Raw genomic sequence first — 144179 nt, 5'->3', positions numbered from 1 at the left:
TGGAAATCGAGTCTGGCATTCTACCAGGAACCCCCCACTCCGCCTATCCTGCAAAAAACTGAGCTCCCGGTTTGTGGAGCCGATCAAGCTTCTCCGGAGGCTCAACGAGGTGACGTATAGGTTACAGCTTCCCAGTGACTACCGTATCTCACCTTCTTTTCATGTCTCCCTTCTCAAGCCAGTGGTTCCTGTTCCCCTAGCTGATGCTGTCCCCCACAACACCCCTCCACCCCCGGACATCGAGGTTAGCCTATGCTTTCAGATCCCTACTGTTCTTGCGACATCGTGGGGTCGGCTGCAGTACCTGGTGGACTAGGAGGGATATGGCCCAGAGGAGCGTTGTTGTGTTCCAGTGGAGGACATTCTGGATCCCAACATCATCCGTGATTTCCACCTTCGTCGTCCTGAGGCCAGGGCCGTGCGTTGGAGGAGAGGGGGTACTGCCAAGTCTACTCCCGCTCCTCCCCAACCGCCGTTCGACGTCACCATTATACTAACCACCGGTCCTGGTATCCATCATTACGCACACCTGCACGTCATCATGAGACACACCTGGACTCCATTACATTGCTTATTACCTCCCCTATAGCTGACATTCCCTTAGGTTCCTTCCCCAGTCAGTATTGATTTTGTGTTTAGGCAAAGATGCTACTGTTATGTTGTCTCGTTCCATGTTTGTTTTTTTAAACATTTCACCTGCTTCTCGAGCATCTTTGTTACATCATAAGAATGGCAATTTGCATAGCATTTTTACTAATTTCAACAATGTTACTAAAATTACTTTAGGTTTGCTTCAATGGCTTTTATAGGTAGGTAAGCCTTGTTAAGTAAGGACTGTCTATTTTGAACAAATTGTGCAGTTTTTTTATTACATTAAAAATGTCTGAATATTGATTAATTGACCCCATGGATCATGAACTGTGGTTTAACCAATGTATGTTGCCTAAAGTGTCTTGTCAACAATTTGATCATATAAGTGTATATTTAAGTACCCTATTCTTAGGTCACCATACTTTTGACTGACATGTCAACTGCCTGGTTGAGCACATTTGTAGAAAATTCTTGCTTTTTAGCCTTTGTACATTTGAAATATTTTTTTCAGATTCTTACTCAAGGTCTCTAATAGGAATGGTGCAATATTCATCCCTCACCGTCTGAATTCCTGCATTTTATTCCATATCTTTGACAGTTTTTTTTTCTTACAGCCCTCTTAGTTTGCAGCAACCCAAAAGGATACAAATGAGGCAGGAGAGTTGGGAGTTGACCAAGTGCAAGCGAATAATTTTTTTTGTATCCATTGTCAAAACATGCTCTACCAGCTGGTTGAACATGGGGTTAAAGAACCTGCATAAACGACACACAAATCCTGTTCAGTGATTCACTGCAACTAAAGAAATATTAGTCAAGGTCGGTTCTCTATTTTCTAGTGTGTGTTTTTGAATACCTCCATACTCCTTTTGGAAAATGTTTCTGACATCTAGGATACAAAGGGTCAAAAGGTCCTCTGAGAAACTATCCATATACATGACCATAAAAATGACTAGTCGTCTTCTGGAAAATACACTAGTGTCTAAAGATCCTCAAAGAGAAACTATCCATAAGCATAACATGGCCAGAAACCCAAGAAGATTACACAAGTCCCTGCTTTGTAAATATTATGTAGGGCTGAATAATACTTAAATAAACATTTAATAAATCTGACCATCTGACTCCATTTAATATTATAGTAAAACTATGTGCAATCAAATATGAGTTTAGCTGACTAAGATCAAGGAATGGTAATGAAAAGCAAATGCAAAACACAAGTATTATTTAATAACTTTGTAAAATGAACGGTTCATATACAAGGCTTCACGTACAGCTGAAGTTACAAAGCATTACCAAGCAATCAAACCATACCAAGTTAAAGTTACCTGATCACCCAGGCCCAATCTCCACAGGATGTTACAGCATCTAAAGGCTTGTGTGGGGGATAAGACCAATGCAAATAAGGAAGAATTCCTAAGAGGACTAAGAAGACAAAGGGATCCTTGCATGTCAGAGTTCACGCTGTACAGATAGACGTTACCACAGAGATCATACATGTATATACAGTACCAGTCAAAAGTTTTTACTATTTGTTACATTGTAGAATAATAGTGAAGACATCAAAACTATGCAATAACACATATGGACTCATGTAATAACCAAAAAAGTGTTAAAAAATCAAAATATATTTTTGGTAAAAGACCAAGTCCATATTATGGTAAGAACAGCTCATATAAGCAAAGAGAAATGACAGTCCATCATTACTTTAAGACATGAAGGTCAGTCAATGTGGAACATTTCAAGAACTTTGAAAGTTTCTTCAAGCGCAGTTGCAAAAATCATCAAGCGCTATGATGAAACTGGCTCTCATGAGGACCGACACAGGAAAGGAAGACCCAGAGTTACCTCAGAGGATAAGTTCATTAGAGTTACCAGCCTCAGAAATTGCAGCCCAAATAAATACTTCACAGAGTTCAAGTAACAAACACATCTCAATATCAACTGTTCAGAGGAGACTGCGTGAATCAGGCCTTCATCATCAAATTGCTGCCTAAAAACCACTACTAAAAGGACACCAATAAGAAGAGACTTGCTTGGGCCAAGAAACACAAGCAATGGACATTAGACCGGTGGAAATCTGTCTTTTGGTCTGATGAGTCCAAATTTGAGATTTTTGGTTCCAACTGCCACGTCTTTGTGAGACGCAGAGTAGGTGAACGGATGATCTCTGCATGTGTGGTTCCCAACGTGAAGCATGGAGGAGGTGTGGTGGTGTGGGGGTGCTTTGCTGGTGACACTGTCTGTGATTTATTTAGAATTCAAGGCACACAACCAGCATGGCTACCACAGCATTCTGCAGCAATACGCCATCCCATCTGGTTTGCGCTTAGTGGAACTATAATTTGTTTTTCAACATGAACATTACCCAACACACCTCCAGGCTGTGTAAGGACTATTTGACAAAGAAGAAGAGCGATGGAGTGCTGCATCAGATGACCTGGCCTCCACAATCACCTGACCTCAACCCAATTGAGATGGTTTGGGATGAGTGGGACCACAGAGTGAAGGAAAAGAGGCCAAGAAGTGCTCAGCATATGTGGGAACTCCTTCAAGACTGTTGGAAAAGCATTCCAGGTGAAGCTTGTTGAGAGAATGCCAAGAGTGTGAAAAGGTGTCATCAAGGCAAAGGGTGGCTACTTTGAAGAATCTAAAATCTAAAATATATTTTGATTTGTTTAACACTTTTTTGGTTACTACATGATTCCATATGTGTTATTTCATAGTTTTGATGTCTTCACTGTTATTCTCAATGTAGAAAATAGTACAAATTGGGAAAAACCCTTGAATGAGTAGGTATGTCCAAACTTTTGACTGGTACTGTAGATGGCATCAAAGTTCTCTTCAGAGAAAAAGTCTCAGATAGATACCAGACATGTATGCAATAGTGCTATTCTAGCACACATTTCAGTAGTCAATTATCTGGATACTGAGAGAGAGAGACAGCGAGAGAGAGAGACAACATTGGACAAAGTCTCTCAGAGCGTTCACAGTCAGTCCACTGACACCCCTATCAGATCACAGCAAAATCAGTCTGATTGAACAGAGCAATATTCAATCATCAATGCCAAAGGAACTGAATAATATGAAGAAATACTACAGGAAAGTAGTGTGGAAACCTACCAAAAAACAATTAGGCAACAACAAATTCAATCCCTTTTAGACAACTTCCTGGACAAAATGTTTCACTGTAATAGTGAAGGTGTAAACTTGGCAGTAGAAAACCTAAACAGTATATTTGACCTATCAAACACATTTTTTTTCAAGCAGACAACCTAAGAAAATTAACATTAACAAATGGTTTGATGAATGCAAAAACCTAACAAAAAAATTGAGAAACCTATCCAACCAAAAACATAAAGACCCAGAAAACCTGAGCCTACAACTTTACTAAGGAGAATCACTAAAACGTTGCAGAAATAAACTACGGAAAATGAAGGAACAGCATGTCAGAAATGTAATTGAAGAAACCATAGAATCTAACCACTTTGGGGAAAATTGGAAAACACTACACCAACAAAACTGGAGTCCACCTGTGGGAAATGTAATTGATTGGACATGATTTGGAAAGGCACACACCTGTCTATATAAAGTCCCACAATTGACAGTGCATGTCAGAACAAAAACCAAGCCATGGGGTCGAAGGAATTGTCCGTAGAGCTCCGAGACAGCATTGTGTTGAGGCACAGATCTGGTGAAGGGTACCAAAACATTTCTGCAGCATTGAAGGTCCCCAAGAACACAGTGGCCTCTATCATTCTTAAATTAAATACGTTTGGAACCACCAAGACTCTTCCTAGAGCTGGCCACCCGGCCAAACTGAGCTAGCAGGGGAGAAGGGCCTTGGTCAGAGAGATGAGCAAGAACCCGATGGTCACTCTGACAGAGCTCTAGAATTCCTCTGTGGAGATGGGAGAACCTTCCAGAAGGGCAACCATCTCTGAAGCACCAATCAGGCCTTTATGGTAGAGTGGCCAGACGGAAGCCACTCCTCAGTAAAAGGCACATGACAGCCAGCTTGGCGTTTGCCAAAAGGAACCTAAAGACTGTCAGACCATGAGAACTAAGATTCTCTGGGCTGATGAAACCAAGATTGAAATCTTTGGCCTGAATGCCAAGTGGCACGTCTGGAGGAAACCTGGCACCATCCCTATGGTGAAGCATGGTGGTGGCAGCATCATGCTGTGGGGATGTTTTTCAGTGGCAGGGACGGGGCGACTAGTCAGGATCGAGGCAAAGATGAACAGAGCAAAGTACAGAGAGATGAAAACCTGCTCCAGAGCGCTCAGGACGTCAGACTGGGGTGAAGGTTCACCTTCCAACTGGACAACAACCCTAAGCACACAGTCAAGGCAACATACGCTATTATATTAAATCCATGTACACAAACAAGTGTGCGGTTAAATTGGCAAAACAACACACACATTTCTTTCCACAGGGCATTATATACACACACATATATATATATATATATATACACACTGCTCAAAAAAATAAAGGGAACACTACAATAACACATCCTAGTGTCACGACTCCGACCGAGGCAGGCTCTCCTTCCCGTTCGGGTGGCGCTCGGCGGTCGTCGTCACCGGCCTATTAGCTGCCACTGATCTTTTTCTCCCCCTCCTTATGTGTTTATTGGTTACACCTGTTTTGTATTTGTTTGTAATTAGTTGGGCTTATCAGTCAGCCGGCCCGCCCGTTTCTTTGTGCGGGATTGTTAGTTTGTAAGCGTGGTGTTTGTTTCGGACTATACGTGTTTGTGTATGTTCGAGTTTGTTACTGGACTGTTTTCGTTCCCCGTGTCTGGGGCAGTTTACGGAGAGCACCCAGTGTATAGTAGGGTGGCCGAAGTTCTCCGTGTTTCATTAAAGGAACATTGTTATTGCATCCTCTGTTTCCTGCGCCTGACTTCGCACTCCGACACCCAGTCCTTACACCTAGATCTGAATGAATTAAATATTCTTATTAAATACTTTTTTCTTTACATAGTTGAATGTGCTGACAACAAAATCACACAAATTATCAATGGAAATCAAATGTATCAACCCATGGAGGTCTGGATTTGGAGTCACAGTGGAAAACCACACTACAGTGGAAAACCACACTACAGGCTGATCCAACTTTGATGTAATGTCCTTAAAACAAGTCAAAATGAGGCTCAGTAGTGTGTGTGGCCTCCACGTGCCTGTATGACCTCCCTACAACGCCTGGGCATGCTCCTGATGAGGTGGCGGATGGTCTCCTGAGGGATCTCCTCCCAGACCTGGACTAAAGCATCCGCCAACTCCTGGACAGTCTGTGGTGCAACGTGGCGTTGGTGGATGGAGCGAGACATGATGTCCCAGATGTGCTCAATTGGATTCAGGCATCAATGCCTTCCTCTTGCAGGAACTGCTGACACACTCCAGCCACATGAGGTCTAGCATTGTCTTGCATTAGGAGAAACCCAGGGCCAACCGCACCAGCATATGGTCTCACAAGGGGTCTGAGGATCTCATCTCGGTACCTAATGGCAGTCAGGCTACCTCTGGCGAGCACAGAGGGCTGTGCGGCCCCCCAAAGAAATGCCACCCCACACCATGACTGACCCACCGCCAAACCGGTCATGCTGGAGGATGTTGCAGGCAGCAGAACGTTCTCCACGGCGTCTCCAGACTCTGTCACGTCTGTCACGTGCTCAGTGTGAACCTGCTTTCATCTGTGAAGAGCACAGGGCGCCAGTGGCGAATTTGCAAATCTTGGTGTTCTCTGGCAAATGCCAAACGTCCTGCACGGTGTTGGGCTGTAAGCACAACCCCCACCTGTGGACGTCGGGCCCTCATACCACCCTCATGGAGTCTGTTTCTGACCGTTTGAGCAGACACATGCACATTTGTGGCCTGCTGGAGGTCATTTTGCAGGGCTCTGGCAGTGCTCCTCCTGCTCCTCCTTGCACAAAGGCGGAGGTAGCGGTCCTGCTGCTGGGTTGTTGCCCTCCTACGGCCTCCTCCACGACTCCTGATGTACTGGCCTGTCTCCTGGTAGCACCTCCATGCTCTGGACACTACGCTGACAGACACAGCAAACCTTCTTGCCACAGCTCGCATTGATGTGCCATCCTGGATGAGCTGCACTACCTGAGCCACTTGTGTGGGTTGTAGACTCCGTCTCATGCTACCACTAGAGTGAAAGCACCCCCAGCATTCAAAAGTGACCAAAACATCAGCCAGGAAGCATAGGAACTGAGAAGTGGTCTGTGGTCACCACCTGCAGAACCACTCCTTTATTGGGGGTGTCTTGCTAATTGCCTCTAATTTCCACCTGTTGTCTATTCCATTTGCACAACAGCATGTGAAATGTATTGTCAATCAGTGTTGCTTCTTAAGTGGACAGTTTGATTTCACAGAAGTGTGATTGACTTGGAGTTACATTGTGTTGTTTAAGTGTTCCCTTTATTTTTTTGAGCAGTGTATATATATATACACATATACAGTATATATATATATATATACAGTATATATATATATATATATACACACATATATATATACAGGGGGTACCAGTACCGAGTCAATATGCAGGGGTACATGTTAGTCAAGGTAATTTGTACATGTAGGTAGGGATAAAGTGACTATGCATAAATAATAATGTACATAGTCCGGGTGGCAATTTATTGGGCCTTCCTCTGACACTGCCTAGTATATAGGTCCTGGATGGCAGGAAGCTTGGCCCCAATGATGTACTGGGCCATACGCACTATCCTCTGCAGCGTCTTACGGTTGAATGCCGAGCAGTTGCCATACCAGGCGATGATGCAACCGGCCAGGATGCTCTCGATGGTGCTACTGTAGAACTTTTTGAGGATCTGGGTACCCATACCAAATCTTTTCGTTCTCCTGAGGGGGAAAGGTGTTGTCATGCCCTCTTCAGTTCTGTCATGGTATGTTTGGACCATGATAGTCAGACCTGGGCCCTGACAATAAATCTCAGTAAGACAAAAATAATGGTGTTCCAAAAAAGGTCCAGTTGCCAGGACCACAAACACCATCTAGACACCGGTGCCCTAGAGCACGCAAAAAAACTATACATACCTTGGCCACAGGTAACTTCCACAAAGCTATGAACAATCTGAGAGACAAGGCAAGAACTTCCATGCCATCAAAGGGAACATAAAATTCAACATACCAATTAGGACATGGCTAATATTGCTTGAATTAGTTATAGAACCCATTTCTCTTTATGGACCAACCAACCAAAAATTCACAAAATGGGACAAACACCAAGTTGAGACTGCATGCAGAATTTTTTTTAAACATTTAGAAAACAAAAAGATAATTACTTGACACATTGGAAAGATATGGTATTTCACTCATATCTGTTAAGTGAAATACCACAGTGTGCAATCACAGCAGCAAGATTTGTGACCTGTTGCCTCAAGAAAAAGGGCAACCAGTGTAGAACAAAAACCATTGTAAATACAAGCCCTATTTATGTTTATTTATTTTCCCTATTTGCACACCGTTACAACACTGTTCATTTAAAGACCTGAGCGAGAGAGAGAGCGAGAGAGCGAGTCCCACAGTGGGGGGAAGGGCTTACTGGCCCTTAAGGCAAGGCCCCACAGGCTAAAATGCATTAACTTATCCATTTTGTGAAATAAATGTCATGAATTTTAACCACATTCAAACGGACATAAATTCATAAATTTAAAGCTCACTACATGTAATCATACATCATTTAAAAGCCAATTTCATAGAGGATGTTACAATGTGGACTATATGTAGGATCTTACTTTGAAGAGATTGGGTCTAAATAGCCAGTTGGCAAATAGTAATTAAAATTTAAATTAATTTCCATTTCCCAAAAGTTAGACTCTTCCCACACACCAACAAATTTTTCTCAGCTTCAGAATCATCTGCATTCACTAAATGTTATGTGCTTATCCTTAGATATATTCTCCAGTCTTGTATAGAGGGAATTGTTGATATGTTGTCACATTTTGATTATAGATAATGTGACGACCCTCCCACTGTCTGCCGTATTCTCTCTTTGTTCTTGTTTCCTTATTAGGATGCCGGTGGGCGGAGTTGGGAGGGTCGTCAGCTACATGGGAAACACCTGGGCCCAGTGTGTCCCAGGATAAATACACCACTTCCCCATTCATGGAAGAGACTCTCTCCATGCAGACACCTTGATAGATTTTGTTGTGTATCTTGGTGGTTTTTGGTTGTTTGCTTTGGCACCTTTCAACACCCTGCATTATCACATTCATGCATCCTAAACACTCACACTAATTACACACACCATTGTATATTGTACTTAGTTACTTTATTTAATAAATATATGTTTTGTTATTCCTTATCTCCACGTTGTCTCCCTTTTGTTACGGGCTTTGAGCCAGTTCGTGACAATAACTTGTTCTTGGGAAATATGCAACACAAATTCAGTTTACATACATGTCTTTAGTATTTTACAGATAGAAAGATGAAAAAAGTGTATATCCACAATCTCTATACAAGTCAAGTCCTGGAGTGTCTTAACAAAATGGAACCAAAATATTTTGGTTGACTTCATCCAGTGACCAGAAAAAATGTATTTGCAGTATATGCATATTTTAATACAATATTTCTGAAAGGTTTTAAAACAAAAAAATGATTGTATTGGTGTCTATATTCCACTGGTAAAAGGGAATTGTGATATGATTAAGGGGGGGAAATGACCCCATTAGGATGTGTTGCCTGAGGCAGGGCCTACAATTACATCTAGTCTGCAACAGTCCATCGGTGTTATTTGAGCCGCCCATTGACGTTGAGAAAAATATAATACATCTGCTGAAAAATTATAGATTACAAATCTCGAGCTCTCACTGTTGTGGTAACATGTTGGATTTAGAGTCAAGTCACTCCTCATGGGGATCACAATAGCTTAGCTTAGTTAGTGAGGGAGACTGAAGGAGAGGAAGATGCACATTCAGGATTTGAGTGATCAATCTCGAAGTATTTGTGATTGCTTGGATGATACACTGCTATGATAAATTAATGCTAGCCCTTTAACCCCCCTAAATGTTTGTTTAATCTATTGTCAAACTACATAATGTTTGATGGGATCAATAATGGGCTATAGGATATACTACTTGGCTGAGACCACCTCCGTGAGACCCCTCTCCACAGCTGTGTCTGCCTGAAACCCGGCATCGCCATGAACCCTAATCAACATTCAATACGGAGTCCTCCATCGCTCTGCCTAAGGATCTTAATTACCATGGTAACATCTCAAAAACACCCAGTGCACCTCCAGAGTGTGTGGAGAGAGACAGAGGGACGGATAGACAGACAGAGGAACAGGGACCCTGTATATACACATACGACTCTCCTGCATTATTCACAAGTCCGTTTTCTTTTTTAGACTTCCCCCTTTAGAAGAGCAGTCCACGTGCATTAGGACTGTTCCGCACCGAGAGCAGACTGGGGGCAAATGTCTCCCTCCCTGCCGCCTGCCCACCCACCACTCCTCCTCCTCCCCCACAATCCACCACCACCAAACAGTGAATCAATACAAGAGCGTATTCAGGGATTGCAGGTCAGTTCCACTCTGAATGCACAGTGAGGGGAGGAAGGCATGAGGGGACTGTGGATTTGCAGGCTTCTAGCTAGCTGTTCTGTTACCTCTACCTGTTCTCTACCAGCGGCACGTCCAATTAATATGTCTCAGTCCGGTTTTGTTTGTAATTAACAGGCTGCTCCGTGAAGTGCCTGAGGGAGATGTCGTTTGCACCTAGCGATTGCCTATGGGCTTTAACGGACTTTGGGAGCATGTATGCCCAGGCTTATAAGAGGTGATAGAGTGTTTACAAGGTGGTGTAGATGCAGGGAAATGGAGACAAAGACGTAGTTGGGATGTTTCCCATGGGTTATCATCTGGAAACAGAGCAGGTTATGCAGAGAGAGAAGTTCTTTAGCTACATTTTCACCCAATAGTACAAAATCACATAAACATACCAAAGAACCAGAGTTTCCATCCTAAAGCTGCTCTGTCAAATCCTGCTGCCAAATGCACACCCCAGATCTGAATTAAAACTTATTCGGGATCGGTGTCCCTTCCACAGGACGGTTGAGCTAATGTAAGCTAAATGCGATTAGCATGAGGTTGTAAGTAACAAGAACATTTCCCGGGACATAGACATATATGATATTGGCAGAAAGCTTAAATTCTTGTTAATCTAACTGCATTGTCCAATTTCCAGTAGCTATTACAGTGAAATAATACCATGCTATTGTTTGAGGAGAGTACACAATTTTGAACATGAAAAGTTATTAATAAACAAATTAGGCACATTTTGGCAGTCTTGATACAATATTTTGAACAGAAATACAATGGTTCATTGGATCAGTCTAAAACTTTGCACATACACTGATGCCATCTAGTGGCAAAAACCTAAACTGCACCTGGGATGGACTAATAAACTCAGCAAAAAAAGAAACGTCCTCTCACTGTCAACTGTGTTTATTTTCAGCAAACTTAACGTGTACATATTTGTATGAACATAAGATTCAACAACTGAGACAAACTGAACAAGTTCCACAGACATGTGACTAACACAAATTGAATAATGTGTCCCTGAACAAAGGGGGGGTCAAAAGTAAGTCAGTATCTGGTGTGGCCTCCAGCTGCATTAAGTACTGCAGTGCATCTCCTCCTCATGGACTGCACCAGATTTGCCAGTTCTTACTGTGAGATGTTACCCCACTCTTCCACCAAAGCATCTGCAAGTTCTCGGACATTTCTGGGGGGGGGGAATGGCCCTAGCCCTCACCCTCCGATCCAACAGGTCCCAGACGTGCTCAATGGGATGGGACATTCCTGTCTTGCAGGAAATCATGCACAGAACGAGCAGTATGGCTGGTGGCATTGTCATGCTGGAGGGTCATGTCAGGATGAGCCTGCAGGAAGGGTACCACATGGAGGAGGATGTCTTCCCTGTAATGTACAGTGTTGAGATTGCCTGCAATGACAACAAGCTCAGTCCGATGATGCTGTGACACACCGCCCCAGACCATGATGGACCCTCCACCTTCAAACCGATTCCGCTCCAGAGTACAGGCATCGGTGTTACGCTCATTCCTTCGCCAAAAAATTAAATAATAACAGCGGGGGGGGGGGGGGGGGGGGGGGGGTCAATGTACATAACCCGGTTGGCAATTTTTGACAATTTATTGGGCCGTCCTCTGACACCGCCTGGTATATAGGTCCTGGATGAGACAAAACCGCGACTCGTCAGTGAAGAGCACTTTTTGCCAGTCCTGTCTGGTCCAGCGACGTTGTTGTCGGTGATGTCTGGTGAGGACCTGCCTTACAACAGGCCTACAAGCCCTCAGTCCAGCCTCTCTCAGCCTATTGCGGACAGTCTGAGCACTGATGGAGGGATTGTGCGTTCCTGGTGTAACTCGGGCAGTTGTTGTTGCCATCCTGTACCTGTCCCGCAGGTGTGATGTTCGAATGTACCGATCCTGTGCAGTGTTGTTATGTGGTCTGCCACTGCGAGGACGATCAGCTGTCCATCCTGTCTCCCTGTAGCGCTGTCTTAGGCATGTCACAGTACGGACATTGCAATTTATTGCCCTGGCCACATCTGCAGTCCTCATGCCTCCTTGCAGCATGCTTAAGGCACGTTCACGCCAATGAGCAGGGACCCTGGGCATCTTTCTTTTGGTGTTTTTCAGAGTCAGTAGAAAGGCCTCTTTACTGTCCTAAGTTTTCATAACCATGACGTTAATTGCCTACCATCTGTAAGCTGTTCGTGTCTTAACGACCGTTCCACAGGTGCATGTTCATTAATTGTTTATGGTTCATTGAACAAGCATGGGAAACAGTGTTAAAACCCTTTATAATGAAGAACTGTGAAGTTATTTGTATTTTTACAAATTATCTTTGAAAGACAGGGTCCTGAAAAAGGGACAATTCTTTTTTTGCCATGTTTACATTATGCCTTTCTCTTGCATTTCAAAGAATGGTTGTTTTTATCTTTGTATTAGCTTTTACCAGATCTATTGTGTTATATTCTACTACATTCCTTTCACATTTCCATAAACTTTCAAGTGTTTCCTTTCAAATGGCACCAAGAATATGCATATCCTTGCTTCAGGTCCTGAGCTACAGGCAGTTAGATTTGGGTATGTCATTTTAGGCGAAAATTGAAAAAAAAAGGGGCAATTATTAAGCGGTTTTAAACAGCCCAGTCTCGATGGAAATGACATGCCCTGCACTAGGTGGACGAGAACTGTTCAGTTATGAAGAAGAAGACTTTCCAATGAAGAGCACCTTTCCTATAAACCAGGGCTCATTTAGGACATGTGAATTGGTTGGAATTGTTATTTTCTCCTACCTACCCTGTTTTACCAGATATTATTCTTTCAGCAGGTCAGAGTTACTCAACAGGTCCCTGAATCTATTGTATGTAAAAAATACAAACATTTAATGTTCTGCTTTGGAAGCATTATTCTATGAAAAAAGGTTTGGATTGACCTGAGGATCAATCAAATAAATAAATCAAACCCAGTTATGTGTCCAGCTACAGCTAGCTAACATGCAAGGATTAGGTACTTTGTATCACATCAATAACCTGTCCATACTTTCTCACTCACTTCATCAAGTAGATGCCTGAATGTTGCAACTTCTCCTCCTCTCCTCCGTCCTCCTCTAACCCAGCCCTTTCAGCAATTTATTCTCCCTCTGTTCTTCACTTTATCACAGACAAGAGAGCAAGGTGGCTGGATTGACAGAGATGGAACTTCAGCAGAGAGAATAATCAAGGCCTATCAAATGGCCTGAGATGAAAGCGTGTGGAATAAAAAAGTAATTTCGATTGGGAGCGTGGAGAAATCTGGCAGTGTCTTAACTGGGCCCTTTCATGGCAAAGGAGAAATATGGTTAAACTGAGATGTTGTAACGACCTTCTCTCATATCCCCCCAGATACTGTCAGAGAAACGAGTTACACAGTTGAAGGCAATCAAATGAATGGTCCCAGAGAGGAAGAGAGGTTTGCCTTCCACATACCATCATTCATCTTAATGCAGTACATACATTAGCAACATCACATACAGGACCCATTCACATTACACACAGGAGAGTTCAAAATAACTGAAGCTTACATGGACAACAGGGGGGGGGGGGGGGGGGTTATTAAAGGTCCAATGCAGCCATTTTTATCTCAATATCAAATACTTTCTGGGTAACTATTAAGTAAGTACTTGTTTTCAATTAAAATGGTCAAAAAGAAACAAATTTCTCAAGCAAGAATTTTGCTATGAATGTCTGGGAGTAGTCTGAGTGGGGAGGGGGAAACTGAAACCAGCTGTTGGCAGAGGGGTTTGGAACTCTTTCTGATTGGTCTATTAACTAATTTTCCAGGGCCAAAGCTCCATCCCACCAAAACAGGCTGAAATTGCAGGCGGTCTTTTCAAACAGATCTAGGGCCGGGCGATATGGCCAAAATATATCACAGTATTTCACATTTGACAGTATTTTCTATTTTTTGCATAATAAAAGTTCTAAATATGCTTTATAAGTAGTTCATGACCCTAGGGTGGCAACACATACATAAGTGATTTCAATGGGTATTTCTCTATTCTGATTGAACAGTATAAAACAATCCAACTTTAAACAATTGCACCTTGTTATCATTTCCACACTGCCACGCAGGGCTGCATGAAATGGGCAAAAAATCTAGACCTAGTTAATTGGTGAACTGTTGGAATCATGGAAATAGTGTTATTATTCTAATTCTACAGTTAGAATATAGTATGGACAGGTTATTGATTTGATACAAAGTACCTAATCCTTGCATGTTAGGTAGCTGTAGCTGGACACAACTGGGTTTGATTTATTTATTTGATTGATCCTCAGGTCAATACAAACCTTTTTTCATAGAATAATGCTTCCGAAGCAGAACATTAAATGTTTGTATTTTTTACATACAATAGATTCAGGGAGCTGTTGAGTAACTCTGACCTGCTGAAAGAATAACCTTGAATACATTGTTTGACATGAAAATGAATAAATAAGCCAGGGAGGAACCCACAACTGCGTGGCCACGCACGACTCCAACACCATCCTCAAGTTTCCTGGCGACACGATAGTGGTATGACTGATCACCGACGATGAGGCAGCCTGTAGGGAGGAGGTCATAGACCTGGCAGTGTGGTTCCAGGTCAACAACCTCTCCATCAACGTCAGCAAGACAAAGGAGCTGATTGTGAACTACAGGAAACTGTGTGGCGAACACACCATCCACATCGATGGGGCTGTAGTGGAGCGGGTCGAGAGCTTCATGTTCCTCTGTGTCCACATCACTAAGGAATTAACATGGTCCACACACACCCACACAGTTGTGAAGAGAGCACGACAGCGCTTCTTCCCCCCCAGAAGGCTGAAAAGAGTCGGCATGGGCCATCAGATCTTCAAAAATTTTACAGCTGCAACATTGAGAGCATCTTAACTGGCTGCAACACCGCTTGGTATGGCAACCGCAAGGTGCTACAGGGGGGGTAAGTACGGCCCAGTACATCGCTGGTGCCGAGCTCCCTGCCAACCAGGATCTCTATACCAAGCGGTGTCAGAGGAAGGCCCCCAAAAAATACAGAATCCAGCCACCTACGCTATAGACTATTCTCTCTGCTACCAAATGGCAAGCGGTACCAGTGCACCAAGTCTGGAACCAACAGAAGCCATGACTGCTAAACAAGACGGCTAACTAGCTATTCAAAAGTCTACCAGTTTTTTTTTTACTGACTCTATGCATACTGACGCCACACACACTTTCACACTCACCACATATGCTGCTGCTACAGCTCATTCTAGTCGCTTTACAGTACCAGTAAAAAGTTGACACATCTACTCATTCCAGGGTTTCTTTATTTTTACTATTTGCTACATTGTAGAATAATAGTGAAGACATCAAAACTATGAAATAACAGATGGAATCATGTAGTAACCAAAAAAAGTGTTAAACAAATGAAAACTATTTTATATTTGAGATTCTTCAAAGTAGCCACCCTTTACCTTGATGACAGCTTTGCACACTTGTGTTCCTTGTTAAAAGTTAATTTGTGGAATTTATTACCTTCCTAATGCGTTTGAGACAATCAGTAGTGTTGTGATAAGGTAGGGTTGGTATACACAAGATAGCCTTATTTGGTAAAAGACCAAGTACATATTACGGCAAGAACAGCTCAAAATTGCAAATAAAAACAGTCCATCATTACTTTAAGACATGAAGGTCAGTCAGTGCGGAACATCAAGAACTTTGAACGTTTCTTCAAGTGCAGGCGCAAAAACCATCAAGCGCCATGATGAAACTGGCTCTCATGAGGACCGCCACAGGAAAGGAAGACCCAGAGTTACCTCTGCTGCTGAGGATAAGTTCATTAGAGGTACTAGCCTCAGAAATTGGCAATTAACTGCACCTCAGAATGCAGCCCAAATAAATGCTTAGCAGAGTTCAAGTAAGACACATCTCAACATCAACTGTTCAGAGGAGACTGCGTGAATCAGGCCTTCATCATCAAATTGCTGCAAAGAAACCACTACTAAAGAAATCCAATAAGAAGAAGACACTTGCTTGGGCCAAGAAACACAAGCATTGGACATTAGACCGGTGGAAATCTGTCCTTTGGTCTGATGAGTCCAAATTCGAGATTTTTGGTTCCAACCACCGTTTCTTTGTGAGACACAGAGTTGGTGAACAGATGATCTCCGCATGTGTGGTTCCCACCGTGAAGCATGGAGGAGGTGTGGTGGTGTGGGGGTGCTTTGCTAGCGACACTGTCAGTGATTTATTCGCTACACTCACATGAACATCTGCTAACCATGTGTTTGTGACCAATAAAATTAGATTTGATTTAAGTGAAGGGCAAGAAAGTTCATGACTCTGTGGTCGAGAAACTGCTCTCTTTGAGTGACAGGGCTTGGTATGGGAAGAGGCATGCAGCAGGAGGTGAGGGAGAAAGACGACTCCAGTAGCAAACGGAGTAAACAATAAAAATGGACATCACACGTGCCAGTGTTGAGTATCTCATTTAACAGTCCAAACATTGAAATACTGTTATAGAAGGTAAAGCAAAAATCCAAAACCGGTCCGTGCATCAATACCGGTATACAGTAAAATACAGTCTCGCCCTAAACATGTCTTACCGTAAGGGCATTATCATATTTCTTTCACAATTTTCACAGTATTATTCCAACCTCAGTGTGGATATATATATATATATAACACACAAGAAAATCTAGTTTTTACAGCACTGGGCCTTTAAGTGTTCTGTGAAAAAATGACTGTCAAAAACCAAACAGAATTGTATTTGATTTATTATAAAGAAACTGAAAGCAGCACACAATATCTTCATAAATAAAACAGAAACTGGTGCATAACCTCTCAATGTGCAATGCTAATGAGAAATGGCTACAACACGCAGAATATCAGTACCACAGAATTTGGCTAAACACAAATGCGTCAAACGTGAGCAAAACTGGGTTCAGTCCTATTAGCGTTATCGTACCAATTTCAACAACTTAGATTATAATTGATGGTAGTGTACTGCTGTCCAAGTATCTGGAAACCTTTCATGCACTTAAAGCATTAGTGGCAAAATTGGTTAATTCAGCCAGGGGTGTCTAACATCTGCAGTGTCTCTGATTTTAGAATAAACACACACAGATTAGGGAGATTTTAAATGAATGTGCTGTCAGCAAGCTTGTGTCTGTGTGTGTGTGTGTGATGGTGGGTGGAGATGGGGGCATGGGCTTGTGTGTGTAGAATTTGACTTATTGTGATTACGTGAGTACCAACCCTATCCACGTAATGCTGAATCTCGACTTTCCTCTAATCTTCACTCCTAGTTTATGCTGAGGTGGTGCATATACACATCAATCATCAAACCCAAACATACGTCTGTGATGCACAGATAAAAAAATAAACAGCGTAAATTCATTAATTCTCAGTAGTCAGAAGGCACAACTCTGTAAATACACAACATGAGTAGAAAGGGCTGGATCTAGAATGATTATCCTAGAAACACAGATCCTTTAAGGCAAAGATATGTCAGACTCTTTCCATGGAGGGCCGAGTGTCTGCGGGTTTTCGCTCCTCCCTTGTACTTGACTGATGGTCACTGATTAGTATGGAAATCCCCTCACCTGTGTAACGAATTTCCTCTTCGTCTGAGGAGGAGTAGCAAGGATCGGACCAATGTGCAGCGTGGTGAGTGTCCATAATGAGATATTTAATAAAATCAACAGAACACTTAACAAAAGTACAAACAAACAACCGAAACAGTCCCGTATGGTGCAAACACTCACAGGAAACAATCACCCACAAAACACAATAGAAAATAGGCTACCTAAATATGGCTCCCAATCAGAGACAACTGACACCTGCCTGATTGATAACCATACTAGGCCAAACACATAGAAATATAACAGAACAAAACATAGAATGCCCTGACCAACTAAAATAAAGACATAAAGAAGGAACTAAGGTCAGAACGTGACAACCTGGTTGTCTAGGTCAACAGACACTAGTGACTAGGCCCTCCATGGAATGAGTTTGACATCCTTGCTTTAAGGCATGTTGGAAATCTAATTTAGTCACAAAGAAACCCATCTCATGAAGACAAAGAAATAGGGCTTCTCTAAACAGAACGGAAGCTTTCACCGTTTTGTACCTCCTGCATTACATCAATCTAATCTTCTCTGTTTTATGTATATAGGGGGCAGGAGGTCCAATAACAGAACTTTTACAGTTCTGTGATAAAGTGAGGATGGAGGGACTTGTGGTGAGAACTCTATGCATTGTATTGGGCACGATGTCCTTTTTGTTGTTGTTGTCCACTATGTTATCTATGTGCAGATCTATAATAACTGTCTCTGTCATGAAACAGCTTGGTGTTATTAAGATAAAATACATAGTGAAAGAGAAAAGCTAGATATTAATTTGATCAAAGTGGCTCTAACAGTCGGAAACTAATTCTTCAACCTTGGCTTTCTCTGAGAGTGCATCGCACAAGGACACAGCCAGGGGAGCCTTCTGCAAACAACTAAAAATGTAAACCCCAAGAGATAATTTACAAACCATACTCAATGGAATACCTCCTATCCAAAAGCCAAATCTGACAATATCAATCAGAGGCAAGATAACAAAACAATAATATATGTATGCGAACTTAATTAACCCAGAGAAAAGCTTTGGCTCAGTGTTTTATTCATTTGATTTCCAAAGAGAAATCTCAGACACTCTTTACTCAGAGAAATTTGCACATTTCAAAAAGGATCACATTGAGGTTAGTCAGTTTAAATAATTTTAATTATATTTTTCCTTTTATTTATTTTTTAAAGTACCAGTCAAATGTTTGGACACACGTACACTTCACTATTATTATGTTCTACAATGTAGAAAAATAACAAAAAACCCTGGAATGAGTAGGTTTGTCAATTTTTTGACTGGTACTGTACATACGAACGACAACTTACAGACACATACAAACAATGCCTACATCTCATCTGCCCAGACCCGCATGCTCACACCCCCATCCCTAGCGCCTGCAGTATTGTTTGCCACTTAGTCTTAAATTGTACCAATTTGTTTTTCTCATTCACACATGCTATTTCAATATTCAAATTCATTGTGTCAGTAATAACGGATTGATTAACTTCCAAGATTTTAGTATAAGTCAGTCAGTTTAATTGGGGGACAAAACCTGTGGAATGTGGTGCTGAGTGTGCTGACAAATGGAAACAGATTCTAAACTTCTGATGAAGTGAACATTCTGAGTAAATAGACGATTTGCAATCTTCATTTCAATGTCATTCGTTGAACCGTTTCACCATGATCACTGTTTTTCTTTTAGTTTGCATGGATGTAACAGTCCTTCATGTTTACTGTTGAGGCTGGGGTAGGTGAGAGGAGACTAGACTAGACTAGGAGGGAGAAGAAGAGAGGTATTTAGTGGGTGTTTTGTTCTCATTGTGTGCCATCAGAAAAAAATAAACATTGGCATATCCAATTAAACCCAAGGATGAGGGGACACGGTGAGCCACTATGATAAAGTCTAGACAAGGTCATCCACAGTACCTCTGCTCTGCATAGCAAGGTACAGGCATAAACACCAGTGGAGGCTGCTGACGGAAGGACGGCTCATAATAATGGTTGGAATAGAGTCAATGGAAAGGTATCAAACACATGGTTGTGTTCGATACTATTCCATTGACTCCAATCCAGCCTTATGAGCCGTCCTCCCCTCAGCAGCCTCCACTGATAAAGACCCATCCCAAATACAGGGGAGAGAGTAAGAGAGATGCACACATCGTGATCTGTGATACATTGGGGTGGAGAGTTGGACTGGATGGCGGTTGAATATGGGGGATACTATGGCCAAGGAAGCAACTGGGACCTTTAGTTGGGGTCTCCAGCTCTGGGGGGTATCTGTTCTCTAATTAGCCCAATTAGGCAGACCCATGGACCATCAGCATGCTGCCGCTGTAGAGCCTACCGGAGCCTGCCTGCCTTTGTTGGAGCAGCAAACACACCCAGAGATCTCCCTCCCACATCAGGCCCCGTCCTCCCACCCTCTATACCGCTGCAGCCTCCAGTGAGGTTCTGATCCACCGCCGAAGGTCATCATTATGAACCCGGCTCAAACGCTGCCAGGAAGCCAGCGAGCAACCACCCTGCATGTCTATTTATCATGTTCATCTATCTCTCTGTACCTCTCTCTCCCTCACTATCCCCTCTCTCACTCTCACCCTCTCTCTTAGTCTCTCTCCCTCACTGTAAACAGATTCCCTAGTTGCTGACTATGAGTGAGCATCACATCTGTGCACCGAACATCAAAGCGCACTTGTGATATGTAAATAGTGCAGAACTAAACATCAGAAGTATTGTTGAATTATTTATTCCATCCATAGGTCTCTCTGAAGATGAGTGTGTATGGATCAAATGGGAACATAAAGAGCCGATAAACATACTGTCATATAAATTACTATTATGATAATACACAGCCTGCTCCTTTATGCAAGTTACCAGGACACCTTTAATAACACTCTTTGAAGGAACAAAGCGGGGCATTAGTGCGCTGTACACACACACACAGTATGTCCAAGGTTTAGATGTAAGCTGGCGTGTGTTGTGGCTGATGAAGCGTGCTGAGTTAGTGTACTCGCATGGTCTTTGAGACAGTGTGTGTCTGACTCACTCTGGAAACGAGCACTGGAATGGCCTTCAGCCCCTCAGCTCTGTGATCAAGTATAGTCCCGCTCACAGTCCCCATGGCTCCCTTTAAGATTGTACACGCACGCAGTACCTGAACTCATCATGAGGGGCAGCAGTGGCTCGCGGGTCTACGTACCCACATATGCAGTCAGAGCCGACCCTAGCCTTCTAGGGGCCCTAAGCGAAACATTTTATTGGTCCCCCTCTTGACAGCAGAGAGAAACCACTTACATTTTAGAGTTAATTTCCTGCAATTCTACACATTTTGCCATGGGGCATAGAGAATATGTTGCAGTTTAAAAACAACTTTTCTGCAATTCTACACATTTGGCCATGGGACGGAGAGAAGATTTAGCAATATAACAAATGTCATCCAATTCTAATCATTTTGCCATAAAGTGGAGAGAAATCGTAGTAGTTTTTAAATCTGATATCTGAGTGAGAGTGACTAACAAAATCAAAGGCGCCACCCGGTCGGTAATTCGACCATGAAGGCTAAATTTAGATAGCTGGCTAGATTAATTTACCAATCTAAAAAGTGTTAGCTGACATGGGCTAATTGTGTGGCTGTCAGTAACTGACATAAGATAAAAACTGCTGGCACAACCACATTTAGAAATTGCACCTTGTGTTTTCTACAATTCTAACTCTCAACATGAAGTTGAGACTGGGACCGAGTTTCTATAAAAAAAAAAAAAAAAAAAAAAAAAAAAATCACCAAGGACCTACAACAGGATTGTATACACACACCATAACACAAACACAGCCTGCAGGCACACACACAGAGATGCCCGTGAGCACACACACAGCCACCCCCACTGTTCTCAGTGCTACACTGACTAGCTGACTGCGCCTTTGTGTGACGCAATGTAAAATCAGAGAGATTAGACTGTTTAAAAAAATGTCCAAGCACTGAGGCATGCAGGAGCCAAACCTCAGAGCTTCAAAAGCTCACAAACATAAATACACACGCATAACATTTTCATTCTTCGACATCTGTGTCGAATCCCCTGCCGCCAGGAGTGATGAAAGCTCTGCCTATAATAACCCAACAATCAAACAAACAGTCTCAGATAGAATGAGGCTACAGAATGAGGTGTTGAATTCCATTTCATCTCACCTGACAGAAAACATACCACCATATCCCTCCCTGCCCATCTCTACCATCCTCCCTCCATCCTTACTCCTCCCCCATGCCATACACCTGTCCTTACACATTTTGTATTGTCTCTTCTTGCATCTTTCAACCCACCCCATGCTTTGTGGTACCTTTCATATCAGTAGTTTCTCCTTGGTCTTCCTTCCCAGTCTTTCTCCTTGGATTCCCATGTCCCTCTAGTGTGCAGGCTCTGGGAATTGAGCTGCTCTTCCTGCTATTGAAAATCAAATAGCCCGAGATCACTTTTGTCAGATCGTATAGAAAGGAAAGAGGAGAATTCCGTCACCAGGGATTCCAGGGACCTACAACTGTTTCCATTGATCATCCTGGTGGACTGGAGTCCACCTGTGGTAAATTCAATTGATTGGACATGATTTGGAAAGGCACGCACCTGTCTATATAAGGTCTCACAGTTGACAGTGCATGTCAGAGAAAAAAACAAGCCATGAGGTCGAAGGAATTGTCCGTAGAGCTCAGAGACCGGATTGTGTCCAGGCACAGTCCTGGGGAAGGGTACCAAAAAATGTCTGCAGCATTGAAGGTCTCCAAGAACACAGTGGCCTCCATCATTCTTAAAATGGAAGAAGTTGGGAACCACCCAAACTCTTCCAAGAACTGGCTGCCCGGCCAAACTGAGCAATCGGGAGAGAAGGGCCTTGGTCAGGCAGGTGACCAAGAACACGATGGTCACTGACACCGCTCTAAAGTTCCTCTGTGGAGATGGGCGAACCTTCCAGAAGGACAACCATCTCTGCAGCACTCCACCAATCAGGCCTTTATGGTAGAGTGGCCAGACGGAAGCCACTCCTCAGTAGAAGGCACATGAGAGCCCGTTTGGAGTTTGCCAAAACGCACCTTCTTTGGTCTGATGAAACGAAGATTGAACGCTTTATCCTGAATGCCAAGCGGCAGGTCTGGAGGAAACCTGGCACCATCCATACGGTGAAGCATGGTGGTGGCATCATCATGCTGTGGGGATGTCTTTCAGCGGCAGGGACTGGGAGACTAGTTAGGATTGAGGAAAATATTAACGGAGCAAAGTACAGAGAGATCCTTGATGAAAACCTGCTCAGGAGTGCAAAAGACCTCAGACTGGGCCGAAGGTTCACCTTCTAACAGGAATAGGATCCTAAGCACACAGCCAAGACAACGCAGGAGTGGCTTCGGGACAAGTCTCTGAATGTCCTTGAGTGGCCCAGCCAGAACCCGGACAAACATCACTGGAGAGACCTGAAAATAACTGTGCAGCGATGCTCCCCATCCAACCTGACAGAGCTTGAGGATCTGCAGAGGAGAATAGGATAAACTCCTCAAATACAGGTGTGCCAAACTTGTAGCGTCATACCCAAGAAGACTCGAGGCTACCAAAAGGTGCTTCAATAAAGTACTGAGTAAAAGGTCTGAATACTTAGTTTTGTATTTTTGCTTTGTCATTATGGGGTATTGTGTGTATATTTATGAGGAAAACATGAACTGAATACATTGTAGAATAAGGCTGTCATGTAACAAAATGTGGAAAAGTAAAGTGGTCTGAACACTTTCCGAATGCGCTGTATACCCTTTTCATACATATTGACCCATTAGTGTAGTGGCGTCCTAACGACAATTGATAACCTTTCTATAAGGACAAAAGGCAAGACATAAAAGCAGACGCAGGAAGCAGATGGTTGAGTTCCGATATTTATTAATCCAAGGGGCAAAAGGTTGGTCGGGGACAGGCAGTGTCCAAAACAGTACCAGACGGAGGGCAGTCTCGAGGTCAAGCCAGGCAGGGGTTCAGTAACCAGATCCGACTCCAAACAGTACAAGGGGATAGGCAGACTTGAAGACAGAGCAGGCAGAGTGGTCAGGACAGGCAAGGGTCGAAACCAGGAGGACTAGATCCAAAAGCGACTGGGGAAAAAAATAGGAGCAAGGACAAACTCTGGTTGACTTGGCAAACAAGGCGAACTGGCACAGAGGGACAGGAAACACAGGGATATATACACCAGCGATAACAAGCGACACCTGGAGGGGGGGTGGAGACAATCACAAGGACAGGTGAAACTGATCAGGGTGTAACACTTTGACAATTTAAAAAAGTGCCGCATCAGAAGCGTCTGTACCCTTTTCAGACAGTAGAATTGTGCTCTAGCATATAATATTTGGTATTACTTCCCTGACAACAATAAACGTTGCTGATTGATGTGCTGTTGTGTTTTTTTTATGTTAGGGTAGGTAGATGTGTTTTTTTTCTACTAAATGTATTGGTAAGTCATTGTATTTAACAAACTTCAAAGTATTTTAGTTTGGAGTGAGTGGTCTGTGCACAGACAACAGGTAGGCAGGCTGCGTGCAGGCAGCTTGAGATCATTTGATTGACAGTTCTGGTTGATTAGTGATGGACGCTAGTCCCGCTTCAGAAGCGGCATTGCTTACAGACAAGTTAAATGCCCGTTCAGTGGCGCTTCGAAACCATCTCCAGAGTAGGTTACATGGCGGCATTAAAAAAAAATAAAAACTTAGTGTACCCTTTCAGACAAACAAATATGCCGTAGTCAGAGCGCTTTCAAGGCACCATATGTTTGAAAGGGGCAATAGACTGACCAGGTGAATCCGGGTGAAAGCTATGATCCCTTATTGATGTCTCTTGTTAAATCCACTTCAATCAGTAGATGTAGATGAAAGGGAGTAGACAGATTAAAGGATTTTTAAGCATTGAGACAATTGAGACATGGATTGTGTACCATTCAGAGAGTGAATGGGAAAGACAAAATATTGAAATGCCTTTGAACGGTAGTAGGTGCCAGGCGCACTGGTTTTTGTGTCAAGTATTGCCACACTGCTGGGTTTTTCACACTTAACAGTTTCCTGTGTATATCAAGAATGTTCCACCACCCACAGGACATCCAGCCAACTTTACACAACTGTGGGAAGCATAGGAGTCAACATGGGCCAGAATCCCTGTGGAATGATTTGGGCACCTTGTAGAGTCCATGTCCCAATGAATTGAGACTATTCTGAGGGCAAAAGGCGGTGTAACTCAATATTAGGAAGGTGTTCCTAATGTTTTGTACACTCAGTGTAGACCCTAAAGTTAACTTACAAGACAAAGCATCAGTAGTGGTGTGTGGGTAAAATTAACGGGGAAGCCAATCCAGAAACAAAAAACTATATTACGAACTATGTGTTGTGATAATTGCGTTGTATGCTCTATGACCTGTTAGTTCATATGCCTTGCCACCGTGATATATAGGCCTAAGGCCGAGACAATAAGAAGACAGTGGAAGAATAAATTCAACCACACATTTGTTTCATTACAAAACCGGAGAGCAACATCTGTCCGGTGAAGTCCACAAAACATAGAGCGTAACCTACTGCATAGTCAATCAAAAGTATGGTTCCCAACTTATTCAATCTACTAAACAACTATTGATTTAGAAACCCGGAGATTTACCGCAAGTCGCAAAGAAAACATGAGCTTCACTCCACTACCTTTTTTTACACATACAAAGCTGCACATTTTTGCATATTCAAACTGACCCTATTTCATAGGAAACAAGCAGTCATTAAGATCAAGTTTGGCCAATTAGTGTGCGCTGCCAACACACCTGAACACACTTAATTAACAAGATAGAGGATAGAGTTTTTGGATGCTGGAATGTATGTGTTTCAAATATACATTCTTAGAATGTTACGAAAGTTCTCTTGTGATTTTTATGGATGATTTTCTTATAGTTCTGACAACAGAATGTACATTTTTAAATAAGATTCTTAGAACATTAATAAAGTTTTGTGTTTATGGAAGGTGTGACTGTGCGTTTTGTTGCTGTGCGTTTTGTTGCCAACTTTACTTTGCTAGCTGACAACTTTACGTTTTTTTTCTTTTTAATTACCGTTTATATTTAGTTTTTCCATCGCAACTTTTTTCCCTCATTCAACTTTTTCACTCCGGACGCTTTATCTGGACATGGTTCGTCAGCACCTTCAACAGCCGAAGCTAAGTAGTAACATTAACATGATGTCTTCTAATTGCAGTCGCTGTACTCATAATATACAGGAGAACGATCGCCTTATGGCGAGGATAGCTGTGCTGGAAGCCCAGCTTCAGACGCAATCGTTAGGCAAGGGTAATTTCAGTGTAGGAAAGGATGAAACAGCATCTGTGCCACCAGTAAGTACAGATAGTAACGTTAGTATAAATCCCCCCGCACAGTCCCCGCAGCCGGACAACTTTCTCATGGCTTCTGGAGGGAAATGCTGTTGGAATGCTCAACTGGTGTCGCTCATTCAGCCGACAGAAACTTTCAACCGGTTTTCCCCATTAAGTAGCGAGTCGGAGTCTGAGGCCGAGTCTTCTCTTGTCTCTACTCCTCCCGTTACGGGGTCTGAGACGCCGAAGGCTCCCACCATTAGCTCTGACAAATTGAAAACCCTAGTCATTGGCGACTCCATTACCCGCAGTATTAGACTTAAAACGAATCACCCAGCGATCATACACTGTTTACCAGGGGGCAGGGCTACCGACGTTAAGGCTAATCTGAAGATGGTGCTGGCTAAAGCTAAATCTGGCGAGTGTAGAGAGTATAGAGATATTGTTATCCACGTCGGCACCAACGATGTTAGGATGAAACAGTCAGAGGTCACCAAGCGCAACATAGCTTCAGCATGTAAATCAGCTAGAAAGATGTGTCGGCATCGAGTAATTGTCTCTGGCCCCCTCCCGGTTAGGGGGAGTGACGAGCTCTACAGAAGAGTCTCACAACTCAATCGCTGGTTGAAAACTGTTTTCTGCCCCTCCCAAAAGATAGAATTTGTAGATAATTGGCCCTCTTTCTGGGACTCACCCACAAACAGGACCAAGCCTGACCTGCTGAGGAGTGACAGACTCCATCCTAGCTGGAGGGGTGCTCTCATCTTATCTACTAACATAGATAGGGCTCTAACTCCTCTAGCTCCACAATGAAATAGGGTGCAGGCCAGGCAGCAGGCTGTTAGCCAACCTGCCAGCTTAGTGGAGTCTGCCACTAGCATAGTCAGTGTAGTCAGCTCAGCCATCCCCATTGAGACTGTGTCTGTGCCTCGACCTAGGTTGGGCAAAACTAAACATGGCGGTGTTCGCCTTAGCAATCTCATTAGGATAAAGACCTCCTCCATTCCTGCCATTATTGAAAGAGATTGTGATACCTCACATCTCAAAATAGGGTTACTTAATGTTAGATCCCTCACTTCAAAGGCAGTCATAGTCAATGAACTAATCACTGATCATAATCTTGATGTGATTGGCCTGACTGAAACATGGCTTAAGCCTGATGAATTTACTGTGTTAAATGAGGCCTCACCTCCTGGTTACACTAGTGACCATATCCCCCGTGCATCCCGCAAAGGCGGAGGTGTTGCTAACATTTACGATAGCAAATTTCAATTTACAAAAAAAAAAAAAAGACGTTTTCGTCTTTTGAGCTTCTAGTCATGAAATCTATGCAGCCTACTCAATCACTTTTTATAGCTACTGTTTACAGGCCTCCTGGGCCATATACAGCGTTCCTCTCTGAGTTCCCTGAATTACTATCAGACCTTGTAGTCATAGCAGATCATATTCTAATTTTTGGTGATTTTAATATTCATATGGAGAAGTCCACAGACCCACTCCAAAAGTCTTTCGGAGCCATCATCGACTCAGTGGGTTTTGTCCAACATGTCTCTGGACCTACTCACTGCCACAGTCATACTCTGGACCTAGTTTTGTCCCATGGAATAAATGTTGTAGATCTTAATGTTTTTCCACATACTCCTGGACTATCGGACCACCATTTTATTACGTTTGCAATCGCAACAAATAATCTGCTCAGACCCCAACCAAGGAGCATCAAAAGTCATGCTATAAATTCTCAGACAACACAAAAATTCCTTGATGCCCTTCCAGACTCCTTCTGCCTACCCAAGGACGTCAGAGGACAAAAATCAGTTAACCACCTAACTGAGGAACTCAATTTAACCTTGTGCAATACCCTAGATGCAGTTGCACCCCTAAAAACGAAAAACATTTGTCATAAGAAACTAGCTCCCTGGTATACAGAAAATACCCGAGCTTTGAAGCAAGCTTCCAGAAAATTGGAACGGAAATGGCGCCACACCAAACTGGAAGTCTTCCGACTAGCTTGGAAAGACAGTACCGAAGAGCCCTCACTGCTGCTCGATCATCCTACTTTTCCAACTTAATCGAGGAAAATAAGAACAATCCAAAATTTCTTTTTGATACTGTTGCAATGCTAACTAAAAATCAGCATTCCCCAAGAGAGGATGGCTTTCATTTCAGCAGTAATAAATTCATGAACTTCTTTGAGGAAAAGATCATGACCATTAGAAAGCAAATTACGGACTCCTCTTTAAATCTGCGTATTCCTCCAGGGCTTAGCTGTCCTGGATCTGCACAGCTCTGCCAGGGCCTGGGATCGGGAGAGACACTTAAGTGTTTTAGTACTATATCTCTTGACACAATGATGAAAATAATCATGGCCTCTAAACCTTCAAGCTGCATACTGGATCCTATTCCTACTAAACTACTGAAAGAGCTGCTTCCTGTGCTTGGCCCTCCTATGTTGAACATAATGAACAGCTCTCTATCCACCGGATGTGTACCAAACTCACTAAAAGTGGCAGTAATAAAGCCTCTTGAAAAAGCCAAACCTTGACCCGGAAAATATAAAGAACTATCGGCCTATATCGAATCTTCCATTCCTCTCAAAAAAAATTGAAAAAGCTGTTGCGCAGCAACTCACTGCCTTCCTGAAGACAAACAATGTATACGAAATGCTTCAGTCTGGTTTTAGACCCCATCATAGCACTGAGACTGCACTTGTGAAGGTGGTAAATGACCTTTTAATGGCGTCAGACCGAGGCTCTGCATCTGTCCTCGTGCTACTAGACCTTAGTGCTGCCTTTGACACCATCGATCACCACATTCTTTTGGAGAGACTGGAAACCCAAATTGGTCTACACGGACAAGTTCTGGCCTGGTTTAGATCTTACCTGTCGGAAAGATATCAGTTTGTCTCTGAACGGTTTGTCCTCTGACAAATCAACTGTACATTTCGGTGTTCCTCAAGGTTCCGTTTTAGGACCACTATTGTTTTCACTATATATTTTACCTCTTGGGGATGTCATTCGAAAACATAATGTTAACTTTCACTGCTATGCGGATGACACACAGCTGTACATTTCAATGAAACATGGTGAAGCCCCAAAATTGCCCTCGCTAGAAGCCTGTGTTTCAGACATAAGGAAGTGGATGGCTGAAAACTTTCTACTTTTAAACTCGGACAAAACAGAGATGCTTGTTCTAGGTCCCAAGAAACAAAGAGATCTTCTGTTGAATCTGACAATTAATCTTGATGGTTGTAAAGTCGTCTCAAATAAAACTGAAGGACCTCGGCGTTACTCTTGACCCTGATCTCTCTTTTGACGAACATATCAAGACTGTTTCAAGGACAGCTTTTTTCCATCTACGTAACATTGCAAAAATCAGAAATTTTCTGTCCAAAAATGATGCAGAAAAATTTATCCATGCAATTGTTACTTCTAGGTTAGACTACTGCAATGCTCTACTTTCCGGCTACCCGGATAAAGCACTAAATAAACTTCAGTTAGTGCTAAATACGGCTGCTAGAATCCTGACTAGAACCAAGAAATTTGATCATATTACTCCAAGCTTCCCTACACTGGCTTCCTGTTAAGGCAAGGGCTGATTTCAAGGTTTTACTGTTAACCTATAAAGCGTTACATGGGCTTGCTCCTACCTATCTTTCCGAGTTGGTCCTGCCGTACATACCTATACGTACGCTACGGTCACAAGACGCAGGCCTCCTAATTGTCCCTAGAATTTCTAAGCAAACAGCGGGAGGCAGGGCTTTCTCCTATAGATCTCCATTTTTATGGAACGGTCTGCCTACCCATGTGAGAGACGCAGACTCGGTCTCAACCTTTAAGTCTTTACTGAAGACTTATCTCTTCAGTAGGTCCTATGATTGAGTGTAGTCTGGCCCAGGAGTGTGAAGGTGAACGGAAAGGCTCTGGAGCAATGAACCGCCCTTGCTGTCTCTGCCTGGCCGGTTCCCCTCTCTCCACTGGGATTCTCTGCCTCTAACCCTATTACAGGGGCTGAGTCACTGGCTTACTGGTGCTCTTTCATGCCGTCCCTAGGAGGGATGCGCCACTTGAGTGGGTTGAGTTACTGACGTGATCTTCCTGTCTGGGTTGGCGCCCCCCCCTTGGTTTGTGCTGTGGTGGAGATCTTTGTGGGCTACACTCGGCCTTGTCTCAGGATTGTAAGTTGGTGGTTGAAGATATCCCTCTAGTGGTGCGGGGGCTGTGCTTTGGCAAAGTGGGTGGGGTTATATCCTTCCTGTTTGGCCCTGTCCGGGGGTATCATCGGATGGGGCCACAGTGTCTCCTGACCCCTCCTGTCTCAGCCTCCAGTATTTATGCTGCAGTAGTTTGTGTCGGGAGGCTAGGGTCAGTTGGTTATACCTGGAGTACTTCTCCTGTCTTATCCAGTGTCCTGTGTGAATTTAAGTATGCTCTCTCTAATTCTCTCGTTCTCTCTTTCTTTCTCTCTCTGAGAACCTGAGCCCTAGGACCATACGTCACGGCAAACCGGGCATGATGACTCCTTGCTGTCCCCAGTCCACCTGGCCTTGCTGCTGTTCCAGTTGCAACTGTTCTGCCTGCGGTTATGGAACCCCTACCTGTCCCAGACCTGCTGCTTTCAACTCTTAATGATCAGCTATGAAAAGCCAACTGACTTTTATTCATGATTATTATTTGACCATGCTTGTCATTTATGAACATTTTGAACATCTTGGCATAGTTCTGTTATAATCTCCACCCGGCACAGCCAGAAGAGGACTGGCCCACCCCTCATAGCCTGGTTCCTCTCTAGGTTTCTTCCTAGGTTTTGGCCTTTCTAGGGAGTTTTTCCTAGCCACCGTGCTTCTACACCTGCATTGCTTGCTGTTTGGGGTTTTAGGCTGGGTTTCTGTACAGCACTTCGAGATATTAGCTGATGTACGAAGGGCTATATAAAATAAACTTGATTTGAATGTTTTCTTAACATTCTCTGAATAATTTCAGAACATGAACAAACCTGTCGGACACGTTATGCTGAAGTAATGAAATTCTAACAGAAGAATTGTCACGCCCTGACCGTAGATTGCTTTGTATGTTTCTATTTTTAGTTTTGTCAGGGTGTGATGTGGGTGGGTATTCTATGTCGTAGGTCTAGGTTTTCTATTTCTACGTGTTTGGCCTGGTATGGTTCTCAGAGGCAGCTGTCTATCATTGTCTCTGATTGAGAGATACTTAGGTAGCCTGTTTTCCCACTTTTGTTTGTGGGTGGTTATTTTCTGGTTAGTGTTTGTTGCACCTGTCAGAACTGTTCGTTGGTCGTGTATTCATCTTGATTAAAAGTTATGGATACGTACCACGCTGCACTTTGGTCCTCCTCTCCTTCTCCCGACGACAAACGTTACAAGAATGTTGTTTCTTAAATGTTCTCTGAACTATGAGAACATTCCCAATGTCAAACCAGTGGGAGAGCTTTCCTAGAACATTGCCAAAATTAAAATTAAACGTAACCATGTTTGAACTTTTAGGAAACTTTCTGTTAAAGTAATGAAATACCAAGAAAATAAAGTTTATTTTGTCAAGTTCCTTAAATGTGCTGAGAATGTTCCAAAGCCAAGCAATTATCCTGCACCATTTCCAGAAAATTGTGGGAAGGTTATGCAAAACAAGCATGGGACAACCACACTCTCAACAAGCTCTAATAAGCTCTAATAAGCATAAGATTCTCAGAACATTGTGTTACTGCAGTATTTACTACAGTTTTTGGTGGGGCGGATAATACAGTAGTATTTACTGTAGTATTCTACAACATATAGTATGTACTACACGTGATCGAAGGACACTACACTGTGATATAGTATTCTATAGTAAGTACTGCACTACTCTATAGTAAACTGTACTACTTGTTCATGTGGGGCACTAGGCCTATACTGTATGATGTGGTTCATTCTGGTCTTATTGAATAAACATACATTTTTACTTTATAACATGAATCACACAGCTTCCTTAGATGAAAGCCATTGTATCTCTGCCATTTAAACTGTAACCTACGTCTCTGGTCAAAGACACATCTACCTTGTTTTGGTGAAGATTACTTGCCTCAAGAGGATGAGCAACCAATCACACAAATAAATGAAACTGAGGAGAATTACTAGCTCATCAGAACGACAAGCCCTTGATCATTCACTCAATAAAAAGTGAGCCCGCGGTGGGAGGGAATGGACTTTATAGGAGAGTGGTGTATCAGGCTAGAGGGTACTGCAGTATTGCTGTGATCTTGGCTATATGAAGGAAGGGTGAGGGGGTGTTGCTGCTATAGATTGGGGTCTCTGACTCAGTGGAGAGGGTAATGATTGCCTGATAATTCAGCATCGACTTCAAAAGCCTGTATCAGACGAAGTGTTTCAATCTATAGATTCCAGGCATCACTATGCCATAAAAGTTCCACCCGTGAAGAGTAAGTAATCCAGGATTCAAAGTAATGGATGAATTACCCCAGTATTAAGCACAACATTGTGTCAACGGAAACAAGTCTGATATTGGTTTCCAAAGGCCACGCTTTCTACTTCATAGATATTATTCTCTTCTGTCAGATTCCTTCCCATTTTATTAACGTTCTCTTCTCAAATAGGTAACATCCATTTGTATGATTAGCATTATCAAATGAGAGAACATGATTGTACAGACTCATTAATTGTGAATGTGACCCCATTAGAAGTAGAGGCAGCGGCCAACAAAGGCTGAAAAGATTAACTTTGGGTCTGAGATGGGGCTGGACTCTTTTGAACAGAATGATTAATAAAGAGTTGAAAAGTGGGCCTCCAGATGTTTCTCTTGTTCCAATGTCTTCTGGCTCCATCTTCCAAGGGCTGGAATCTATTCAATTATATTCATAAATATAATATAATCTCACAGTTGACAAATATAGAATGGATTTGTATTATTTAAATGCAACCTGGGAGAAATGTGTTGAATAAAATTACAGCGAGAATATGCAAATTGGCTAAGAAGATTAAAAAGATCAGCGGAGGCTGCTGTAAAGTGGCATAGAGGGCTTTACACCAAAGGGAGTAGGCGGAGAGGAAGAGGAAATGAGAGGGATGAGGTGGGTGGAGCGAAATAAGGCAAGAGCAGGGAGGAAACAAGGAGGAGAAAAAAGGATGAAGGGGAGGAAAGAAAATAGGAGCAGGATTATTGTTTCAGGCAGGGGAAAGAAAGAGTAGAAGAATGATAAGACTGTAAAGGGGTATGATGCTGATTTCATCATGTTCTCATTGTCCACACTTCAACTAAACTTAATGAGGTCTTAGAAGTTGAACTTTCTCCCAATTAATTGTAATTAATCACAAGCTTTCACTCCAAGAAACAATGATATTCTATAAATAAAACATAGCAAACTGTCCGTGAAAACATGCCTAATTCTAATAAGCTTCTCAATATCATTTCACTATTTCAACAAATGTTTTGTGGCCATTTGAGGCTAATAAATATACATTTTTCATGGCAACTGTTAGTAAAGTTCCCTATCTTGTCTGAGCATGGCTTCTCATTACCGTGGTAACAATTATCCTAGCAGTCTGCTCCCTATCAGAGTGACAGATCGGATGATATCTGTTCAAAGCTTTCCCCAAAACAGAAAAATAAGACGATGGGGCAAAGGGTGAAAATTAGAAAAAAAGACCAGCTATGATATTTAAAACGAGTTGTTCAAAGCTTAACAGTTGCTATCACAACTTTCACATATGGGATATTTTACTGAGATTTCCATAAAACGGTTGATTATAGAGTTGTTTGGGTGGCCTTAAAAACTTTGTCTAAGTTAAGGGTTCAGAGACTTGAGCTGCAGTTTAAATGCTAGAGACATATCCTCCATTAACTTTAAGTTAAGGAAATTATACTTTGAAGGCGTTTCGGGAACGCTTAATGGTAAGGAGCCCTTATTACAGTGCAATTACACTGTAACAAGCATTGTAGTTAATTCTAATAATTCAGTTATATTGTAATAACAGCATGTAACTGGTGGTAATTGCAATCTGTAATTACAGATGTGTAACAACAACCATGTTTGTTACAAATGGGCAAGTTTCCACTAAATTCACCAATTTAGTGTTTTGTTTCTTCTCAGCTGCATCCGATTCAGTAATAACTATCACAAGGTTGTAATAATGGCACCGGAGGTGATGGCTGCCGTTTTACGGTCCGCTAACCAATTGTGCGTGTTTTTTTGTGCTATTTCTAACTTATTTTGTACATAATGTTTCTGCTACCATCTCCTATGACCATGACCAAAAAGAGCTTGTAGATATCAGAACAGTGATTACTCACCCCATACTGGAAGAAGATTCTTTCTTTAACGTGTCGGACGCAAATTATTTACTCCATTCACCCGACAAGGCCCTCATCCCCGTCATTTGCAGGAGAAAGAGACTGAGATATCGGGGACGTAGGTCTGGGTGCCTTGTAAGTATTCGATTGGGTAATCTGCCTTTACCATCGGGTCCTATTAGCCAACATACAATCATTGGATAATAAAATAGACGAACTACGAGCACATATTTCCTACCAACGGGACATTAAAAGCTGTAATATCTTATGTGTCACCGAGTCGTGGCTGAGCGACGACATGAATAACATACAAATGGCGGGTTTTACGCTTTTTTGGCAGGACAGAACAGCAGCCTCTGGTAAGACAAGGGGTGGCGGTTTATGTATATTTGTAAACAACAGCTGGTGCATGAAATCTAAAGAAGCCTCAAGGTTTTGCTCGCCTGAGGTAGAATATCTTATGATAAGCTGTAGACCACACTATTTATCAAGAGAGTTTATCTACACTGCTCAAAAAAATAAAGGGAACACAATGTAACTCCAAGTCAATCACACTTCTGTGAAATCAAACTGTCCACTTAAGAAGCAACACTGATTGACAATACATTTCACATGCTGTTGTGCAAATGGAATAGACAACAGGTGGAAATTATAGGCAATTAGCAAGACACCCCCAATAAAGGAGTGGTTCTGCAGGTGGTGACCACAGACCACTTCTCAGTTCCTATGCTTCCTGGCTGATGTTTTGGTCACTTTTGAATGCTGGCGGTGCTTTCATTCTAGTGGTAGCATGAGACGGAGTCTACAACCCACACAAGTGGCTCAGGTAGTGCAGCTCATCCAGGATGGCACATCAATGCGAGCTGTGGCAAGAAGGTTTGCTGTGTCTGTCAGCGTAGTGTCCAGAGCATGGAGGCACTACCAGGAGACAGGCCAGTACATCAGGAGACGTGGAGGAGGCCGTAGGAGGGCAACAACCCAGCAGCAGGACCGCTACCTCCACCTTTGTGCAAAGAGGAGCACTGCCAGAGCCCTGCAAAATGACCTCCAGCAGGCCACAAATGTGCATGTGTCTGCTCAAACGGTCAGAAACAGACTCCATGAGGGTGGTATGAGGGCCCGACGTCCACAGGTGGGGGTTGTGCTTACAGCCCAACACCGTGCAGGACGTTTGGCATTTGCCAGAGAACACCAAGATTGGCAAATTCGCCACTGGCGCCCTGTGCTCTTCACAGATGAAAGCAGGTTCACACTGAGCACTTGTGACAGACGTGACAGTCTGGAGATGCCATGGAGAACGTTCTGCTGCGTGCAACATCCTCCAGCATGACCGGTTTGGCGGTGGGTTAGTCATGGTGTGGGGTGGCATTTCTTTGGGGGGCCGCACAGCCCTTCATGGGCTCGCCAGAGGTAGCCTGACTGCCATTAGGTACCGAGATGAGATCCTCAGACCCCTTTTGAGACCATATGCTGGTGCGGTTGGCCCTGGGTTCCTCCTAATGCAAGACAATGCTAGACCTCATGTGGCTGGAGTGTGTCAGCAGTTCCTGCAAGAGGAAGGCATTGATGCTATGGACTGGCCCGCCCGTTCCCCAGACATGAATCCAATTGAGCACATCTGGGACATCATGTCTTGCTCCATCCACCAACGCCACGTTGCACCACAGACTGTCCAGGAGTTGGCGGATGCTTTAGTCCAGGTCTGGGAGGAGATCCCTCAGGAGACCATCCGCCACCTCATCAGGAGCATGCCCAGGCGTTGTAGGGAGGTCATACAGGCACGTGGAGGCCACACACACTACTGAGCCTCATTTTGACTTGTTTTAAGGACATTACATCAAAGTTGGATCAGCCTGTAGTGTGGTTTTCCACTTTAATTTTGAGTGTGACTCCAAATCCAGACCTCCATGGGTTGATAAATTTGATCTCCATTGATAATTTGTGTGATTTTGTTGTCAGCACTTTCAACTATGTAAAGAAAAAAGTATTTAATAAGAATATTTCATTCATTCAGATCTAGGATGTGTTTTGAGCAGTGTATATTCTTCATAGCTGTTTATTTACCACCACAAACCGATACTGGCGCTAAGCCCGTACTCAATGAGCTGTATACGGCCATAAGCAAACAGGAAAAAGTTCATCCAAATAATCATTGACTACAGCTCAGTGTTCAACACCATAGTGCCTTTAAAGCTCATCACTAAGCTAAGGACCCTGGGACTAAACACCTCCCTCTGCAACTGGATCCTGGACTTCCTGACGGGCCGCACCCAGATGGTAAGGGTAGGTAACAACACATCCGCTACGCTAATCCTCAACACGGGGGCCCTTCAGGAGTGCGTGCTCAGTCCCCTCTTGTACTCCCTGTTCACTCATGACTGCTTGGCCAGGCACGACTCAAACACCATCATTGAGTTTGCTGATGACACAAGTGGTAGGCCTGATCACTGACAATGAGACAGCCTATAGGGAGGAGTTAAAAGACCAGGACAACAACCTCTCCCTCAACGTGATCAAGACAAAGGAGATGATTGTGGACTACAAGAAAAATAGATGTGGCAACAAGAAAAAATGTGCATGTGGCAAATAAAATTTGATCTTATCTGTTGTGGACAGATGCGCTGGGTGTCCCAAGATTACGTAGGCTCTAATTACCTACCCGTGAACGCACACTTCAACATTTCCATGTCAATGTTGTTGCTAGCACTTTCCCCAAAAAAATATACCATTTGATTGAGATAAGATGTAGGACAACCTCACTAACTGGGGTTATCCTCAAGTGGGAGGTTCACCCTAGAGTTACATGTAAAATCTGCATAAGTATAATGTAATTACTAGGTGTTACACAGGATTTAGCTAGGTCAAATTATGTCTCGAGGGGTACATACGTGTAATTAAAGTGTGCTCATGTAGTACATTGCCCATCCTGACAACCTGGCCCTAATTGTAAAGCTTCTAGAAGCACCATCCAAGTCAGACCATAAACACGCTAGTACACCAGAGTACATGTAATATCTGCATATGTAACAGTATAGCTTCCGTCCCTCTCCTCACCCCTACCTGGGCTTAAACCAGGGACCCTCTGCACACAACAACTGACACCCACGAAGCATCATTACCCATCGCACCACAAAAGCCACAGCCCTTGCAGAGCAAGGGGAACAACTACTTCAAGTCTCAGAACGAGTGACGTCACCAATTGAAACACTATTAGCGCGCACCACCGCTAACTAGCCAGCCATTTCACCACCGCTAACGAGATAGCCATTACACTCACCCCCTTTTGTCGACCTCTTCCGCAGCAACCAGTGATCCGGGTCAACAGCATCAATGTAACAGTATAGCTTCCGTCCCTCTCCTCGCCCCTACCTGGGCTCGAACCAGGGACCCTCTGCACACATCAACAACTGACACCCACAAAACATCGTTTCCCATTGCGCCACAAAAGCCGTGGCCCTTGCAGAGCAAGGGGAACAACTACTTCAAGTCTCAGAGCGAGTGACGTCACCGATTGAAAACGCTATTAGCGCGCACCACCGCTAACTAGCCAGCCATTTCACATCGGTTACATATACGCACATTGTAATTACTAGGTGTTACACAGGATTTAGCTAGTTGAAATTAAGAGTATCTTGAGGGGTAGTTACTTGTAATTGTGTACCTACAAAGTATGTTACCCATCCTGACATTCTAATAGTCAGCTTCAGAAAACACCATCCAAGTGAGAAAATAAACACACTAATACACCACAGAGTACTTATATGTAATATCTGCATAAGTACAAGGTAGTCGCTAGTTTTAACAAAGGATTTAGCTATTTAAAGTGTAACTATAAAGTAACCTATGATTAATTTCTATATAAGTACTTGCTACTCATTAACAAGTGAAAATACCTTCAAACAAAAGAGGGGCTTCTCCCGTCCCGATATTTCTAAACGTTTGATTTTATCGGCACAAAATCTGCACTGCTCTTGTAGTGTGAGATGTGCAACGATCAGTTTTGAGAACGGTGATCAGCAATAGCCAATGAAAGCTCGCCAGAGAAGAAGCCAGTGAGATGACGTTGTTTCGCATCACCCAGAAAGTGTAGACTCTCCAGCAGGAGCCATGACTCCTACTAGTATTATAGTTATTTTTTTTACAAACTTTGTTATGCACATGCGCTGTATGAGCCTTAAACTTCTTATGGCTGCAAGCCCGACGTCGGTACACTTATGACAACAGCCAGCTCAAGTGCAGGGCGCGAAATTCAAAATACATTTTTTTAATATTTAACTTTCACACATTAACAAGTCCAATACAGAATATGAAAGGTACACATCTTGTGAATCCAGCCAACATGTCCGATTTTTAAAATGTTTTACAGGGAAGACACAATATGTAAATCTATTAGCTAACCACGTTAGCAAAAGACACCACTTTTTTTACTCCATCAGTAGCTATCACAAATTCGACCAAATAAAGATATAAATAGCCACTAACCAAGAAACAACTTCATCAGATGACAGTCTGATAACATATTTATTGTATAGCATATGTTTTGTTCGAAAAATGTGCATATTTCAGGTATAAATCATAGTTTACATTGCAGCTACAATCAGAAATTGCACCGAAAGCAGCCATAATATTTACAGACACCAACGTCAAATACCTAATTACTCATCATAAAACATTTCTGAAAAATACATAGTGTACAGCAAATGAAAGACAGGCATCTTGTGATTCCAGACAATATTTCCGATTTATTAAGTGTTTTACAGCGAAAACAAAATGTAGCGTTATTTTAGCGTAGCCACAATAGCCAGAAACACTTGGGCGCCGACGACTAGTTCACATGCACGACAGATATATGAAATAGCATCATAAAATGTTTTTTACTTTTGCTGATCTTCCATCAGAATGTTGGACAAGGTGTCCTTTGTCCAGAACAGTCGTTGTTTGGATTTAGAACGGCAACTTTCCCTCTTCATTTAGCAAGCGCACTAGCCAAGTGACACGGATCTCTCCATGTCAACAAACGGAAGAGAACGGAACACGGCAAAACTCCCGAAAAATGTTCAATAATCTGATGAAACTATATTGAAAAAACATACTTTACGATGATATGGTGACATGTATCAAATAAAATCAAAGCCGGAGATAGTAGTCGCCTATAACGGCAGCTAAACAAATGGCAATCCCACTGTCCTCCTCGCGCTCTTCAGAGTACCGAAAATGGGGGACACGTCATTCCAAGATGATGTGTTCCATCTCAGACCAAGATAATCACCTCATTTCTTCTCTCACAGCCTCTTGACATCCAGGGGAAGGTCTATGAAGTGCACGTAGACTCTTACGTATCATGCCCATGTATAGGCAGGAAGTAGAACAAAGCATCGATTTCAGACTTTCCACTTCCTGGTCAGGAAGTTTGTGCCAAATGAGTTCTGTTTGACTCAGATATAATTCAAACGGTTTTAGAAACTAGAGTGTTTTCTATCCAATAGTAATAATAATATGCATATTGTACGAGCAAGAATTGAGTACGAGGCCGTTTGAAATGGACACCTTTAAAATCAGAGCTACTCAATACTGCCCCTGCAGCCATAAAAAGTTAAAACCTGTACATTTCCACTGTCTGTTTCACTCATGTAAGAAGCCAGTGTTTATCCTCTCGTTTCTGAATAACTTGGTCACGCGGCCAAAGACAAAAGAGCCTCAGAATGACCACAGTTTTTGGTCCATCCTGTTCTTTTCGTATCATTCAATGGCACAGCTGTGGGAAGATATGAAGAGAACAGAGGCTAGCTTGAGCAGCAGCAACAATTCTATCAGCAGAAAGGAATAACAAAACCGGTGTTATGGCTTGTTTGTGCGCTATGTTCCCACCATGATCTCACACACCTACTAAACTGCCATGCAGACAGAGGTTGTATTTTCCTATAAAGGCTGAGATCCATATTGTTTGTTGGGCTCTTAACGCTTCCCTGTTGTTGAGTGGATTGTTAACCAGCTCCAGATTTGAAAACCCAATAATAAAAAGTTGTTGTTTAAGAATCTGCAGTCTCTCTTCCTTTTGATTTGAATTTCCACAACAGAATGTATGTGTACTTTCTTTTAACCAAAGCATCAAATCGTTGCAGCTCTGAAATGTACAAGCTTTGAATGTTACTGAATGTTTTCCAATCCAAATTGTTGGCTAGATATTTTAACTCTATAGCAAGCGTGAACGTCTGTCTGAAAACATTTACGAGTCTGCTTTGAACCACAGCTCGTTCTTGCTACGTTAACGATCTAAAGACATCACATCATTGTTTTCACGAGACAGCGTGGTATCAACAATCCTCATGACCAAGTGAAGAGTCTTGTAGTGTGTGACCCCGTCTGTGCCAGATCGTTTAGTGTGCTCACCACTGCGTTGGTAAGACAGGAAAAAGCTACAGGAAAGACGGTCGTTTAAGGCTCAGCAAGGTTAGGATTTTGACAGTCGTGTAGTGTACACCCGGCCTTAATCAACTTGATTGCCACATGTAAAAATACCTTATATTTTACAAAATTACAAGGATTGTTATTATTAGAATAATAATTGGATTAATTGGACTCAACAAATATATAGGCCTGCTCAATAACAGAAAATAATGATTCTAGTGGTGGGTAGTCATCTACAGTTGACGATGCAACTTTACATACACCTTAACCAAATCCCAATCCTGACATTTTATCCTAGTAAAAAAACTGAATAATAGAGAATGATTAATTTCAGCTTTTATTTCTTTCATCACATTCCCGATGGGTCAGAAGTTTACATACACTCAATTAGTATTTGGTAGCATTGCCTTTAACTTGTTTAACTTGGGTTAAACGTTTCGGGTAGCCTTCCACAATAAGTTGTGAGAATTTTGGCCCATTCCTCCTGACAGAGCTGGTGTAACTGAGTCAGGTTCGTAGGCCTCCTTGCACGCACATGCTTTTTCATTTCTGCCCACAAATTTTCCATAGGATTGAGGTCAGGGCTTTGTGATGGCCACTCCAATACCTTGACTTTGTTGTCCTTAAGCCATTATCCACAACTTTGAAAGTATGCTTGGGTACATTGTACCATTTGGATGACCCATTTGCGACCAAGCTTTAACTTCCTGACTGATGTCTTGCGATGTTTCAATATATCCACATGATGCCATCTATTTTGTGAAGTGCACCAGTCCTTCCTGCAGCAAAGCACCCCCACAACATGATGCTGCCACCCCCGTGCTTCACGGTTGGGATGGTGTTCTTCAGCTTGCAAGCCTACACCTTCTCCCCCAAACATAACGATGGTCATTATGGCCAAACAGTTCTATTCTCGTTTCACCAGACCAAATGACATTTCGCCAAAAAGTACGATCCCATGTGCAGTTGCAAACTGTAGTCTGGCTTTTATATGGTGGTTTTGGAGCAGTGGCTTCTTCCTTGCTGAGCGGCCTTTCAGGTTATTTCGATATAGGACTCGTTTTACTGTGGATATAGATACTTTTGTACCTGTTTCCTCCAGCATCTTCACAAGGTCCTTTGCTGTTGTTCTGGGATTGATTTGCACTTTTCAGACCAAAGTACATTCATCTCTAGGAGACAGAACACGTCTCCTTCCTGAGCGGTATGGCAGCTGCGTGGTCCCATGGTGTTTATACTTGCGTACTATTGTTTGTACAGATGAACGTGGTACCTTCAGGCATTTGGAAATTGCTCCCAAGGATGAACCAGACTTTTGGAGGTCTACAATTTTTTTCTGAGGTCTTGGCTGATTTCTTTTGATTTTCCCATGATGTCAAGCAAAGAGGCACTGAGTTTGAAGGTAGGCCTTGAAATACATCCACAGGTACACCTCCAATTGACTCAAATGATGTCAATTAGCCTATCAGAAGCTTCTAAAGCCATGACATCATTTTCTGGAATTTTCCAAGCTGTTTAAAGGCACAGTCAACTCAGTGTATGTAAACTTCTGACCCACTGGAATTGTTATACAGTGAATTATAAGTGAAATAATCTGGCTGTAAACAATTGTTGGAAAAATGACTTGTGTCATGCACAAAGTAGATGTCCTAAACGACTTGCCCAAACTATAATTTGTTAAAAAGAAATTTGTGGAGTGGTTGAAAAACAAGTTTTAATGACTCCAACCTAAGTGTATGTAAACTTCGACTTCAATTGTACAGTAGATTGATAGTTCCCTTTTTAACATTACAAGTTACAATGGAAATCGAAAACTGTCTCTGCCTTCATCGGTTTCTTAGCATTTTCCCATCCTGGAGTCTGAAACCTTGTGGGAATCTGTGGTAGGGAAGAATGTAGCTATGACAATTACCCTATACTAGTTATCATCAGGGTTTTTGTTAGTCAGCAATTGGGGGCTTTTGGCCGATAAAAAAAATAAATGAAAAGCCCGGAAAATAAAACTGTTGCCAGCCAAAATGCCTGGGAGAAAAAACATATTTAAAGAAATTATGCGTTTTAAATCATTGATAGAAATACATTTGACTGTCATGCTTATATGTTAATTTGTATAATTTAATGGGATTAAATTGGCCTGTGTGTATTTTCGTTAGTCATCATGTATCTTATTTCTCCAACTGGTCACACACGCACAGCATACAGAGCCTATTTTGAGCGGGATTACTCCTGCAGCTCCTCAGCTGGTTGCTGCTGGAGTAAAAATTGCATTTATAAGCCAATTCCTTGCTCAAAAATGTTAAATGTCTTCCCAATTCTAAATGTCTTTCAATGGTCGTTTTTGTGTTATTATTGCATTTACAAAACCACGAAATACTTCGTCATTTTATCTCAAGTCTGTATTTGGAGTCGCCAACTTTCACACTTCTGAGACTGAAAAACGACACAATTGCAGTGTACACAACTTAAACAAATCCAATTAGCCACGTTACCTACTTGAAAAATAAACCATGTCCAAATAAACACTTCTTAATTACACTCACAGAAAACAAGTCTCGGATAAGAGGCTAATTAATTCAGTTTTTCATTATGTTCTCCCAGAAAACCAGAACTAAAAGAATGATAGGTCCTATCCTTCTGCCAGACAAGAGGTCAGCCTCTGTAGTCCTTTCTCCAGTTGGATAGATATCAGTGGAAAAAGTAATGTCACTCCAGCAAAACCCTACATTCCTCAAGAGGGCAATGAGAGCCCATTGGCCTCAGTCTCCCAGCATTCACTGGTGCCTTGTGAAAACTTTGCTCACCCAATAAGAAGTCTCCCACTGCTCGTCAGCTTTAGAGAGGCTGAGGCCTCAGATCCGCTCATCTCATAAAGCGGACTGTAACAGCGGCTGTGGCTAAACTCAACCACTAACCCCAAGGCTAGGGTCTAAAGCACCACTCACAGACAGAGATCACTGCCGGTTGATCAGCTGCTCCCTTTCAGCATTGGCTCGGTGCTACTGACAGTGGGCTCTCCACGAGGGAGATGGCATCACATAGCATACTCTATGTGAAATCAATGTTTCAAGAAATATTAAAAGCTTGTGTAGTCACTGCCAATATCCCTCCATTACTGTCTTCAATACCAATGCTGAACCAACCAAACAAAGAAAATCACAGGAATGGAATATAAACAGGGAGAAAGTGGAAAAAGAGTTTAATCTCATTAGGTGTATAATGTAATTAAAAGGCGCTTGGGTGTCACATCACTGGGGTTTCTCTTCCTCATTGAGAGCTGAGAGGTGAGCTGCATAGTGACCAGGGACACAGTGTGGTGTGGACAGGGAGGGAGTATTGATATGCAAATGATGCTCCTCATTAGCTGCAATTAATTAGAGGCAAGCTGCTGTGGGCCGCTGTGCTAGCAGTCAGACCAGCCAAGCTGTTTATCTGGAAACAAGAGATACACATGAAACCGTGTATACTGGAACTGATGAAGGGAGGGTAAAGAGAAAAAAGACACTGGAAACGAGACGGAATGAAAGGAAGCGAGACGGCAAAGAAAGAGAGTGAGATAGATACAGAGACAGAGAGCGAGAGCGACAGATGTGGATAAGGATGGAAGGAATTGTGTAGCAAGGCGAGAAAGGGAGGATAAGGTTGAACATGAGTGTATTGCCTGTGGACAAAAGGGAGAGGTGAGGAGAGATGTTTTGACTGCTCAGTCCTGAGGTGGTGGCAAGTCACACCTGAGAGATCTGACCAGCTGACAATGACTTCCTTCCAAGGCAATACTCTCGATAAGACGGTGTGACAAGAGGTCAGAGTCACACACGCACCGAGAGCAACTTGAAAAAGAGATGTCCACCAAACACAGAGCAAAAGGATATTATTGTGGACCACAAAATAACAAAGTGACAAGCCAGTCAAACCCTGATAGAGGGGCTGGGTTATGGTGTGAACTATATCCAGCGAGGAGGGCAGACGTTACGGTATATTCCTCTTATAGATTTCCAAAAGAATCAAAACTGTTTTTTTCCATTCCGAGCCTCACGGCAGCTGCAGCCAGCAGAGCGAGGAAGGTGATGGGATGTCAGCGTACTCATCTTTCTGTCTTCAGACTGGCAGCCGTAGCTTAGCACTGGGGGCTTCCTCCACTGTCTGACTGAACACAACCTTTCTCTTCCTCTCTACTTCCATCCGTATCTAAACCGCTCTACCTTTCACTTACTAGCCTTCATTCCGTCCCTATATAATTAATTCACTCTCCCTGTGATGCACAACCTATGTGCACAGTACACACCATTTCTTCTTCCTATCCCCCCCGTCTTCTCTTTTAGACTTTCAGTAAGATAAGGCGTATTGCTAGTTTCACAGTGAGCCAATATATTCCATTGTTTTGTATTAATATTTTAAAGACTTGCAGGGCAAACAGCCACCAATCTCTGCTAGCATGACAACTGTGTTGTGACAAACAGAAAAGTGCCTGACATTTCTGTCATCATTTCCGATTTCCACACTCAAGGTTCCCTTTCATCTCTCAACCTTGCTTTCTCTATATTTTCTTCTTCTTCAATAATGTATACATTTGAACATGAATTTATCCTGAACCATTATAATAAGTCCCAATGCACCATGTCATTCTGTGGCCGGGCCAGTTGTTATTCATTTTGTCAGGATGATAAAAGTGTCTGTGTGTGTGTCTCAAATAGGCTGAAATAAAGTGCTTATGGACAATGTGAGAGACATACCATACAGATAAAACTGCCTTCTACATCAGAGAGACAGGCAGGCACTGAAAGAACTGACAACAACTTAGACAGCTTTGAGAGCCAACAGCTATTTAAGAGAAACTGGGAGTTTAATTATGCCTCTTATCATTCCATAGCCAGAGTCGCCTGTAGGGCAGGGTGTTATTATGAAGAGATGCTGTATTGTTATGAAGAGATGCTATATCTGGTTTATGATCTTTTTAATGTCTGTCTGGAGCTCAGAGACATATGTAGCAACTGTGTGGAGAGGTTAGGTATGCGTATGCCTATGAGACATCTGAACTATTATCTCAAGAAACTGATGTTACTGCTCTGCACTTATGAGACATTGATCCAAAGTAGGAACACTATCAGTTGAAGTTTAAAAAATAAAATAAAAAAAACAGTATTTCTCAATGTAGATAACCTCCCAGTTGGCAATGTAGCATATGAATTAAGTTAATCGGAAGAACACCAGGGGCCTCATTTATAAAAACAGACTTGTGAGCGATTTTGATTTTAAGTATGACTTACGCAGAAAACCACGTATAAGTAGTTATTTATTAAACCTTACTTTGACGTGGAAATGATCTTCTCTACGCAAAGTCTAGACTTGACATAAATTATTTTCCTGCTGGCTATGTAGGGGTATTGCAGTTTGGGACGCATGTGTCCAAGCCTGTTGTGAACTATGCATTAGCTTTATGAACAATTTGTTAGGAATTAGGTGAGGAATTAATTGGCAGACGAAAAGTGTTATTGAATTAAACGGAATGCGATGTTCTATAAATAGTGTGTCAAATTAGAAAGTAACCATGGCTGTTCTTGTGTTATTGGAAGACATGGAAAACCGTGCTTTGAGAAGGGTGAGTTTTCAGAGACCGGAATTACGTTTTTGCGCGTGATGATCCAGGGCTTATAAATCGCTATCGTCTCCAAAGAAATGTTCTGTTAGATTTGTGCGCAGATTTAGCACCTAATCTGGAAAGGAAAACACGATGTAAATCAGGTATATCATTCAGCCGCATCCTGCCACAAGTGATCGAGGCGATTCTACAAGTATTGTCCACGAGATAAATTAGTTTCCCATTTACAGCGTATTGTGCACGTAGCACGAGATACATTCGTTTCCCATTTACAGCTGACGAACAGGCACGTCAAAGCCGAGTTTGTCCACTCATTTAATTTCCCAGGGGTCATAGGTGAAGTTGACTGCGCGCATATTGCCTTACGCGCACCGTCTGTAGATGAACATGTACAGTACACTACCGTTCAAAAGTTTGGGGTCACTTAGAAATGTCCTGGTTTTTGAAAGAAAATCAATTTTTTTGTCCATTAAAATAACATCAAATTGATCAGAAATACAGTGTAGACATTGTTAATGTTGTAAATGACTGCTGTAGCTGGAAACGGCAGATTTGTAATGGAATATCTACATAGGCGTACAGAGGCCCATTATCAGCAACCATCACTCCTGTGTTCCAATGGCACGTTGTGTTAGCTAATCCAAGTTTATCATTTTAAAAGGCTTGGGAGCCTCATGCACTTTATCCCTGGGTGGTGTGTGGCAACGCAGCTTCCCTTGGTGGAGGGGCCACCCTCAACCGGCGCACGAGCTGCTAAGCAGCTCCCCCCGTTTCTATGTGAATTAAAATAAATCAGTGTATGTATTGTATATAAGTTACTGACAACCAAAGTTAAACATTCTATTAATTACTTACCGTGATCCAGTGATGCTGTAATGAACACGATGGGAGACAGCTGGTTTCAAGCGCAGGGCGCAGCGGGTGTTTTTGTAAAGGACCACAGGAGGCGGCAGGTAGCTGGGTCCAGGGGCAGGCAGAAGGCCATACAAAGGGGGTCCAAAAAAGGCAACAGTACAGGCAGGGAAAAGGCTAGTAACATCGTCTGGGAGATCAGGCAACAGGTTGATAACAGGAAATCCGAAAGTACAGGCAGGGAATAGGCAAAAGGTGTCATACTCGGGAGGCTTTAGAAAAACAGACCTCCGAATAGAAGTGTGTCACAAAACAAAACCTCACAATTGTGGGGTGCAAAGAACTGAACTAAATATTGTGTGATAATGACATACAGGTGTGTGAACAGGTGATCCGAATTCAGGTGATCGGGATCTGGGAAGTGAGCTGCGTTCTGGGGATCTACATGTTTGAGAGTTGGAAGCAGACATTACAGACGCAGTCGTGGGGGTTTCGGGTGCCGACTTCACCGTTTCCGATGTTACTGCTAAACGATGTAAAAGTTGGGATTAAACCATATGAAAAATAAAGCAGAAAAGTTCAAATAGAACTTTTTTTTTTTTTTTTTTTTTTTTTACATTTACTGTCGCCGTCGGGACATGGACCAGTGTATGCGCTTTAAACAATGATTGCCCAGATGCGCTGGTCCATTTGGGAGAGCTCCCCCTCCCCCCTTCCGTTGCCTTAATGCTGAGGTTATGTATGGCTATTATTTTTTTCCTCTTGCAGTATAAGGTCAGACCATTTCTCTTTCACATCAGCCACAGTTCTGTCTTGCTGCCCCACCTCGTTCACTGCAGCGGCGACACACTCCCAAGATACCCGTTTGGCTTCGTCAACCCACTATTAAGTCCGCCGAATAATACGGGTTGCCAGTCTTCAATCTCCTCTACCACCGCCGTGATCGTCTCCAAAAAGTTAGCTTTCTCTTTTGGTCCATGGCTATTCCTGACTAAATCCTCATTTGTGCTAGCATTCTATAAGGGGAAATCGCTGATTGTAAGGCACGTTCAGGTGCCATCAATAGTAAATTAATTTGAGATTTATAGATCACAGGTGCGTAAATTACAAATGGCTTCTTAGAAACTGCGTAAGCAAGATAGTTTATGCTCAGTATCTTTTAAGAATCGAATGTAAGCACACTGTCAAATGATCTTACGACAAAGTTCAAGTATAAATGTAAGATTTTTTTAAATGAATGAGACCACAGAAGATTTAAAAAAGAAGTAAACAAAGTGTCTCGCTTGATCAGGTTTGGTTATGAAAGACATCAACTTGCAAGGTGTGGGCTGTATTACTGATATGCATGCAGCATTGGTTTCACAACTCTGAATTGTTCTAAGTTCCTCAAGTTGTGAACTTGTAGTAGGCTAGACATAAGTTTGAAGTCTGGTAAAAAGCCTGTTATCGCGAACTTTGAATGTAGTTGTAAAATATATTTATTTTTTGACAAAGCATCCCACCATATACCCCACAATTACTAACCCTCTCATGGTCTTCAACTACAACAACGAAATACCTCATTCAATATCTCCTCCACCAGCTTGCTATTAGTGGAGCTCAACTTGTACCTTTAAACATTTAATTAGTTTCAACAAAATGGGAAGCAAAGAACAGTGGAAATGAAACCCCCTGCCTTACCCATACAGTCTCACTCAGGCAGAGGCCCCCAAGTCCCCATGAGTTTCAAAGTCAGGCGTTCTCAGCTTAATTGTGCTCCACTTATTTTGAATTAAAGTTTCCTTTGTGTGGTTTAAATGGTGGCTAGGGAGATGACATTAAGTAAAGGGGATTCGTCCTTGTTCTGTCAGTGGTTTAATGAAGGCAGACTGGTTTTTCCATGTACTGACGTCACGAACTCGTTGTGTGGAGTCCAGGATGAGCTTCTGCATGATCTCCTAGCAGTAACACCGGGGTGACATATAGACCAAATAAACCAGACAGACCAACACTTCAGTATTCTGTCCCTCTGGTCATTCTGTTATTTCAAGCTACACTGAGCATCGTGTTGGCACACTGCTGAACTTAATTGAAGTTTTGGGTGAGATACACGCATCAATTGGCGCTACCGACAGACATCCCCCTCCTGGAATCAGAATCTGTCTTGCTGAGTTCTAAAGCATCCTGTGTTAGTCCTAGCAGATCTCTGGCGCCCCCTGTCGACCAAACACGGAACAAAGGCTTGGCTCTACCTATCGACTCTCAACCTCTAGTTTAACAGTGAGAGCTGTTTATTCCCGCTAAAACACATTTTTAAATGACAAATGAAGGACTCGTCTCTCAAACTCGCGCACAGTTTAAGTACATATTTTATTAATACTGGAATCATCACAGTGCGTTTTGTTACATTAGCAGTGACTAAAGTTAACAAAATTAAAAGGATTAATATTACAAAAAGAAAAACTTGTCATCAGCAAAAGAGGCAAAACAGCCTTGGAGAAAAGGGCACAATAAATTAAAGAGGAGAGAAATTAGAAGACAGAAAGCATGTAGCGTTACGTGACTCCATTGGAGGGGGTTTTGTACAAAAACATATGCACACATCATATCTCTTCACAATACCGTAATGAAAATAATGACTTCATAAAAACTGTGGCAAGGGTCAAGTTCATAGATGCATTGGTTTAGCTTTAATATTGGATTGGGCTTTGGGAAGAGGAAGAGAGAGGAAACCACTGAGAATCCACAAGTGAAAAGACATTCAGTTCTGTTACCATGGCACCTGGAAATGCGAGTCACCTCCTCCCTGCCTGACTACATCTCAGGAGCTGACAGCGTTGAGTTAACGGATGGTGACATCGTTGTGGGGTGACTTTGTTGGTCTTTTTAAATAGACGGGGACAGGCTGTGTGTGGGTGGGAGAGTGGGCGTGTAGCCACCTTGTGTCGAGGCAGAGTCTATGTTTCTTCATCAGTGTCAGAGATCCTCAACATACATCAGGGTAGACTTCATGAGCACGAAGACACACCAACGCAACACCTGTGGACAATGTAAACAAACTACTCCTAGACCACGTACAGTATAACCTCCATACATGACCTACACCCCACAGCTACCCAGCTTGATTCAATCTTTGCCCTGACATATGCTTGAACATATGAATTATAAGCTAGTTAAAGGAAGAGGGGGTTGGGCTGTTTGGCTACCTTACAACGGCATAAAGTGATTTGCAAGGTCACAGTACGGCTGTGTGTACTGGTCGGACACTAACACCAGCCTAGACTATAAAGGCATACAGTGTTACGGTCTGTGTTGGCCAGAATGACTATAGTCCAGAGGATTTCCTGACAGTCATCCACTTTCTAATGTTCTTACAGTAATAAGGCTGATTAACCAAGCTCTTATCCAGGATTAAGAGGGGGAGGACAGGTTGATCTGTGTTAGGCAATGCATTATAGAGACCCAATGAGACCTATAGACTCCTGTTACATATCCAGTATCCCACATTATGAATGAGTTCCATTGTTATTTCTATATAGCTTAGCGGGGGGAGTATTAAATCACACACAGTGAAACTCACAAGGCAATGAAAACACATTTTCTCTATTATTGAAATTGTGAAAGTGATCTGCATAAGTATTCAAAAAGCTATTTAAATAAGTGTAACTTGCGACCGTGGCTGTATTGCAGAGACACGGAAGTGAAAAATACGTCTCTACACAGCACTGTGCAAACCTCACTCAACATGAAGAGAAAAGTGTATTATGCTAAAACACTCCCATCAACCCATTTGCTCCATTCCCCTCGCGACAGCGCTAACACTATGGACACACCACCCATGGCAAGCGCAGCAGGATACACAGACAAACAACTCACCCCATTTGAGAGAGAGAAGTCACATGGGCACTTATCGCAAATTAACACTCACTTAGAGGGAAGTTAAGGTTTAACTTAAATGATTTCATTAGCTATAATCCAGCCAGCATGAGACATCATATCACGTTCTCATGGAAGTGTTGTTCTTCTCATGTGAAACCAGCATTTTATTGTGATGACACAGTTATTCCCTGTCCTTGCATTAGCCCCAGCGGGAAAGTGTTTCACTCAAAGTCCTGTTGGGAGTTTGGGCTTGGCTCTGGCTTAAGAGCTGATGCTGAGGCTGAGGCAAGCTATGGAGTGAGCTGCTAGTAGGAGTTGGGGTTGTGGTGGATGGGTGGATAAGAGGTTGAAAAGAAACAAGTTCATTTATTGAGAGTATAAGTGGGGGTAGCCCACTGGGCAAAATCTGGTTAAATCAACGTTGTTTCCACATCATTCCAACCCCCAAAAAACTATGCGATGACGTTGAATCAACTTGGAAAATTAATTGGATGTGCAAAAAGTAATCAACGCTAGGGCATTCCGTCTTCTTCGCACACCCAACTTTTAACATACTTTTTTTGTTGTTGATTTAATGTTGAATTATTGTTGGATAACAACTCAACCAAATGTAAATCGAAACTAGACGTTAAACTGACATCTATGCCCAGTGGGAGGATGGCGAGAAGCGAGTGATAGTGAGGAAAGAGGGAAAGAGAGTGTGGACCCAGAGACAGCCCAGCTGTGGGGGTGTGAGGGAGTGAGGGTGACTGCTAGTCATCCACCATGGGGTCTTGGAGAGTGTCACCTCATCCCAGGCATGACATCCCTGTAGTTCCCCTGTAGGGGTCCTCTCAGTCTAACACACACTAGCAAACAGCCCAGTCTCACTCGCTCTGTCTGTCTCTGTGCCACATCCTGTCTTTCTCTAATGCTCTGACAGAAGTGACGCTTACAGAGTTGGGGTCTCGGGAACGGTAAGGAGCATCACACACAATCAGAATGAAGCAGAGTAATTCAAGCATGACAAGAAATTGGAACAGAATAATTGCCAGAGTTAAATCTGCACAGTTAAAAAGACAGTAAACATGTTTACCTTTTTGTTAGACAAGAAGTTGTATTGTTAAATTGGCTAATAAACACACTCCCATATTGCTGTCACACAGTTGACATTTGCCTTTTTTTCTTCAGTAATGTGAAGTAATGTGAGTAAAACGTTTTTTTTTTTTTTTTTTTTTAGATTCTAGCAATTTAACCTGTACAATTAGTGTTCAACTTCTTAAACAGTATATGTATGTATATATGTATATATAAATATACATCGTTCTGACCTGTGCTTTGCAGACATTCTCTGGATGAGCATCCTCTGGTTGAGAATGCACTGTGCCAGGGGAGGTCACATCCACCCTGGGCCACTCCCTCCAGACTGCTGGTCTCTCCCCTTCCTCCCCCGCCCCACCCTGCCGCGTCACACCCACACACCCTCTTACAGAGCCCCTTGCGGAAGTACTACAGGCACTCCAGCAGATGAGCAATATTCTACAATACCAGGTGTTTCATCTTCTCAAAGCAGATCCTCGCTTGAAAACAGCCACAGGCATTTCTAAAACAGTGCTCTTATTTAGGCTAAATAAATAAAAAAACATTTTTTTAAACAAAATAAGCATTGAGATACAGTTTGTAATGGTCATTGTAGTCAAGGTGAGGACATCAACAGTCACTGCTAGGGAGCATTGGGCAGACATCCATGAAGTTCATCACTACCCTACAGCACAGCAGTCAGAATAATGCTCTCTGCCTGCTCAGATCCTATATCACTGTGATTCATTGTTCTCTGGAAATTCTTCTCTTTTTTTTCATTTACAAAAGTAAGACTACAGCATAACATTATTGCAAAAATATGGCAACATAATTTTATGAAAGGTTACTATATATATATTCATACAGTTTCTAGTCTTGACTTCCTCCTGTGCGTCTGACTCTCGACTCGGGCTTACAGTATGAACAGGCAGTGAAATGCTCATTCCATCTCTCTCCGCTGCAGCAACTCTCTTTCAGCTAACTCTGTAAACATAAATTCCCCCCTTCTTCTTCTGGCAACCCCTTACATTATCCTCACTGTTTCTCCCTGGCTATAGTCACTTTCATTCTAATGTCTTTAGCAAAGCCAGCTCCCGAGTAAGGCTGCACATGGTTCACATGAGCTATGGATCTCATGTTTGAGACTCACAACAGGTGATGACAAGTACAGCAGCTTACCATCCCTCTCTTTACATAAATGTTATGATCTAAATTATAAATCCGTTTTTTGGAATTCAACCTTTTCAGCACGGACCCATTGTACATAACCATGCCTCCAATGGCGTATCCTTCCGTTCCCATTTCCCACCTTTCTTTATCACTTCCTTTTTCGATCTTCCTATTCTCTCACCAATTGAACTGCTTCACTCACTGGTCTGTGGCACTCACTCAGCACACCGCATGACAACCAACTGTCTCAGTCCCCCAGCACCCTCGTCTCATCACATAGCATGACCACACTGACTCCTAGTGGCCACACTAGAAATTAACCTTCAAAGTGCTTCAGTTTTCAATGATTTTTCTGTTTTTTTTAACACATCAGGCAAGGACTTGAGAAAAGCCAATGGCCAAAGTTAGACAGCCACTGTCATATGTACTTGAGCATGCCTGATGATTGCCTGCAAGTTAAAAAAAAGAGAACCTAAACCTAAGATAACAGCTTCTGTTTCTCCACTCCGCAAGCAGAAAATAAAACACATTTATTGCTCCATTTCTTATTCTCTCTGGATTTAGAAAATATATACGCCTGGCTTCATTTTGTAGTTTCTCATACAGTGGTAACAGGAAATCAAATGTCACAATAAAAACAGTCCACTGGGCACAGACGTCAATTCCACGTCAGTCCAACGTCATTTCATTCAAATGATGTGGAAACAACGTTGATTTAGCCGGTGTGTGCCCAGTGTGAGGGTAACAACAAACGACACAGAGGAGAGAAGCCTCACCCTCAAATACAACCAGCTGACCTGCAGCAGAACTCTGCCCACCTCTTACACGCACACACACCTACGCGGTTAGCCATGGTTTAAAGCTAACAGTGCATTGTCAGAGCCTTGTGGCCTGAGCTAAAGGGAGAGGGAGAGATGGAGCCCCCTACTGACCCCACTTTTCATCTGTCTCTCTGCCACCTGCTTCCCTCTGTTTTACTCTAGAATGGGGGGGTAAGAGGTTGGGTGAGGAGTGGGGGGTTGTGGGAGGAGGTGGAGAGGGTGGCTGGAAGTCCAGGTCCCTATAAAACAGTCTCTCTCTCGGCAGTCAGTCCAGACAGAGTCTCTATATACAGTCTGAGGATCCCGTGGTGATGGTGGTGCTTATTAAACAAACATGCGCCCAGACACGATAGAGTTATAGTGGCTAGAGCCTGTCATTATTATTCACGATTTACTTTTTCATTATCAGCATTATTATTGTTATTTATCATTTACTTCTAATTAAAACGTATTTTTTTGTAATCTTCTGTTGTCATATTCATTTCTTTACTACAGAGTCATGTAGTGGTTGGGGCACCTCGGTGGGTGCAGGCTGCGCTCCCTCCGCTCCGCTGTGGACCATCACAAAATCCTGGGCGCTGACCTGTCGTTGGAGACGGTCTTGCGGAGCCGCACACCCCTGCGGATGGACACCAGCACGTCGGTGCCTGACCCGGGGGCCTGGGGGTCGTGCTGGGGGTCCAGGCCAGGTGGGGGGTCATCAGGAAGGTTGGGGAAGGGGAACTGTCCCTCCCCAAGGGCATGGGCACTGGCCACCAGCTCTCCTATCTTCTCCACCAGGCTGTGGCGGTTAGCGGCTATCATCTGGTCCTCCTCAGAGCCGTGCTGGGCAGCCTGCTGGACATACACACTCATCTCCATCGCTCCCCCAGACCCCCACGCTGTGTTGGGCAGGCTCAGTCGTTTGGGAGAGGCCTTCACATACTCCAACGTGTTGGGGGAGGAGTCATCTGCCACGTAGAACACGCACTCCTCACTGCCCACACGTACCGGAGGCCCGGGGTACCCCCCAGGAGCATCAGGCACCGTGGGTGTCTTCACTGGCACTATGGGGGGGCGGATGGGGATGGGGCCCGCGTTGGACAGGGTGCGCCTCACACCCGGCTTGGTGGATGGGGTTCGGCGGATGGTGGCAGTCCCAGGGGTCCCAATGCCCCCTCCCCCTCCAAGCACTCCGCCCTGGGCTCCACTAGGCAGACCAGCGGTGCTGGCCGGCCTCTTGGTCTGGATCATACGGCGGTAGTTCTGGGCGATGTTGCTGTGGCGGGGGATGGTGGAGGACTTGTCAAAGTCAGTTGACGCCTCACCTTCGGCATCTCCATTCACAGAGTAGCAGTCATAATCCGACCCTGGGGGAGAGAGAGAGATAGAGGGATGTGTATACTCTTAAGTTGTGAGTGGGTATAGTACATGTATGTTACCTTGAGAGAGGACAGTGAGTGCATTCTCTGTTGGTTAATGTAAGTGAGGCTGACTTCTGTATGTATTGGTGTTTACTCTACGAGCGAAGGAGTGTACTTGTCAGAGTGGTACCCTGAGAGGGGATAGTGTCCTCGGAGCAGGAGGGCGTGGTGGTCTGGGTGCTGTAGCCACTAGAGTACTGCAGGGAGTCCCTGTTGCTCTTCTGCTGCTCCATGCTGAGACCCCGGGTCAGAACCATGGCCAGGTCACTGGCTGCTGGAGACACCTCTTCGCCGTGCTGGGAGGAAGCAACAGCACATTGTCATTTAGCAGACGCTCTTATCCAGAGCAACTTACAGAGAGTGCGTACATCAGAGTACTTTTCTTCATACAGGTCCCCCCCATGGGAATCGAACGCACAACCCTTCCGCTGAAAGCTTCATGCGCTACCAACTGAGCTACACGTGACTAGTGGACTAACACATGATCAGGATGATAACTAAGTTCAAGGTTTCCAGAACCGTATCGCAATCTAGGATCTAACCGTATCGCAATCAATCGCCTTAGAAAACACTTATCATACGGTAGGAGCACGGGACCACTACCAAACACAACGGACAGACTATAACCACCAAAGTCCAATTCGGGGTTACAATCCAACAGTTGTGTTATAGCAGCATGTGTCTTGTATTCACACCATTGCGAGGGTAAATCTCTGTTACCTTGGCAGCGATGGTGGCGGGGGTCATTCGGGGCCTCTGGACATCGTCTGGGTGAGCACCAGCATATCCCTGGGAGCCCGGGGATGCCTCGCTCTCCCTCAGCCTATCCAGGGGCTCCTTCCGCCGCTGAAGCGTGGCAGCCAACGGCTGCTCATAAGAACCTGCCTTGGACCAATCCTGAAGAGGTGGGGGTGGTTAATAAGAAGCAGTGAAAAGCAACAGAGTGAACTCTCTAATGAGAGAGACCTGTCCACTATCCAGCAGTTTGACGCCTTTCATCTGGGTACAGTGTGGGGGTAGTGTGTGTGTGTGGGGGGGGGGGGGGGGGGGGGGGGGTTCCTCATTGTGTGTGAGTGTTTGGTATTGGGCCAAGATGATGAGTGGGTTTATTGGTTTGAAGCCTTTTGAGTTTGTGAGACTTGGAAATGTGAAATGGGTGACACCCAGGTGTTTCTGTATGATAAGTTGGATTAAGGAATAAAGACAGACACCAATGTTAAGTTCAATAGCCTTGTTAAGCATTGTACAAATCCCTACGCCTGGAGTCTGGGGAACAGTCCAACTAGTCGATTACCTATCAACTAGACTCCGTAACATCATCCTTTTCAATAGGAAGTGCAAACATAACGGCATAACATTGAGTTCTTAATAGTCAAGTCATAACAATTGAAAAGCATGACATTTTCTTTTTACTTCAGCTGTCATCTTCCTTTTTTAAATTTTTTAAATTTTTTAAATATTTTTTTAAATTAACAGACAACAAGTTAAGTCTCTTGCTTACAGAGTAAGCCTGTCCGGTGGCTTGCACAGCCGACCCACCCGTGAGTAAGTATTGGCTCTGACAGGGGTAGGATTAGGGCCACGAGCTGGAGAGTTTGGTGGGGTAGAAGCTTCACCTTCAGTTGGCTCATGTCTCAATTCTGCACCCCTTACCCTTAGGCCTGGACTGTGATCCAGCTCATCTAGGTGAGTGTATGGCATGTTCTGGTTTGTCTGCTCTGCTACGCGCAGATCCACCCGATTGCGACAATAGAGGGAGCCACCAACATCCACCAGGTAAGAACGTGGTGCAACTCTCTGTAGGCATGTGCCCAGCCTCCAAAGTCCTGTGTGGTCTCCCGGCAGCGGTTTCATCCTTATAGTTTCACCCACCTCCAGCTCTGGTAGGTCTCGAGCAGTCCGGTCGTAGAAGCACTTAGCGAGCTGCTTTCTGTGACGCAGTTTGTCCGTGACGCCAACCATGACGCAGGGCTCAAGTAGCTTGTTAGCTACGGGGATAGTAGTCTTCAGACGTCTGGACAGAAGGCGTTGTGCTGGGCTGCTGTCCATGTTTTCGGTGGGTGTGTTCCTCCACTGTAAGATCGCTTTCCATGGGTCGTTGCTGTCGCGCAAGGCCCTGCTTAACAGGTTTTTTGCAATCTTGACAGCTGATTCTGCCTTGCCATTTGCTTTTGGGTGTCTTGGAGAGGAGGTCACGTGGTCAAACTCCCATTCTGAGGCGAAACGCTTGAACTGTGCAGTGAATTGTGGGCCATTGTCCGTGATTACCTTGTCAGGCTGACCTTGCCTTGCAAACTGCGCCTTGCAGCGCTTTATGACCGTCTCTGCAGACAAGTCAGGGAGCAGTTCAATTTCCCAAAAGTCAGAGTAATGATCAACGAGGAGAAGATAGTCCTTTTGTCTGTGGCTGAATAAGTCCATGCTGATGATTTGCCAGGCCCTTGTGGGCAGTTCGTGTGACATCATGGTTTCCTTTTGCTGTTCATGAGCGTACTCGTTGCATGTGGTACAGTTGCTGACAAAGTCTTTAATTTCTGCTTGCATGTTTGGCCAGTATAATGTTTCACGAGCCTGACGGTAGCATGCGTCACCTCCAACGTGACTGGAGTGTATGCGGGTAAGCATCTCTGGACGTAGTGATTTGGGAATAATGACCTTCTGACCTCTGAACAAGACGCCATTTTGCACACTGATCTCATCTCGAAAGGTCCAGTATTCTCTCACTGTGAAAGGTGTCTCCTCTTTCAGATATGGCCAACCTGCGAGAGCCATGGACTTCAGTGACTGTAGGTGTTCGTCCTTGTCAGTATGTTGCCTGATCTGGGCTAGGCGGTGATCTGTCACGTTTAAGTAGTCTGCCTGATTGATCTGTTGAACATCTTGTTGTTCCTGCTGTAGCGAACAGATGGCCTGCCGCTGATAGGCAGTGCCTCTACCTGTACATTGTGCTGTTGCCCTGCTCAGTGTGTCGCTGATGTACATCTCAGGTCCTGGCTTGTAAATGACCTTCAGGCTGTAGTTTTGCAGAGTCAGGAGCATACTTTGAAGCCTCTTGGGCGCGTTGAGGAGAGGTTTACTGAATATGGCAATGAGTGGTTTGTGGTCAGTTTCAGCGGTGACCAGCTCTCGACCATATAAGTAGTGATGGAATCGCTGGCAGGAGAAGACGATGCTGAGGCACTCTTTCTCAATTTGTGCATAGTTTTGTTCGGTGGGGGTGAGCGCTCTCGAGGCAAACGCAACGGGCTGGCCTTCCTGCATAAGGCAGCATCCAAGTCCCCTTTGGCTAGAGTCGCTCTGGATTGTGACAGGCTTCGTGACGTCGTAGTAGCGCAACACTGGCATGGATGAAGCCAGATATTTCATCTCCTGCACTGCGGCCTCGTGCTTGGGTAGCCAGTGCCATGGTGTGTCTTTGTCCAGCAACCGGCGCAGAGGCTCACAGACTGCTGATAGGTGTGGCATGAACTTTGCAAGATAGTTTGCAAAGCCGATGAGACGCTGTACTCCTTTTGCATCAGACGGGTTTGGCATGTCGAGGATCGCTTGGACCTTGTCTGGGTCCGGCTTCAGGCCTTTTGCCGAGAGAATGTGGCCATGGAAGTGGACGTCTTTCACCTTGAACTGCAGCTTCTTCAGGCCAAGACGAAGCTTAACTGATCGGCAGCGCTCCATCAGTGCCAGGAGCTTCACATCGTGGTCGCGTTCTGCTTCTTCGTCTGTTTCACCACAGCCTACGATCAGGATATCATCGGCGATGGGTTCAATGCCCTTGAGCCCAGCCAGTAACTCGTGCTGCTTGCGTTGGTATACCTCAGGCGCCACTGAGACACCAAACGGGAGCTTGAGCCAGCGTTTCCGACCCCAGGGGGTCCAGAAGGTAGTCATGAAGCTGCTTTCTTCGTCCAGCTTGCATTGAAGGAATGCATCTCGGGCATCCACCAAGGTGAAAATCCTGGCCTTGGGAAGCTTATAGAGGACATCCTCTAGTGTCGGCATGATGTAGTGGGATCGTTTCAGTGCTTGGTTCAGATGCTTTGGGTCGATGCAGACCCTCAGCTTCTCTGGTTTTTTCACTATGACCATATTGCTGATCCAGTCAGTTGGTTCAGTCACAGATGTCATGTGGCCATCGGCCTCATACTTGTCCAGCTGGGCCTTCACAGCCACTTTCATTGCAATGGGCACATTGCGAGGAGCACACTGGACTGGAGTAATGCTCTCATCCACTTCAAAGTGTACCTCCCCAGGCACTGATTCAACGGGCATGTTGAATACATCGTCATATCTGCTGAGTAGTTGTTCTTTGGACAGGGGTCCATGCTGGACATGATCCACAATATGCAGGTCATTTGGTACAGTGAACTGCATCAGTCCCAGGCGTTCGCATGTAGAGCCTGAGAGGAGAGGATTTTGACTGGTTTTCACAATCTCAAACTCCAGCTTGTGTTTGCGTCCCCGAATAACACATTCGGTCTCAAAGGTGCCCATAGAGCTCATTAGTTCTCCTGAGTACAGCTTTAGTCTAGTATCGCTGGGAAATAGATGTGTGTCAGGTGCCAGATTGATTTTGTCTTTGTAGCTCATTACGTTGCATGTAGCACCCGAATCCAGTTGACATTGTTGTTGCTTGTTGTGTAATCGTAGTGTCACAAACCATTTCTTCCCTCTTGAGTGTACAGCCCCAATGGATTCATGCATGTAAATGTCACTTTCACTGTTCAGCTCTGAACATTGAGTAACATCATCAACACAGTGAATCTTGCCCTCACTCACCCTTCTTTTGCTTTTGCGACACACTTTTGCAAAGTGATTATTAGTTCCACAAGCTCTGCATGGTTTTCCATAGGCCGGGCAGTGCTCTTTGCCACGTGTGTGTGTATTCCCACAGTATTTACATGCTACGGGGCTCTCTGTGTTCACCGTTCGTGGTGAATTACTCTGCCTCGATTGGTTTTGTCTGAATGTCTGCCTAGCAACAGCGTGAACAGTATCAACGTCGGAGCGTGGGGTTTCCGTTTCCATTGCTCTCATTCTCATGTCAGTGACTTCAGCAGTGCGGCACATTTCGATGGCAGTTACTAATGTTAAGCCTCTCTCTTTCAGTAGACGCCGGCGCGTATTCTCATTTGCAATTCCCAGTACTATTCTGTCACGAATCAGTTCATCTTTCAATCCCCCGTATTCACAAGTGGCGGATTTCTCTCTCAAACGGGTTACAAAGTTGTGTACTGACTCACCCTCTTCCTGTTTGCAGCTTCCGAAAACGAACCGCTCGTAAATTACGTTTCTGGTGGGTTTGAAGTAATTCTCCAATGCATCCAATATAGCCTTTGCATCACACTGTTGTCGTGCCGTGAGGGTGAGATTGTGCCGGTAGATATGCCTGCATTCGCTGCCCATTAAACTCCTCAGAGTTGCCGCTTGTACCTCGTTGGTTTTCTCATGTAGACCGGTCGCCAGCGCATAGTCCTCGAATTCATCCCTGAAGTTGTCCCAATTAGTATTCCAGTCCCCTGTGAGAACCATGTGATTTGGTGGCGGAATGTTCGCTGCCATAGCAATGGAATAGGAGATTTCTTTGCCTTCAGTCATGGAGGTAGGTAGTGATGCTAGCTAGCCAGCTAACAACGAGTTGATCAGTGTTGTGAGTAGGAAACGGCTTGTGTTCGCATATGGAACGTAACTGCGCCTATACTGTACTTAGCTACAAAAATAACAAACGTGTGTTTTCCGAGCCACTTCTGATACCATGTTTCTGTATGATAAGTTGGATTAAGGAATAAAGACAGACACCAATGTTAAGTTCAATAGCCTTGTTAAGCATTGTACAAATCCCTACGCCTGGAGTCTGGGGAACAGTCCAACTAGTCGATTACCTATCAACTAGACTCCGTAACACCAGGGTCTGCTCAGTTTAGCAAATCATCACACAGGAGATTTGAAACCAGGGGGTGAGACTGTTGGCCAACGACAACACAAAAGGCACAGAGGTTAGGGAGCAAAGTAATGAAATCATGAATGAGTTAAGCAGATGGTGAAATGAAAAGAAAAACCTGGTGAATAAGCGTTAACTCAAGAAGCACAAATTAAAACACAAACCAAAAAAATATTTAAAAAATACTAAAAATTGCAAAGTAAAGTGTGCAGATGAAAACAAACCTTCCAGCAAGGAACCTTTGATGTGGGAGAGGTAGTGTTGGATCCAGGGGAGCAGTTATAGGGTGGGGACGCAGGAAGTATGACAGAGAGAGGCCTGATGGAGCCAGTGTGAGAGAGAGCAGGGCGGAAGGTAGCGAAGGACGAGCCAGACTGCGGAACGGAGAGACAAGATCGTGATCGTCAGAGCGTCCATCAACGCCAAAGGCTTATGAGAGGAGCCTTTGTGATGTGACCTCTGGGTCATACCGTACATACATATACACACACACAGGTGCATACACACAGGTGCAGGCACGCAAGTACGTGCATCTGCACTCCCAAACACACACACACACACAAAGTGTCTGAGTAGCAGAAGAAAAGAGGGCAAAGACAAGAGATCAGCGGTGACAGAGCAGATGACCACAAGTTCACCTGGGCTGATGAAGTTCACATACTTACGGAGAGAATCCTGCTGGTCAGTTTTACCAGCTTCTCTCATACACCGTATACGGCACAACATTACGGTACGCAAAACCCAGACAACTAGAATGAGCACGGCTATAGTGTATTCACATTCTTTTTCAAAGTCAGTTAATCGTGTGACTGACTGAAAGAAACGGGAGAGCCACACATTAGGACAGGAGTGCGAGGGAGCTGTTGTACTCACCGTTGTGGGAGAGCTGCACTCACTGACTGACTGGCAGGTCTCGGATGCCTCTGAGGATGCGGAACTTGATGACTTCTGCAGAAAGGAAGAGAAGAAGGAGAAATAACGCAAAACCAAGAGACGTCAGGCAGAAGAGTAGAGGGCGGAGCTACGTTTCAGCACTGCAGCGACATCTGTGACGGCAGTCATACCTGGCTGGTGATGTCAGAGGGCATGGGCGAGGGAGGCTTGGAGTAGACGTTGGCGTCCTGTGATATGAAGCCTGAGTCGTGGGAGGAGACACTGCTGAGGCGGTGAGCGTTCCCTGGTGGCGGCTGGGCCAGGCTGCGGTAGCGATAGGACGAACTGGGTGAGTGAGTCTGAGAGCCTCCGGAGGAGCGGGAGGCACTACTGTGGGCGCTGTTCACACTGCTGCAGGGGGGTGGAGCCAGGGTGAGAGGGTGGTGAGGGGGCAGGGAAGAGGGTCAGGCAGGGTGAAGGGAAGTGTTTAAGGTAGGGGGATATCATATAAACCACATTTATGAAGCAAGAGGTGGAGAAGGTAGGAAATTGAATGATGGTGTGTAGAGATGGATTTGGGGAGAGAGTGATGAAGTGAGATGGAAAGGGGAAAAGGAGGGAGATTGATGGTAGCGAGGTACGGTGAAGTATCGGCCAGAGGAGCAGAGCAAGCAATGGGTAGAGTTCATATGAGCGAGATGGGTAGTTTATATGATGTGTGGAGTTCATATGAGAAAGACGGGTAGTTTTTTGATGGGTAGAGTTCATATGAGAGAGACGGGTAGTTTATATGATGGGTAGAGTTCATGTAAGAGAGACGGTAGTTAATATGATGGGTAGAGTTCATATGAGAGAGATGGGTGGTTTATATGATGGGTAGAGTTCAAATGAGAGAGACGGGTAGTTTATATGATGGGTAGTTTATATGATGGGTAGAGTTCAAATGAGAGCGATAGGTAGTTTATATGATGGGTCGAGTTCATATGAGAGATATGTCGTTTATATGATTGGTAGAGTTCATATGAGAGAGACGGGTAGTTTATATGATGGTCAGAGGTTAAGATGAGGACATTTCCAAGTTGGAGTTGAATGTAGAGAACAGCAGCAGTGAAATAGGGGAACCCAACCAGAATACGGGTGAAGGAAGCACAGAGTGGAGAAGCCAAATACACAGGAAGAGAAAGAGGCCGTGCAAATACAGAGGAATAGGAAGTGATCATACCACAGGAAATAGAGAAGAGGCCAAACACACAGAACACCAAGGGTAAGTGTGAATGCAGAGTGGAGAGATTGGGAGACACACACACATGCAGGGATGGGGATAGACATGTTGAGGGGGGGGGGGGGGGGGGGGGGTCAGAAGTAGAGGGTTGGGAAGGGAGAGGAGGAGGAAACATGGAAAAGACAAGTTAAGACCGTGTGAGAACCAAGCATGGGTTGGGTAGATTAGACACACAGGGTACAGGGCAGGGTTGCTGGCATGCCCAAAGACATGGCCTCTCAGACAGTGACACAAGCGACACACCAGAGCACTACCGTGACAAGCCTGAGAGATACTTCAGAATAGAAGACACCACTTCAGACCTAACAAGTGTCCTACTTCACACATGGAAACTGGGATTATTTTGAAAAACACTCAAATAACATTCTAACATAAATGTTACGTGCTATTCGTTATCATCAAACAAGTCTGTTTTAAGTTGAAATAAAGTTGTCATTTTCACCACTAAGAGAAAAAAATACTTTTTTTTAGTGCTCTGAGTGTTGCAAGCCATATGGCGCCATCTGTGATTAAACTCTGTGAGGACAGAGGACACAACAGACACATGGACCAGCAGACAGACGCTCAGTAGACTCTCAGAGACAGACATGTGCAGACATGCAGGGGCGCCTCTTTTACTAAGACACGACACATATCTGAACGCCACCTCTCACTGACACACTTTCGCTGTCACCTTTTATTGTCAGATGTACTGCATGTTCCCACTCACATAGCGTACAACATATCATCCACACACCTTGGATCAAAACAAAATAACCCCCCCCCCCCCCTTTGTTGATCAAATCAAATGAATCCAGGTCAATACAAATGTCTGTATTTCTAGTCCATGTGTCCTGTCTCCCTCTGGTTCGTACCTGCACATGCTGCTCTTCCTGGAGCCAGAACTGCTGGGGGAGGAGGGAGGGGTCTGGTAGGACCAGCTGTAGTCTGAACCCTTCAGGTCTTTAATCACCTGGGAGAGAGCGAGGACAAACCAGTTAGCACCATATAAGTGTTATACCCCTGAAAGGGGGGAAATATGAGAACGATTCACACGGACACGTAGCATTAGCTTAAGTTGTAATGCATGAGCTGGTAAACTGCATGGTTCCCCTATAGGAATTCCTAGGCATTACTAATCAAACTCTGTACAAACAGACATGTTTATCACATTCAGATAAATGAATAGCATATTGCTTGCTGGTACACATTATGATGCTATTATTGTTATGGCACATTTCACTCTATCACACAAGCATTGTTCCATCTAGCATTTAATGACCTCTGTCTAGACAGTGGGACTGAGAGATGGTACATTATACTAAAATACTAGACTAAAAATAATAAAAATATATCTTAGAAGAGAGAATCGGCACCTGCTCGCTGGCGGGGGGCAGTTTGTGAGGATCAGTGGTCAGCACAGTGAGGTCATCAATAATGGCCTGGAGGTGAGTGATCTCTCCCAGCATGGCAATCTCTCCATTCTGATCAAAACAACAAGACTCATTTCAGTCAGTTAGTGTTATTATATATGGCAATAGCGCTGGCCTTATGTGAATGACTGCAACTGTTCAGCTTTGACTCAACACTAGAGGGCAATGTCAATATATTTTAGCTGGTGGCTTATTGACTTTTCTCCCCCCAAGTTAGGTTTCAGCCCCTGACAAGTCTCATCTCCTCCGGTTTCATCTTCACTCTGGCCCAATCCCAAATCGTCCCCTAAACACTTGATAGGATTTGATTGGTATGAGCAACCTGGTAATAGCTCCACCTCACCCTCTGATGGGCTTGATGGAAGTTTTACCATATTGCTTACACCAATCAAAACCTCTCAGATCTCCACAAGTGCAGAAAGCGTAGGGATGACGGGATGATTAGGGATTGGCCCCATGTCTCACCCCAGGTCCCTGGTGTTTCCCCTCCCCATACAGCCCCTGCCTCCCCTCCTCCAGTCTTACCACTACAGGCTGCAGGAAGCCGATGAAGGTGCAGAAGCGTCCCCTCTCCTCCACCAGAGCTCGGCGCACCGCCTGCTTCTCTGTCTCCTCCATCAGCAGGTACATGTCATTCACATCATGCATGGCACTATCCAGCTGGGGCTGCAGGTCCCCTCGGCCTGGGAAGCCAGGAGGAAGAGCACAGGGGCCAGGAACAAGGGGCAGGGAAAGGGAAACAGAGGGCAGGGGCATAGTATACAGGGAGTGGGGGGATTGGGAATGGAGAGAGAATGCAGGGAGCGGGACGAGGAAGAGGACAGGGGATGGTAGAAGGACAAAGGGAGGAGAAGAGGGTAACAGAGAGGTCACAAGGAAAAACCAAAGTGTGACACACAAGAGAGAGGAGAAGGAGAGAAAGAAAAGATTAGAAAATGTGTGGTGTGTCTGGGCTTGAAGGGACAAATGTCACCCCTCCCCTCCTCTCATCCCTCCCTTCTCGGTCCCCAAAGCCAATAACAGACACCATGGACACAGGACAGAATGATCTACAAATACTACACTGGTACGGTATCTACATGAGATAAACAGAAATGCATACAGACACTAAACAGACTGACATCTACAGAAGTTAAACCAAATAATGAAAAAAATGAACGAATGAAAGTATGTCTTCAAAATGTCTTGTAATGTTAAGTCATGCAGCAGGGAGTAGTGTCAGAGATGGTCATGGTAGAGAAGCGAGGGGGGGGGGGTCTTAGTCAACAGCAACCAGTGCTGTGAGCAGAAAGCAGAAAGAGCTTTAGAACAACAAGCCATGCAGGAGTCACAGGGGTCACAGGACAGCTTTCCAGAGGGCTCAGAAAGAAGACGTTTAATGGTTACAGCTAGTAGGCCTAACTAGCTGAAGATGAGTGTATCAGGCCAAATGCATTATAGTGATGTAAATCACGTAGCTATTTACTGTCTCCCAATAGTCATTTTTTGGTCATGGGAAACCCCTCTACACAGAATACATGTAAAGAAGAAGCTGTAGCATAGCATAGCAGTGTTGTGGGACGGGATCAACATACTTACCCTGGATTTCTACAGAACGGAAATCAACCACAGACAGAGAGAGGGGAGAGACAAAAGAGGAAGGGACAACAAAGGTGGTTGAGAGGAGGATTTGGGGGACATATAGGGGGTCAGAGGGGTGACAGAGGTAAAGGAGAGAAAGCAGAGATCGTTGAGCTCATCGTTAGGGTTAGTACAAGGAAGCCATCACACCTCAGTTCACGGCCAAAGTGCGCACGGTTAGAGCAAAAACACTGTTGCAGCAAAATCAAAATCAATTCCACCCAAACATCAATGTCCACCGGTTTTCAGATGAAATACACCTCAGTTCATCATTTTAGATTCTTGCATCTGCCTGGCAACTGTCTAGAAACAGCCTTAAATAGACAACAGTATTTATTGGCTGCTGGATCAGAGTGAACTGTTTTATCGCGAATGAGGGAAGGCCTGTCATTATCATCCTGACCACCAGGGGAGAGTGTTGCTCTACAACCTCGGTCTTCACTAACATGGAGTGGAGCTATGTTCTCCCTCACTGCGGCTTCCCTCATTTCACCCCCTCTCTGTAGTGATTTGAGGCGATGGCCCTTTTAAAGACCAAACTGTAATCGTCAACGATCTACAAACACAAACGTCAGCTATGTCAAACGCTTAAAAAAACTAAACAGTGATATAGTCAGAATGCCTTGGCAAAGGATCTCACCTTGAGGATTTGACCTTGACATTTTCTACTAGTACTACTAGTACTACTGTAATATCATGCTGAAGGGAAGACGCAGCTGAGACCGCCACATAACAGAGAATGTCCGGGTTAACCGGGTTAACCCAAACAAAATGCACAACCTGCTGGGATTTTAGAGCGCTGGATCGCCGGAGAGGGCAGTTTGTGTTCAGCCATGCTAGCTGTCAGTCAGAGAGAGAGAAGAAGAGCGGCCTACCTTTCCGGGCCTTCTTCTGCAGTTTCATGGTGTCTGAGGACTTCTTCTTGATCTCATGACGAGATCTCTTGTACTCTGGAGGAGAGAGCGGGGACAGAATGTCATCCATTTTGGACACCGGAGACAGAGGGGAATATGATTCGCCAGAGGTACCCTGCCTGTGTCCCACACCTCCATCATGAGGTTTTCATCATGGCCACCTAGTCATCCCCCTCATTCCTACTTGCCATATATCACTCCTCACCTCTCCACCATGCTCGCTGATGTGCAGTGAGTGCTCTGGCACAACAACGGTTGCCGTGCATCACCCAGGTGGGTGCCACACGTTGGTGGTGGATGAGGTGAGGTTTACCCTTACTATTTAAAGCGCTTTGGTAGAAAGGCACTATATAAATCCAATCCAATAATATTATTATTCACCTTTGGCATGGTCCTTGTCCAGCTGGTTGGCTGTCTTCTTCCAATCCTCAATCCTGTCCTGGAGAGGAGTGATCAAGCTCTCCATCAGGGCACTGGGAGGACAGAGGGAAAGAGTAAGAGCGAGGTACAATGGGTGTGTTAATTACTGGTTATAATAACGATTTACTTGTATTCTTTTTTTTTGTTGTATTTTTACCCGCTTTTTCGCCCCAATTTCGTGATATCCAATTGTGATCCAATTACGATCTTGTCTCATGGCTGCATCTCCCTAACGGGCTCGGGATGAGGCGAAGGTCGAGTCGCTGCCTTAGACCGCTGCACCACTCGGGAGGCTATCGTGATTTTCTTATCCATTTAAATGTAACAATGTGGCTTCATCTGGCACACATCATATGGAACACGTGGACAAAATGAGTCTTTGCATTGATGAATTCTAAAAATGATATGTTTTCTTATGAAACCATGGGAAATATAAGCTCTAAGACATAAGATCTTTAGAAAGGGAAAGCGGTTATATAATTCTCTTTCGTGGCTCGTCCCACTTCACTATTTCTGATATGTGACACATCTGCACACCCCCGTCACTCCAGGATGAGCTGGGAGTCCCATGGTGGAGTCTGGAAACTGCAGCCTCCCAGGTCGACCAATCACAGACTGACAGCACAGTGCTGATGTGTACTTCAGCCCTGATTATAGTGTGGCACAAAGTAGACGGGTTAGGAGACCGGTTTTGATGTGCCACCGCAGGGTGAGGAAACTTTGCTCCCAGAAACGCTTTGTTAGGAATGTAAACACCCCCAACAAGACACCACCATCCTCACCACAGACACCATCTTCCTCATCACCACAGACACCACCACCATCATCATCATCATGGTAATAGCTTCTGATTTGGAAAAATCATTCAAGACTGCAGACTAAATAGAATGGATTCCTTTCTTTGAGATTTACTGTCTAGAACAGAGTAGGCTGCTGCTGGTGGTTCCATTCATTTAGTCTACGTGTCTGAGAGAATAGTCTACAGACGTCCTATAATGAGGTGCTTGGGATTTGGGGAGAGGGAGGGAGAGAAGATGGAGGATGGGGAGATGGAGGGTTTTAGTCCTCACATTCTGTTTTCTCCTCCCTCCGTCTCCTGTCTGCATCACACAGTTTAGGGAGAGAGTGTTCCAGTCTAGATAGTGTGTAGAATAACCAGTCTGAGGTGATCTTGTGTCTAAATCACACATGCACAAGTGTTCTGCACTGCTATTTCCACATTACCACAGACCCGACCCAAACACTGGGATAGACTTGCATGGAAAACCCATGACTGGTAGCTCACACACAATTCACTCTCCTACCATGGAGAGTCTGGGCGGCAGGTAGCCTAGCGGTTAAGAGTGTTGCGCCAGTCACCAAAAGGTTGTTGATTCGAATCACAGAGCCGACTAGATCAAAAATCTGCCGATGTGCCCTTGAGCAAGGCACAACCCTAATTGCTCCTGTAAGTCTCTCTGGATAAGAGTGTCCGCTAAATAACCGAAATGTAAATTTAGACCTGCCACCTATTCTCATTTACATACTGTTGTAGCTTCTGAACGAAAAACAAGGGTCACAGTTTGTCCAAAGCTTACCACAGACTTTCAGAAGGTCAGCCAAGGAACATGGATGGGATGACAGCTACTACTCATTACTGTTGGCTGCCATCGTCAAAGATACGGTTTACACAGAGCAGTGACTGACAGTTCATGGGACCAATCCCCACTAACGGAGTGATAGCAGGGACAGCGCTAGGCCTATAGGAGGATGCCTGTGTAAGAGGGCGGGACTTACTTGGTGAAATGGCGCAGTTTGGCCTCGATGCTGCGATGCCGCATGCACATCCTGGTAAGAGCTGATCCAATGTCTCTGGTGGCGCCTGAAAGAGATCACAATACAGAGGTTGGGGAAACACTCGGGAAAACGGTCAGTCAACGTAATGTATACTGCAGACCGACAAGCCAGGCAGACCACCAAACAGACTGCCCACTGAGGTCTGTTTAATATTCACTCCAACAGACAGCAGTAACCTGGAGGTAATATACACACTCCTGCCCTAGTCCAAATAAAGATATTAAGGAGAGCCGTTTCAGAGGCCTACGCAGTGTGTGTGTGTGTAGTGTACAGTATGTGTATAGTGAGCGTGAGGCTGTGAGTGAGTAACCTGGAACTCTGATAAACATCAGGCTATTTTTAGCCGAGGAAGAACATTTGGAAAAAGCTGATCCCCGACTCTGAGCGGGCCACTTCACTTGCTTCCAAAGAAGCTGAGCCAAGCAACCCTAGAGTTTTAAAACCACGGGTGTTACTGGCTTAGAAAGAGCCTCAGAGTACACACTCCAGTGAAGAAACAAGACGCACTCCAATTCAAATCAAATGGTACGTGTCACGTGCGGCGTACACAACAAGGTGTAGACCAACAGTGGAATGCTGACTTACGGGTCTTTTTCAAACAACGCAGAATTAAAGACAACAAAAATTGAAAGTGTGACACGAAGAATAAATACAAAGTGAATAACGAATAAAAATAACTTGGCTATATACAGGAGTACCAGTACCGAGTCGGTGTGCAGGGGTACACGGTAATTGAGGTAGCTATGTACATATAGTAGGGGTAAAGTAAACATGATAGATGGTATGTTAACATGCGAGTAGGAAGAGTCACATCTGGAGTTCTAGTACCTAATACATGCAATCTCTTAGTCTGATAGCCTCCAGCATCAGGGTTAAATCTCACCAGTGCTGACAGAGGTATGGCTCTAGAGAGCTGAACCCAGATTTCTGGACAAGGTACAAGGGGTTTAGCTCCGACGGGATTTAACCCTCTTCTCCCTAATCCTGGTGCTAAGGGGTTATCTGGGCAAACCACACCCCTCTCTCTCCGTCTACCTGGGGTTGGCTCGGACTACACCCCTGTCCCTACACGTGCCCCAGTGGGAGGGGGAGGGATTGCCCCAACTCCGTCTGATTACTCCTGTTGGACAAGCAGACCCTTCCACCTCAGATAAGTACAGAGATGCCAGCTCCTCCTCCTCAAGTCATATCATCATATTACTCCTCCCTGTCTCCCAGTCGCTCATTGACACTGTGTGTGTGTGTGTGTGTGTGTGTGTGTGTGTGTGTGTGTGTGTGTGTGTGCGTGCGTGCGTGCGTGCGTGCGTGCGCCATGAGAGTGGCCTGGACTGAGACGCAGCAGGATCCTATCTGAGTCAATCCGAGCATCCAGCCCCCTGCCACATTTCATAATGACAGATCTGGGGCTCCTGTGACCTTGGCCATACCTATAAGACTGGTGAGAGAGATGGGCTCCTAGTATTCAAATGTAAACACATTGATTACACACAGAGAGGAACAAATGATAAGGGGGGTGGAGGGGGGGTACTTGTTCATTTGTGACAGTCATTTTTGCCAAATGATGTCTAGAGGTGAACCAAACTATTAATGCTCATTGCTGGCACGGTAAGGACAGGACTTATTATTGACAATGCTGGTAAAGCAATCAGCCTTCTGTATTGCTGGCCCCTCCTTCACTTGGATGTCTAAAGTCAAATCAGTGATTACTGCACAGTAACACACACACACACACACACACACACAGAGAGAGAGAGACTAAAAGGCCACTCTCCGTGAACACACACTGTTAAAATACAGAGGTCTATTCATAATTATAAACTGGGTGGTTTAAGTCCTGAATTCTGACTGGCTGACAGCTGTTGTATACCAATGGTATGACAAAACAATTATTTTTTACTGCTCTAATTACATTGGTAACCAGTTTATAATAGCAATAAGGCACCTTGGGGGTTCGTGGTATATGGTCAATATACCACACCCCCTCGAGCCTTATTGCTTAATTACCCAGCAACCATGTATTAACCCAGCCCATGGCAACGCCTCCTACCCCTACACCACAGCTACCCTCTACCCTCCGCCCACACACACCCCAACACATACGGAAGGAGTGGGGGCATTTTCTAACCTCACTTTGAAATAGTGTCTAATGTCATGCCAATAAAGCACCTTGAAATTGAAAGTCTGGGGGAGAGAGGTTGATACCTAGTGACAAAAAGAGAGAGGAGAGAAAGCGAGAGAAAGAGGGAGACAGAAAAAGAGAGAAAGCGAGAGAGAGAGAGGCGGGGCTGAGAGGGATCTCCTCACACATTCTAAAGAGCTAACTGCTGGGGAGAGAATGTAACAGCCTGTATGTGTGTGTGTGTGTGTTTGTTTGTTTGTGCTCCTTTTAATATATTCTCTTCCTGTTTTATATTCTTATTAACTTCCTCTCTCTCGCTCATAACAACATCCGCAAGAGATCAACAACAAGATGAGGGAGAAAAAAACTCCAGGCTCACATCTGGGAAACAAATTAGGCCAGCGTGTGTCTAGCTGTGTGTGTAGTTATGTGTCTAGCTATGTGTGTGTAGCTGTGTGTCTAGCTATGTGTGTGTAGCTAGGTGTGTCACGTTCTTTCAAAATCGAACCCAGAAGCAGACCAGGACAAGGAGAGTAGGAAGAAGGTGAGTATTTATTTACAAGTGAATGTGAATGGGTAGATATATCCAGGTGGCGTAGCGGGCAGCGGTGGTGAGTTGATGGGAGTAAATAGGTGGATCCAATGGGGTAGCAGAATCCTCCGACGACCAGGCGGGAATGGGGTAAATGATCCGGGTGAGTAACTGAAGACAAAACAAAACGGAGGTAAGTTTAAGGCAAGCAATACGTAAAAAAACAACAAAACAAATTCTATCCAACTTGAGGCTGATACTATGGCACAACATACTGTTCATGGCTAACGATCCGGCAGGGAATGGATGTCAGGTCCGGGCTTATGAAGAGGAGAGATGATGATCAGGACCAGGTGTGCAGATAGCTGATGGGATACAGGTGCGGGTAATCAGAACTCCCAACTGGCTACATTGCCCGGCAACCAGACAGGGTGCGTTCCAGGACGCCGGAAAAAAAACACTCCAGGACAGAACACAGGCAAAAAAACGACTCAGGAAACGGGATTCGTGACAGTACCCCCCCTCCGACGAACGCCACCGGGCGGACTACCCGGAGCGCCAGGGTGGAGGCGGTAAAAGTCACGAAGCAGGTCATCGTCAAGGATCTGACGCCGAGGAATCCAACTCCTCTCCTCAGGACCATATCCTTGCCAATCCACTAAATACTGGTACCCTCGACCCCGCCGTCTGGAGTCCATGATGCGGCGCACCGTGTAGACAGGACCACCTCCGATCATCCGAGGAGGACGAGGAGGAGGGGGCAACAGAGGACTGAGGAGAACCGGCTTGAGGCAGGAGACATGAAAGGTGGGATGTACTCTTAGTGTAGCAGGCAACTTGAGTCGGACCACAACAGGATTAATGATCCTCTCCACTACAAACGGACCAATGAACTTCGGTGACAGTTTCCTCGACTCAGTCCGTAGAGGAAGATCCCGTGTAGCCAACCAAACCCTATCTCCGACGGTATAAGCGGGGGCAGGAATACGGCGACGATTCGCCTGGATCTGATACCGGTCAGAAACCTTAAGGAGGGCCTTCCTGGCCCGATGCCAGGTGCGGTGGCAACGACGAATGTGGGTCTGGACAGAAGGAACCGAGAGATCCCGCTCCTGAGAAGGAAACAAGGGAGGTTGGTAACCGTACAGGCACTGGAAGGGAGACATCCCAGTGGCAGATGAAGGGAGAGTATTATGAGCATACTCGACCCAGGGTAATTGAGAGGACCAAGAGGTGGGATCAGAGGAAACAAGACAGCGCAGCGTGGACTCCATCTTCTGGTTGGCTCTCTCCGCCTGACCATTAGATTGGGGGTGAAATCCAGATGTGAGACTGACTGTAGCTCCAATGGCCAAACAGAAGGATTTCCAGACAGCAGAGGTAAACTGAGGACCACGGTCAGAAACAATGTCACAGGGCAACCCGTGGACCCTGAACACCTCCCTAACCAGGATCTCGGACGTCTCAGTGGCAGAAGGCAGCTTGGAGAGGGGAACAAAGTGGGCAAACTTGCTGAATCTATCCACAATGGTCAGAATAACCGTGTTACCAACAGAAGAGGGCAACCCCGTGACAAAATCCAGGGCCAGATGCGACCAAGGTCGCCGGGGAATAGGTAGGGGGTGAAGAAGCCCAGAGCTGGCCCGATTGGTACTCTTATTCTGCGCACAAACAGGACAAGCGGCAACAAACCTCCGGGTATCTTCTCCCATGGCAGGCCACCAAAATCGTCTGCGCAGTAGCGCCATAGTCCGAGCAACGCCAGGGTGACAAGCTATCTTGCTGGCGTGGGACCACTGAAGGACAGCAGAACGAACCGACTCAGGCACGAACAACCGACCGGGTGGACCGTTACCGGGCCCGGGCTGTGTCCGAAGGGCTGCCATCACATCCTCCTCAATCCTCCATGTAACGGCTCCCACGACAACGTTCTGGGGAAGAATCGTCTGTCTTGGCCCCACTCTCCTCCGTCTTGGAGAACATCCGGGACAGGGCGTCCGCCTTCCCGTTCTTCGACCCAGGTCGGAACGTCAGGGAAAAATTGAAGCGTCCAAAAAACAAAGCCCACCGGGCCTGACGGGAGTTGAGACGTTTAGCCGATTGCACGTAAGCCAGATTCTTGTGGTCAGTCCAGACCACAAACGGTTGCTCCGCTCCCTCCAACCAGTGACGCCACTCCTCCAAGGCAAGCTTCACAGCGAGAAGCTCCCGGTTACCCACATCGTAGTTTCTTTCAGCTGGAGAAAGACGACAAGAGTAGAAGGCGCAGGGATGGAGTTTACCGTCAGTGGAGCTACGCTGGGACAGGATGGCGCCCACCCCCACATCAGACGCATCCACCTCCACAACGAACTGACGGGAAGTGTCAGGTTGAGAGAGAATCGGGGCGTTGGTGAATCGGCTCTTCAAGTCCAGAAATGCTCGGTCTGCCTCAGGAGTCCAACAGAAAACTCTGGTGCAAGACGTCAGGGCAGTTAAAGGGGCGGCCACCCGACTGTAATCACGGATAAACCTCCGATAAAAATTCGCAAACCCCAGGAATCTCTGGAGCTGCAATCTTGTACCGGGCTGGACCCAATCCCGAACCTTCTCTTGGTCCATCTTGATCTCTCCCCTGGATATGATGTACCCGAGGAAGGACGTCGTGTGGGCGTGAAAATCACACTTCTCAGCCTTCACGAACAGACGGTTCTCCAATAACCGCTGCAGGACCTGCTTGACATGCAGAACGTGGCTAGAAAGCTCCTTCGAGAAGATGAGGATATCATCCAGGTAAACGAACACAAAAATACCAATCATATCTCTCAGAACGTCATTCACCATACTTTGGAACACAGCAGGAGCGTTGGTCAGTTCAAACGGCATCACCTGGTACTCAAAATGTCCCATCGGAGTATTGAACCCAGTCAACCACTCGTCCCCCTCTTTGATCCGAACCAAATGATAAGCATTACGTAAATCAAGCTTCGTAAAAACCGTAGCACCCTGTAAGGAATCAAAAGCCGAGCTCATCAAGGGCAGGGGATACTTGTTCTTGACCGTAATATCATTCAAACCCCGATAATCAATACACGGTCGAAGAGAGCCATCCTTCTTGCTCACAAAAAAAAATCCTGCTCCCAGAGGTGATGACGAGGGCCGAATGAGACCTGCAGCTAGAGACTCCTTGATGTAGGTCTCCAAGGCCTCACGTTCAGGTCGAGAGATACTGTATAACCGTCCCTTGGGAAAGGCAGCTCCAGGAAACAGATTAATCGCACAGTCATAAGGTCGGTGGGGAGGAAGGGACAGAGCCTTCTGTTTACTGAATACTTCACCCAACTCGTGATATGTTTCTGGAACCAGTGATAAATCAGGAGGAGCAGAGTCACTGACCTGACTGGAAACAGCAGGAGAACAGGCAGTCCTAAGGCAGTTAGCATGACACTCAATGCTCCAACTAGTTACCTTACCCGTCACCCAATCAAACGAGGGATTGTGTTCCTTCAGCCAGGGGTAACCAAGAACCAGAGGAACATGGGGCGAGGACAGAATGAAGAAGGAGATAAACTCTGAATGATTCCCCGACACCAACATCTTAACCGGTTCAGTCCTCATAGTGATCCGTGCCAGACTACTGCCGTTCAGAGTGGTTGCTTCAATGGCTTCCGGCAATTGCTCCTTGGAAAGCCCCAGCTGTTCCACCAAGTCGGCATCAATAAAGCTGCCATCGGCACCTGAATCGATAAGAGCGTTCATCTCTAAGCTCTGATCCTTATTCATAAGGGTCGCAGGAAAACGGGTTCTGACAGGATCCTTGAGAGATTGAAACTGGCTCGCTAAAATTCCTCCCAAAACTAGCGAGCCGGGCAGTTTAACGGGCGCTGTGGACAAGCGGAGATGTAATGTCCCGAGCTACCACAGTAGAAACAGCTGTTGGTCTCACGTCTACGTTGGCGCTCCTCCTTAGTTAGCCCGTGTCGCCCCACTTGCATTGGTTCAGAATCTGGTGGCAAGACCCCTCCACTAATCCCGTGTGGGGAATAACGATCAATACGTTCTGGTTCACTTCCTGAACCGAATGGTAACCGAGTTGCTGATTGATTGGATGGGCCCCACTGCTTCTCCCTCCTTCTCTCTCGGACTCTATTATCTACCCGAATAGATAAAGTGACCAAGCTGTCTAGGTCACTAGGCTCTGGATAGGATATCAGCTCGTCCTTGAGTTGCTCCGACAACCCCTGGTAAAAAGCCGCTTGTAGTGACTCCTCACTCCAACCACTCTCCACAGCCAATGTCCTGAACTCGATCATAAAGTCTGCCACACTGCGAGCTCCTTGGCGAAGAGTGAACAAACGTTTAGCTGCGTCCTTACCTCGGACTGGATGGTCAAAAAGCTTTCTCATCTCTCCCGTGAACTCCAGGTATGAAGCCATGCAGGTCCCCTGTCGTTCCCAAACGGCTGAAGCCCATTCCAGAGCTCTTCCACACAGCAGTTCAATAACAAAGGCTATCCTAGCCTTGTCAGTGGCGTAAGAATGGGGCTGCAGATCAAACACTAACCCACACTGCATAAGAAACGAACGGCATCTTCCCAAATCCCCTTCATATTTCTCAGGCGTCGGTACCTTGGGTTCACGGAAGGAAACCGCTCCAGACACGGCAGGTGAGATGGGTGAAACAGGTGGTGAATGAATCGCCGGCAAACTGAGCTGATCCTGGATTTGTGTCAAGCTAGCAGATAAGTTCTGGATTGAACCCGCTATCTCCTGTAGCGTCATCTTGTGTTGTCCCAATGTCTTCCCCTGCTGGGTAATGGCATGGCAAACGGAGTCCAGGTCCGCTGGGTTCATCCTTGGCCGGATCGTTCTGTCACGTTCTTTCAAAATCGAACCCAGAAGCAGACCAGGACAAGGAGAGTAGGAAGAAGGTGAGTATTTATTTACAAGTGAATGTGAATGGGTAGATATATCCAGGTGGCGTAGCGGGCAGCGGTGGTGAGTTGATGGGAGTAAATAGGTGGATCCAATGGGGTAGCAGAATCCTCCGACGACCAGGCGGGAATGGGGTAAATGATCCGGGTGAGTAACTGAAGACAAAACAAACGGAGGTAAGTTTAAGGCAAGCAATACGTAAAAAAACAACAAAACAAATTCTATCCAACTTGAGGCTGATACTATGGCACAACATACTGTTCATGGCTAACGATCCGGCAGGGAATGGATGTCAGGTCCGGGCTTATGAAGAGGAGAGATGATGATCAGGACCAGGTGTGCAGATAGCTGATGGGATACAGGTGGAGGGTAATCAGAACTCCCAACTGGCTACATTGCCCGGCAACCAGACAGGGTGCGTTCCAGGACGCCGGAAAAAACACTCCAGGACAGAACACAGGCAAAAAACCGACTCAGGAAACGGGATTCGTGACAAGCTGTCTAGCTATGTGTGTGTAGCTAGGTGTCTAGCTATGTGTGTGTAGCTAGGTATGTGTATGTGTGTGTGTGTGTGTGTCTTAGAAAGGTGAGGAATGTGAGTAAAATTAAGCATGTTTAATCCCCCCCCCCCCCCCCCACACACACAGTATTTGTACAGTATGGGCAGCCAATAGCTCAGTCACTATACCTTGTTTATCTATAGGTCAACCCCTAATAGAGACAGCTAGTGAACTAATCCTGAAAGGAGCTCCTCTCCTCTGTGTAGTCTGCTGTCATCCCCATCTGCTCCTGCCACAGCACAGCTAGCCAGCGTTTACTGTTAGCCTCCCTGCCTGTAACCCTCCTCCTTGCAACGCCCCCCTCCCGCAGTAAACCCACAGGGAGCCAGCACATATTGATTTTTCCCATGACATTTAGTCACCAACACCATGGTGAGGGAACAGGCTGATATGACAGAGAGAAAGGGGGAGGGAGAGAAGGAGACAGCAAGGAGCGGGTGCATTGGGTGGATGTGAGCGGGAGTGGGAGAGAGAGGGAGTGGGAGAGAGAGGGAGTGGGAGAGAGAGGGAGGCAGAAGGAAAGAGCGACAGAGAATGACAGGCAGGAAACAGAGTGATCAGGCATCTTCTGCTGACATTAGTGTTCCCTCCATCTCTTGCCCCCCTAACTGATTTCCACAACCACACATCCTGTCAGGCTACAGACACCTTTAGGTTGCTAATACAATTCAGCATGACAGTCTACAGTCGTGGCCAAAAGTTTTGAGAATGACACAAATATGAATTTTCACAAAGTCTGCTGCCTCACTTTGTATGATGGCAATTTGCATATACTCCAGAATGTTATGAAGAGTGATCAGATGAATTGCAATTAATTGCAAAGTCCCTCTTTGCCATGTAAATTAACTGAATCCCCCAAAAACATTTCCACTGCATTTCAGCCCTGCCACAAAAGGACCAGCTGACATCATGTCAGTGATTCTCTCGTTAACACAGGTGTGAGTGTTGACGAGGACAAGGCTGAAGATCACTCTGTCATACTGATTGAGTTCGAATAACAGACTGGAAGCTTCAAAAGGAGGGTGGTGCTTGGAATCATTGTTCTTTCTCTGTCAATCATGGTTACCTACAAGGAAACACGTGCCGTCATCATTGCTTTGCACAACAAGGGCTTCACAGGCAAGGACATTGCTGTCAGTAAGATTGCACCTAAATCAACCATTAATGGGATCATCAAGAACTTCAAGGAGAGCGGTTCAATTGTTGTGAAGAAGGCTTCAGGGTGCCCAAGAAAATCCAGCAAGCGCCACGACCGTCTCCTAAAGTTGATTCAGCTGCAGGATCGGGGCACCACCAGTACAGAGCTTGCTCAGGAATGTCACCAGGCAGGTGTGAGTGCCTCTGCACGCACAGTGAGCCGAAGACTTTTGGAGGATGGCCTGGTGTCAAGAAGGGCAGCAAAGAAGCCACTTCTCTCCAGGAAAAACATCAGGGACAGACTGATATTCTGCAAAAGGTACAGGGATTGGACTGCTGAGGACTGGGGTAAAGTCATTTTCTCTGATGAATCCCCTTTCCGATTGTTTGGGGCATCCGGAAAAAAGTTTGTCCGGAGAAGACAAGGTGAGCACTACCATCAGTCCTGTGTCATCCCAACAGTAAAGCATCCTGAGACCATTCATGTGTAGGGTTGCTTCTCAGCCAAGGGAGTGGGCTCACTCACAATTCTGCCTAAGAACACAGCCATGAATTAAGAATGGTACCAACACATCCTCCGAGAGCAACTACTCCCAACCATCCAGGAACAGGTTGGTGATGAACAATGCCTTTTCCAGCATGATGGAGCACCTTTCCATAAGGCAAAAGTGATAACTAAGTGGCTCGGGAAACAAAACATCGATATTTTGGGTCCATGGCCAGGAAACTCCCCAGACCTTAATCCCATTGAGTACTTGTGGTCAATCCAGAAGTGGGTGGACAAACAAAAACCCACAAATTCTGACAAACTCCAAGCATTGATTATGCAAGAATGGGCTGCCATCAGTCAGGATGTGGCCCAGAAGTTAATTGACAGCATGCCAGGGCGGATTGCAGAGGTCTTGAAAAAGAAGGGTCAACACTGTAAATATTGACTCTTTGCATCAACTTCATGTAATTATCAATAAAAGCCCTTGACACTTATGAAATGCTTGTAATTATACTTCAGTATTCCATAGTAACATCTGACAAAAATATCTAAAGACACCTAAGCGGCAAACTTTGTGGAAATGAATATGTGTCATTCTCAAAACATTTGGCCACGACTGTACTATACGTCTCTCTCCTCCCCTCCCTCAGTGAGGCTATCGAACGGTAGAACTAGAGGATGTGACTTCTTTTCTTCCTTCCTGATTTATCAAAGAGGGAAAGTCGGGGTCATGACAGCCTTGAGTATTTTCTTGCAGGTAAGAGAGAATAAGCCAAGTCTCCACTGAGATGGAGTGGAGAGGCAGCTGTTCAAATACACACAGTGGTGCTAACAGCTAACATCCACACGCCCATGCAGACACTGACCTATGGAATCAACACTCGGGCCTAAACAAACAGCAATAGGACTCAACAGGATTCAATACTACACAGACATCAGACATCCAGCCACGTGGTCTCCGTAGCAGTAGGAAAGTGTGTGAACGTGAAATCCCAGTTGCTAACCGTACAATCCTGATTCCTGACCCTGTCTTTTCATCTGTTCTGTGGGACAGCTGCTAGGGGTTCCCCAGATCTCCTCAAGTGTATTTCCGGGAGATAAAGGCACGTGTGCCGACCGCAGAAGCAGACAACCAACCCAGACACTGTTGCTAGTCTCTGCCCAACCCACTGCCTCAACAAACACAGACAGACCCAATATTCACAGCTCCCTGTAAAATACTGCAGTATGCAACCACCCTAAACAACATACCACACACACACCATCTCATACCATCTCACCACTGCCAGTCCAAAACACTAACACACATATCTCAGGTCTCATACTCACTCTAACGTATCCCCATGGTAAGGTGAAGCACGTGTTGGGAGAGAGGAGGAAGCCAAGCCAGTCTGCACTGCATATTCATGGAGCTCTATTAATGCCCTGATGAATTCACTGGGTGGTGAGCAGTAGATCAAAACACACACACTACTTTTCATCTTTGGATGCATGTTAGTGTTTGCATATGAAATAGATGCAGTAGGAACTCAGTAGGCTGCATGCTTTGTGGCAGTGGGATATGGACATGCTCAATTCGTGAATCATTCTCCACACTGCCACGCAGCCCTCTCTCTCCCTGTGTGTGTGTGTGTGTGTGTGTGTGTGCGTGTGCGTGCGTACGTGCGTGACAGTAAAGAAGGTGTAATTAGTACAGCCCCTGCTGTGGGCGCCCCACCCTCCTCTACGGGGACTCCCCCTGGGATATCCCTCTATTCTCTCATCCCTCGCTCTGCCTTTCCTGACATTGCTCAGCTTCCTTTCTGCCATTCTTCCACCCTGGGACACGGGAGGGTCACTGACCTGCCAGGGAGGCTGCATTATAGGTGGTGCCAGCTTTGTCTGAGTGTGCCCACTAGTAAAAACACCCTGACACATTGACGTGTTAGTTATAAACACTATCCTGTCCTCTGTGTGAAATGTTCCTATTCGTCAGTCTTTGAGAGACGGTGAGTGAACAAGTGAGAAAACAAATTAAAAATTGTAGAGAGAACCTCATTTTCATTCCGTCTGCACTGTTGATGAACTTTAGGAAATAAGTGGAGAAACTCAGCCAGTTGCCTGGCAAGACTCCAATACTGCTCACTAGCTTAAACCCCATTAGACCTCTGTGGAGGCACAGCAAGTCTTTCTAGCAGGTGGGTTCAGTTTGAGGACAGCAATGCAATGCAGGCAGGAGCGTGTGGTTAATGCACAAGAACACTGTTTTTCCATTCCGCTCGTTGGAGAGACACAGTCAGAAGAAAACACACAGACACAGCCCCCTCGTTCCCTGCCTTCGTTCCCTTTCCAAATCTATCAGCACCCCTCAGACTGACAGTCCTGCTGGTTGCCGTGACAATGCAGAACTAGCACTCCTCGTGACTGTCGGAGGGGCTGTCTGTTGCTAAGGTCACTCTGGCAGAACATTCTTTAACTTCCACTCCTCTCTACCTAATAGAATAGTACTTATCTAATACCAGTCACTCTAAAGAGTTACTGTATGAGGATAAGCCTACATTCACATCCGTACCATAGTATCACTTTGGCAATGGATTATTAGACTGTTGCTTATCAGTGCTGGATCTTCCTTGATCACTGGGTGTCTCTCTTTCTCCTCTGCCACCTCCTCCCTTCCTCTATTTCCTCAGTCACAACCACCTCCAGCCATTTTCTGCTCTGTCACAAGGTGGGCGGCTGTGGTTTCACATGCTATCCCATGACTCTCTATGGGGCTCCTGGAAATGTTCCACATTTTAGAAATGTTTGCTTTCAGTGCCGCAGTAGGCCCACAGCCCTTCACATGCAAGTCACAACACTCAGAGCATTTGATCAGAAAATAACTTCAGGCTTTCCATTGGGAAAAAGGACATTGGGACCATGGTGAGAAAAAAATGTAAACTTACTGAACATTCTTGTGCCTTAGCAGAGACTTACAGTGGAACTGACAGCATTTTAACAACATGAACGCTTATTAAAATCTGTTCATATAAAGGTGCATTCAGAAAGTATTCAGACCCCTTCACGTTTTCCACACTTTAGAAATGTTTGCAAATTTATTACAAACAGAAAAAAATATATATCACATTTACATGTGTATTCAGTATTCAGACCCTTTATTCAGTACTTTGTTGAAGCACCTTTGGCAGCGATTACAGCCTGGAATCTTCTTGGGTGTGATGCTACAAGCTTGGCACACCTGTATTTGGGGAGTTTCTCCCATTCTTCTCTGCAGATTCTCTCAAGCTCTGTCAGGTTGGATGGGGAGTATCACTGCACAGCTATTTTCAGGTTTCTCCAGAGATGTTCGATCGGTGTTTAAGTCCGGGCTCTGGCTGGGCCACTCAAGGACATTCATTTGCCACAAGGGCCTGCCATCATTCACTTTGAACTGGACTGTGTGTTTACAGGCAGTTGCAACAGCGTGACGTTAGATAACTGGAACACATTCGGGCAAAAGTCACAAAATACACTTGATTGGATTGCTGCACATATGTAGATAAATACCACGAGTCATCTTACATTTGGGAACTTTACAGTCCTATTGATCAAACAACCATGAAAAGGTAGGCCATCTTTCCCTATATGCACATCAACAACAACAAGATCAACAACTAATGATAGGCAGAGCAAACCTTTTTCAGGAAGTTGGCAGTCAAAATTGCACTGGTAAATGATGGGGGAATAGCCTGCTCTTTCTTCTGCGGCTTGCCTGCCAATGTATGCTTGTCCTAACCAAGCCCCCAAGCTAACTGGCAAAAGACGGCTAGCTTGCTAGCTACGCCCAGGCAGAACTGGTTAGGTCGTTGTCATGTTATATAGTGCGTTCATGACTAACCAAATTTTTCAGCCTACGTATACTGACACTGGTCATATTCAAGAGGTGTGCGTTCATAAATTCATCAGTTATTGTGCACTCTGGCACACTTAGACAAGAGTGGTCTATAATCGGAGTAGATAGCTAGCCAGAGTGAATTTACGAAACACAAGAGATGTACTAACTGTATAACAGTAGTTTAGCATAGCTAGCTAGCTAACAAGGCGATTCACATCTCTTGCTAGCTAACCAAATGACACGTGCATCTCTAGCTGAAGAAGTCAGTCACCCACTAGCTAGCTATCTATCTTGTGATCATTGCCCTTGCTAGTTTGATTGTATTGACATTCCCAGCCAGTCCATTTTTGTCCAGAACACTGAGTCATTGAAACTGAAACAGTGCCTCCCGAAAGGAGGAAGCAAACATTGTACCAGGCCAGCTGGCCAGCATTTACAACCTGATAGCAATATTTGTTGGACTTCCAAGAAATGTATTGGTGAATGATATTAATCATGCATCGAACTGCATCCATCTATTCAGCTAACAATGTGTCCGTGTACGTCATGGAATGTTGAATCAAATACAACCTATTTTTTTAAAACCTCTTATAAAGTTGTTTTGTAGCATAAACTGGGAATTCAATATTTTTTGACTAATATTACAATTGTCTGTTTGTTTCATATCTGCAAAGTAGTTAACATTGTGTCAGTTCCACTTTCAATCCCTGGATCTGATGCAGAGTCTTATTTCAGGCTCTATCTTTATCCCATCAAGGAGAAGTGTGTTAGATCAGATCAGGGAGGATGGCCCAGCCTGCCATTGTGACTGACCCTTCCCTTGTGTCAGCCCTCCTCTCCTCATTTGCACACTAACCCAATCAATGTCTGCACAGCTCTATAGAGACACACACACACACACACTGCTGCTGACAGTACACCCCAATCAGCATTCTGTTATGAGAGATGGAGAAAATAGGTCACACACAAATACATGCCATGCACATACACCAACATATAAATGTGCCTAACACACTGACACACACAGACCGCATGAGCGCTCACTCACAGCACACTCTACTTGAGTGCTAAGCACACAAGCACACATATAGCTTATACCCACACACACACACCCATGCCGTGACTGCAGCATACTGTATCATAAACTCAACATTCATAATTTAGTGATTACCGAATGGGCAGAAAATAGCTCTTTAGCACACACATCTGGGCCAAACTCACTGGCCCTAAGCATTTTCACCCGGCCCATCTCTCCCTCCACTGGGCTAAGACTTCACAGAGTAGGAAGGCTTTCACACATACGGTCATGGGAGAGTTATACACAGCCTATTTCCCCTCCCATATAGTCCCATCAATTCACACTAGGGCTGTCCAGACGTGAAGGAGGGAGTGAAGTGGTTTTAGGTGTTAATTTCGATATTTACAGGGTTTGTTGTCTGATCGTTATGGTGAGCAGGTAAATAGGGTGAAAGGGGAGAGAAGGAATGGCTGATTTCCCCAGAATGAGGGCCTAGTGCAGCGGGGGTGGAAAGCGGTGTGGACGTCCCATCACCCCCGAACAAACCCCTTCACTCAGAGAGAAGGAGAGAGAAAAAAACAAGTGTTTGAGTGAGAGAGCGAGAGGGGCAGACAGACAGACTGACTGACAGGGGACAGACAGAGCTCCTCTAGCAGGCCTGTTTACCACGAACACACCCAGCAAGGGCTGCTTTCCTTTCCCAGAGAATATCAATGAGCCTCTTTAGACTTTCTGCTCAGTAATAATAGTCCACCATCACCACTTCCTCCCTCTCTCTCTCTTTTCCTCTCTCTCTTTCTTTCTTTCTCTCTCTTTTCCTCTCTCTCTGACTCACACAAGCATTTTCCTTTTCTCTGCGCCTCAGGCTTTGTGGCCTTCCCAACAGAGCATCTCCATGGCAACGGGGGGAGATGAAATCTGCAGAGGGATTCGTCAGCCCCTTTCCCTCTCTCTATTGCATCATTCACACACATACACACATAATTACAAAACATACACATGCTCAATACACACACACCTGTGATCTCCCCAGAGTAATCAGCTGACAGACTCATCCACTGTACATCCTGTTACTTCCTGTATCTAAGGAGGGAGTGTGAGTGAGTGAGTGAGTGAGTGAGTGAGTGAGTGAGTGAGTGAGTGAGTGAGTGAGTCATGTACAAGTCGTTTGGTAAATACCATTTGGAGGGCATTAATGAATGAGAGAGTTGGGGCGCTCTGCTCTGGTACTAATTACCCCCAGCCTGCCTCTGGAGGATTAGGAGACTTTTAATAGTCCTGTTTTATGAGTTACAATCCTGCTGGGAGACACAGGATTACACTGATACTGAGAGACCTTACACACACGCATGCACACACACACACGCATGCACAGACACACATGCATGCACGGAAGAACGCACACCAGATACAGAACACATTAGGCACTCTTGCTTATACACACTGACAGATATAGAACTTCAGAAGTACAGACAGCTGCCTCATGATGTAACCGTACATTACTACATGCATTATGAATCTCCCAACCCTCAAAGTGGGAATAAGGCAATCACAGGAATTATGACCCAGCAGCCAAGGTAATCTCAACTATCTCTGCACCTTCATCACCTAGTTTGTGTGTAATCTCAGTCAGACAGTGTATCTCCGTCCCTTATGGTTGGATTGGCATGTCCCAGTGGAATCCTGGCTGTTCTTTCTGTCTGTCTAACAGTCTGGCCTAGTTCTCAGGCAGGCAGGCCCAGAATATTCCACAATACCCCTCTGAGGCCCACATGGCTTCACCAAGTCTCACGTCAGCCTTAACGCAAGTGTCTGAGCATCCCGGGTGCCCTGCCAGCATAGCCTCAACACACACACGCACACCAAAACACACATTCAGAAGCACACACACAAGGACCAATACAGACACACACACACACACACCATTACACTCACATGCATTGATGTGCGCAGCCGCGCACTTACGCACTTTGACTTACGCACTTTGACTTACGCACTTTGACTTACGCAGCAAACATTAGCACCAGGACAGAGCAGAGAAAACTGGCCACTCCCTGTATGAGCAATCACAACGCTGACATGACTGGCCCACGTACTGGAGCCAACTCACCGGCAAGGGGATAGTGAGCGCACATTAACACACACAAACGTGCAGACGCACACTCATGTCTTGCAATATATAGACAGATACACTTTTCCATAAAACTGCTTACACATCCAATAGACGAAGCACCTTCCTCCTCCCTACAACCACCGTACTGTATAGCCTTTTAAATCTCTGGTCAATCTGAGCTAAGATATACACAAACACACACGCAGGTCATGATCTGTAATACCCAGATGAGATGAGAGATGTGTCAACATAGGATTAGAACATACACTGCATGACCAAAAGTATGTCGACAAACCATTTCTGTATGGACCTCACTTTGTGCACGGGGGCATTGTCTTGCTGAAACAGGAAAGGGCCTTCCCCAAACTGTTGCCACAAAATTGGAAGCACAGAATCATGTAGGATGTCATTGTATGCTGTAGCGTGAAGATTTCCCTTCACTGGAACTAAGGGGTGTAGCCCGAACCCTGAAAAACAGCCCCAGACAGTTATTCCTCGTCCACCAAACTTTACAGTTGGCATTATGCATTCGGGCAGGTAGCATCCTCCTAGCATCCACCAAACCCAGATTTGTCCATTGGACTGCCAGATGGTGAAGCGTGATTCATCACTCCAGAGAATGCGTTTCCACTGCTCCAGAGTCCAATTGCGGTGAGCTTTACACCACTCCAGCTGACACTTGGCAAAGCACATGGTGATCTTAGGCTTGTGTGCTGCTGCTCGACCATGGAAACCTATTTCATGAAGCTCCGAACGAACAGTTACTGTGCTACAACCGAGGACAGAAGATGTTTACGCGCCACGCACTTCAGCACTCAGCAGTCCCATAATGTGAGCTTGTGTTGCGTACCACTTCGCAGCTGAGCCGTTCTAGACATTTCAACTTCACAATAACAGCATTTACAGTTGTTAGACTTGTTAGAAAGGTGGCATCCTATGACAGTGTCACGTTGGAAGTCACTGAGCTCTTCAGTAAGGTCATTCTACTGCCAATGTTTGTCTATAGCAATTGCATGGCTGTGTGCTCAATTTTAGACACCCGTCAGCAACGACGAATCCACTAATTTAAAAGGGTGTCCACATACTTTTGTAGACATAGTGCATCTGTGCCATAGATCACACACTGCCTGCTCCTGGAGAAAATGGACTGCCTGTCCCTGGAGAGACAGGTCTCCTCACTTCCATACTACTCTAGTACAGCATACAGGTCATGTTTCAAATGGGTACAGTGTTATTTAGTTTAGTCACTCCCATGATAGAGAAAATGGAGACACGGGCATGGCAAGTCTTGCTAGTGGCCGGCCCTTGTGTGTAGTGCGTAGACACACCTCTCTCCCAGAACTCCATCCAGAGAGGCAGAGCGGGGCACAAAGGGCCATGAAGAAGATAGGAAAGGGGTGAGGGGAAGTAGAGGAGGAGGGAGGAGACAGAGTAGGGATGACAGAGCTTTTGGGCTTGAGTGGGATAATGAGGAGAGGAGGGTATCGCCATGGCAGGTGTGACTTTGGTTGCCAGGGTTACAGCCGTCTGCGGCAGGGAGGGATCAGCCCACGACATTGCAACAACGTGAGAGGGATGAGAGAGAGAGAGGTGGAGGGGGGGAGTAGACAGAGAAATAAATAGAGATAAAGTGTGAGAGACAGAGAACGAGAGAGAGAGAGAGAGAGAGCAAGACCGAAAAAGCGAACGAGACAGAGAGACTGCAGCAGCAGCACATAAAACAGAATAATTCATGGAGGCCTGGATTCCTATCCCAGCATGTGTCCATGCCTGTGAGCCGCGGCCCCAAAACACAGCACCACCGTCATTACACACCAGACTGGATTCATGCATACTGTGGCGCAAGATACTGAAACATGGATAAGATGTTACTGTACGGCAGTAGATTGAATATAGCCTGAACCACACACAATGCAGAGGGAAATGGAGGATGGGCAAAATGCAGAAATCACTAGTAGCACTGCAGCGTGGAAATAAAATGAATGACTGACACTGCAGCAGACCTTACACAACTTGCAAAGGGAACACAGGCTAACTGCATACATGTAGTAGCCTTGAAGCCCAAAGAATAGAGTACGAATGCAATCAGTACAATGATGAGAGAGTTTCACAGTACCCAGCTAGCTCAAAACGTTCTGAGAACCATATGTTTCCACATGGTGAGAGCGTATTTGTCCTATCTTTATTTTGCATACAACCTTCCACTACTTTTTGGGAATGATGCAGGATAGTTGCTTGGCTTTGGAACATTCTCAGCACATTAAGGAACCTGACAATAAAAAACATTATTTGTTGGTATTTCATTACTTTAACAGAACGTTTCCTAAAAGTTTAAACATGGCTACATTCAATTAAAATGTTGGTCATGCTCTAGGAATGTTCTCCAACTGGTTTGATATTGGGAATGTTCTCAAATAGTTCAGAGAACGTTGAGAAACAACGTTCTTCTCTGGGAATTTCAGTGCTTCAGCATAACGTGTCCTACAGGTTTCCTCCTGGTTCTATTTAAAGTCATGATCTCAAATTGTTCTGACAACGTTAACGTCCATAAAAACCACAAGAAAAATGTAGTAACATTCAGATCTAAGAATGTTATTTAACCTTTAATCACTTCAAACTGAAGCTGTAGAGACTGCAAACTAGCTGCATTTTGTTCAGTTTGACCTTTTTTCAATGTACATTTCTTTGTATACATCCATAAAAACGATGCCAGCGGATTCATGATTTCGACTGTCTGAGAAACGCTTTATGCATGATTAATGCCTAAGCATTTATCTGGGTTCAAAAAAGTTTACCCAAAATAAGCTAATGTCTAACTTCGCTGATCGAATGCGAGACCAAGAACGTCAAGTTAGATTGAATACACAGCACCAGTAGTGGACTACCAAGGCCAGACCTGTCTGCGCTGAATAGCTGGCCAGCCAGTCCTACCCATTGATCTGGGCTATTCAATTACTAAAAGCCAGGGGAGAGCTGGGAATGTGCACTCTATTTAAATGGAGATGGCATGGCATGGGCTGTATTCTAGGAATGGAGAGCAGGCTGAGAACGTAGTCAGGGCGACATGGTACACCCAGAACATTAAACTTCTGCTACTGAACCTAGGTCAATCAGTAGCTGAGGAATGAGCAGAGAACAGGTGGAGCCTCTGTCTTAGCATCTGGTCCTAGGTCAGTTCACACAGCCGTGACTGCTTACTCATGTCAATTTGAGTATATATAGACTGGCGTCTCCAAGGCTTTCTCCTGTATGTCAGGGTTCATTTTCCATTCTGGATGTACCGTGAGAGTAGCTTGGCGGACTTCAAGTTAGGTGTCAGCCAGACTACCGTGACAGGACATCTCTGAGCCATGTAGAGGTCAACCAGTCAGCCTATAACATTCTGACATGCGTTTAAACTGTACACACTGATACCATATTCTTAGGTGTTATTCTATTCACCACTTTCATGAACTATGACCTTCCTTGTCATTCATAGCAGAAGCCGGTTTCCGTTTTCCAGTTAAGCTTTGTTTACATTGGAGCCAGGAGATAGCTAGCTGTAGTAGCTAGCAAGTAAAAGTTCAGGTTCATTCGTACCAAAAAATATTATTTAACAAGCAATGCCAACCATTTTGTGACAGAGCCGCATCCGTCTAAGCTAACAGAATGGGTAGATGACATGACAGCGATGGCCTGACGTTAGCTACATAACAATGTCTAACTACTTCGTTGTCTCCGAGGGTGTTGATGGCGAAGAACTAAGAAATTATAAAAGCACAGAAGCCTGTGTAATAAAACCAGCAAAGTTTTGTGCAAGAGACATGCCTGAGAGCAGACTTTCCTGAGAGCAGAGGTTGGTTGAGCCCAGTCAGAGCGTCAACAAACCAAAACAGACGGCTTGGGTAACAGAGAGAGGCAATGGCATCATCGAAACAGTCGGTTGCTCGTGTATTGCAGGGTTAGGGAAGTTCTGTAGCCATGCAGCAGCTATCTTGTGAATGGTATTAGAGTGGCTAGCAATTTTATTTACAACCATAAAATCCATTTTGGAGACATTTTGCATGTGATGTTTTCTTGAACTTGTGTAATGTTATTTGTCCAGGCTTTTTATGATGTAAGGCTACCTTGAGTTTGAGATAACGTGCTAGACTAAACATTATTAGTATGAGCAGGGACATCCAAGAACCTTGAGCCTCAATGTCTAAGTCAGATAAACGTCACTACAAGGCAGAGGATGAGTATGAGAGCAGTTCAAGGGCCGTTGGCAGTCCATCGCTTCCAAAAATACCACATCACCCGTCTCACAAAGCCTTTAGAGTGTGGTCAAGGCTCCTACTAAACCTCTCTTTCTCCTCAAAAACACTTTACTGGAGAAGTGTTACAATGCCTCTCCATCAGAAGAACAACAGAGCAGGGAAAAGAGTGCAGTTGATGGTAGGAACTCTCAGCCACATCCAAACCGTGATGATGATCTGAGTTACGAAAAATACAAGGCATTCTACCAGGATTACATTGAGGTTCATGGTGAACAAGCTGGCAAACTAGAATAGGGGGGAAAGTGCATCTGATTTGTGGCACAGTTCAAGAAAGATTAGAACTACAGTCAGCTCAGCAAAAAAGGTGCCTGTACGTGCAGACACAAATAGAGGCAAATTCTTGTGTGAGCACCAACTATGCAACTATGCAATCAACTATGCAATCAACTCAAAGAGCAGGGAATAAACATTACACACAAGGGTACAGTTGTAAGTGTCCAAGAACCTTGGCTATCAGCCAGTCCAGATCGAATCATTGACTCTAGAGAGTTCCTAGATATACAGTTGAAGTCGGAAGTTTACATACACTTTGGTTGGAGTCATTAAAACTCATTTTTCAACCACTCCACAAACTATAGTTTTGGCAAGTCGGTTAGGACATCTACTTCGTGCATGACACAAGTAATTTTTCCAACAACTGTTTACAGATTATTTAATTTATAACTCAGTGTCTCACAATTCCAGTGGGTCAGAAGTTTACATACACTAAGTTGACTGTGCCTTTAAACAGCTTGGAAAATTCCAGAAAAGTATGTCATGGCTTTAGAAGCTTCTGATAGGCTAATTGACATCATTTGTCAATTGGAGGTGCACCTGTGGATGTATTTCAAGGCCTACCTTCAAACTCAGTGCCTCTTTGCTTGACATCATGGGAAAATCTAAATATATCAGCCAAGACCTTAGAAAGAAAATTTGTAGACCTCCACAAGTCTGGTTCATCCTTGGGAGCAATTCCCAAACGCCTGAATGTACCACGTTCATCTGTACAAACAATAGTACGCAAGTATAAACACCATGGGATCGTCATACCGCTGTCTCCTAGAGATGAACGTACTTTGGTGTGAAAAGTGAAAATCATTCCCAGAACAACAGCAAAGGACCTTGTGAAGATGCTGGAGGAAACAGGTACAAAAGTATCTATATCCACAGTAAAATGAGTCCTATATCGACATAACCTGAAAGGCCGCTCAGCAAGGAAGAAGCCACTGCTCCAAAACCGCCATAAAAAAAGCCAGACTACGGTTTGCAACTGCACATGGGGACAAAGATCGTACTTTTTGGAGAAATGTCCTCTGGTCTGATGAAACAAAAATGTTTGGCCACAAAACTGTTCTGCCATAATGACCATCATTATGTTTGGATGAAAAAGGGGGATGCTTGCAAGCCGAAGAACACCATCCCAACCGTGAAGCACGTGGGTGGCAGTATCATGTTGTGGGGGTGCTTTGCTGCAGGAGGGACTGGTGCACTTCACAAAATAGATGGCATCCTGGCCATCTATCATCCTGAACCAGGCTATGAGGGGTGGCCAGTCCTCTTCTGGCTGTGCCGGGTGGAGATTATAACAGAACATGGCCAAGATGTTCAAATCAGTCAGGAAGTTAATACTTGGTCTCAAATGGACAATGACCCCAAGCATACTTCCAAAGTTTTGACAAAATGGCTTAAGGACAACAAAGTCAAGGTATTGGAGTCGCTATCACAAAGCCCTGACCTCAATCCTATAGAAAATTTGTGGGCAGAACTGAAAAAGCGTGTGCGAGCAAGGAGGCCTACGAACCTGACTCAGTTACACCAGCTCTGTCAGGAGGAATGGGCCAAAATTCAGCCAACTTATTGTGGGAAGCTTGTGGAAGGCTACCTGAAACGTTTGACCCAAGTTAAAATGTTTAAAGGCAATGCTACCAAATACTAATTGAGTGTATGTAAACTTCTGACCCACTGGGAATGTGATGAAAGAAATAAAAGCTTAAATAAATCACTCTCTCAACTATTATTCTAACATTTCACATTGTTAAAATAAAGTGGTGATCCTAACTGACCTAAGACAGGGAATTTTTACTAGGATTAAATGTCAGGAATTGTGAAAAACTGAGTTTAAAATGTATTTGGCTAAAGTGTATGTAATATTTTTCAAAGCTGTCGCCTGAATGGTTTCCCTAGGAAGCCATGGGATAAGGTCTCTTGTGACCTCCTCCAACTTGTCAATCCAGTATGAGATGATCTTACTGGCCATGCTATCTGATACACAGAATCATCAACTAAGATCATCTATTGCGAGGTTCAATTTGAACTTCATCAGTATCAAGACTATATGTGACTTGTTTCTGGAAACTAGGCGTATGTCACACGTCACTATGTCACAGGAGATGCATTTGAACGTACAAATTGTTTTTTAATCAATATACATTTTTGCGCCGAAATGCCTTCTGGAACATGTGAACTTTCATGTGCCTTAATAACAAATGTGTATGCCATCTGTAAATACGAATGAAAATGTTAAATTACGAGCCTAGTTGGTTTATCCACGGACAAAGGCAGGAACCTTCCTGCTAGCCATGATTTGCTGAGATAATGGATGGGCTAGACATGCCGAGAGATGAGTTCAGATTGGTCTGCCATGTGGCACGCTTCTGTCTATAACATGCGCTGGTCAGTATGTGTAGGTAATCCTTTCTAACGTGGCTCTTTTGAAAGATATCACATAGTAGAACTGCAAAAGTATTGATCTCCACTTTTTGGAGGACCGAGTTTTGAAATCAGTGGAATGCCCAGTGGAATTAGAGTATGATAGCTAAGGAAATGGAGATAATTCTGGCGTTTGACTGCAAATATGCAGAGGCAGTCGAAAAGAAAACACAGAAGGCTGTTGTATAAATAACCTGTCTCAGGATTACATCTTCAAACTAAGGGCAACCATGGCATCAATGACAATGAGGGAAAAGCGTTCATCCATTTATACGGGTTAGAGAGTCTAGCTAGCTACATTTTCAGATATGTGCCAGAAAGTCGTTTTCAATGCAAGTTAAAATGTACTGTTACCTAGCAAGCTAACGTTAGCTGGCTAGCTCGCTAGCTAACATTACGTGTATGATCGTGTAGTAATTGTCACGACTTCCCCCGAAGTCGGTCCCTCTCCTTGTTCAGGCGGTGTTCGGCAGTCGACGTCACCGACCTTCTAGCCATCACGGATCCATTTTTCATTTCCCATTGGTTTTGTCTTGTCTTCCTTCACACATGGTTCCAATCCCATTCATTACATGTTGTGTATTTAACCCTCTGTTTCCCCTCATGTCCTTGTCGGAGATTGTTTTATTGTATGTGATTGTTCTAGTATGTGTTGGTGTGCGACGGGTTTTGTACCCACTGTTATTTTTATATATTTTGGTTTTTGGAGTTTGGTCAGCACTTATTAAACGACTCCGTTTATACCAAGTTCGTTCTCCTGCGCCTGACTTCCCTGCCACCAACACGGACCCATTGCAGTAATATTATTCATATCTCAGAGCCCTTTGCATTGCTAGTTATAGCCTAATATTAGCTAGTTAGCTAACATTGAACCTGGTTGATTAAATTTAGTTGCCTGGAGATTCATAGTAACGTTATGAGTTGGGATTATGGCTCATTGTTGAGCTAGCTATCTACATGTCTAAACAAAAGACTCCACTATGCAAGTAACCATTTCACTGTACTGTTTACACCTTCTGTATCCTGTGCATGTGACAAATAAACTGACTTTATTTGATATAGTATGTGTTTACTGGAGATGGTAATGTGAAGAACAACATGACCTGCACCAAAGTCAAATTAGGATATAACGTTAGGCCTACGATACAGTGTCCAAGTTCTAAAATTCTCCGGTAGAATGTCCTGCTTTTATTTCGTCACACTCAAAACCGTAAGCTATTTTCTGTAATTGGCTCGCCATTAACTTGTAAATAGTGATCTTGTTGTGAATTTATTTTCCTGTAATAATGAATACAAATGAGCTAGTGAAGACATTGTCAGCTATATCATACATTGTTTATAAAGTTGATTTTAGCTGCCTGGTTTTCTAGATTGAGATATACTAAATTAATGTTTAAATGGGTGGGTTTATTGGTGTTAAAATACACCAGTTATGCTATTTTGGACCACCAGTCTGCTGATGTCATGCAGCCTGTAGTTTTTGTGTTCATACTTTTCATAACGACAAGTTTGATGTCGAACGACAATAGAATGTTCATGATGTCACTGCGACAACTGTCTATAGATGTAGTATAAGCCAGCCTTTAGTCTTGAAATCTTTGGCTGTTTAGTACATGGCCTCACATGTGAATCCTTAACGAGATGGGTGGAGCTAAGGCTTGAGTGGGTGTGAAAGATGCTGAATGGGTGTAGACAAAGAAGAGCTCTCCAGTAGGTGTACTAAATGATTCAAGGGCCATTTTCTCAAAAGTGGGGTTACAAGTTTATCAACTTTCAAATCAGAATTCCTTTCCCATTATTCCTCAACTGTAGTGTATGATATACCATTTTCTAGCTCTGAGTCTTTACTTTTATTCAATGTAAAAAACACAATTTCAAATGTTGCTACATAAGACCGAATCAAGCCGGTCGTTCACATATCTGAGGTACCTGTATTGCTTGCAATGAGTGGAGGATCCAAGTGAGTCTGGAGGCTCGTGTCAGAGGAGGAAGGCTCCACACAGTAATATATGTAAACAATGGAACGAGCTGGGTAAATCCAGGATTATTATAGCAGGTAAGTAGGCCTATAGTAAGGTAACGTTAGACAAGTACAGGTAAGTTTATCTAAAGTTACTTTGTACTACTACTATGGCTAAGTAGAAGATGATACAAACAAAAGCAGCTGTCCCCCTAGCTAGCTAACATTAGCTAGAGACAACAGTACACTTAGTACTAGTGGCTTGGTAGACGATGCAAGGACAACAGCATTAAATACAGTATAGATTTAAAAGCCTGTGCATAAACTTACAAGGCTCGTCGTCTTTGTTATTGGGTTGCACGTTGTCGCTGTCAATAGGTGAGGTCATCTGAGTAACCCGGGCTAGCCTTCGCCTTTTCTTTGGATGGGGTTGCTCATAACCGAGGGATAATTCTGGGTTGGGGTGCAACTTAGTCGTTTTTTAATCAATGAAATTAAGAGAAAAAACATAAACCCTCTTTGGTGGATATTTTAACTTCAGTGCTGCGAGCCATGCTCTATTTGTCTCATCGTTCCTAAGCCTTGAATGTAAGGCGTAGGGTGCTGGACACGGACATACATTTTGCGTCCGTTTGTGCTCTAAACAGACTTCTTCTAAAAAACGCCTAGAGTTTTCTTGAGTTGTTACAACATCCCTGAATGGCACACGTCGAACCCGAAGGCATTATTATTTAAAGACATCACTCCACGATGGCTGTGTTGATTCGTTTGGAATTGGTCGTTTTTTCAGGAACATTGTGAATTGAAAGCAGAAGCAGTGATAGAGAAGTAGAGTACCATATCTGAGTGCTGACTGGTTGTGCACTATGTTCCTGCTGGGCTGTGAGGCTGAGGTCAGCCTCGGAGTCAGACGTGACTCATGAGTCACAACACCATCCACGCTGCGTGGTGCCGACTACGCCACAGACTCCATGCAAAGTCTGCTAAATGACTAAAATGTAAATGTAAACACAGAAGCCAAGGCTAGGGCAATTTCACTTCCTGTCACCAGTCAACACTGGTGACAGAACTCGTCACTGCGTTACCATGGAGACAGGGGCAGAGGGTGGCCATTGGCTACCTGGGATCACATACTGTGTGTGAATGGTGGACGTAGTCAGTGGGTGAGAGTGTGTTTAGCTGAGCAGCAGCACATTGTTTTTTTCTTCCTCCCATCCACTTGATTTATCATATGGAGATGACACGCTGACGTCACATATGCGCACATACATGCATACATAATCACATGAATGCACTAGTATTAGGGATGTAACGGTTCACCAAACCCAGGGTTCAGTACATATTGTGGTTGTGTGGTCACGGTTAGGTTACGGTACAGTGGGAAAATGAACTGCCAACAGTTACTTTAGTACATTTTTGTTTATTTGGCAAAAGACGCAACACTAAAAATCACCCTATTTGTGGCCCAAGTCCTGCTTCTGTGACAGCATTCACAATGTTTCTGGAATTGTCTGTTGTGACAAGGATTGTTATGTTGGGCCTCAAGTAGAGGTCTTCACAGTTCCTTGCAAAATGAACCTGGGGCTTTCCCAACCGAACACAATATGCATAAAATTATTTCTAAATATAGAGACCAGTTCCGAACAGACCCAAGGACATCTAGACTAGTTCTGTATAGACCTGGTCGGATCCAGACCCGGCCCAATCCGAGTGAGGGAAGCAGCAGAAAAGTCCATTTGTAAGCTACTTTATTAACTTTAGCTGATAAAGGGAGAGACATGCTGTGTGTGTACTGTGAGCGAGTGACACGGGGAGCAAGGAGGGAGAGACAGACAGATAGCAACCAACCATCCAAGCCTACTCGCGCTAGTAGACTAACGTCTAGCTTGTCATACCTAGAAGCTAGGTTATTTATCATCCAATATGATTACGTAGTACCTGTCTTGACTGCATCAAACAGAGAAGCTTGTTTTAGCTAAGCTAGCTATATTAACTAGCTAGCTAGGCTAATTGAGGCTGCGTGCGGTTTCTCCCTGTCCTACAGTTACAAATAACAACGCCTCATTCAGATTATTAAGTAGCAGCCTACCTGTTTGCTCTTGGTCGTTGTAACATATCTTTCTAATTGAGCTATTAATTCCATCATTTTAATTTCATCTTCTATTGATTAGATAATCTCTTAACTTGCTTTGTCACACACGGAGGCTCCGTGACTGTAGTACCGCGTTGATGACTTGTGATTGGCCGACAACAACAAGCTGCATTGGCTATTCTCGTTGAGCAGTGGCGACATACTGTTAATGTTTTCTCTGTCCATCGCCATTGTAATCTACTGTGAAGACAAAATCTCCAGCCAACCTGGAGATTTAAATGATGATGGAGGATCCACCAATTCTGGTTTATCGACCCTACCACTCGCCATCGTACAGAACTAGTTCCCGGCTGCTCCTCACAAAAGGATAGTATGAAATGCGGCAGTTAAGATTCCAATTTTGATTACAACATGCGCATAAGCTCTAGTTGTTTTAACTGAATAGCCTTAAATGTTTTAAATCAGCTCAGATTTACTCAAGAGGCAATGGCATACAACTCAGAGTTTACCATTACACGCCTATCTAATAGTCCCACACTGTGACCCTGCGTGATGGGGACAGTGGCCTAGATGCCTGTCCTGAGTTCACCATCAATTGAAATGCTAGGCTCCAGCTATACCCACACAGTCCAATTACCATGACACGGACCATCAGTTCCTCACAAAACACACATCATTAACAGGACACGAATCTACAGTGGGGCTACAACACGTGTTGTTAACCCCCCCACCCAGTCAGAGGACTCAGTAAGGGGGATGAGGTAGAGTTACATCCCCTGTTGACCACCCACCCAAAGGGCCCCAAACCTTGGGATGAAATAGCTGCCAGGCCTGGCTGGAGAGAGCAGAGTCTATACCAGGGACCAGGCTGTAAGTGGGTCAGAGCCCTAATCTCTCTGAAGCACTCTGAGACAAAACCATCTCACACATGAAATATTGATGGTGCTTTTGATAGGTGAAGGGGAAGAGAACAAGGCCCAGACATGAACAACCCATACTCCATCACTTCTTCTTTTGATAAGAAACGTTAATGTGTTGAAAATTCCAAATTGCTTGCATAGTTAACTTACACACAGCTCTGACACACACACTTACCTTACCAGACATGGCCCCAGGGGTCTTTTCACAGTCCCCAAATCCAGAACAAATTCAAGAAAGCGTACAGTATTATATAGAGCCATTATTGCATGGAACCCCGTTCTATCTCATAATGCTCAAATAAACAGTAAATCCGGTTTAAAACAAACACAGCAACACCTCATGACACAACGCCTCTCCCCTATTTTACCTAGATAGTTTGTGTATATGCATTGATATGTAGGCTACGTGTGCCTTTAAATGTTTTTGATGTAGTTCTGTCCTTGAGCCTGTCTTGTCTATTAATGTTCTGTATTATGTCATGTTTCATGTTCGGTGTGGACCCCAGCAAGAGTAGCCGCTGCTTTTGCAACAGCTAATGGGGATCCTAATCAAATACCAAATACCCAAATACATACAAGTCCAAGATGGGTTGACATACATAGCCTGCTCACTAACAAAGTGATAAAGCCTACAGTCCACTATCAGTCTGCAAGTACTTGTGTATTCAGAGGTCCTAATTAGGACTCCTTATGGGAGGACATGTATTTCACTGTATTAATGTTCCAACATGAGATCGTTTCATTAGAGGGTCAGCTCAGAGGGAGGCCATTTCATTGGCAGGCCATTTCAGCGCGAGGCTATTTCATTGGAAGGCCATCTAAATGGAGGCCAGTTCATTGGAAGGCCATCTCAGTGGAGGCAAAACAAATGCTCCCCAAAAGCTAATCTCACCCAAAACAAACCGTGGGAGCTGAATGCTGATTAAAGCATGGTTTATCTTAGGAGAGAGCCCGTCTATGGCAAACAGGTTATAGTCACTGCAGAATCCGACTCGTGTTTCCTAACCAAGCTGTACCCTCTCCCTGAAGAGATGATTGCCTCCGTGTTTTTTATTTCTCTAGCTGACAGAGAAGAAGACACAGCATGATTGGCGCTGTGGGGTCTGGGGTTAAGGGTCAGACGGTGATCTGGTTACACGGTGGCTTAAGAAAGGCTGACTAATGGAGACACATCATTGGCTCCCTGACCAAACATGCTGTGTGAGTGGCTGGCCGTGTTCACATGTCCAGAGCAGAACAGTGTGTAAGAGAGGATACCTGCCGGGCAGCTGAACACACTAGGCATACGGAGGGCAGTGGAGGCCGCTTGGCTGGTCGCCATCACTTCAAAGAGCTGGCTTAAAAACATTTAAAAAACAAGGACGTCCATTGGTGCATTCCCAACATCCTTCGACCCGTGGACCAATCGGCAGGCGGATACTGAATAGTGCCGGGGCCATGGAGAAGAGTGGAATCAGCTGTGCCTGAGAAAGCATGACATTCTCTGGACTTGATTAAAGAGCATTTAAAGCGTCTCCTGGGTCTGAGGGAGGGTTGGGAGATGACTGGGCTAAAGTCCTCCCTCCATATTTACTCCAAAAAGGAAGTTCCTGGCAGGGGACAGTATTACTGCTAAAAATACCCCACCACTGCCACTGCCCAACCAGACAGGTTACTCATTACAACCATTACAAGGAAAAGGAAAAAGAAAAGAAAGCGAGAGGACAGCTATCCCCTTACAGCCACTACAGAACGAGAAACAGGACTCTGCCTCACTAGCTCGCTCCCTCTCATTTTCCCTCTCTCACGGATGGTTGCCAAGGTATTTATGGAAAGCCGCTGACTTCATGGCTAGAGTGGTGGAGGCTATTTGCGTGTACAGTAGGCTACGTAAACAAGGCCCACAGGATGTGATCTCACTATCTCCATCCCAAAGAAAGCGCCAAACTTACAGGCTCTGATCGTATCGCCTCCACAAATGCTGCTGAAATGTTTCCCAAACAATACTTCCCCTGGAATGCACCCACTCCCGTGACAGGAGGGGGACTTTTATGTCAAAGAAATTATCAGATAAATTCAGATTCATTTCAATCTCTCTTACCACAGCATATTTCTTTCTCCCCCTTTTATTCCCACTTTCCATCATTCCAAACTAGAAGATATTCCACATCAGTAAAGCACTCTTAAAAAAAAAATGCAAAACCTTGTTTTCCCTGTAACTAGCCCCTTTTTAACATCTCTGATGTCTGACGTTAGTGAACACAGTTCAATGTGAGTGTTGGCCCCAGGACACCGTATAACGATTTAACCGTACGCTCTGCTCTGGCTTCAGACAACACATGATCTCTAAGTAGGACTGAGACACTCACTGCCGTGACGAGTACACTCACTGCCGTGACAAGTGATTCCCCAGTGTCTAATAGTGGTAAGATTATATAGCTTGTGTGTGGGCTAGATATGTGAGCAACTGCGTTTATACACTCCACTCGGAGTGTGTATATATTTTGTGAATGTGTCTGTTTGAGTGCATGTGTGCCTGCTATGTAAGGTTACTACATTGCTGGGACTAAGCACACACTCAACACACACCTTCCAGATTTACAAGCTGAGAAGGTCACTCCACAACTGTGGAGGCCACTGGGCCCGCCACCACTTAGTTAGTGGGGTACACAATACTAACTAGGGCAGGGGAGTTTTACTCAGTAGTCAGTACCGGGAAATATAGTCGGTACCATCTCCTTAAATATCACTGTTACTGCTACCCAACTCATATAGTATCTTACTTCACGTGTTTACTATAACAGACATTCCTGTGCACATGCTTTCCGATCAATTAGACCTATATTACCAGGAAGGTATATTTTTACACCAAGGAACATGCCAATGTCAGTAAGACCTGGTCTGACGGGCTTGGTCTCAGTATCCACACTGCAATGCCACACAAGAGAAGAGACAGTCCAGAGACACGAACTGCTCTGCTCTGAGGGGAAGCTCATGGGATTGATTATTAGCCTGTCCACTTCCTGTATAGACCAGCAGTTCTAGTCCTTCTACTTGGATACATCTCCAACCATCACTGCCCTCCCTCGTACTCCTCTCTTCTCCTCTCTACTCCTTTCTTCTCTTCTCCCCTCTTCTCCTACTCCTCTCTTCTCCTCTCTACTCCTCTCTACTCCTCTCTACTCCTTCTCCTCTCCCCTCTTCTCCTACTCCTCTCTTCTCCTCTCTACTCCTTCTCCTCTCTACTCCTTCTCCTCTCCCCTCTTCTCTTCTCCTACTCCTCTCCTATTTTCTCCTCTCCTGTCAAGGTCCCAAAGTTTGGGTGGGTGGGGAGAAAAGCCTCCAACAGGAGAAGGGGGGCTGCTTTCCTGTCCTGTCGTCTCTCCAGATATCCAGGCCTCTCTACTCCTTCTCCTCTCCCCTCTTCTCCTACTCCTCTCTTCTCCTCTCTACTCCTTCTCCTCTCTACTCCTTCTCCTCTCCCCTCTTCTCTTCTCCTACTCCTCTCCTATTTTCTCCTCTCCTGTCAAGGTCCCAAAGGTTGGGTGGGTGGGGAGAAAAGCCTCCAACAGGAGAAGGGGGGCTGCTTTCCTGTCCTGTCGTCTCTCCAGATATCCAGGCCTTGAACTTGACTTCCACTACGATTCCCAGGTTGCTGCTCAGGGGGACTGCTGGGGGGGGGGGACGACATCTGTCTGCAACCAGACCACCTCGACAAGAGAAGTGCTGACCGTGTGGGGAAAAAATGAAAACCCACTGGCTCCATAAGAATGACTCTGTCCTAATCCCACTGGGAACGGACGTCAGTTTTGAATTACATTTGGTTGAGTTATCAACTAACCTGAAATCAACAAGACATTTCACCATGTCATTGGATTTAGGTTAAAAGTTGGGTGGGAAAAAAAGATGAAATGCTCTCATGCTGATGACTTTTCACAAATCCAATCAGTTTTCCACGTTGATTCAACATCATCACACAGATTTGGGAGGTTGAAATAAATGTGGAAACAACGTAGATTTAACCCGTTTTTGTCCAGTGGGTTGGTTCTGTGTGGGCTGAGCAGAGCAGAGCCAATGCAGCCTTATGAAGGGCCTCAAATCGGCTAACTCTGTAACGGTTCTCCTCTTCCTCTTCATCCGAAGAGGAGGAGCATGGATTGAACCAAGACGCAGCGTGATACTTAGACATGATATTTTATTTAGACACGACAAAACAACGAAGACAAAAAACGAACTATACTTGAATTAACTAACAAAATAACAAAACGCATGTAGACAAACCTGGACGTAAGAACTTACATGTAACACGAAGAACGCACGCACAGGGAAATGACTACATAAAAACCGAACGAACAAAATGAACAAACAAACCGAAACAGTCCCGTATGGTGCAACATAGACAGACACTAACACAGGAGACAACCACCCACAAACAAACAGTGTGAAAACACCTACCTTAATATGACTCTCAATCAGAGGAAAATAAAACCACCTGCCTCTAATTGAGAGCCATATTAGGTCACCCTTTAAACCAACATAGAAACAGAAAACATAGACTGCCCACCCAAACTCACGTCCTGACCAACTAACACATACAAAACTAACAGAAAACAGGTCAGGAACGTGACATAACCCCCCCCTTAAGGTGCGAACTCCGGGCGCACCAGCACAAAGTTTAGGGGAGGGTCTGGGTGGGCATCTGACCACGGTGGTGGCTCAGGCTCTGGGCGAGGTCCCCACCCCACCATAGTCAATCCCAGCTTACGTTTCCCCCTACGACTGACCACCCTCCTATTCCACCCACTTAATTTTTTGGGTAACATCGAGACAAGGGGCAGCACCGGGACAAGGGACAGCACCGGGATAGAGAGATAGCTCGAAACAAAGAGGTAGGTCAGGATAGAGAGGTAGCTCAGGATAGAGGGGCAACTCCGGACTGAAGGGCAGCTCCGGACAGAGAGACAGCTCTGGACTGAGGGGCAGTTCTGGAAGGCTGGCTCTGGACTGGGTGGCAGCTCCGGACTGGGTGGCAGCTCCGGACTGTAGGGCAGCTCATGACTGTAGGGCAGCTCATGACTGGAGGGCAGCTCATGACTGGAGGGCAGCTCATGACTGGAGGGCAGCTCATGACTGGAGGGCAGCTCCTGACTGGCTGGCGGCTCTGGCAGCTCCTGACTGGCTGGCGGCTCTGGCAGCTCCTGACTGGCTGGCGGCTCTGGCAGCTCCTGACTGGCTGGCGGCTCTGGCAGCTCCTGACTGGCTGGCGGCTCTGGCGGTTCCTGACTGGCTGGCGGCTCTGGCGGCTCCTGACTGACGGACGGCTCTAGCGACTCCTGACTGACGGACGGCTCTAATGGCTCGGGACAGACGGGCGGCTCTAATGGCTCGTGGCAGACGGATGGCTCAGAAGGCGCTGGGCAGACGGATGGCTCAGAAGGCGCTGGGCAGACGGATGGCTCAGAAGGCGCTGGGCAGACGGATGGCTCAGAAGGCGCTGGGCAGACGGATGGCTCAGAAGGCGCTGGGCAGACGGATGGCTCAGACGGCGCTGGGCAGACGGATGGCTCAGACGGCGCTGGGCAGACAGATGGCTCAGACGGCGCTGGGCAGACGGATGGCTCAGACGGCGCTGGGCAGACGGATGGCTCAGACGGCGCTGGGCAGACGGATGGCTCAGACGGCGCTGGGCAGACGGATGGCTCAGACGGCGCTGGGCAGACGCGCAGTACAGGCGGCATTGGGCAGACGGCCGACTCTGACCCGCTGAGGCGCACAGTAGGCCTGGTGCGTGGTGCCGGAACTGGTGGTACCGGACTGGAGACACGCACCTCAAGGCTAGTGCGGGGAGCAGGAACAGGGCACACTGGACTCTCGATGCGCACTATAGGCCTGGTGCGTGGTACAGGCACTGGTGGTACTGAGCTGGGGCGGGAAGGTGGCGCCGGATATACCGGACCGTGTAGGCGTACTGGCTCCCTTGAGCACTGAACCTGCCCAACCTTACCTGGTTGTATGCTCCCCGTCGCCTGATCAGTGCGGGGAGGTGGAATAACCCGCACCGGGCTATGTAGGCGAACCGGGGACACCATGCGTAAGGCTGGTGCCATGTAAGCCGGCCCAAGGAGACGTACTGGTGGCCAGATATGTAGAGCCGGCTTCATGACACTTGGCTCAATGCTCAATCTAGCCCTACCAGTGCGGGGAGGTGGAATAACCCGCACCGGGCTATGCACACGTACAGGAGACACCGTGCGCTCTACTGCGTAACACGGTGTCTGCCCGTACTCCCGCTCTCCACGGTTAGCCTGGGAAGTGGGCGCAGGTCTCCTACCTGCCCTAGACCCACTACCTCTTAGCCCCCCCCCAAGAAATTTTTGGGTTGTACTTGCGGGCTTTTCGGGCTTCCGTGCTAGACGCGTCCCCTCATAACGCCGGTTCCTCTCTCCGGTTTCCTCCGCTCTCCGAGCTGCCTCCAGCTGTTCCCATGGGCGGCGATTCACTCCAACTTTAGCCCATGGTCCTTTTCCTTCCAAGACCAGAAATCCTGCTTCGTGCGCTGTCCGTTAACCCGCTGCTTGATCCGGGTTAGTTGGGTGGTTCTGTAACGGTTCTCCTCTTCCTCTTCATCCGAAGAGGAGGAGCATGGATTGAACCAAGACGCAGCGTGATACTTAGACATGATATTTTATTTAGACACGACAAAACAACGAAGACAAAAAACGAACTATACTTGAATTAACTAACAAAATAACAAAACGCATGTAGACAAACCTGGACGTAAGAACTTACATGTAACACGAAGAACGCACGCACAGGGAAATGACTACATAAAAACCGAACGAACAAAATGAACAAACAAACCGAAACAGTCCCGTATGGTGCAACATAGACAGACACTAACACAGGAGACAACCACCCACAAACAAACAGTGTGAAAACACCTACCTTAATATGACTCTCAATCAGAGGAAAATAAAACCACCTGCCTCTAATTGAGAGCCATATTAGGTCACCCTTTAAACCAACATAGAAACAGAAAACATAGACTGCCCACCCAAACTCACGTCCTGACCAACTAACACATACAAAACTAACAGAAAACAGGTCAGGAACGTGACAAACTCACACTTACTTATTAAAACATAAAGGGAACAAAAAGTGGTCCTTCCCCCCCACCCAATAGGGAGACAACAGCTACATCACATAAACAAGCCTGTATCCCTCCAGCTCCTTCCACTGAGTGCTAACATGTGCTTCCAGGGTGACAATCTGCAGGCAAGTACGAAACATGTAAACCGTTTGAGGACAGGAGGCTGTGGGTCTCAAGAACGTTGATCAGCTGAGGACCAATAGAACCAGCTCGGAGTAGAGTGTCAAAACGGTTCTCTATGGTCCTTCACAGAGAGAGACACGAGCCTCTGGTAGTGCAATAGGGAGAGAACATGGCTAATGCCACTCAATCAATGCTAACCTAGTCTGTGGTGTGAAGCCAGGGCTAGCTCTCTGTCGGAGCAGAAAAGGGGCTGGGGACAAACACGCTGCATTTATCATGAGATCTCATGGTGCTTTATGCAACAGATCAGGGAAAGAAGTGCAAAACATTTTAGAAATGTAATGTTGGGTGGGAAACCAAAAACAGACACAGGCAGAAAGCTGTAGCCTAAAGCACGTTCCACAAGGGGAATAGCTCGCGAATGTTTACTAACGTTAGCTTGCGCTGGCGAACATAATTAAACGTTCGCACACATATGCCAACAGCCCCAAGAGGTAGTCCGCGGCGAATGGAAAATGGACTTCGCCGAGACGTTCGAGTAAGTCTATATTATTTCCATATGTATTGCATAACTAAACGTTATAGACATTATATGTGTTGCCCCTAAGGGTGGAGCACTGTTCCCTAGCCTTAGTACTGCAACAGAACATGAATGTACAGCAACTCTCCCTAAAGCAGAAACCACACCACAACAACAGCAGATCCAATGTCTCCATTAGCCTCTCTTTCTGTCTACCTCTCCGGTGTCATCATTCTGTATGTTTCTCTCTCCTCCTTCCTCGTTCTCTCACACACACACACACACCTCAGCTGATTGTTCATGACGGCACAATGGCCTCACGCTCTGCATGTTAAATACAGGTAGCGTGTTGTATTCATGGTCGGTAGCACATGCGCGTTCATCCACATCACATCCACATGCTTGTGCGCGCACACACACACATTACTACGCCCTGTACAGATGGTTCCTACGGTAACATGCCATCTGCCCAGCAGGAGGACTAGAGCAGCTTACAGGCATGACGCCCCGCCCTCCCTCCCTCCCTCCCTCCCTCCCTCCCTCCCTCCCTCCTCACACACACACACACACACGTTTGTTTTACTATCCTTGTGGGGACCGAATAAACCCTACACCTTAACCTAACCCTAACCTTAACCCCAAATCCTAAAATTAAACCTAACCTTAACTCTTAACCATAACCTTAAATCTAACCCTAATTGTAACCCTAAGCCTAAAATAACCTTTTTCCTTGTGGAAACTCGGAAAGAGGATTACACACAAACAATACACACACACTCTTCACTACAACTACCACCCTAGCGCTATGGAAATCCCACCATTAACTCTCATAATCTGCCATAAACCTTGTGTAATCTTTCCATGACCCGAACAATACCTGAATGCCTCATGGATTCACACACATGTTCTTGACTGGTACACACAAACACACGTGCGTGCACACAATTCGAGAGGAGAGGCTGGAGGAGAGGCTGTACTGTAGGTGGGTGGGTGTTTGGCTGACCCGGCCCAGAGCCCAGACACTCTGCTGACTGCGATAACACAGTAGTATAATACAGGATGTGAGCCAGGGACAGACTCAGCCGGAGCCTAAGGAAGCTCTTACACGGGGCACTGTGCCAAGGAGCAATACTAACATTGCCGGTCCAACTTTCAACTCGTTTCCACACTCACTGGCACATCTTTGACACATCACCTCCACTGTAGACACACACACACACACACACACACACACACACACACACAAGCAGCATCTCGTTTCACCATCACAGCATAAGGCTGGGTAACAGAGCTTGAGACATCATTGCACTTTTTACATCTCTATCATAGAAACATGCAATGTCCTCTAATCCCATGTGGTCTGTTTTGCAGAGAGTGTAGGTAGGGAGGGGCTCACAGTGAATTAACAAAAACAAATCAAAAACTGGACTATCGTACACATAAGCAAAACACATAAACAAAGCTATGCTGTATCTTCAACTGCAGAGCGAATAATTGCTGGTTTCCTGGATAGTTTCTTCATCCTGTGTCCTCTGTGTATGTCTCTGTGGGTCCATGACCTCGCGACCCTTGGTGTCACCCCAGGCATCCAGCATGCGTCATTGCAAACTGTGGCCAGGGCACTGGGGAATTTTGTGAAGATGAGAGAGAGACAGAACGGACGTTTGGGTTAGGGACTCCATCACTCTTCCTGTCAGACATGGACAAGGAGCAGAGATAGGCTGTTCTTGGCAGAGCAGAGATAGATGAGAGAGAGAGAGAAAGAGAGAGAACGGAATTATAAAATTAACTTGAAAATTGTAGACGAAGGAACTGTAAGTCAAGCAGGACCAGATCTCAGCTGACTCCCGAGAGAGAAGAGAGGAGAGAGGAGAGAGAGAGAGAGCTTTAGTAACAGTTCTCACCAGAACATCCAGCAGTCAGAGACACAGGCCGAACAAGCAGAACAGAACCCTTAGCTCCGCCCCCTCACAGCTCCCCTGTGATAGGTCAGGGGGCCAGGCAGCGTCCCTGAGAACAGACCTGCTTAAAGCAGCCCCTGGCTGGCTGCCCTCCAGAGTCTTTCTACAGGCTGTGGGAAACAGCTTAGCACTCCAGACCAGTCTAATCATTTCATCAGGCCTGAAGAACAGCAGCTCCCTCTGACCTTTCGTGTTCCGCGTTTAAAGCACTGCGGGACAATGGCAACACACCAGGAGTGGGAAAAGAGGGCCTTTCCAGGCCTCCTCACCCCCCTGGAGGAGGACTCTGTATTGCCTCCCAACTCCTCTTCATCTCCACTTCAGGAGCGCCCTGACTCCGCTGAAAGCCCCGAGGGTGTGAGAGGGGTTACCAACACCAACGCTCTCCCTGACTCACTCCCCTCCACAGCTAAATTAAAATCTCCCTCCCAAACAACCAGCACATATCAAACAGTCCCCTGTAGGAGCAGAGCCTTGGAGTCTGCTTCGCTCCCTTTCCACACAGACCAGAGAGGACAGACTGGACTAGAGCACCAAGGGCAGGAAGACTGTAATTAGCCCTCTGCAATGATGACTAAGGACTGGTATGCAGAGCTTAGACAGGACAAGAAAGACAAGCGAACAAGACAGGCCCTACTGCTGTATTTGGTTCATCAGTAAGAACAAAAAAAAACACAGTGACAAAAATCAGTCACGGTGCACACAAAAAAAAGAGCAAATGCATATGACAAATGCTGTGTCACAAATGGAAACAAAGGTTCCCAGAAAGACGTCAGAAAGACGTGAGAGGCAGAGTGTACCCAGCCACTACATCTGCATCATAAAGTAAAACCACGGTTGCTATGTCAACACACCCAGAGGAATAGCTACATAGATGTGAGCCCACACTAAGGGCTTTAAAATGAGCAGGTGGGAGGAAGGAGGAAGGGAGGGAGGTGAACGGAGAGAAGGGTGGATAAGAAAGGGAAACAGAGGGGAAGAACGATAGGGTGAAAATAGCAGGAACGGAGACCAAGATGATGGAGTGTTGGTTGACATAAAAAAAGAAGAAGGGGGAGCAGAGAAAAACAGACAGGCATTTAGGAGATCAAGCAGCTATAAATATTGTTCTTAGGGACAGAGAAGAGAGCGAGAAGGAGACAGAGCTATAGAAGGAGAAATGAGTACCGCCTTTTACACAATGTCTAAACACTTTTCATACTGTACCCACCACCTAATCCCTTCACTCCCCAAAATACAGCCCCCTTACAGAAACCATTTCCTCTCCCTGTGGCCACCTAAGAGAAACACCTGATGCCATCGCTCAGACTGTTTATAGTGTATCAGACGTTTATGGACAGTGCTGCTGTGGTCTGGTCCCCCTTCCCTTCCCCAGAGGCCTCAGGGACTGGCTGGGCTGAAGGACGATAGGCACAACTGGCCTTCGTGTCTAAATCTCCCTTTATGGGCAGAGAGGAGCGGCTCCGAACCAACACCAAGCCTCCGTGTGTAAAACATGGAGTAGAGAAATATGAGAGGGTGTAAACAGTGTATCTGTGTTACAGGCGTGGTTTATTGTCGAGGGAACCGGAAGTAAGGAGTGGGGAAGAAAGACAGAGGGAGAAAGGAGCGGAGTGAGTGTGGCGGGCAGGCAGACGGACAGACAGACAGAATGCAGGCAGCCAGAGAGAGCAGGGTTAATGAAATGAGTGATGATAGCACCAGCTGAGCCAGCAGTAGCAGCAGCAGTAGGGAGATCACGCCTGATTACTAACACTTAATACACTGGATTACCCTGGTCCTGACCCGGCCTGTCTGATCCTTCACACACACACACTCTCTACCCCCTACTTCCACCCCCTGTCCAGCCAGCCACCACCATAACCTACTATCCATACACTGTCCTCACCCCCACCCTAACCCCTACCTCCACCCCCTGTCCAGCCAGCCACCATAACCCACATAGGCTGGGAAGCTGCCGCTTGGCTGGCCTGGTCTGGTCTGGACTAGGCAGGGCTGGGCTGGAGGTGGGACACTGCCCCACAGCACACTCAGGCATGACTGAACACTGAAGACTTTCTATTCCAATGATCAAACTGATCTGGATGTAGGACAGATCTATAAGGCGATGTCCATGCCTCACAAACACAATAGACAGTCTCTCTCTGCAATGACCACGTGACCTCATTGGCTTGATCCGAAATACAATTCAAGTTTATTTTTCTTAGGATTGTGTTTATTGGCATTATTCAGCATTTGTTGACAGAAAACAACAATTAAAGGATCTGGAACCTAAAAACAAGTGGTTGTCAATGAGGTTAAAGAGGTCGCGATTGATAATAAACATGGCCTTACTATCTTTGTGGCCTTTGACCCTTTCAGCCCTGTATTAACTGTGGAACTGAGAGGAGCTAACAGCACCAACCATATAAAACCTGACGGGGTAACAACCTGCATCAACCAGGCCCAGCGGTGATCACAACTAATCATCCCCAGCCTAAAGGCGGCTCAACCTGAGTCACTTTGTCAGGGACAAGGGGCTGTGCTTTGTAACACACACTGTCACACGGGGAGACAGTCGAAAACACACAGACCAGAACACAAAGCCTACTGGCTAACAGCAAGCAAAACAACCTCGCTCTATCCCTCTCTAACTCACCTCACACACAACAACTCCTCCTTTCTCTCTCGGTCTTCTCTCTCTCCCCCTTCTAAGTAGGCCATCTCCACCTTCCTGAGATTGCCTTTTGTTTTGGAGAGAGTGGTACAAAAACAACATTATTGGCTTTAATTAAGCCACAGTCACAATGGTCATCTCTCTCCCTCCCTCCGGCCACTCTGTGAGGACGCTTCCTGGTGTCACAGTCCTCCTTTGTCCCTCAGGCGGCCAGCACAAGGCCAGCTCTATGTAAGTGGGAAGCAGAGAACACTGAGCCTACACGCCAAGGCCAAGTCTCCTCTTAATGAGAGAAGAGACTGCTGCTGGGAGAGAGAGAGGGAGAGAGAGAGGGAGAGAGAGGGAGACAGAGAGCTGTTTGGGACACGCCACACATCCTCCTCCCACATCTCCCCTCACCAGCCCCCAGGCTCAGCCCCAGTCTGCCTTTCTCTCCTTAGGCAATGGACAATCAGTAAAGGCACTAAACCAAAACCAATGACTATAAGAGGGTGCTATAAGCAGGTTGTACACACCGAGGTTGGAGCCTTGGAGGTTACTATCCATAAACACCCAGTAATCAAGGACACTGTATTCAGACCGACCATTCACAATCCCTATTTCATATCGCTTTAGAATTCTACATTTCACCACGGCCGACCTATCCATTCTAAAATACTGGATGTCATCTCTCAAATTACTCCTCTTACTTGGCAACACAGCTATTTTTCTGCCATCACTCTCTCGCTCTGTTGCTTGGCAACTGGGCCTGCGATCCACCTCTTCTCTGGTTGGTTGATTGAAAGCAGAGAGAGCGAGAGCGAGAGCGAGAGAGAAACTCCCATATCTATTAGGTGAAATACCACAGTGTGCCATCACAGCAGCAAGATTTGTGACCTGTTGCCACAAGAAAGGGGCAACCAGTGAAGAACAAACACCATTGTAAATACAACCTATATTTGTATTTATTTATTTTCCCTTTTGTACTTTAACCATTTGCACATCGTTACAACACTGAATATATACATAATATGACTATTATTTTTTATTGTTTATTTCACTTTTGTATATTATCTACTTCACTTGCTTTGGCAATGTTAACATATGTTTCCCATGCCAATAAAGCCCCTTGAATTGAATCGAGTGAGAAGAGGCAGTAATCCACCAGATCTGTCACTTGGTAAAGGATTGGCATGTTTCAGTTGCCATTGACAAGTCCTTGCCCCGCCTCCCCCCATCCGACAGGGATTAATGTATTATAACAAGCATGCTGACCATATTGTGCTGTCAAAATCGTTAGATAGAGAGGGAGGGAAACAGACAGTGAAGTAGATGAAGAGAGAGAAAGACGGGGAAAGAGACAGACAGAGAGATGAGGGGGTTGGTCAGAGAGAGAGAGAGAGATCCCACTGCTGCAACCACAATGCATGCTTGGCTTCCTTCCTGTCTCTATTATGTTTCTATGAGGAGCGTTGGAGGTTTAAATCCCACCAACCTCTGCAGACTGTTCCTCCATGGAGAAAGACCACTAAAACACACACTAAAACACACACAGTAATGCCGGGTGTACACTACACGACTGTCAAAATCCTAACCTTGCTGAGCCTTAAACGACCGTCTTTCCTGTAGCTTTTTCCTGTCTTACCAACGCAGTGGTGAGCACACTAAACGATCTGGCACAGACGGGGTCACACACTACAAGACTCTTCACCATGCTGTCTCACGAAAACAACAATGTGATTAGATTGTTAAAGTAGCTAGATCGATCTGTGGCTCAAAAGCAGCCTCATTGCAGACATTCACGGTTGCCATACGGAGTTGAAATATCTAGCCAATACATTTTGAATTGAATTGAAATATTGCTCGTGAACTTCAGAGCTGAAACGATTTTACACTTTGGCAAGTACAAATGCATATTAGTAGTAGGCATGGCCTCTGCGAAGAGTCTACACATTCTGGGTGATGTGAAACAACATCATCTCACCGGCTTCTTCTCTGGCGAGCTCTCATTGGCTATTGCTGATGACCACCGTTCTCAAAACGTGTCGTTGCACATCTCACACTACAAGAGCGTCGCAGATTTGTTGCCGACGAAATCAAACATGTTTGAAAATATCAGGATCGGTGACCCTAAGATTGCGTCTCTGACCCGCTCACATTAAACGAGAGTCGTGCTCCCCGAGTAGGCAACGACATTGGGGATTTTGTCTCCGATATGAAAAACTTGTCTAGGACAGCTAAATCAGGGACAAGAATCGTGTAGTGTACACCCGTCTTAAAACACATGCACACGTTGTTCTCCCCCCACATTTAACACCCATCAGCACTTGTCACGGCAGCTACACACTATCAAAAGCCAGGAACTACAGAGTCTATCAACCTATGGGGACAGAACAGTGGTCTTTCCTTAGAATCCTGTGATTCTTGCTAATTCCTTTACTGCCCTCTGCCATTTCCAGAGGCTGGGGGGGGGGGGATCTTAGCATATCTATTCAAACAATATTTTCTATGAACCGTATTCTGTCATGTAATGCTAACCAGAAGTATACAGTTGCCATGGAAACAGGACTACTCCAGGTAAAAGAGTGCTGACGGTATGGAGGGGCAGCTAGCCCCCCAGGCAAGGCAACACCCACCCACGGCACACAGACACAAGGCATTATGGGATTATGTGTTAGATCAAGAGCATGTCTGGTCTGACCCACGTGGAGTCAAAGGTCATCATGAGGTCGTCATGGCCTCTACAGAATATACACATCCCCTCCTCTCCTCAACATGGCACTCACTATCCTCTGATAAGTTGCTAACCAGTGGAGGCTGCTGAGGGGAGGACGGCTCATAATAATGGCTGGAACGGAGTAAATGGAGGGGCATCAAACACATGGAAACCATGTATTTGATACCGTTCCACCGATTAGAGTGCAAAGTATAGCTACAATGTGTCCAAAAAGAGTCAAATAACGAACTGAAAGAAATGTGTTTTTGCATTGACAGCTGTACTATACAGTGCACTAATACACTACCAATCTACGACAAAGGCTTGTTTAGTCTGTATGAGAGAGCGGTCTCACCCACAGTGTACAATGTTGTTTCTTCTTTACCCGGGCGCTGTGACAATATTCCCTGGTGGTTCCGTGACAAGGTTGTGTTTAGTCTCCATCTTAATTGTGCTGTGATAATAGGGTGAGCTGCCCGGGCGATGCCTCAGACTGCTGATCCCAGCATCGACTCCCTCTCACAGGGGAGCAGGTGTTCCCTAGAGGGGGGTGCCATGGAGGAGCTGAGTCAGGACAACTGTGATCCTGCCAGCAGTATTAACTGGTCCTCGTGTGGCCCACATGAAGAACAAACACCCGCCCAGCACTCCAATGGCTAATGAGGGAGTGTTGAAGGAACAGGCCACCAGGGCTCTAACATGGCCTGATGTGACACACACACTCCATGCCATGTCCCGGTCAACACACACACAGGCTAACAACCTCCAGGGTCCCATCTTGAACTTGACTCCAGCCAACAGAATGTTCTGTTCTTGTTCTCTCTCGCTTTCGCTCCAGAAACAATTTCACAACATCCTTCTCTGTCTTGATCTGAGCCAGCAACAGCAGCAGACAAATGCCTTCTCCCTTCAAAATCAAATTACACAGACCCAGCCTGTGCCTTTTGTAATCCTCCCTTTCTTTGCAAATGAATGTGTTCTTCATTTTCACGTCAGTCTAAGTGCATTCCGGTCACAAAGCCACTATTGAAAGATATAATGGTGCCTAGCTACACTGGGTATCAGATTTGGGCATTGAAATGTTAAGGGGGTAGAGATGTCTAACTACTAAAGCAATCAAAAACACACCCGGTTCCGGTTTTATTTTTTACATTTTATGTGAGGTCTTTGACTAGATGCTCACGAGTTGAGTGACTGTCCAATGTCAGCCTGTATTTAGCACTGAAGACAAGATTAATATGGAAAAGACAAATAAAAACAAATACAATTCTTTAGAGGTCACACACACACACACACACACACACCGTTTTGCTCCTCATTCCCTCAATTAGGCTCCAGGCTACGATTTGCTGAGCTGGCAGCCATGTATTTTCTGCCTTCTAGAGGGAGTCATTTTGCCTCCTAGCGTATGAATCAGATTTATGATGTTCATTATAGGCCTTCCTATTCAACTCATGCAAGCAGGCCGTAAAACACCCAGATGAAGTCGTGTACGAGCTCATCTTGCACAGAGCACATCTGAGTGGACTCTTTATGACCAGGCTACTTTGTGGGTAGCGAGGCTTTTGGGATAGCCCCAGGTTTTAATGCTTCTACTGTGGGGGCCAAGAATGGAGGGTGAAAGAGAGCCAGACAGACAGAGAGAGCGAGAGACAGACAAACAGAGACACAGAGTGACCCAAAATTAAGGAACGCTTTGACTATCTACAGACTCAGTGAGCATAGCCTTGCTATTGAGAGGCGCCGCAGTAGGCAGACCTGGCTCTCAAGAGAAGACAAGCTATGTTCACACTAGAGGTCGACCGATTAATCGGAATGGCCGATTAATTAGGGCCAATTATAATTAGGGCCAATTTCAACAATCGGAAATGGGTATTTTTGGACACATTGTTTTTTTATTTTTTATTTTATTTAACTAGGCAAGTCAGTTAAGAACACATTCTTATTTTCAATGACGGCCTAGGAACGGTAGGTTAACTGCCTTGTTCAGGGTCAGAACGACAGATTTTTACCTTGTCAGCTCGGGGATTCAATCTTGCAACCTTACGGTTGAGTTGATTTTATTTTTACAGGGACAGTGCACATTAATCTACGTTTCAGTAAAAGTGCCGGTTTTAGCCAGCCGGCTAATTTTCAACCGCAGTCCCTGGGCAGGTTATTAAAAACAATTACAATATAAACAATCATTGAGCAGTGAGCACACGCAGGTTAACTAGTCCAACGCTCTAACCACCTGCCTTACATTGCACTCAACGAGGAGCCTGCCTGTTACGCGAATGCAGTAAGAAGCCAAGGTAAGTTGCTAGCTAGCATTAAACTTATCTTATAAAAAACAAACAATCAATCATAATCACTAGTTAACTACACATGGTTGATGATATTACTAGTTTATCTAGTGTGTCCTGCGTTGCATATAAACGATGCGGTGCGCATTCGCGAAAAAGGACTGTCGTTGCTCCAACGTGTACCTAACCATAAACATCAATGCCTTTCTTAAAATCAATACACAACTATATAGTTTTAAACCTGCATATTTAGTTAATATTGCCTGCTAACATGAATTTCTTTTTAACTTGGGAAATTGTGTCAGTTCTCTTGCAACAGAGTCGGGGTATATGCAGCAGTTTGGGCCGCCTGGCTCGTTGCGAACTGTGTGAAGACTATTTCTTCCTAACAAAGACAGCCAACTTCGCCAAACGGGGGATGGTTTAACAAAAGCGCATTTGCGAAAAAAAATCACAATCGTTGCACGAATGTACCTAACCATAAACATCAATGCCTTTCTTAAAATCAATACACAGAAGTATATTTTTTTAAACCTGCATATTTAGCTAAAATAAATCCAGGTTAGCAGGCAATATTAACCAGGTGAAATTGTGTCACTTCTCTTGCGTTCATTGCACGCAGAGTCAGGGTATATGCAACAGTTTGGGCCGCCTGGCTCGTTGCGAACTAATTTGCCAGAATTTTACGTAATTATGACATAACATTGAAGGTTGTACAATGTAACAGCAATATTTAGACTTAGGGATGCCACCTGTTAGATAAAATACGGAACGGTTCCGTATTTCACTGAAAGAATAAACGTTTTGTTTTCGAAATGATAGTTTCCAGATTCGACCATATTAACCAAAGGCTAGTATTTCTGTGTGTTATTATGTTATAATTAAGTCTATGATTTGATATTTGATAGAGCAGTCTGACTGAGCAATGGTAGGCAGCAGCAGGCTCGTACGCATTCATTCAAACAGCACTTTCGTGAGTTTTGTCAGCAGCTCTTCGCAATGCTTCAAGCATTGAGCTGTTTATGACTTCAAGCCTATCAACTCCCGAGATTAGGCTGGTGTAACCGATGTGAAATGGCTAGCTAGTTAGCGGGGAGCGCGCTAATAGCGTTTCAAACGGTGACGTCACTCACTCTGAGACTTGGAGTAGTTGTTCCCCTTGCTCTGCAAGGCTTTTGTGGGACGATGGGTAACGATGCTTCGAGGGTGGCTGTTGTCGATGTGTTCCTGGTTCGAGCCCAGGTAGGGGCGAGGAGAGGGACGGAAGCTATACTGTTACACTGGCAATACTGTGCCTATAAGTGCCTATAAGAACATCCAATAGTCAAAGGATATGAAATACAAGTGGTATAGAGAGAAATAGTCCTATAATTCCTATAATAACTACAACCTAAAACTTCTTACCTGGGAATATTGAAGACTCATGTTAAAAGGAACCACCAGCTTTCATATGTTCTCATGTTCTGAGCAAGGAACTTAAACGTTAGCTTTCTTACATGGCACATATTGCACTTTTACTTTCTTCTCCAACACTTTGTTTTTACATTATTTAAACCAAATTGAACATGTTTCATTATTTATTTGAGGCTAAATTGATTTTATTGATGTAAAATATTAAGTAAAAATAAGTGTTCATTCAGTATTCTTGTAATTGTCACGATTACAAATAAATAAATACATTTAAAAAATAAATTTAAAAAATCGGTCGATTAATCGTTATCGGCTTTTTTTGGCCCTCCAATAATCGGTATCGGTATTGAAAAATCATAACCGGTCAACCTCTGGTTCACACTGCCCACAGAATGAGGTGGAAACTGAGCTGCACTTCCTAACCTCCTGCCAAATGTATGACCATATTAGAGACACATATTTCCCTCAGATTACACAGACCCACAAAGAGTTAGAAAACAAATCCAATTTTGATAAACTCCCATATCTGTGAAATACCACAGTGTGCCATCACAGCAGCAAGATTTATGACCTGTTGCCACAAAAAAATGGCAGCCAGTGAAGAACAAACACCATTGTAAATACAACCCATATTTATTTTCCCTTCTGTACTTTAACTATTTGCATATTGTTACAACAATGTATATAGGCATAATATGACATTTGAAATGTCTCTATTCCGTTAGAACTTTTGTGGGTGTTATGTTTACTGTTCATTTTTTATTATCTATTTCAATTGCTTTGGCAATGTACATTTCCCATGCCAATATAGCCCATTGAATTGTGTGTGAGTGAGTGAGTGAGAGAGTACAGAATATGAGCCAAAAAAGCTTTTGTCATTTGTATTCTCTGAAATGAATTAGCTTTTTATCCGACAGAAAAAGGCTATCAGCTTCGAAAAGGGCCATACACACTGCTTCCAATGTCAGTGGTGGCCATCAATAACTCAGCCATTCAGTGTTCATGTCTCACCCTGGTACTTATTATAGCTCTCAATAAGTATCATTCCACGAGAGGGTTTGGCAAATGATATTTGTTTAGGAAAATAAAGAGACTGTGCAGTCAAAATAGTTAGTAACCCCTGTGTGTGTGAGAGAGAGAGAAAGAGAAAAGAACAGTGAATGTGTAACGGGAAAGCAGCTGGGTGGAGGAAGATGAGGAGTAAAAGGCTGCTCAATGAGAGGCAGAGGACAGATTATTAGAGACAGGAAGCATGCCCCCCCTTTACCCTACCCCAAACTACCAACCCCGGACCACAGCGGCCCCCCAACAGCAAGATGAAAGCCTGGTTTGTGTTTGTGTGTGTTTGCTTGTTTGACCCCCCCCCCCCCCCCCCCCCCCCCCCAATGTTTTGCTCCGGGGAAAGTGTGAGGTAGTGAGGGCAGAGGGGCACATCTGAAAAACACACACAAACTCCTCTCCGCAACTTTGCCCCAACTTTGGTTTTCTTCACTCATAGTTCCCTCTCTCGCCTCATATCGCCGCTCTCTACTCTCAACATGCACTCTTTCACCCCTCACCGCTTCCATATCTCCCTCCCTCGAGGTCCTGCCTGCGGTCCAGTCTAGCCTGTTTGATCCTGCAGTCTGTTAGGTGACAGTCAGTCTCCTCAGAGAAGAAGCCTACACAGGGCCTGTTAGCCCCTGCTCGCTCCAGCGCCAATTGGACTCTACAGAACACCTGTATGCGTTCCAGCTGGATCTGAGCAGTTCCACCCACACACACACAGGATTCTACAGAACACCTGGATGTGTTACAGCTGGACCTGTGGGGATCCAAATCAGGTTTAGCAAAGCATCTGCCTCTACGCCACCAGCATGGCTGTGGAGCAGGGAACTGGCCTCAGCAGCTCCACATGGACCTGAGGCTTGTTCTTCGCTTTGTTCTAGAACCTAAACCCGCAGAACACCACCACTCCTTCAGAGAAGAGGCTGGTGTTCTGTAGCACGGAACTCAAACCTACTATTTCTATGTTCTGGACTGTATGTCTGAGAACAGAGCGGAGGGAGAGAGAGAGAGAGAGCGTCTTCGCCCTGTGGGGCTGAGACAGACAGAGCCTGTTACTGTAATGGCTCTCTCACACACACAGAGAGATAGTCACATTCTAAATGGCCAGAAGAGACAATTACTTAAGAGAGACGCCATTGAACTGGTTTCATTCATGGGGAAGGCCTATCAGAACACACGAGGCAGTCAGAGGGATAATTGTGCGTTCGTATAGAGTCACTGCATTGAGAACGGTTACTCTACTGTATGTTGTGGTTACCACACATCTCCATCACCGGGAGAACACGCAGCGTGTTGGACCGCGCGGCAGATAAACATACTGTACAGATGTGCCTGTCTGCTGATGCTGAGTGAGTGAGTGAGTGAGTGAGTGAGTGAGTGAGTGAGTGAGTGAGTGAGTGAGTGAGTGAGTGAGTGAGTGAGTGAGTGAGTGAGTGAGTGAGTGAGTGAGTGAGTGAGTGAGTGAGTGAGTGAGTGAGTGAGTGAGTGAGTGAGTGAGTGAGTGGTCCCCACCACAAATCTCCAATAATCACAGCTAGCATCTGCCACAGTCACGGCCACAACTGACCAGCCATGCAGACATGCCCACAAATGAATAACAGACACACGCACGCACTGGAGAGTTCTAAACTCTATACATTACTGCTGAATCCTCACACTCTTCTACTACAACAAAAAGAGAAGAGAAAAAAGGGCATTGTCTTCCATCTCCTTCCTCTCCCGTCTCTGACATAATACCTTGTTCCATCTTGTTGTGTCCTTGAAGAGCCTCCCATCTCTCTCTCTCCTTTCCTACAGCTCCTCTCCTACACTATAGTGTACTTCCTCCCTCTGTCCCCGGCGGTGTGTGTCTGTCCTGCCCTAGGTGGGCCCCTGTGGTCTCTGGAGGATGTAGGATCATTAGGATGTGCCCCTCACTGCTTTTACAGGCCAGACAGGAAGCACCCAACCCTGTCAGCTCATTAAAAATGCCAAACGCCTGGTGTGGTCTCTCACAAACACACCCAAATGCACATGCAGGGGGGCAAACACACATGCACACACATACACAAACACACTGTACACACATACAGTACAAGAGCCACACCCAATAAGGCCCAGTATTCCGTATGCCAAGTCTTCTGAAAGGAGCTCAGCAGTCTCCTAACACTGCCCCGAGCCCCCCAGCCAAAAATAACCCTGCTGCCCAGCCGCTTGCCACATCTTCTCTCTCTTGTACCATAAACCAAGCCTTTGTTCTCCGCGCCTCACATTATCCGGTGGGATGATGCTCCATTCATCTCCATCTCTGCTCCCTAAACACAGCTAATTCAGGGATGAAACCTCTTCAAAGTTCATAGAGAATGTAACTTTAGGCACCGTATCAAACTCAACTTTTTTTGAATCAGTAAACAAATGTATTAAAGCTGATGACATCTTATCAAGTGACTGTTAATAAAAATCACATCCCTATCGGCACGGAGTATCACGTATGAGGATCTGTTCCCTTAACTCGTATCCAAGTATACCTGATGTTATTCTCTCACATAAAGGAACACGAACACACAGGCACACACACACACACACACTTCATTCTGTGGAATCTTTAACTAGATGCACAACAATCTGTCCACACAACAACAGGAGGAGTGATCCCCTAATCACAAATATGTCTCTCTATCCTTCTCTGGAAAGGCTGCCCTCCAAAAGATGAACCCAAATCACCTGGGATACCCTCATCCCCACACTCACAGACACATGCAAAACGTACATTACTCTACACACACACACACACATATCAACTCCCGTATCCTCAGAGCGAGCTCACTCACACACACACATCTGGAAGCTCACGTACCTCTGGTGTTGGTGGCCATGTCCGCCACCTTCTGAAAGGCATCCAGGAAGGCCACTGCCGCCAGCACTGTGGTCCTGAGAGCAGAGCAGAGCGGGACAGAGCAGACATATGATTGGCACCAGTTCACAACCACAGCCATTTCAACATAAACAAACATAGTCAGCAGATCTGGCGCCTCTGAACAGACAGCGGGGGATTACATTGTTATCAATGGCACTGGCTGGGATACTCATTGATGGGCACTGCTCTAGTACACACAGGACAGTGGCTGGGGCTTACCGGAGCTGGGAGTGCAGTTTGGTGGCCTTGGCACTGAAGTCCTCCCACACGGGGTATGAACACTGGGAATAAATAAATAGAAAGGGACACGTTAGAATCTATATTTTAGGACATTATGCAATACAACTAGTGCATTGTCTGTACAAATATCTGACAGGTCTGACCTTTGTGTTTTCACTCACAACACCAGTCAACATTACATGCTCTAGACTTGTGTTTGCGCACTCCTAGAAAATAAGGTGCTACCTAGAACCTAAAAGGGTTCTTCAGCTGTCCCTATAGGAGAACCCTTTGAAGAACCCTTTATGGTTAAAAAGGTCTACCTCGAACCAAAATTCTAGCTGGAACCAAAAAAGGGTTCTCCTATGAGGACAGCCGAAGAACCCCTTTGGTACACTTTTTTCAAAGAGCGTAATATAAAATGAGCACTTCACGTGTAGCATTGCACCTCCCATGAGGAGCAGAATATTCTGGGTAAAATAATGTCACGGTGAACAGGCAGGCAGACAAAAATGTCTGCTATGTTCCCTGGTCTGAGTCATCACTGTCTGTGATTGGGCAACACATCCTCTGTTTCCACCAGCCCTTGGCACCGGCAGATATCAAAGGAAGCAATGAACGGCAACGCAAATCAAACACTATATTTGTACCCCAAAATGACTGTTAAGTTCTCTTCTTTTTTTCCCCTATATAGGTGTCCTTTCTCTTTGTTCATACCCATTATCACAAGCAAATGATCCACAAGGTAAATAGTAGTAAATGCAGGGGAGGCTGCTGAAGGAAGGATGACTCATAATAACACCTGGAACATGGAAACCATGTGTATGATGTATTTGATACCATTCCACCCCGGCCATTACCACAAACCCGTCCTCCACAACGGTGCCACCAACCTCCTGTAAGTACATGGTGTTACAAGTTGACTATAACATCTCTTCTACCTGCAGGGCAGAGTGTGTGTCCAGCCCTCTGTGCCGCTCTCTGCCTTTGTTATCAGACGCTATGACCTTGAGAGCAGCAGATCATAGGGCTGTGTGCCCAAGGCTGAAATAAGCCTCACTCCACAGCACAGCTGGTGGTTAGAGATCTCCAGAAGCAAGTAACCCCGAGTCCCCCCGCCGTCTCCAAACCCCCAGCATGCAGGGAGAGAGGGGGAGAGGGGATAAGAACCTAGGAGATCGTGGGAGGAAAAGACAAAAGAGACCCGAGAAAAAGGAAAGGGGGATATGGTAGAAAGGGAAAGAGAATGGGAGAGAGGGAAACAGGAAAGAGAGGATGAAGAGTAGCGTTTAAGGGACAGGACCCAACCTGAGCGGAGGATGTCACGGGGGCTACAGTGGGCGAAAGAGGGCGTCTCGCCCTTTGATCTGACGTCTCATTCCTGGTGTTTGATGTCAGTTAATTTTGGTCTGAAATCAGAGCAGTATTTCCCTGCGGTCTGTGTTTGAAGTGCTCTAATCTTGCAATGTTGCAAGCCTGACATCTATCAGGAGAGGTCTTGGGAGATAATGGGAGATAAGGAGCGGGCGACGCCTCCTCTCCATTGCAACCACACCAGCCCATCCCTCATTAACATATTAGGGAATTCTAATCCAATAGAGGGCATCCTGGTGGTGCCCGATTGTGTAACGATTGTTTATTAGGTTCATTGTAGGCCTGGGGATATTTTATTTCCCATCCTCCTCAATGAATCGCTCACTCACTCCTACTCGACTTGCAACATGACCCACAAACAATGAGATAAGTACCTCTCTCAATCCATCCATCCGCCTGGATTGTTCCCAGGTAAAGAGAGCAAGCTATTTCCCCTTTAGCTTAACCAAGTGGAACAGAGCCATTAAAGGTACATTATCAGAAACAATAAAACAACCCAGAGGCAGACTGATAATGCAGAGTAAAGACAAAGAAAAAGGAAGGAATATTTAAAAATAATTATTCTAGGCAAGTCAGTTAAGAACAAATTCTTATTTACAATGATGACCTACCCCTGCCAAACCCTCACCTAACCCGGACGACGCTGGGCCAATTGTGCGACGCCCTACGGGACTCGCGATCACGGCTGGTTGTGACACAGCCCGGGATCGAACCCAGGTCTGTAGTGACACCTCTAGCACTGCGATGCAGTGCCTTAGACCGCTGTGCCACTCAGGAACCACATTGCATGACATTACAACATTGACATTGCATTGACAATGGATTGCTGTTTGCATCCCTGGAGGTCAAGGCATACAAACAGAAGCATGACATAACTGGCTGCCACAGTGCAGGTCAATCAATCAATCACATTTATTTATAAAGCCCTTCTTACATCAGCTGATGTCAAAAAGTACTGCACAGAAACCCAGCCTAAAACCCCAAACAGCAAGCAATGCAGGTGTAGAAGCACGGTGGCTAGGAAAAACTCCCTAGAAAGGCCAGAACCTAGGAAGAAACCTAGGGAGGAACCAGGCTATGAGGGGTGGCTAGTCCTCTTCTGGCTGTGCTGGGTAGAGATTATAACAGAACATGGCCAAGATGTTCAAATGTTTATAAATGACCAGCAGGGTCAAATAAGAATCTGGAGCTGGAGGTCTGGAGCGGTGTTCTCCTCACAGGCCACTCAGCTACTGATAACATGCTATTGCATCACCGCTTCCTCTTCTGCACATAAAGTCATCCTCGCAGTAGTGACAGCACACAGAAAACTCCATAGTAACACATCTCGTGCCCGACTACCCCTAGACATGCAGCGCATCATCTCTCCCTTCCACCAGCTCTCGCTAACCCCTCAAAGGTTTAAGGTTATCGGTTACATGATGGGCTAGCTCGACTCTGGAACTCTCCAGTGAGTTTACAGTCCATTGGCCTATATCTGTGCTCAGTGGACTAGAATTCTGTTCTGTTGTTTAGCGAACCAAACATGTTTACTTGATTGAATGAAAAGCTCACAGCTTCATCACTTTGTTCCTTTGTTCTCTGGAGGATGACATGAACCACAGATTCAAGAGTGGATTAGCCCAATTTCAGCTCTTTAAAAATCGGGCCAATTCAGACTGTTAAAGAAATAAAACATCCACACAATTTCACAGTTCTTTTCGCTAAAATTATAGCTCCCATTTTGGATGTGCGCCAAAGGATACTGTATAGATTCCCTCTATAGGAACTGTATGAGACAAGGAACCAACGGTGGGCCCCTAGCTTATTAAGAAGCCCCTTTACAGGCTGTCGGAACAAGGACAGGGCACAGACAGGCAAGGGCAAAGGGTTAATAGATGCATACGCCTAAGCTTAATGAAGTAATTGGAAGCAGAGCTACACGTACAAACGTGAGTACCCACAAAGTCTACTACATCGTGTTGCACAATCTCCAGATCCGGGGAGCTCCTGCTACTTAGATCCAGGAAAGTAGACTCCTCTAAGGGCTTTACTGTATCAGTAGACCAAATGTGTTCAGCTGGGGTGCTGGACGCAGGCAATGCGCATGACAAGTTTGATTGAATGGAAATGTTCACTAAGTCACAGGAGGTTGGTGGCACCTTAATTGGGGAGGACGGGCTCGTGGTAACGGCTGGAGCAGAATCAGTGGAACGGTTTCAAACAAATCAAACACTTGGGTTCCATGTGTTGGATGCCATTCCATTAGCTCCTTTCCAGACATTATTATGAGCCATCCTCCCCTCAGTAGCCTCCATTGCACTAAGTGTTATGTCTAGTTTCAGGACAAAATATAACGCCTCCACTACTGATATGAACAGCAAACACTGGATTGGAGCAAGTTCTCAGTAACTTTAACATTACTTGAGGATAGATACTGTGACGAATCTCAAAGTGCCTGTGAGCTGTTCTTATGTGACTTGTGTTAGACATGAGAAATGGTTTACCTTCTGTAAGTTTAAGAAACATTACCTTGTGCCATGTAATTTTGTTACCAAAAACCCATTTATCTTGAAGATATTTTCTAATTTCTCTCCCTCATGAGGAGGAGGATAATAAAGTTTAAGGTAGACCTACAAATTAGTTAGTGTTTTTACTGATAACAAGTTTGTTTATTAATTATTAAGTAAATAAAACAGTAACGAAATTACTGCAATTGAATTGGCTACAATGTGAAATCATAGTCACAAACCACAGTTGGGTCATCTGCTACTGTCCTCCCTTCCACTGGCATACTGTTATGTTCAGCTCATAACTGTTTTTTCCCTCTTTCTGTCGTCTGGTTGTCAAAGCAAAACTGTGAAAAGTCTGGACAACCCCTCCCTCTCATTTTCACTGTCTATCTCTCTTTCTCTGCCACTCTCCCTCTTCAGCGAATGTCACCTCTCCCGGCTCTTACTGACACCTACCGTGACACCTACTACCACCTGCCCTCTTTCCATTTACTGTAACCAGCATCCTCAACCACTGAACACTGACTGACACCGGACGTTGAAACCTAGTTGAACTTTAGTCAGTCCGCCCTGGCCGGACCAAATCTGAACCAGTCACAAATGTCTATGTTTCACAAGTTTGGAGAGTACAGTACAGTAGAGAACAGTACAGAACAGCACAGTAAATAAAAGTACAGTACAGTAGGGTACACTAATGTAGAGTACAGTATAAAGTACTCTATTGTACTGAACATATCTACTTTACTGTACAGAACTCTACTGTGATGTCCAAAATTGTGAAACATAGACGTCTATGATTGGTTCAGATTTGGTCTGGTCCGGACCAACCAAATGTGGTCTTGTTTGGGGGCGGAGCTCATTACAATAATAGCTAGTGTGTAGAATAATATCCAAATATGCGAAAAATGGATATTGCATATTTCTACCTTTCCAGACCTATTCAGGATACATTTACATTTAAGTCATTTAGCAGACGCTCTTATCCAGAGCGACTTACAAGTACATACAATCATACTTTTTTGTACTGGCCCCCCGTGGGAAACGAACCCACAACCCTGGCGTTGCAAGCGCCATGCTCTACCAACTGAGCCACACGGGACGTACAATACATCACCATGAAGAGAATGCTATTCAAATCCATAATTATGCATTTGTGTTTAGCACACATCAGGGAACCGTGATGTAATTGCGTTACAGTAATTATGTTACTGGATGTAAATCCACTTCACCTACTGTAGTTCAATAACTGTCATGTCGTAGCTGACTGTAGTTCAATAACTGTCATGTCGTAGCTGACTGTAGTTCAATAACTGTCATGTCGTAGCTGACTGTAGTTCAATAACTGTCATGTCGTAGCTGACTGTAGTTCAATAACTGTCATGTCGTAGCTGACTGTAGTTCAATAACTGTCATGTCGTAGCTGACTGTAGTTCAATAACTGTCATGTCGTAGCTGACACCTCATTCTTTCTGCAGCCATCTTTGAATCTTAATCTTTGAAAATGTAAACGTCCAATGCAAACTTTTTTTATTTATCTCAATATCAAATAACTTCTGGATAACAATGAAGTACATTACTGTGATTGTTTTCAATAAAAATTGTCAAAAAGAAACAAAAATTGCTTCTTAGCAAAGACCAATTTCTCAAGCAAGAATTTAGCTAGGACTGTCTGGGAGTGGGGAGGGTAAAAAGGAAAACTGGTTGTTATTGGCAAAGGCTTAGAACAATATTTCTTATTGGTCAATTAACAAATGTGCCACCTGGTGATGTCACCAGGTAGGCCAAAACTCCATCCCACCAAAACAGAACATTACAGGCGGTCTTTTCAAACAGCTCTTACATTAAAAGGGCATTATCATAATTTTCACAATATTATTGAAACCTCAGTGTGGAATTATATATATAAAACACAGGTAAAGTCACATTTTTGATTGCACTGGGTTTTTAAACAGAGTTTATGGAAAACGTGGTCACATAAAAAACTAAGGGTGAACTTTGCTTCTGCACAGTTCTTCCAGTAAATGTGTTTTTGTGAAATGTTCTATGTAAATTGTTCAAAGTAGTCCTTGTGCATAGAGTGGTGTGGTCTGTAAACTTTGAAATCGGTGGTTTTTGTTTGGCATACATTTTAAAGTGAAAAATCTGAGTTAAAGCATAATTCCGTTACTGTGGAATTGCCAAAATACGTGACTTGTTTCAGGAAAATAGGCGTATGTCGCGCGTCATTACTTCGCAGGAGAGCCGTTTGAACATAGCTAGCTACATATCTTAACAAAAGACTCCACTATGCAAGTAACCATTTCAATAGAATGTTGATGTCACTGTGACAACTCTTGATAGACGTAGCTGGTAAATTCGCTCTCGTCTGAATGTGCCAGAGTGCAGAATAACTGATAAATTTACAAACGCTCAACACCCGTTGAATATGGCCGATGTCAGTAAAATGTTGGCAAAAAAGCATAATTAAATTGTTGCCAGCAGCACAGTTGCAGTCACCAACGCTCTGGATAACCAGCTCTGCTAGGGCACGTAAAATGGTCAGTGAGCTGTTCTCTCATTTGTGTCTGGAAGTAGCTAGCAAGCTAGCAAACATTAGCCAGTTAGCTTGGGTGCTTGACTGCTGTTGTTAGGACAGAACGCTCAGATCAACCCTACTCCTCGGCCAGAGCGTCCAGTGTGCGCTCTGAACGCTCCGAGAGCAAAACGCTCAGAATTTACAAAACGGACAATCTGACAAGTTTAAGGGCAGGGCTATAGCTTAAGAACGATGCTGGAATGAGTGAAGACAAAGAAGAGCTCTCCAGTAGGTGTACCAAAACATTCAAAGGCCATTTTCTCAAAAGTGAGGTTACAAGTTTGTCAGCATTCAAAGCAGAATTCCTTTCCCATTGTTCCTCAACTGTAGTGTATGATATACCATTTTCTAGCTCTGAGTCTCTACCTTTATCCAACGTAAAAAACACAATTTAAAATGTTGATACATAAGACCAAATCGAGCCGGTCGGTCACAAATAATCTCTGGATCCAGTCTTCTCCATCCCCTGCACTGTACGTGAATACTACCAACTCTGTCTCCACCGTTGCTGCTCCACACCAACTAAGCAGACTTCCGGGTTCTCTACAGATACACATTATCCGAGGATAGATACACAAATATACACCTTATGTTACTTTTACATCATGTTGGCAAATCATTGCTCTCAAATGACATTAGGATACAGGCAGCAAGTTGTTGTCAGATGAAACAGAAAGACTGTGTGTTGCATAATTTATGAGGAAGAGGATCTTACTAAGCTAAACATAGTAATAAAAATGAAACTATCCTGCCCTGCCTTTTTTGCCATGGGACAAGGTTGATCATAGTCATTTGATGCCTTTAGAATTTTAAAATATGTGAAAACATTTGCTCAATTTTCCTGAACTTGACCTTACAATTCCCAGACATCAAACAGATAAGGTAAGACCCAATGCTCCCACTAATTTCTAGTTCCTTTTTGTTTCTTCAGCCATTAAAAAAACAGGGGGATGAGGATAGAGGGGAGTTAAGGTACCCAGAGAGATGGAGGGATGGCCAGTGGAGGTTGATGCCTATAGGTGTCTGACTGGCTGGGGCCTGGGCTGCTCAATGTGTCTAGGTAGTGTCAAGTCCTTCCAAGCGCTTGATAAAAGTAGCAGGTTTGGTTCAATCTCATATCCCCACCCAAGCAGTACATCTCACTCACTGGTGTGAATCAATGATGGAGAGGGGAAATAATCTCCCTCTTCACCATTTACCACAGCAGCCTGAAGCCTTGCAGAAATGAATAACAGAAATCACTTAATATGAGGCACAGCTTCTTCCTCCACGTCTGTCTCTCTCTCTCCATCCCCGTCTCTCTCACAATATATCTGTCTGTCTCTCACTTTGTGCCTTTCATTCTCTCTCATATGCTCTCTCAATCTTTCTTACTATCATCTCCCTTATTTGTTCTAGTCATCCATCTTAGCTCTCCATCCCTGGTCTAGTTGTCCCAGGTCTCCACAGTTGTGTGGTGGCTGTGGTTGCACCACTCAGCCTAATTGAAATGGGAGTCTTCACTGGAGGTTCTCTGTGTGACTGACTGCCACCACTCTGAGATACTGTATATAGTGGCATTAAAATACATGGCAGGTCTGTGATTGAAAAGCAGGTAGCATTTTGTAGCACTCTCATTGGTGGGGATGGTCGCCGACGGCTGTCCATCATGCAGAGACAGGGGGGAATGCAGATGTGTCTTGTTGGAGGTCAGGATGTCCTTAAGGACATGGGTAAGCATCAGCCTCCTTTTTGCCTGGACCCAAACCAAACATTTTCAGTAAGCCCCATAGTAAAATCTAGGGGTCTAATGAATGGAAAACCATACTAAATACTTCTGGATGAGAGAACAGTGGATTTTGTTCCTCCAGTAGCCTGATTTTTTTTTACGCCGCAAAAATATTGATTTGGCACAGTTTCTTTCTCCCGTTCATGATTATCAATGCGCTGAGTGGCTTTACAGTCAAGAAATGACTGCGATGAGATGAGTTTGACAGGCCCGACAAAGCCTGCACTGAGAACCACTGGCACTGTCCCAATGTGATTTCTCAATCTGAAACCAGTCGATTCATCTCTAACGAGCCTAATGAGAGACAAGAGAACACATGCTCATTTAGAGACCCAGGGCCTTGCACGTCGTCATGGCATCAATGGCCCCTACAAAGGGATGATCATTTGGGCGAGCACGGACACATGAGTCACGAGGATGGATGCCCTCTCTGGTCATCTGCCTCTCGGCCCAAAGGCAGTGTCCGGAAATGGGTCACAAGTTGTTACGTTCCCCAGTTTCTGTGTTGTATTTGAGTGTGTGTGTTTCAGGAGATGGCTTCCTGGAAGCCTCCCCAACCAGCTGATTGGTCGACTCAATGGCTAATGGATGATTAGAGAGCTGACCCCGCCCCCTCGTCAAGATGCAGCTGTATCCAATTAGACTCCTGAAGCTATATAAAAGCCAGTGTTCTGTTCAGGAGGAGAGGAGATTGAATATTTTGGAGAGATTAGAGAGAGAGATTTTTTTCTGGAGAATTTGATTGTGATAAAGTGTTGGTTGTTTCTCAAAGAGATTTGGTATGTACTATGTAAGTTGTTGCTGAGGGAGCTGATTGGTTATGTCTGTTATGTGTTATAGGACGCACTGTTTTGATTATTGAAATTGTTTGTTTTTCTGTTTCATTTGTTCCCAGGGGGGAAGGAGAAGGCACTTTGGGAGTGTTTAGGCAAGAGGCCGCGGGCATACATATACCCGTAGTATATTCAATGTCTAGGCACACTAGGTAAGACCTGGGCGGACCACCCCCTGTATTTTGGTTAGGGCACCAGGTGGTGTTAAGTTAGGTAAGTTAAGTGGGTAGGCAGGTTAGATAGGAGAGGGGGAGCTTTGATATTTACTTTCTTTCCTTTGGTTCCGTCCAGCCCCTTTTCCCCATATTACCGTGTAGGAAATAAATCCTAGTAAACGGTAAATTCTGCCTTTGTCGTCCTTTCTCGCACCTACAGTTCATACCTCTTTTGCTTCACGGGGAGTTGATTTGCAGCAGGGTGTTGCGTTCCCTCTTCATAGAGGCGTGCGTAACAAGTGCAGCTGTTAACACGCCCTCTGAGCAATACTGTGGGATCTCCCCAGGTTAGCCAGACAACACACACACACACATAGTGCCTGTATGGGGTTGTTTCAATGCTCTAAGTCAAAGGAAGAAACTGTCAAGACTATGCATGTCTTTTGGAAAGCACAAGCTTTGTGGTTCATCCCACATTCATCTGTTTGTTTAAGGATCCAACCCTTTTTTCCCCCAATTTTCGCCTAAAATGACATACCCAAATCTAACTGCCTGTAGCTCAGGACCTGAAGCAAGGATATGCATATTCTTGATACCATTTGAAAATAAACACTGAAGTTTGTAGAAATGTGAAATTAATGTAGGAGAAAATGACACATTAGATCTGGTAAAAGACAATACAAAGAAAAAAACATGATTTTTTATTTTTTGTACCATCTTTGAAATGCAAGAGAAAGGCCATAATGTATTATTCCAGCCCACGTGCAATTTATATTTCAGACACAAGATGACAGCAGTGTACTGTGTGCAAAGTTTTAGACTGATCCAATGAACCATTGTATATCTGTTCAAAATGTTGTATCAAGACTGCCCAAATTTGCCTAATTGGTTTATTAATAAATGTTTCAGTTCATAATTGTGCACTCTCCTCAAACAATAGCATGGTATTCTTTCACTGTAATAGTTACTGTAAATTGGACAGTGCAGGGCCAGCCTATAGGGAGACAAGCTGACCAAGAATGTGACCTGTGCTTACAAATTAAATCACCTCCATCCTTGCTCTGTCACATAATAACAAGACATAGCCCTGAGGGATGTAGCCTACACTGCCAGACAGCCCACCCCCCTTCTTGTGTATGTAAGTCACACACACACATATATTCCCGTCTGTGTCTCCTTAAAGGGGGATTACACCCCCCCCCTCTCTGGAGAACAGAGGGGGAGACGAGGTTCTCTTTCATGTCATTGTGGTTGTAATGTACATTCCTTTCAGTGAAACATCCGACTCATGTACTGTATGCCAATTTCAGAGAGGCCTCCAGCCTCGCTCATCATGGCACTGTGCTGTATTGCACTGTACCATACAATTCAGAGGTGGACTGACTACATATAGTCGACTGTCTCTTTAGTGCAGTTGTGTTGCCAGCTTTTGTACTGGGCATGTCTACTGCAGTGTGAACAAAGAGAAAGCCTGGTCGACCGAGCCAGTGATTCTAGGAGAGGAGACACACATGAGAAGTGACTGTGCATGCCCTATGGGGGCGTCAATCCCCCTGCAACAATGGGATAGTGAGGGAAAGAGGGAGGGGGAAACATCCACCAGTTGAAACACTTTACTAGGACATGGATCAATTGCATGCGTATGTAAACGTGACCTGTCACACATGACAAGGAATTGCATTCCTCAATGAGTTAAGTCTATAGCGCATCATTCAACATATTTGCATTTCACTGCTCAGCGAAGAGATGTTTTGTCTTCAGCCGTCATGGGGGCACATATCAGCTGGAGAGGATAATCAATGTTCAGAGATCGCATGACAGCACTGAATTTACTGTTAACTACTGTGACAGCATCACTAAACACTGCTATGTCTAGTGTAAATAACATCTTAAGCATAGCCAGCCATAAAGACACAAATAGCTGAGGCCCTCCTCGCATGTCAATCTCTGTCCAACAACAGGGCATCCCAGGGTCTCCATCCGTATCTGTGTGTGTTCTCCTCTCTTCTGCCAACAACAGCAGTCCTTGGAGAGGTGGGTCATTAGTGACAACATGAGGTTGTCTGGGGTTACATGAGAACACAGCAGTCAACCAATGGCTTAGATCCTACCATGTGGCATCTCACTCTGCTGTGGGGACACCCACTGAAGACTATTGTGGCGGCAGGTAGCCTAGTGGTTAGAGCATTGGGCCAGTAACCGAAAGGTTGCTGGATCGAATCCCCGAGTTGACAGGGTAAAAATCTTTCATTCTGCCCCTGAACAAGGCAGTTAACACACTGTTACCCGATAGGCTGTCATTGTAAATAAGAATTTGTTCTTAACTGACTTGTCTGGTTAAATAAAAGGTTAATTGTTTTTTTTGTTTTTTTTAAAGACTACTGCAATGGCCAACCTGAGACTCCAAGTGACCATGGATGATGCTGAAGTTACTGTTTGACCCATATTTTATTATCCTTCACCATGGAGTAAGAGATCAGATGAAGACCATGAGAAATGTGTCTTAAATAATTAATGAGATGAGTGTGTCCAGGGAGAGAGAAAGAGAGAGAGAGAGAGAGAGATGTAACCATGAGAGAGGGGGTGTCACGGGTTCTTAGTTTAGGATGTTGTTAATCCGAGGTTGCAGTTTGACGTGTCCCTAGCTCCTTCAAAACCCTGTGATGTTCACACAGATAGATGGTCCGTGCAGGAATAATAACCATACAGAACGCCAGCTTTACTTCAACCTTATTCACATGAGACTGGGACTCGGACGACGTAGAAATCCCTTGATGCAGCTTCGTGTTACTGGTAGTCGTGTTACTGGTTCCAAGTCAGCGCTATTATTTCCTGTTCAAAGAGTAAGACTGTCCACATACTAAGTATGCCAAATAATCTGTTGGTTAGTCACAGTCGGTGTAGCTAGGAGTCTGGCTCGCTGTCTTCTCATCTGGACCATCGCTGCTCTAAGAGCATCTTGATGTGACGCCAGTAGACTACCCAGAGAAGAAGGCCATACAGCAGGCTAGGCCTACACCATGGGCCGTTCAGACAGACACAGTGGTGTGCACTGCTGGACGCATGATGGCTGTCGAGGTTCTCATGCTTGGCTCACACGGTCTCTTTAAAAATCAGCTTGGCAGAAAATCAATGGTGCTGCTTTCTACAAGAGGGAGAACATCGGCTATCTTTCTCACACAGCCTATAACAGCTGTTTCTCATCTACAGCGCGCAACAAAAAAATCACGGGGCATGTGAAAATCGCATGGTTAAATCTGACAGTTTAACATACATTTATTTTGTGTTAATAAAAGCTGAATAGATCCACATTTTTTCAGTCATAAATTATCCATATGGTTATAATCCATATCGTGTTTCGAATGTACATGCTTACCCTAACACACACATGGATTCATAGCCTACATGATGACTAGGTTTAACCTGATCTTTGCAGAGTAAACCAACGCTCTGACACACACCAAGCACATGCAATGGTGATCGAGCAATTGGATTAAATTATAGTAGATGTCAAAACAACATTTCCAAAGCAATGACGCGACAAATGCGCAAGCCTTGCTGGGGAATGTCACTATCAAGTAGGTGCTGGCTGGGTAGGTAGCCTATTGCCGCACTGTGACAGAATAACGGTTCCATGTTCTCGAGGGTGAAAACAAGCAGATCACAAATGCTGGCAAATCATCCACTTCTGAAAATAATAGAAAATACATGTTGCGAGCAATAATGATGCCCGACCTACCTTCATATCATTGACAATCGCCTGGAATAGTCCACCTAACGCCCCGCACTCCTTCTCCACCGTCTCCATGTTCACTAAATCCAGGGTTCACCAAATACGGACAGGGCACAAAACCCGTCCAAATGTATTTCCACGGTAGAAATAGCGATGCGGAGCCTTGTTCTTCTCTCCTTCCCTATATGTGCCCAGCGTGAAAGACAGGATGAGGAAGTTTGTTTAAATGAGAAAGGATACACAAATACCGTACAATTATTGTCGTCGACTGTCGGCTCGCTCCCCGTGTCCTTGGAACACCAAGCGAGTGATGATGAGAGAAAAGAGAGGTTGCTCTCTCTCCCGTCCCAGCTGCGGGTCTAGAGCCCGAGTTAGGAGGTAAAGCATGCAGAGGGCACCGCGATGGACACTCTCATCTTCGGATAGCAAGGAAAAATCGAGTTGTGTTGATGCGCGTTTATAGCTCCGGAGTGATCTATCAAAATGTGAGAGAGTAGGTTGGTGAGTAGGCCTACCAGGGGAGCGCGAGGCTGCCCGTGATTGGAGCAGAGGCAGTGGGGCTGCGCTGCGGAGTGAGCAGAGCCAGTAATTCGATCTATGGGAATTGAAAGGGGCCGGACAACTCTCTTGTCACATGGAGGTGGTGTTTGGTAGGGAGGGGTTATGCGTGCGGGTGCACGCGCGCGCACACACACACACACACACACACATAGACAGACAGAGACACACTAGCCCATCAAATATTTCAGTGCGATAGGGGAGAAAGGTCAAATAGATGTATCTACCAGCAAACAATGGCATGGGGACGCATTTCTACCACAATGTCAATGAATGAGACACAGGGAATGAGAAAACATTATTTCTAATACAGAGGAGGATTGACTGTGTGCATACTGTGTGACCGGATAATGTTCTCTATCCAAGAACGGATGAGATGATTATAATATAGTTATGCAGTGGTATGAATATTAATTCAGATATTACACTGTAGTCTAATTAATCACGGTCTAATGACCAGGTTTGTCACAGATAGCATATGTTTGTTTGTTTAGTTTTAATAATCCAAAAAGCTATTCAAGGCCCCATTGTTTTGTTTTTTTAATTGATCCACAACAACTGAGCCATCACAAAGCCTTTCCCCAGCGCACAAAGGCTTTGTGATGGCTCAGCTGTTGTGGTTCAATTCATGAGAGCGTTTCACACAATATGGCTATTACACAACACTACACGATCAACAAATATGCTTTCTATTGTGTTTGATGAAAAAACAATAAAAAAATACATTTTTAAAAAACAACTTGGTCATTAGACCGTGATTAATTAGACTACAGTGTAATATCTGAATTAATATTCATACCACTGCATAACTATATTATAATCATCTCATCCGTTCTTGGATAGAGAACATTATCCGGTCACACAGTCAATCCTCCTCTGTATTAGAAATAATGTTTGCTCATTTCCCTGTGTCTCATTCATTGACATTGTGGTAAAGGCTTTGGTCTCTAGCCTTCCTTTATGATATTTAAAATCAAACACAACAATGCAGTTTTATTTTTTTAAGTAAGACAATTTTGGCAGTAAAAAATGTAATGATAAACTAAAGTTTAAAAAAAAGTTACACTTTAAAATAACAACGAGGCTATATACAGGGGGTATCTGTACCAAGTTAATGTGTGGGGGTAATTTAGGTAATATGTACATGTAGGTACTGTAGGGTAAAGTGACTTTGCATAGATAATAAACAGTGAGTAGCAGCAGTGTAAAAAAGGGGGTCAATGCAAATAGCCATTTCATGAACTGTTTAGCAGTTTTATGGCTTGGGGGTAGAAGCTGGAGCTCCGTTACCGCTTGCCGTGCGGTAGCAGAGAGAACAGTCTATGACTTGGGTGGCTGGAGTTTTTGACAAGCTTTAGGGCCTTCCTCTGACACCTGGTATAGAGGTCCTGGATAGCAGGAAGATTGGCCCCAATGATGTACTGGGCCGTACGCACTACCTTCTGTAGCACCTTGCGGTTGGATGCCGAGCAGTTGCCATACCAAGCAGTGATGCAACCAGTCAGGATGGTCTTGATGGTGCAGCTGTAGAACTTTTTGAGGATCCATGCCAAATCTTTTCAGTCTCCTGAGGGGGAATAGGCGTTGTCGTGCCCTCTTCATGACTGTCTTTGTGTGTTTGGACCATGATAGTTTGTTAGTGATGTGGACACCAAGGACAGCCGCTCCACTACAGCCCCGTCGATGTGAATGGGGGCGTGCTTGGCCCTCCTTTTCCTGTAGTCCATGATCATCTCCTTTGTCTTGCTGACGTTAAGGGAGAGGTTGTTGTCCTGGCACCACACTGCCAGTACTCTGACCTCCTCCCTATAGGCTGTCTCATCGTTGTCAGTGATCAGGCTTTCCATCGTTGTGTTGTCTGCAACTTAATGATGGCGTTGGAGTCGTGCGTGGCCACGCAGTCATGGGTAAACATGGAGTACAGGAGGGGACTAAACACGCAACCTTGAGGGGCCCCCGTGTCTAGGACCAGCATGGCAGATGTGTTGTTGCCTACGCTTACCACCTGGGGGCGGCCCGTCAGGAAGTCCAGGATCTCTTTTCCAAGTGGAGATTTTTAGTCCCAGGGTCCTTAGCTTAGTGATAAGCTTTGAGGACACTATGGTGTTGAACGCTGAGCTGTAGTCAACAAACAGCATTCTCACATAGGTGTTCCTTTTGTCCAGGTGAGAAAGGCAGTGTGGAATGCATTAGAGATTGCATCATCTGTGGATCTGTTGGGGCGGTATGCGAATTGTAGTGGGTCTTGGGTTTCTGGGATGATGGTGTTGATGTGAGCCATGACCAGCCTTTCAAAGCACTTCATGGCTACAGACGTGAGTGCTACCGGGCGGTAGTCATTTAGGCAGGTTACCTTGGCGTTCTTGGGCACGGGGACTATGGTGGTCTGCTTGTAACATGTAGGCTACCATTCAAAAGTTTGGGGTCAGTTAGAAATGTCCTTGTTTTTGAAAGAAAAGCACAATTTTTGTCCATTAAAATAACATCACATTGATCAGAAATACAGTGTAGACATTGTTTATGTTGTAAATGACTATTGTAGCTGTAAACAGATGATTTTTGATGGAATATCTACATAGGCATACAGAGGCCCATTATCAGCAACCATCACTCCTGTGTTCCAATGGCACGTTGTGTTAGCTAATCCAAGTTTATCATTTATCACAAGTCCATTTATCACAAGTCCTCAACTGGCAGCTTCATTAAATAGTACCCGCAAAACACCAGTCTCAACATCAACAGTGAAGAGGCGACTCCGGGATGCTGGCCTTATAGGCAGGAATCAGGACAATAGAATTATGGTCAGATTTGCCAATGGAGGGCAAGCTTTGTACTTGTCCTCTGGTTGCACATGTGACATGCTGGTAGAAATGAGGTCAAATGGATATACGTTTTCCTGTATTGAAGTCCCTGCCACTAGGAGCACCGCCTCTAGTTGAACATTATCTTGTTTGCTTATGTCCTTATACAGCTCATTGAGTGCGGTCTTAGTGCGTGCATCGGTTAGTGTTGGTAAATAGACAGCTACAAAAAATATAGATGAAAACTCTCTTGGTAAATAGTATGGGCTACAACTTATCATGAGGTATTTTACCTCAGGCGAGCAAAACCTTGAGACTTCCTAGAGATTAGAGGTCGCACTCAAATAGACACAGACCACCACCACTCGTCTTACCTGAGGTTGCTGTTCTGTCTTGCCAATGCATGGAAAACCCAGCCAACTGTATATTATCCATGTCCTCATTCAGCCACAACTCAGTGAAACATAAGATATTACAGTTTTTAATGTCCCATTAGTAGGATAGTCTCAAACGGAGCTCATCCAGTTTATTCTCCAGTGATTGTGCATTCGCTATGTCGTGACTTGATTTTAACATTAATTTGAAGACTGTTATTTATCTAATTACCTAACTATGTTTAATTGTTACCCAATTAAATGAATCATGTAACAATTAACTCATTAGGATCTGGGGTACCATGAGAGCAGTTATTTAAAGAGTTACTATCTCCCGAATTACACTCTAAAAGGTATTTACCTATCACATCTATAAACAGTCAACTTATTAATCATAACCTCGTATTATATCATCATTCTAAACAGTCGTAACCTCCTTGCATCTGTAAAAACCCGAGCTTTACTTATGTTTCTGTCATGCCATGACCTTAGAGAGCCTTTTTATTTTTCTATTTGGTTAGGTCAGGGTGTGTTTTGGATGGGCATTCTAGTTTTCTATTTCTTTGTTGGCCGGGTATGGTTCCCAATCGGAGGCAGCTGTCTATTGTTGTCTCTGATTGGGAATCATACTTAGGCAGCCTGTTTTCCACCCTAGTTTGTGGGATCTTGTTTTTGCACAGTAGCTGTCTAGCCCTGCAGAACTTTACGTTAGTTTTGTATATTTTCTTTTTTTTGGTGTCATCAATATAAGAAAGATGTACGCCTACCACGCTGCACCTTGGTCTCATTTATCTAGCGACGGACGTAACAGAAGATCCCACCAACAAAGGACCAAGCAGCGTGGCCAGGAGGAGCAGACATCCTGGACATGGGAGGATATCCTGGACGGTAAGGGATCCTGGACGTGGGAGGAGATCCAGGCCGGAATGTATTGCCTTCCATGGGAGCAGACGGAGGCAGCGAGGGAGGAACAACGACGACACCGGGGTTCGCGACCTCGACGCAAGCACGAGAGGCAGCCCCCCCCAAAAAAATTGGGGGGCACACGGGGTGGTTGGCGGAGCCAGGTTGCAGACCAGAGCCAACTCCCCGCACTCGCTTTAAGGAGCGTGTGACCCTTCAGGCACCATGCTTTGCGGTTACACGTACTGTGTCGCCGGTACGCATCCACAGCCCGGTGCGCTCTATGCCAGCTCCCCGCATTTGCCGTGCTAGAGTGGGCATTCAGCCAGGACTGATTGTGCCGGCTCAGCGCTCCTGGTCTCCGGTGCGTCTCTTCGGCCCAGGATATCCTGCGCCGGCTCTGCGCACCGTGTCTCCGGTGCGCCTTCACAGCCCAGTGCGCCCTGTGCCAGCGCCTCGCAGTTGCCGGGCTAGGGTGAGCATCCAGCCAGGACACGTTGTGCCAGCTCTACGCTCCAGACCTCCAGCCCGCCTCCACGGCCCAGTATATCCTGCACCGGCTCTACGCACTATGTAATTGCTGTTCTGATGTCCAGAAACTCTTTTCGGTCATAACAGACTGTAGCAGAAACATTAAGTACAAAAAAGTTACAAACAATTGGAAAAAATACATGGAATAGCACAGTTGGTTAGGAGCCATTGAAATGGAAGCCATCCCCTCCGGCACCATTATATTAAAATGTATTTGTGTGATAAAAATGTATGTAATGACATACATTTTAAATACATGGTAGTTAAGCACTCATTTTGCTATTGAATTGAACAGTACATATTCGTTTAGAGTAATAGTAGTATAGTAGGTTGTCGAAGGGGATAGCCTTTTAAACAACACAACACAAAGCTATAACAGTTCCGTGAAATCAGAGTTACTCCTATGTCTATGACAAAAATATACAGTTGAAGTCGGAAGTTTACATACACTTCGGTTGGAGTCATTAAAACTTGTTTTTCAACCACTCCACAAATTTCTTGTTAACAAACTCCTGACCCCTCCTGTCTCAGCCTCCAGTATTTATGCTGCAGTAGTTTATGTGTCGGGGGGCTAGGGTCAGTTTGTTATATCTGGAGTACTTCTCCTGTCTTATCCGGTGTCTTGTGTGAATTTAAGTATGCTCTCTCTAATTCTCTCTTTCTCTCTTTCTTTCTCTCTCTCGGAGGACCTGAGCCCTAGGACCATGCCTCAGGACTACCTGGCATGATGACTCCTTGCAGTCCCCAGTCCACCTGGCCGTGCTGCTGCTCCAGTTTCAACTGTTCTGCCTGCGGCTATGGAACCCTGACCTGTTCACCGGACGTGCTACCTGTCCCAGACCTGCTGTTTTCAACTCTCTAAAGACATCAGGAGCGGTAGAGATACTCTTAATGATCGGCTATGAAAAGCCAACTGACATTTACTCCTGAGGTGCTGACTTGCTGCACCCTCGACAACTACTGTGATTATTATTATTTGACCATGCTGGTCATTTATGAACATTTGAACATCTTGGCCATGTTCTGTTATGATCTCCACCTGGTACAGCCAGAAGAGGACTGGCCACCCCTCATAGCCTGGTTCCTCTCTAGGTTTCTTCATAGGTTTTGGCCATTCTAGGGGGGTTTTCCTAGCCACCGTGCTTCTACACCTGCATTGCTTGCTGTTTGGGGTTTTAGGCTGGGTTTCTGTACAGCACTTTGAGATATCAGCTGATGTAAGAAGGGCTATATAAATACATTTGATTTGATTTGATAGTTTTGACAAGTCGGTTAGGACATCTACTTTGTGCATGACACAAGTAATTTTTCCAACAATTGTTTACAGACAGATTATTTCACTTATAATTCACTGTATCACAATTCCAGTGGGTCAGAAGTTTACATACACTAAGTTGACTGTGCCTTTACACAGCTTGGAAAATTCCAGAAAATTATGTCATGGCTTTAGAAGCTTCTGATAGGCTAATTGACATCATTTGAGTCAATTGGAGATGTATCTGTGGATGTATTTCAAGGCCTACCTTCAAACTCAGTGCCTCTTTGCTTGACATCATGGGAAAATCTAAAGAAATCAGCCAAGACCTCAGAAAAAAATTGTAGACCTCCACAAGTCTCGTTCATCCTTGGGAGCAATTTCCTTTGAAAACTCTGTTTATTAAGTTTTACACACACAGACAAGACAAAGCAATATAAATAATATACTCAACTAGAAAAAATAAAAATAATACATACATAAAAATAAAAAAAATAGCTTTAAAGATACCATACTTTAGACAAGTTAAACACACCAGGCAGAAGGCTACAAAGGTTAAAGGGCAATCTATAGTATAGGGACAGAGCAAACACCTCACCATTGTTCCTGTAAACAGTCAAGGGATGGGGTGGAGAAATGCAACCACTCACAGACAGTCAAGGCCACAGACCAACCATCCACTGGACCAAAAATAAAAAGTTTACAATGCTTTAAAATAAAAAATGAATAATAATAATTTTATGTAGGCGTGAACAAAATTTAAAAATAAAAATAACTGGGAAAAACAAGCTCACACCTTAGTCTCTGCCCGGGCAAGATGAACAAGGCATCCGCAGGTCACAATCAATAAGCACATCAACCTTAATGCCCCCCACCCCCACCCCAGAAAAAACACAGAGTAATGCTCATCCAACCCCTAAGTCACAGGGGGGTCAAATACAGACTTATTTTGGTTTTAATAGGAATGCCATCAGAGGATGGACTGTTTAAAGTAAGACCGGAATGGAGCCCAAGCCTCATTAAACAGTTTGGGGTTCCCACGTGAATTGAATTGAATTTTTTCTAGTTTCAGAGAGCACAACACATCTCTCACCCAATATTTATAAGATGGGGGAGCTGCCATCTTCCAGTTCTGTAGTATTAGCCGTCTAGCTAAAAGAGTTGTATAAGCAACAGTGTCCGACTGGATTCTTGACAGGGGGGTACCTATGGGCAGTACTCCAAAAAGGGCTGTAAGGGGAGAGGGATCTATAACAGTGTCATATATATCAGATAAACATTTAAATATTAATTCCCAGAAACCTGACAGTTTATGACAGCCCCAGAACATATGCAACAGTGTGGCTGGTTCAATTTTACATCTGACACAGGTAGGATCAAAATCAGAGAATATTCTTCCAAGTCTGGCCCCAGACCAGTGGATACGGTGAACCACCTTGAATTGAATGAGGCTGTGTCTAGTGCTAAAAGAGGACGAATGCACCCTGCGCAGCACAGATTCCCAGGTGTCTTCCCCAAGTTCCTCCCCCAAATCCTTTTCCCATCGAGTCTTTAAAGGCACCAAAGAAGGGTTCTGTAAGTCATGAATGATTGCATATACATCTGAAATTGCGCCCCTAGGAAGCTTGTTCAGCTCCAGGATGCTCTCTATAGCTGTATTCGCAGGCCTATGGGGAAATTCAGGTGTGTTAGCTCTGACAAAGTTCCTAGTCTGGAGATAGCGGAAAAAGTGGGATTGGGGGAGGTTGAACCTTTCCTGTAGCTGAGCAAAAGAGGCAAATGTATCATCAAAGAATAATTGGGCTAGTGAGGAGAGGCCTAGTGAGTGCCAGATGCCAAAAGCCCCATCATTCAAAGATGGAGGAAATAAAATGTTCTGATTGATTGGGCCTGATAGAGAAAAGCCTCGGAGGCCAAAGGCTAAACGGAACTGATTCCAAATTTTAAGAAACTTCTTTACAATTGGGTTGACACACCTTTTGCCTAGGGACACTGGGAGAGACGAGCACAACACAGAAGAAAGTGCAGCAGGGTTACACGATTCAGACTCCATCTGGAACCAGAGTGGTCTAGGGCCAGTAGGATCAGTCTGCAGCCAGTACAGAAGGGCTCTGAAATTTGCAGCCCAATAGTATGTCTGAAAATTTGGTAGAGCTAAACCCCCCAATGACTTAGGCTTCTGTAAATGTTTTCTACCAATACGTGGTACCTTGCCATCCCAAATAAAATGCATGAATGTTTGATCCAGTGAAATAAAAAAAGATTTTGGAATAAAAATGGGTAAACATTGAAATAAATATAGAAATTTGGGCAACACACTCTTTTTAATGACATTAATCCTTCCGATAAGAGAAAGAGGTAGCGAATTCCAAAAAGTAAAAGATTGTTTCAAACTGTCTGCTAGAGCAACCAAGTTTTCCTGAAACAGATTTGAATATTTCCTTGTCACTTTAACTCCCAAGTAGGTGAATTGATCCCGGACAATCCTAAACTGAGAACTTGTAAAAGAGCACTTTAAAGCAGCCTTGTTTACAGGAAAAAGCTCACTCTTGCCTAGATTCAGCTTGTACCCTGAGATTGATCCAAACCTTTTAAGAACAGATAAGGCGCGTGGTAATGAGGTATCAGGGTTAGAGATAAACAAAAGGAGGTAATCCGCATATAGCGAGACTTTCTGCTCTGAGCCCGTCCTGATTATTCCTTGAATGGCATCATTAGAGCGTAGTGCAATGGCGAGATGTTCGATTGCCAAAGCAAACAACAAGGGGGAGAGTGGACAGCCCTGTCTGGATCCGCGGTGCAAGGGAAAATAGTCAGAGGACAAGTTGTGAGTCCGTACCGAAGCCATGGGGGAAAAATAAAGAATCTTTATCCACGCAATGAATTTGGGGCCAAAGCCAAATCTATAAAGGGTAGCTGTTAGGTATTCCCACTCAACGCGGTCAAACGCTTTTTCTGCATCAAGTGAGACCACCACCTCTGGGTCCTCCGACGCTGGGGAGTACAGTATATTCATAAGGCGCCTAATATTGAAAAACAAATGCCTATTTCTCACAAAGCCAGTCTGGTCAGAGTGTATTACTTGGTGCAGCGAGCCTTCCATACGGATGGCTAAAAGCTTGGCTAGGATTTTGTAATCACAGTTTAAAAGCGAGATTGGGCGATAGGATCCACATTCCAGGGGGTCTTTGTTTTTCTTTAATAGTAATGAAATTGAAGCCTGATAAAGACTAGGCGGTAGCTTTGAGGTATTAAGGCACTCTGCAAATTGTCGAGACAAGAATGGGCAAAGCAGACCAGAAAACGTCCTGTAAAATT

General features: G+C 44.9%; 1 protein-coding gene across 3 annotated transcripts; it reads right to left on the bottom strand.

The window, feature by feature from the left end:
• Positions 1 to 49599: 49599 nt before the first annotated feature.
• On the bottom strand, positions 49600 to 134921 carry mtss1lb (MTSS I-BAR domain containing 2b). Of its 3 annotated transcripts, none has more exons than XM_038969724.1 (14): positions 134446 to 134921; positions 121510 to 121571; positions 121231 to 121304; positions 69816 to 69900; positions 68001 to 68092; positions 67581 to 67655; positions 65611 to 65768; positions 65029 to 65136; positions 64528 to 64625; positions 62583 to 62802; positions 62392 to 62466; positions 56301 to 56477; positions 55711 to 55876; positions 49600 to 55526 (listed from the first exon to the last, which is right to left on the bottom strand). In XM_038969724.1, the coding sequence occupies exons 1-14, from the start codon at positions 134512 to 134514 to the stop codon at positions 54739 to 54741; spliced, it is 2247 nt and encodes a 748-aa protein (XP_038825652.1). In that variant the 5' UTR covers positions 134515 to 134921; the 3' UTR covers positions 49600 to 54738. The 3 variants fall into 3 exon arrangements, with proteins under 3 accessions (XP_038825652.1, XP_038825653.1, XP_038825654.1); XM_038969725.1 differs by having other exon boundaries at positions 62583 to 62715; XM_038969726.1 differs by lacking the exon at positions 56301 to 56477.
• Between the last annotated feature and the right edge of the window lie 9258 nt (positions 134922 to 144179).

Source organism: Salvelinus namaycush, chromosome 30 (genome assembly GCF_016432855.1).
Source record: "Salvelinus namaycush isolate Seneca chromosome 30, SaNama_1.0, whole genome shotgun sequence".
Classification (NCBI taxonomy): Eukaryota; Metazoa; Chordata; class Actinopteri; order Salmoniformes; family Salmonidae; genus Salvelinus; species Salvelinus namaycush.
This window is presented reverse-complemented; position numbering and strand designations above follow the sequence as displayed.

Coding starts and splice junctions, on each gene's coding strand:
- mtss1lb (XM_038969724.1), bottom strand. CDS start 134,514: ATGGAGACGGTGGAGAAGGAGTGCGGGGCGTTAGGTGGACTATTCCAG. Junction 65,769..67,580: donor GCAGAAGAAGGCCCGGAAAG/GTAGGCCGCTCT, acceptor CTGGCTTCCCAG/GCCGAGGGGACCTGCAGCCC. Junction 62,467..62,582: donor CCTCTGACATCACCAGCCAG/GTATGACTGCCG, acceptor TCCTTTCTGCAG/AAGTCATCAAGTTCCGCATC.